Source organism: Tachysurus fulvidraco, chromosome 22, assembly GCF_022655615.1.
Source record: "Tachysurus fulvidraco isolate hzauxx_2018 chromosome 22, HZAU_PFXX_2.0, whole genome shotgun sequence".
In the NCBI taxonomy this organism is placed as follows: Eukaryota; Metazoa; Chordata; class Actinopteri; order Siluriformes; family Bagridae; genus Tachysurus; species Tachysurus fulvidraco.
In genome coordinates, this window is record NC_062539.1 from 14,449,342 (window position 1) to 14,593,520 (window position 144,179).

General features: G+C 39.2%; 8 protein-coding genes and 1 long non-coding RNA gene across 12 annotated transcripts in view; 4 read left to right on the plus strand and 5 right to left on the minus strand.

The window, feature by feature from the left end:
- Positions 1-22,250: 22,250 nt before the first annotated feature.
- inhbab (inhibin subunit beta Ab) lies at positions 22,251-29,969 on the minus strand. The gene is made up of 2 exons (XM_027142615.2): positions 28,472-29,969; positions 22,251-24,167 (listed from the first exon to the last, which is right to left on the minus strand). The coding sequence occupies exons 1-2, from the start codon at positions 28,911-28,913 to the stop codon at positions 23,371-23,373; spliced, it is 1,239 nt and encodes a 412-aa protein (XP_026998416.1). The 5' UTR covers positions 28,914-29,969; the 3' UTR covers positions 22,251-23,370.
- A 5,861-nt stretch (positions 29,970-35,830) lies between these two features.
- On the plus strand, positions 35,831-37,621 carry LOC113640354. The gene is made up of 2 exons (XR_003440040.2): positions 35,831-36,183; positions 36,509-37,621. It is a non-coding gene; the product is annotated as an uncharacterized LOC113640354 (long non-coding RNA).
- A 1,488-nt stretch (positions 37,622-39,109) lies between these two features.
- Positions 39,110-47,339, minus strand: afg3l2 (AFG3-like AAA ATPase 2). The gene is made up of 17 exons (XM_027142816.2): positions 47,123-47,339; positions 45,808-45,898; positions 45,469-45,528; positions 45,219-45,343; positions 44,833-44,982; positions 44,655-44,729; positions 43,953-44,077; positions 43,463-43,736; positions 42,957-43,094; positions 42,514-42,667; positions 42,328-42,435; positions 42,100-42,225; positions 41,874-41,984; positions 41,627-41,742; positions 41,296-41,496; positions 40,742-40,936; positions 39,110-40,243 (listed from the first exon to the last, which is right to left on the minus strand). The coding sequence occupies exons 1-17, from the start codon at positions 47,213-47,215 to the stop codon at positions 40,001-40,003; spliced, it is 2,385 nt and encodes a 794-aa protein (XP_026998617.2). The 5' UTR covers positions 47,216-47,339; the 3' UTR covers positions 39,110-40,000.
- Positions 47,340-49,275: 1,936 nt separating this feature from the next.
- Positions 49,276-64,795, plus strand: plcd1b (phospholipase C, delta 1b). Of its 2 annotated transcripts, none has more exons than XM_027142848.2 (15): positions 49,276-49,484; positions 55,675-55,833; positions 57,385-57,613; positions 57,744-57,873; positions 57,980-58,208; positions 58,978-59,179; positions 59,569-59,713; positions 60,113-60,265; positions 61,895-62,047; positions 62,135-62,294; positions 62,399-62,518; positions 62,834-63,012; positions 63,268-63,400; positions 63,899-64,048; positions 64,346-64,795. In XM_027142848.2, the coding sequence occupies exons 1-15, from the start codon at positions 49,457-49,459 to the stop codon at positions 64,435-64,437; spliced, it is 2,262 nt and encodes a 753-aa protein (XP_026998649.2). In that variant the 5' UTR covers positions 49,276-49,456; the 3' UTR covers positions 64,438-64,795. The 2 variants fall into 2 exon arrangements, with proteins under 2 accessions (XP_026998649.2, XP_047662602.1); XM_047806646.1 differs by lacking the exon at positions 49,276-49,484 and adding an exon at positions 54,682-54,833.
- A 1,942-nt stretch (positions 64,796-66,737) lies between these two features.
- Positions 66,738-81,690, minus strand: ctdsplb (CTD (carboxy-terminal domain, RNA polymerase II, polypeptide A) small phosphatase-like b). Of its 2 annotated transcripts, XM_027142787.2 has the most exons (8): positions 80,972-81,690; positions 76,126-76,289; positions 75,377-75,409; positions 73,999-74,100; positions 71,708-71,764; positions 70,958-71,050; positions 69,352-69,537; positions 66,738-69,190 (listed from the first exon to the last, which is right to left on the minus strand). In XM_027142787.2, exons 1-8 carry the CDS (start codon positions 81,045-81,047, stop codon positions 69,065-69,067), a joined length of 837 nt encoding a protein of 278 aa, XP_026998588.1. In that variant the 5' UTR covers positions 81,048-81,690; the 3' UTR covers positions 66,738-69,064. The 2 variants fall into 2 exon arrangements, with proteins under 2 accessions (XP_026998588.1, XP_026998589.1); XM_027142788.2 differs by lacking the exon at positions 75,377-75,409 and having other exon boundaries at positions 80,972-81,688.
- Positions 81,691-85,664: 3,974 nt separating this feature from the next.
- On the plus strand, positions 85,665-93,703 carry hhatla (hedgehog acyltransferase like, a). The gene is made up of 12 exons (XM_047806421.1): positions 85,665-85,843; positions 87,444-87,596; positions 88,309-88,376; positions 89,079-89,192; positions 90,132-90,326; positions 90,478-90,687; positions 91,161-91,332; positions 91,519-91,663; positions 91,760-91,795; positions 91,888-92,089; positions 92,739-92,880; positions 93,259-93,703. The coding sequence occupies exons 2-12, from the start codon at positions 87,491-87,493 to the stop codon at positions 93,381-93,383; spliced, it is 1,515 nt and encodes a 504-aa protein (XP_047662377.1). The 5' UTR covers positions 85,665-85,843; positions 87,444-87,490; the 3' UTR covers positions 93,384-93,703.
- Positions 93,704-95,156: 1,453 nt separating this feature from the next.
- On the plus strand, positions 95,157-100,450 carry klhl40a (kelch-like family member 40a). Its single transcript, XM_027142831.2, has 6 exons — positions 95,157-96,397; positions 96,784-96,944; positions 98,118-98,225; positions 98,331-98,516; positions 99,508-99,657; positions 100,107-100,450. Exons 1-6 carry the CDS (start codon positions 95,276-95,278, stop codon positions 100,216-100,218), a joined length of 1,839 nt encoding a protein of 612 aa, XP_026998632.1. The 5' UTR covers positions 95,157-95,275; the 3' UTR covers positions 100,219-100,450.
- A 143-nt stretch (positions 100,451-100,593) lies between these two features.
- Positions 100,594-110,866, minus strand: zbtb47a (zinc finger and BTB domain containing 47a). Its single transcript, XM_027142830.2, has 6 exons — positions 110,462-110,866; positions 106,341-107,561; positions 105,606-105,753; positions 105,408-105,523; positions 105,189-105,333; positions 100,594-103,951 (listed from the first exon to the last, which is right to left on the minus strand). The coding sequence occupies exons 1-6, from the start codon at positions 110,462-110,464 to the stop codon at positions 103,626-103,628; spliced, it is 1,959 nt and encodes a 652-aa protein (XP_026998631.2). The 5' UTR covers positions 110,465-110,866; the 3' UTR covers positions 100,594-103,625.
- Positions 110,867-114,041: 3,175 nt separating this feature from the next.
- Positions 114,042-144,179, minus strand: part of vipr1a (vasoactive intestinal peptide receptor 1a) — a 30,571-nt gene continuing 433 nt past the window's right edge. The window contains exons 2-13 of one of the 2 annotated variants that reach the window (XM_027142823.2): positions 140,772-140,859; positions 139,217-139,321; positions 128,209-128,309; positions 127,479-127,588; positions 126,913-127,042; positions 121,643-121,796; positions 120,367-120,427; positions 117,361-117,427; positions 117,190-117,281; positions 116,728-116,857; positions 116,020-116,061; positions 114,042-115,344 (exon numbers count right to left, since the gene is read on the minus strand). In XM_027142823.2, coding sequence (XP_026998624.1) covers positions 115,153-115,344; positions 116,020-116,061; positions 116,728-116,857; positions 117,190-117,281; positions 117,361-117,427; positions 120,367-120,427; positions 121,643-121,796; positions 126,913-127,042; positions 127,479-127,588; positions 128,209-128,309; positions 139,217-139,321; positions 140,772-140,859 — 1,272 coding nt within the window. In that variant the 3' untranslated portion in view covers positions 114,042-115,152. The remainder of the gene's footprint in view (positions 115,345-116,019; positions 116,062-116,727; positions 116,858-117,189; positions 117,282-117,360; positions 117,428-120,366; positions 120,428-121,642; positions 121,797-126,912; positions 127,043-127,478; positions 127,589-128,208; positions 128,310-139,216; positions 139,322-140,771; positions 140,860-144,179) is intronic. The other variant, XM_027142824.2, reaches the window with a different exon arrangement.

The following is a 144,179-nucleotide window of genomic DNA, read 5'->3' on the forward strand; positions in this document are numbered from 1 at the left end:
TTATAACCATATAAAACATGAGGAACACTTTGTAAGTAATAACACACTTACAGGGTGATGATATATGAAAATAATTAACAACACAGATACCATTACTGTACCAAAGTTAACTATTTACTGTACCAAAGTTAACTATCACACTGTGAAAAAAAGTGCTCTGCTATTGACTGAATAAATTTGCATTTCATCAAATATTTAATAAATAAGATAAAACATAACATAACCATAACATTTTATTCATAAGTACCCTTTATTCATAGCCTACAGACTGACAGGATATTGCAGAAGCTCCACCCATCCAACTGTCACTGTGTGTTTGGTAATATCTTATTTTATATAAAGAGGCAAGTGACTTAAATTATCAGAAATCAGTGTAATTATACAGAAGTGTTGTGCGGAAAAAAAGAAGTGTAAGACCGCTTAATAACGCTTAATCACCCTGTTATTATCAGAATTATCTTAACCTGATTTAATATTATAGCGATCAGACAATAATGCCCTGCCTTCATGCTTGTTCTAACCTACTTATGGAAATGTTACTGCCAAATTTGTAAATGGTTTCCAAAGGTCAAATGAGGTCATACTTTGATCCACATCATCTTACGTCTTGTCGCCTGAAGGAAAAAAATCACTTCAACATGAGGTCCATCATCATCATCATCATCATCATCATCATCATCATCATCATCATCATCATCATCATCTCTATGTGTGATTCAGTTATTTATTTTTGTTACTAACATCTTTACTGAGTCACTGAAACATTTTACAACTTTGCTTGTTGTCATCTATACAGTATTAAAGCTCTCGCCTGTGTTTTGGTGACTTTTTTAATGATAGATATGTAAAAGTATTTATTTAGACTGAAAGATTTTACACCTATGTTTATTACACAACAAGATGTTTACACTCAGATGCCAAGGAATGGGTGAAAAGTAGGCTAACAAAAATAATTTAATGTCATGTAGGTGTGTATATATATATATATATATATATATATATATATATATATATATATATATATATATAACAGGTTTACAAAGGTGGTATAATATTAAATTATATAAATTATTGAGATTATTTTTGCTCTCAGTTTGAGTTGGCAGTCCTCGTTAGGAACACTGTTATGAACTTGATTATGAAGTGTTGAACAATAAACAGCATCAAGAACAATAGGAAGGCAGCATGTCTTTAAAAGCTCTGCATCTATCACACTTTTGGTCAACATTTACCACATCTTGAAGAGTGAAATGCTCCTGCCAACAGCTCCAGATGGGCTTCAGGGAATTATTAAAGAACTATGTTCATGGATTGAATACAGCTCCCAGATGCATTGTGGGATACAGCCCTAAACTGGCTGATGTTAGTGATCAATCAAGGCACCTGGACACTTTTGGAGCTCACTGACAATGAAACAATTGTGTTCGCCGGTTAAAGATGAGAACTTAGAGAAATTTGTGTGGTTGGAAAGAAGCTTTAGAAATGAACAAATGATGTGCACTTTTAAAGAATGTGCACATGATGAGTGTGAGTTCTAATGGTACATATTTTTATAAAATAGTCAGGGTCCACTTCAGACCCTCCCAGATGTTGCTCAAATCAGATAAGGTTACAGTATATAGATGATTGATACATCATCATGAAATTGATCGAGTCGGATGAAAAATTTATGGATAACAGGTGGACATGAGATGATTTCCACAGTTTCATAGCACATAAGGAAGAGGATATATCATTTCTAAGCATGAGATGTGATCAGAATGAATTTTTCTTTTATTATTATTTCTGGATGAAATGAAGAAATAAACAAATCAAATGGTCATTTAGACATCTTAAGTTATTAAGAAGCTTTCTCTCCTTTCTGGTCAACTTCCTGAAGTTCCCCTGTTCCTAGTGAGCCTTTACTTCATGGATGGGGGAGTGACTAAATCTGGCTCATCCCTATCTGTCTTCACATCTACATTTATCTTGAGTAGCTGCTTTATCTTAGTCAGGGCCACAGTGGGTCACGAGCCAGTCCAGGGAACAGCCAGAGCGAGACAGGAATTCACTCACTATTGGATGCCAGTATAACACAAGACTCCATGAATACATCCAATGGACCAGAGAAACTCTAACTCAAGAGTTAGAGTTGGTAAAGCTGGTTCTGACCTGCATGGTACTGTACACACTGACAACCCTAACCTGTGTGTAGTTAAGTTCTTCATAAACCTATCTTTGTGAGCTCAAGAATGTCTGTTCTTTCACAAAGCAATGCAAGCACTCAGGAACTCTGAATACCTGATACAGGTACGTTAGGCGCTGAATGACCACAGAAATGTCGACCATCTGGAGAAGTTTTTATCCAGATTCAGTATGTTTTGGTAAGGATGAGTTTTCAAACCAGGCTTTGCAGTACAGAGAGCCAGTGTCTGGTCCACTCAGCACGCTTTTCTGGGTTTTACTTTAAATAAACGTGGATGTCGACAGCTCCATCTGCAAGAGCGATCGGCCTCCGAAGCTGGGGGTCGGATGACACGATTAGATGAACGTGTCACTTAACATCCTGTTTCATGTTTTTGGGGAAAGGTATCTTGTGGTCTGTAGATGTACTGTAGGAGATGGAAAGAATATGGAGAAGTAAAGATATCTTAGTAAATGTATCATTATCCCCAACACAGGAAGATTCATCAATATTTTAAATCCTAAGTTTACTATAATAGTATTTATAATATGGGTTTTTAATATTAATATTATTTTATTTATAATATCAATTCTGTATAGGATTAAAAATTCAAATTCAAATTTTATTGATCACATACACAATCACACACAGTATGACGTGGTAATTTTTGTGAAACTGTTACTGAATATATTCGGATTATTAATATATTAATATTGATGATTATGAATTTGTCTCATTTCAATTTACTGCATTTATTTTTTAGGAAGAAGGAAAATTGATAAAATAATTGATTTCAGTATACAGTTATAGTGATATCGGTATGTAAGAATCTAAGGAATTTTACTTAATTTTACTGTAATATATATGGGACACATAAAGGTTGCCTTTTCTTCATAATTAGAAATAATCAACATAATTATGAGAACTAATTGCAGCCTCGTAATTATTTTCACACCTCAAGGATTTTGGTCAAGCCAAAAATCTGTCAAGCAAAAAAAAAAATTTGTAGAAGAACATTTCTAAACTGATGGCTTCCATCCATAAAAAAAGCCCCAAAGATTTTGTATATGGACCTGAAATTGGAAAGTGGCAACCAAACAACAACAAGAACAACAAAATATTATTTTTCAGGACACACTGCAATTTCAGCACAATTTTCATCAGGAACATGATGTGCTGTTGCCACCCCTGGCACAATGCCATGTAAAGTTGCCAATTTCAAGGACTAGTAGCAGTTAAAATAAAATAAACACTACTTTGAGCTTGTGTATTTTCTGTTAAAATGCTGCACAATGATAAATCATTTATCACATCGAACTGGAACAACGAGAACCTGGTTAATATTCTGACCGTGTGAAGAGAAGTGTGGATCAAAGATGTCATTAAAAGAAGAGGAATTCTTACATACTACTCTTTACTTCCTCTTTAATGACAGTTAAAGTAAATGTGTGTGTGCGTGTGTGTGTGTGTGTGTTTGTGTGTGTATGTGTGTGTGACAGAGTATGTCAGAAAAAAATTGCAAGTCACTTCTATCCCTGTTTTAATGTTATGCATATAATATTCCTTACCACTCTAAGTGGGCACCATCATCATCATCATCATCATTATCATCACCATCATCATCATCATGATCATCATCATCATCATCCTCTCTGAGTGATGGAATAGACCACAGGGTGTAGGTACACACAGTGTGAGAGCCACTAATATGAGAATGACACCTCTGCGCCCACACATGGCCTGTTCCTCACCAATCAGAGTCACTCACCGAGGCCTGGCAGGTGGGCGGACGCATCACGCAGGCGAAGTAATGAAGGTGTTGATGGAGAACACCACCGTTTTTCACACGTCACACTGGGAAGATTGGTCATAAAGCTGAAAAAAAAAAGAAATAAATAAAACACAGTAAATCAGTAAATACAGACAGAAATAGTAATGATTCGCCTGAGACACATTTTAATTAACGAACATGTTCCCCCTCAGATTTGCTGCCCACATCTTTCCAAAGCCCTGGTGGCCTTTTTGAGGACCAAGTCTCTGTTTCTAGTGATTCATCTGTTCCCTGAACCACACATACACACACTCTGGCTCACAGAGGAACCACATCCTCAAAAGGAATCTGCATTTCCAGTTTCTTATAAGTGAAGCCCTGAGGTTTATCTTAAAATCTATTTCCATGGGGTATATACAGTAGATCACTGAAACTGGAAAACAAAATGGTCTGGTCTGTTTCCTATCTTCCTGCTATCAGAGGTGCTATTGTTGTAGAACATTCTCCTTGATGGGTTCAGATGCTTTTCTGCTCCGCACAGTTGTAAAGAGTGGTGAATATCCTGTCAGCTGAAACCAGACTGAACGCACAAGAGACTGTGGCGCATAAAATTCCCAGAAATATTAAACAACCATTCCAAGCATTGAGATCATATTTATATATGTTCTCATGAATTGATGTGTTGCACTGCTACCATTACTGTTATTGGATAACTGTTCCTATAAAAGTGGATGTTCATATTACCTGGGGTTATTTCTAAGAGGAGAACCGTCCATGTTTACTTGCAGTCCATAAAGTCTTACCTAAATCACGGATTAGGACGAGACATTTCGTCATAGGTTACAACTTCCTCAAGTAAACCTGTAAAGACGATCAATAAATTGATCAATAAATATCTGTCACTTAAAAAAATTGTTTTCTTCTTGCTTCAGAAATTATTTTCTTTTTCTTACCAGCTGGTCTACCAGCTTGACCAGCTCGGCCTGTGTTTTTGGCAGCTGGTCAGATGAGCTGCATTTTTCAGCAGGGATAAACTAATCGAACAGGATTTGCAATCATCATCACTAGATAAACAACTAGAATTTCAAGAATCCTTTGAAAGACATATTCATAAATGTTCATTATTCTCATCCTTAACATGAGCTAGTCGAGCGGAAACTTTACCTTTCATCCGACTCCATCAATTAAATCACTTTTGAGGGCTGGGTGCTAGGATTATTTGACAGGCGTGCCTTGGAGGTCATGTTCAGGACACGCCCACAGGATTGACACTCACTGAGCAAATGAGGCTTAACAGCAGAAGAACTTTAATACGGATATCGCAGAAAACACTTAAAATGGTGGTTTGTTTCGGTTTTTGAGATTTCTGCCAAGAATTCTCGCTCAGGGAGTTTTCATTCGCTCACCCTGCAGAAAAATGCAGCTTGGACTGCCCTGACTGCAAAACAAGGACTGCAAATCATAGACCATGTTTGAGAAAGAAAGCCGTTTTAGAACTTCAGATACTAATCATTTTTAGGAAAGTAATACGATGAGTAAAGTCATAAAGAAAATATCATAAAATCTCAGGAAGCTGGGAAATAAACCGCATTTAAGCGGCTGGATCCATTTTCCACAAATCTGCTCTAAAACACTAAAACAAACAATGTTAATAATAAGCCATACTTTATGGCTAAAACCTCTTTCAATGAGAAACCAGCTCAATCAATACTGGTCTGGTTGAAACTAAATCGTTTATATCCTGAGGCTTTCTATGAGATGTTTATTTAACCATTTTGGAATGAGCCTCCAGTGTCAGCTCACCAGTCAGAGGTAAGGTCCGACATCCAGTTTTTGGACGTCAGAGAATTTGTGGTTTGTGGTTTGCGGTTTCTTGGTAAAATAGTAAGATTTGTGTATTTTATTTAATTGCATAATAACATAACTATAAAAACTCTTAAATAAAGTAAGGCAAGCTGGTGAGAAAACAATTGTAACTAGAAACATATATAAAGTACTTTGTCATTCATTCTTGAATTAAAAAAAGACAAATTATTGAGGTAAAGGAGGAATGAGGCTAAACAGGACCTGCTATTATATACTTTGAGTTAGTAACATTCATTTTGTTCCCGGTCTGTGATTGTTTCTTTATAAGAGCACTGCCTGTCATTTTATTTCTAATGTAGCAGCTCAATGTAATTATAGTTAGGATTCATACCTGTGAGGAAATTCCTTAAGGTATAATTTATATAATAAGAGACCTAGCGAGGTTAATCCCCGACTACCTTTCAAAGAAGACATCAATATAAGGTTTCATCATACAAAAAAGAAAAACAACATAATTTGTTTCTTTCACCAGCCAAGGTAACAACATGTTATCTAACACATGATGTTTTTTCAGCATTTTTTCAGCATTCAGCAAGGAAGACTAAAAGTGTGTCATCTGCAGCTGTAAACCAGCCCATAAACAAGTCCCAAAGATCAAAAGAATTCCTGATTAGCTATATGCACTTTGCCAAGTTAGCATGTGTGTCTTAATGCAGGGACTAAGGGCAGGAATTGTTCTCTTCTTTCTGAGGCGTTAGTTAAATGAAAATAAGCCAGTGAGTCATATAACAACAACAAACACTTAGACGCCATGAGACACCAGATTCACAATCACGGCTTACCTGGCTATACGCTAGACACTGCGTCACGTCAGCGTCCTCGAAGACAACGAAAACCTCAGCCACAAAACCACTGACACCAGCTTATACCGCGCTAAATCTTTCTCACACTATACACTATAAAATCTCCAGGAAACAATCGACACAATAACACACAATGCATTATCGTTCATTTTGTGCCTCGAATATCTTCAACAGGATGTTGAGATCATATGCAATGCGTGGTTATGGGCCACGAATGGAACTGATGTCATGCGCCATATATTCTTATTATAGACATGTACTGTACTGTGCATTGAATGTATAAAGCAGACGACTAATTTTGCAGCACTAAGTAATGAATGATCTCCTCTAGAGCCCACTCTGTGATCTCAGTGAACTATGTAGGAGTGTATTTAACACCGACTCTGACTCAACTCTGTATCTATATTTTTCCATTAACCTTTACTTTTTAACTTCATTTCAATTGAAAAGAAGGAAGGAAGCTTATTGTATAGAAGCCCAGTATTATAGTTTCTTCTAGTCTGGCGGCTTGATTATCTAATATAGAAGCCAGATACAAAAGTTAAATCTAAAATATTGAATCTAAAAAATATATAAAAATTCCAAAAGAAAATCGAAAAGAAATCGAAAAATTTGAAAACTTTCAGACTGTTTGTGTCGGTGCTCCAGAGTACGGAGTTTAACATCGAAGTACGCTGTAGTATGAGTTAGCACTCAAAAACATGGCCACTAAATATAAATGTCACATGAGCCCATCGTTATATGAGTTTGAAAACATTGGCAATTATCATTTTCACCTCCTTTTTGTTACCAGACATTTTCAATCAGTATTAACAAATGATTTTCTGCCTTTCAGTGTGAGACCTGTTTTTTTCCCCTATGTTGATAATCTTACACAGAATTTTAATGGTTGTAGCTCAAAATTTTAGCTGCTATTCAGAAGAACAAGCACTTGGGGCATCTCAGAGAGCAGAAATGAGTTTAATAGGATGATTTACTTTGAAGAGATTTTTGTGGAAAAAATGAACTGTTTTTTTTTTGTTTTGTTTTGTGTTTTTTTTTTTTTGGGACAAAAATACTTATAAAACACTCCAAATTTTTTAAAATCCTGAGTGCCTACTTCATATGAACTTCATATTAACATATGTGCCGTTGTGGAGTGAGACATGAAAAGACACTCAGTGCTGAACATGAACACAAACAAAACAGGAGCAAACTCCACTTTTTGGACTTAAAGAAAAGAGTTATACCGACCCCATGTCTGACCCATGTCTGAACCGATTTTACAGTGCTATAATGTATATATGGCAAAATATAGGCTTCTAAAAGTATTGTATAGAAGGTCCTCTTTTGCTAGATGTTCAAAAGTATGTATTTTAAGTACATTATCAAAGCAATTATTCCTCAACAGGGTTAGTAAGATTGGTTGTATTATAATCCTATATCAATATACTATGGGCTTCTTCGTTAAGTTTTATCCAAAGTCCATCAAGTTTATTACTGTCTAGCAATTATTGAATATTGGATATTAGATAGTGTCCCTCTAGTTGGGCAGCAGTTACTCGGATGTGTAACACATCATCGTTTAGAAAGAGCCAAAACCACTCTAGCCAGATGCCACAGCAGAGATGACAGAAGTGCGTGATAGTCCCTAATTAGCAAAGATTTCAAAAGGAAAAACAGCTTCAGGCCGTTTACGACTTCTTTTTTCTCTTTTCTATTATTCTGTTCTTGTTAATCCCCACATAATCCCTTAAAAACCACCGAGAAAGTGCAACTGCCATATCCGACAGACCAATACATGCTTGAGTTGTATGAGATAATTGGCTATTGAATCCTGTTGTTCTTTTCTTTCATCCTTTTATCATTCCAAAGAATTGATTTTCTATTCGACAGTAAAAAATTTTCCTGTTGTATTGTCATAACTCTTTCTCTAACCGAATTTTCGGTTATGCCAAGATGGTGCAGGCTTTTTATTTTTTGCATCCATCAGCAACTGTAATGATGTTCGTGTTTTACATGCAGCCAGAAAAGAACCAAAATTAGCAGAAATGTGTCAGCTTTTTAACAGCACTCTCTCTGGAATTGAATTTTCCTACCAATCAGGTCTCAGCTGCATGTGCAAATGATAAAAACAAACAGAAAATAGCTTAATAACATGTTTAATCAAATACTTTTTTTGCTACCCATCAACACATTGCTCATTTCAAGTACCTGACTTTTTTCTGTCCATGAACGAGTAAACCTTGACTCAAAGCGGCAGGAAAAACAATTAGCTGCAATGATACATACTACACAGGATGTCCTCGAAGACTTTCCTCAATATTACGTGAAAATGCTATTTGGAGCAGTTTGTCTTTTGAAGGGAAAACATGTGTCTGGAAGTCTGCGTGGTAAAACAACTTCAATGTTCATCACCTCGACCACATAATCTGTTTTGCAGTTCTTTGGTGGATATTTTTCAAGCCAACCTTTCGTTTACTATAGAAACCAGGAAACATACTCAAACATAGAGAAAAATGGCCAAATCCAAGAACAAATCACTTCTTGTTCTAAGTCATGCTGCTGTAGTGAGGGGTAGTGAGGGGTAGTACACTGGCAGCTCAATGACGTGGTCAAAAAAGAAAGAAAATTTAGGAGATGCTACTGTGAGTGGTCAAAAGGCTTGTCAGTGGTTTCAATAGAAGAAGATGTTCTTCACAAAGTCAAATACATTCACATAAATCAAATGAGCTGATTAAATGATCCTCCACTATAAGAGCTGCTTGCTTGTGCACCCTGATCTTCTTCATCCGAAAGTACGATGAGAAAATTTGAGGAAAATCCTGAACATTGTGTACTTATCGACACATCCAAAATTGAAAGAATGTCTTACCTAAGGCATTTTTTATCTGTAAATCCACTCTGTGGTCTGTTCCTCTAGAGGTCTTTCACATAGCTGTGAGTCTGAATACCTTCATGCAAAATCTTCTTATTAAACTGTCAACAAATCAAGACAACCGAGAGTTATTTGCAATGATCCAGCAACAATATGTGCACCAAAAGGCCTTAGGAGATTGGCTCAGAGCAATCCATCACTACCTGTCAAAGATCTAGTCAAAGCAACACTGGACCAGTGTGTATTTTTCTAAGAAGTACACAAATGCAGAGATAAAACAAAGTTTTTAGGTAAGTCTGCTTGTGTGAAACCTAGAGACACTAAACACAAATTGGTTTTTATCTCAAAAATATGCCACTTGTTACACATAAAAAACAAACAACTACACCCTAAAGGCTTTCCTATAGTATAAAATACGTGGGAACAAAGTAGAAGCTTTACTGTAGATTGTTACAAAGCACTGACACTGGAGACTCCTTCCATAAATGTTGAATAAACAGAAGCCGAGGATGACCATAGCACAAATCCTCAGTATGGAAATGATAACAAGTGCATGAGAAAATAGAGGCTTTAATATGGACAAATGATTCATGTTCCAGAAACATTCGAGCGGTTCGAGCTGTTGTTGAAGAAAAGTAATTAATGTATCCTGACCAATCAAGACAGTGATGTGGTATAAAGAATGTTCAGAGTATGGTTGAATGTCACAGTGCCTCTAAAAACAATCCAGGCTTCCACATCCGTGACATTCTTTTCTTCCGGTCATTCAGAGATGACTGAAATGCCGAAGCCTCCCACGCTCAGCCATTTTTAAGTGGAGTAATAGACTCGAATCAGCGAAGGTGTTTACTGACAGTAGGTCCAACCCTGCAGTCGCTCGTGTATGACTATGAGCAAGAAGCACCAGCACATAATACACCCAGCTGGAAGTGTGGGAGGGGTAATAGGTGGAGGGGAGCCGAGGGCAAGCTTCCAAGGGCAGATCTGTAATGATGTTATTATTTTTCCTCTCTCTTAGGAGCATAGTGGGCAGAACTGACAGAGAGAGAGAGAGAGTGAGAGAGAGAGAGAGAGAGAGAGAGAGAGAGAGAGAGAGAGAGAGAGAGAGAGAGAGAGAGAGTGACTGAGAGAGAGGCCGGGCTTTAAGTGGGTTGACTTGAGGGTGTGTATGTGGGGGTTAGGGCAGCACCATAGGGACAGCGAGGACGAGGAGAGGCATGTTGCTGCCTCGTGATAGATGTGTCATCATCACCTCAGCCAATGGCAAGACTGCACTCATTGTCAGCCTCTTCAACAAGTAAATATCTCTTTTAAGGCACTGCAAAAGGTTCAGAATTTATCATATAGAAAAATAAAATTTTGACTCTTCTCATTAGAACTCTTTGTGAGAATATGTACATGTTTAAGCTTCAGCCTCATAAATATAAGATTCATGCACCAGCCCAATAAAACTAGGCAAAAAATAGCAAAGGATGAATTGTAACTCTTCAACATGGCATGTATTAGAGTATGTAATAAACACCAAGATTCAGTAAGAACACCATGTTCACTAGGCACCAGGATTCTACAGTGGGTTTTACATTCTACAAAAAGAGAGCATTTGCCCTTAAAGCATTAACTGCTTGTTAAAAAAACTGTACATGCTTAAATACATTATTCACTTACAAACTATATCCTGTGTTCTTTGGGATTTGTGTTTGGAATTATTATTCCAGTTATTCTCATTACTCATCTGACACATCCTTAAACAGAGCAAGTCTAAACTACAAACACACTCGCAATAACACTTTAGCCATTATTAATGAGCTCCCACACACCACGTGCTCCATGCTAATGGCTGGGTGTAATTTGCCACGTAGAGAAAAGTGTGATGCACATCAGCGTACTTTGATTTATCTGTCCTATAAAAATTTCAATGCGTTTACAGGAATATGACAGACACAGATTGTAATGCATGACGTGCACACTGTATACGTGCTCATCTAGAGGATATGTGTTCTTGTATGTATGAACGAGTGCGTGCTTCCTGGCCTGGCACATGTGTGTGTGTGCGTGTGTGTGTGTGTGTGCGCGTATGTGTGTGTGTGTTGCATAGTATGTGGAGGTGGCACACATGGCATTTACACTTTAATCACCCACAATTGCTGTGCGAGTGAGTCAGCATCTCCAGGACGATCAGAGGAAAAATGCATGTGAGGCCAATACACCATGTGCAACTCACCATAATCACTTTACTCTTTCCCTTATTCACTGCCATTCAGTCTTTTTGTGCTCTGAATTCATTGATTTATTATATTTTCAATGTACTCATCAAAAAAACAGACAAAAATACATCAAATATTAAGGAGCAAGATATGATCACAGAAGGTACTTTAATTTCATCTTGTATGTTTCATAAATGCAGGAACTGCACAATGTACAGTAAGATGGCATGCTAAAGCCTACTAATGAACATTTGCTTAAATTTTCATTATCATAATGGTACACAAACCAGACATTAAGCTATATAGATAATTATGGGTCTTTCACTTGTAGGGATCTGAGATAGAGAAAAAATTAACACATATTCAGTATACACATTCATTTAAAAGTGGTATATTTAAACCAAACAGTTTGGGGGAAAACTACATTAATTTTATTGTATTATTTCATTTATAATAGCCCTATTAATAATTTTTAATGATATTTTGCATCAGGAAAAATAAACAGATTGGCTAGCAAAGTTTGTTAAACAGATGTTGCTCTGGAGACACAATACTGCTTTACAAAATCCATTTAAAAAGGGACAAAATGATCTATAATCAAATTATTTTTGGTAACCAAGAAAAGTCTTGCAACAAAGTAAAAGAAAAGCCACATAAAACAGTTACTAAGCTAGATACCTAGTCAGTGAGGTGAGCGGTGTAAAAGGTAAACACATATTCAGTGTATGATACTCATATTTTACCTTTGATTTGCATTCATTACTAACCAACCTAAGTATTTTCTCTGAGGTAAAATTTGAGTGTTTTAATATTAGTAACTTGCTCAGGATGTAAGCTAATTTCTTCAAGCCCTTCAAGCTAAAGGTCTTGTTAAATCCACACAAACAAATAACTATGTTAAGTTAATAAGCTATTAACTGTTACTCTAAAGTTTCAGATATGGAGAAAAACAAATAAACACATATTCAGCTCTTTAAATTTTATTTAAAGAAAATAAAACTGTAGAGATGCCATGGTCCATAAAATTAATTACAGTGTATTAAAAAAGAAAGAAAGAAAGAAAGAAAGAAAGAAAGAAAGAAAGAAAGAAAGAAAGAAAGAAAGAAAGAAAGAAAGAAAGAAAAAAGAAAGCTAGCCTAAAAGCCTGCTAGCCCAAAACCCTACAAAGAGTCAACAGACCATCTAGTGTTCACTCTCCTATTTCTGAAGGTTATAGATAATGGGCATGAATCCGAAATTTTACAAATCTAATCTCTCTAATGTTTAATGCAATAAAATATGCTTGTGCTCCTTTTATTTCTGGTCTAAAGCTATGAGGCTAACAAATTAGGCTAATGAAATCTACTATGCTAAATGAAGCACATGTTAAAATCATCTGCATGCTAGCTGTTAAACAGTTTTGTTCCATAGTGACGTTATATTGTGGTAGTGAGTCAGCACAAAGGCAAGTCCATTTTAGATTACTTATTAAGTCAACCTGTTCGACGAAGGTAAGTTAAATTTTCAGCGGTTTTCATTAGCTAGGTGTTATAAACTTAGAGCTCCAGTCGAAAACTGAAGAAGCAAACCTTACACACTCGAGGTAAGTGAAAAATCTGTACCGATTTTTTTTTCTCCCCAAACCATTTCCTCTAACTGGATAATTCCCGTCTATAAATAGGGCATTTTCGAATGACCCGAGACCACAAGACACAGGAAAGCCAAAAATCAAGATGGAAGCAGCACATGTGCCAAAGCCATACAAAGCGATTAAGCAGATACAGGCGTTTAACATGAAGTTTTATGTTCTACAAGTGAAAACCATGCTGTAATCGCATAAGTTGCCATACGCTCATCTATTATGGCGTAAACTGACTTTTTTTTTAGAGGTTTAGTAAACATATTTTCTGAGGTTGTGTACTTACCTCTTGTCCAGTGTTCAGCATATCTGGGATTTGTTCCTGGGTGGCCATTTTCTGGGAACGACAAAAACAGAGAAGTAGATCTGTTTAATCCTGTAAATTTGCCATAACACTGCCTTGCCAACTGTTAACACAATGCTTACACCTGATCATAAACATTTCGACACATCCTAGGAGTTGACTCCTACCCCAAACCAAATGAGAAAAGCTTTAAACAGATAATATTTTAGTGATAAAATATCATTTGGACACACTGTGCATGTCAATGAAACACTGGCAGCTTACCTCTCTTACTTCCCTTCTCCTGGGGCCAGAATAACAGGATAGATGAAGCACACATCATAGCGTGTCTTCAGACCTGGCTGCCATCCCAACAGTCCAACTCAAGCATGAACATCTGAGTACAGCTTTTTAAAATCATGTGTCCCTACTGTGGTCATGACTAAACTTCATTTCCAAACCTCAACTTTCCAGGAGATTACAAACACTATACGTACATTTGTTATGGTTTTGGCCAAAGCATACTTCTAACATGGGATTGGCACAATTCTCTGAGATTTGCACGCATCCTTCTACGTAAAAGTGTGCTTGTTGCTGGTAATACTATGTCATTTCCTAAAAAAAACTTGCCAGAATTGACTTTTACAAATTGACTCAACTTGTGGCTAACTTCTGTTTGGAACCACATTGACTTGTTGCTTGCCAGGGATGTTCTAGAATATCCATTGAAAAAACAAAAACACAAAGGCATGCACAAAATAAACAATTATCAACTATATATATTATCTAGAAACAGTATTCATATTTAGTTCATATTTAGCTTCTTATGTTCATTCTAATGCCTTGATTCTGATTGGTCAGGAGGAATTCATTAATTTTCTAGAAGAGCAGCTCTGACGATAGTGTAGCTTCACTAGTTTTCCATAGAGAGCAGTTTATTTAACATATTTGAAAGGAGTGTCCATTGTCAGTCCTTTCTAACAGTCAGAATTCAAGCTTCAACATCGTTTTCCACCACAGGAAAGTCTTCAGTAGAGTCTTTGCAGATTCTCTGAAACATGACAAGAAGCGATGTTTTTGTCTTGTCACTGACTGGTTAAAACATGCACTCCTCTTCAAGAGAAAGAATAATAAGAGGCTGATGAGGAAAAAACTGTTTATAGCTGATAAAATGTAAGTGAGAACAGGAACCAACATTTTTTACATATGTTCCACAACTTTAAATGTAACTATACACAGAATTAGCTTTATTGAATATACTATTAACCATGAATAAATTACTAGGGCATAGATAAATGTTGTAACATGTAATGTTTTCAGACATGATCATTGAACTGATTTGTTTCACATTATATTGTCTGAGTCGTTCATTTGTACTTCATTGTTTACATTTATATTTTTACGCTTGTCCTGAAGATATACATGCTAATCATCCTGCCATGCACTACTTCTCACTGAAAACCAATAAGACTAAATCAACAAGTAATGCTAGCACGGTCTAGATTGGAAAAGAGAAAAACCACAGGCCATAGATAGGGAACACTTTTATCTGCTCTCATGTCCAGCCACAGTGTGGTGAGAGAGTTCAGGCTAAGCGTTTTGAGAACTACTAGCGGTTTACAAATCATACATAATACTGATATGTTTTCAATATGTTTAAATCTGGCGGTTGATGAAGCTTAGGCATATGTAGATTGCTTCTTATTTTCAGTGGGTACCTACTCTGCAAATTGGACCAAGTACAAAATTTGTCCATTTGTAACTATGTCTGTTAAAGGTTTTATAAAATCATATGCTAAATAAAACAAATAATCAACACTTACATTATCTTAAGTTAATTATTCATGTCCTTGGTATTTTGTATAGTGTTTTTAAATTGTCTTCTGTGAAGAATTAGTTTTATAATACTTTCATATATTTAATATGTGACAAACAACTGAGAGCAAAACGTGATATTTCAAGAAATATGACATTTCATGGGCTTTTATTGACAAATATTCAAAAATCACAATGTTTAGAATTATTAATATGCTTTTTATTACATTGTTTCAATAATCAATAGAAAAGGCTTTGTTCTTAATGATGGCTTGCAATCGCTTCTTGTAGGTCTTCACAAGATTTCTACAGGTCTGTTGAGGAATGTTTCCCCAGTCTTCCTCCAGTTTTTGGAGATTGGAATGCTTCCTAGCCCTGACCCAGATCTTCAACTCCCACCACAAATTTTCACTTGGGTTCAGGTCAGGGCTTTGACTTCGCTACTCCAGAACATTTATGCTATTGTCCCTGAAACATTGCTTGACCACTCGTGCTATGCTTTGGGTCATTTCTCTGGCAAGTTGAGCTTGTGTGCTGAAGCCACTAGGTTTTCATCAAGAATCTTGAGAATCTTTTTCATGACACCATCTATCTTAACAAGGTTACCTGTACCACTGGCAGACAAGCATCCCCATAGAATGAGGTGACCACTGCCATGCTTAACCTTTGGGATGGTATTCTTAGGATTGAAGGCTTCTCCTTTCTTATGCCAAACATATAAAACATCCATATGTCCAAAGAGCTCCAGTTTAGTCTCATTTGACCAGAGGATGGATGACCAGAAGCTCGGATATCTATCTAGGTAAACCTTTGCAAAAGGCCAGGCGTGCATCCCGGTGTCTCTGGGTAAGGAGTGTTTTCTTTTTGGGGCTATGTCCATGCAGATGCATCACCTCGATGCAGAATTTGCTGAATGGTGGCTCTTGATACTGATACAGGAATTGTTGTTTGCATCATGGCAGATCTTTCTAGTGACTCTAGAGGATACTTTGCGCTTCCTGCCACGCCCATTCAGGTTTTTGACAGTATTAAAAATCTTGAATTTCTTGATGATACTCTGTAGCCTTGTAGCCTTTGCCTCTACTTTGGGCATTGACAACACACGTACAAAGATCATGCTGGAGTTCTTTCTTTCTGGCCATGGTGACAGTGACTGAGATTAATTAAAGCTTTGCCAAAGTAGTTTTTATAAATGGAAAAAAAATTCAATTATTGATTTGAAGGGGTATGAATAATTTTGAGCAGAACTATATCAATGACCAGTGTTCTCAACAATCAACAATGAGATTGTGGGAGTTGGCAAAATTGAGAAAAGTAAAATTAGATTGAAAAGAGTTTTACTATTTACACCTGGAGACGAGTTCAGTACGTGAATCATACTAATAGATGCCTTCCTTAGCTTATAATACATCATAGGTTTATTTTAGGAAGAATAAAAGTGAGACAAAACCTGGTATTTAATCACTAAAATGACTAATGTCCTAAAACCACCATGCTTCACTATGCTTCACAGCTGGAACAAAGTGTTGGTAATGGATAACACCACTGTTTTCAATAGTGTACAAAGTCTTCTTCGAAGTTCAACAATGCTTCAGGGACAGGTTTTCTGTGGGAGAAACATTTTAATGGAAATGTACAATGCTATATACAGTAAGAGAGGTTTCAACAAAAAAGCCTGTTGTCTATTTGTAAGACTTGGTAGAAGATAATATCATATTTCATAAGAAACTAATAAATAAATATAAAAGGTTCACAAACATTACCAAGCAATTGGATAAAGGTATTTGGAAAGGGATTAAACACAGTATTACAAATGGTATCATTTTGCTACCCGGAAGGCAGTTTTAAACAGCACTGCAGTATGCTTTTCTCTACGCACAAACTTCTGACACCACAGTTGGCCACTGACCAAGACAGTCAATACACTCTTTTTGCTTGCTGAATATAATCCTCATTTTGACGTCCATTTTAGCTGGCTTTGCACACCATCTTTGCACCAGCGCCACCGTTATCAGTCCAGCTCCAGTTTGCACATGGTGACCCTGGCTGAGAGAGATACATTAATGAACTTTAGCCATTTTTTTTTAAAGCTTTGGTTTACTTCAGGGCATTTGATTCATGCTGTAGTTATATTAAGTGTCATGATCTGTTATATCAAAAGCATTTACGTTTTAATTTTACAGGTACTGAGTGTTTAAGTAGTGTGTGGATTTCATAACAGAGTTCAAACAATGACTCAGCATTAATTGTGACCTTTTCGATACGTGCCTTCGGTACAGGAGTTAGAGATATGACAGAATGATCATATTTGCATTACTGAATCCATTTACATTACACAATACACGATTGTCTATATTGAGCTTTTGGGCTCATATGTAGGTTGATAAAAAAAAAAACATAATTTCTACAAAATATGAGGTGTTTAAATTCATCGACTGAGTTACTTTTCATTTGTTTTGTTTTAATGGATCTTTTTTTTGTAAAACTTACAGCAGATGCTTCACATAAATGGATTTTTAAAAAGTGTGTGATCATTGATATAAATAATGATTTAAAAGTATATAATGTTCTTAAATAAATAAACAATGTTGCCAGAATGCTGTGGAAAAAGAGGAATAAAACATTTCAGGGTATAGTTTTATAGGAATATAAGGTTAATTGGAGTTAAGCAAATATAATGAATATATGAAATTTAATGTGGCTTGGGGACCAAGTGCCCAAACCACAAGGCCGTTAAATAAACAAAGAAAAAAACAAACAAACAAACAAATATATAAACAAACTAATAAATAAATAAATAAATAAATAAATAAAATGAAGGAATACACATATTGCTATTATATTCAGTTATTTTCTTTTGCTGTTCTACCTTCACTTGTGTTAATAAAACACTATTAATGTATGTAATAAATAGTTACTTTTAGTGCAAATAAACTTACTCTCGAAGAACATCTGGAGCTTAGGAACCCTTTTTCACATACATGTCACATGACAAAAACAGTACATTGATGAGATTTACAGGTCAGTGCACAGACTGACCGGGTCGTGTAGGTCTTGCTCTGTGATGCCAGGCTGTGTCTTATCTGGGTCCTTTCTCTTGTCCTGAATGCACTTTCTGTGCCCACAGCAGGTATTGCATTCCCGTCGTCCGAGTGCAAGTCGGTATACAGCGCACCATAAAGGAGTTCATGTCTCAGCAGAGAGCGAAGACAAGAGTTCGTCGTGATAACACAGGAGCCGTGCAGTCTGAACGTTGCTGTTCTAATTTTTCCCCCACAACAAAGAGGTGAGTGTTAGATTTCCCAGTCACTCTCACTCCTATTGTGGAAGTGAGAAAGCTGACCAGGCCGGCGGACATGATACACCATTTGTTCTCAGCCTTGAAAACAATAGACCACCTTGTGTTGGGTTCTGCCACAGGTCAGTGCAGCAAGGCCAACTTCAGAAACAGTTTCCTTTCTTTACGACCTTTCTTCCCTTTCGTCGCCTGAAAACTGTTGAGGTTGGCATGACATGAAGCCCTCGGCAGCCTTGAGATAACGTTCAATGCTGAGGCGCTGTCAGGGCAGAGAAGCTGCTATCTCAGGTGGGACCAGAATGCGTGCTAGGCCTTTTTGGGTGACAAAATATCATGGTAGTATGTAGCAGGAGGATCTAGAGCAATACGGTAATAATCATTATCCTGAAATGAAATTCATGATTCATGATATGTCTTGTATAAAAGAAAACAAGAACTGATAAGAACTGGTTATTTTTTAAGTACATATTAGTCAAAAATGTATTCCATATTTTTTATTAGTCATAATCTTTAAGCAGTTTCAATTAAAATAAAAAAGCCTTGCAGTTCAATTCCAAATATTATATAGGTAATTGCACACACGATTCCCATATGATCATATAGTTATCTCGTCTGAATCTATCCTGTCTGAAAATAATTAAATTAGAAAATAAATTAGAAACCAATTGTTTTTGGTGCCAAAAAGAAAAAGAAAAATCTGAAACAAACATTTAAGTATTGTACTTAAATTTATTGCCACTTGTACTTCCTTTGTATTTGTAGTAAATTTTAATTATATTTAACTAAATAATCTCTAAACATTTTTACTGTACTATTTTTTTGCATATGTTTAATTCTAGATTTACATCTTTTATTATTTCTATTTATTTATTTATTTATTTATTTGTTTATTTGTTTATTTATTTATTTATGTGCTGATACTTTCACTTTTATTGTATCCTGTGCATCAAATCACTTTTTTTTAATATAAATTACTGTTTTCTATGTAACTGTAATTACTGTACAGCATGTAGAGCTACCATGAGTGTGAAAAGTGTTCTGTAAAGTATTAGATTATTTTTATGATCAGTTTACAGAAATTGGATTTAACAGACAAGGTAAATATTGATTTTACCTTCAGATCGTTTAAAGAGAAGGAAAAATGCTTTGCTCCACTCTCACTCTGAACTGTGTCACGCTGTCCATCAACAGATAAATAGAAGGCTCAAGTTAGAATAAGATGCAAACAGCTGAAAACCTATGTGTGTGTGTGCTTGTGTGTGTGTGTGTGTGTGTGTGTGTGTGTGTGTGTGTGTGTGTGTGTGTGTGTGTGTGTGTGTGTGTATGTGTGTGTTTTAATTGGAATGTCTGCTGTTTCAAAGCTGTTTCTTCTTATACCTTTAGGGTAAAAAGCAGGCACTGCAAACACATGGCATGTGCCCTTGAAGGAAGAGGAATTCTCAGGCATGTTTTTTTTTTTTGCTTGCTTGCTTTTTTATTTCTCTATCTAGTCAGAATTGTAGGTAGTCAGCTTTGATTCTTAGCATGATCTTACACAACACATTCACCGCATTCCATTAAGTAAATATGACCATGATACTTTTTTTTTCATTTGTTGACACATTTTTCTATATGATTGCTGCAAATAGACCGACATGTCAGCACAGGTTCTTTCGCAACAACTGTTTTTACGGTATGTCAACACCTTGCATATATGCACTCTGTGGATTAGCCAGAGTGCATGTAAGGTTTATATCCTGCTGAAGAAGCACCCAGGATGAGCATGTGTTGAAAAGTTTCAGCTCAGGCGTCTCAACTTATTTAGGTGGAGATCTGGCATGGCTTTTTGTTTTTTTGCTCAGTTGCACAATGTGCTCATGCTGTGATATCCAGGTCTATTTGGAAGAGAGGGTTTAATCATTTTAATAATAGTGAAATAACTGAATAGCTACATTATTCTTGTGCCCAAACAAAAACTGACCGATTAATTCTGGTCCAGAACAAATGTTTAACAATCCCACTGCTCCCAAAGGAATCCTGCCCATTCGCCAAGGAATTCTGACCAATATCACTTATTCCCAAAGGAACTCTGAGGACTCTTGCTTACTCCCAAAATAATTCTGAACTATCTGTTTGCACTTTAAGAAATTCTGGAATCCAATAAAATCTTTGACAAAACTGCTGCCTTCCAAAGGAAATCTGTCCACTCCTGCCCATGTCCGAAGGAATTCGAGGAAATCTCATCCACCCTATCCCAAATGATTTCTGACCAGTCCTACCCAATCCCAAAGCATTTCAGCCCAGTCCTACCCTATCCCAATGATTTCTGACCAGTCCTACCCTATCCCAAAGCATTCCAGCCCAGTCCTACCCTATCCCAAAGCATTCCAGCCCAGTCATACCCTATCCCAAATGATTTCTGACCAGTCCTACCGAATCCCAAAGCATTTCAGCCCAGTCCTACCCTATCCCAAATGATTTCTGACCAGTCCTACCCAATCCAAAAACATTTTAGCCCAGTCCTACTCAATTCCAAAGCATTTCAGCCCAGTCATACCCTATATCAAATGATTTCTGACAGTCCTACCCAATCCCAAAGCATTTCAGCCCAGTCCTACCCTATCCCAATGATTTCTGACCAGTCCTACCCTATCCCAAAGCATTCCAGCCCAGTCATACCCTATCCCAAATGATTTCTGACCAGTCCTACTCAGTCCCAAAGCATTTCTGACCATTCCTACTCAATCCCAAAGCATTTCTGACCAGTCCTACTCAATCCCAAAGGATTTCGGATGAATATTTCCAGGAATAGCTGATTACCTGTATTGTGTCTGTGTGCACACTTTATATTTTTGTTTGAACTTGTCTATGATATTACCTAGTGGCATTTTAGTTCCTAAAATATAGACAAATTAATGTTGTAGGCTCAGTAAGTTCCCATGGTAATGATCAGGGTTTGCTTCATATCTGAGAGCCCACATGGAAGTTAAAAAACGCTCACTCCTGCCACTTTTTTGTTAAGTCACACTGGATTTCAGTCCCAGTGCACATCGCTAATGTGGCAAGAAAAGCTTTTTCGAAAAGTCCCAAAGAGAACTAGATAGCTTTCATTTGCTGAGTGATAATTTGCTGAGCAGTAATTACCTCTGCACCTCGGCTCTGCCACTCTCATCCTTACACAGCAAGTCAGCTCAAAAAGAGATCTACAAGCAAAGGTGTTTTTAGGCTCACATAAAATGGATTAGATAGTTGCACTATTTTATTCCACTAAATATATCTATGATGATATAGAGCTACATAACTCTAAATAATATTGGGTTGAGAAGTTTCAAGTTTGCTATGCATGGTTGTCAAAAATTAAAAAATTCATTGGAAATTCAATACATTCTCATGCATGAATGTCTAAAGTCCATTTTCTCAGTCAGAAAATGTTTTTAGTACTTCCTCTCCATCTGCTAAGCATCAAACCCTCTAACGAACAAATCAACTCCAGCTTCATGAACCTCAAGGGATAGAGCTGCAAATCCTTAAATTAGCCAAAACTGGCTAGATCTCTAAATTTATCAATAAAGAAAAGATCAGCACAAGAAGATTACTTTTACAGTTCAGCTTTAATAGTGAAGCAAAGAGTATGCTGCAAAATAAATTAGATATAAAACATAACAAGCACATTTTGTACAACAATGCATCGTGTCACCTCATTAGAGATCTATACATAAAAAGTTAACATGTTCAACATCCAAAACCTTCCTTCAACATATCGTGGTTTATTTCTCAGTCATCTTCGTTCATGGAAAGTTCATAGTTTATCTTGGTGCATGGTGTCATGATGTGGGTTTGTATGATCATGGCATTGGATCATCACCTGGACTATAAATTTGCATGAAAACTGTACATTTAGGAAACACTAAGAAAAACTGAAAACTGGATTTGACAATGATATTTTTAGTTGGCTGTGTATTTGTATTGTTGCTAATTGGGCAAATACCACAGTCGAGCTGGGCATTGTGAGGAATCATTCTGATATGTAGGATCTTTGGTATTCTATATATAAAGTTCCAAATGTACACCGTATTCTTGTGTGGTTCATATACTGTAAGAATGTTGTTTTAGTGCAAATCTTGATCACTTTTTGTCAACATTCATAATTTCTAGATAATGATAAGGAAAAATAATGTTTGGCTCCGGTAGTTGGTCCAACTACTTTTCTTCAAGTATTTTTTTTTTTTTTAGAAATACAACACAACTATTTTTTGTTGGAATTTAAAATAAAAAAAACATAAAAACATGAATGACAAAATGAACATCCAATAACACCAGTTGCATAGTTCGTTTTTTTCCCCTCGGGTTCATATTTCCGAGATGCTTCTTTTTATTGCAGCGCAGAGAACACGGAACAACATTTTTATCCTGACCATGCATCAGTTCCCTCATATTTCCGCTTTCCCTTCAAATAACAAAAATATATTACGCCTCTTTTTCATTTTTTTTTTACATTTATATGAAAGTGCCACAGAAATCACTCAAATCAAGAGTCCTGAATAGAACAGTTCATGAACAGAGCGTGTTCAAGTCAAAAACAATAACAGTTCGAGAAATGCTTGTGGGCCAGCCTAGGCTGCTAATCCACATACTGTATGTGCTTTGACCTTGGCTAAGCAGTTTTGAACAGTTCCACAAGATTTGTGGTTAAGTTTTTATTTGTATTAATTTTATGAGCAGCCACATTCTTCTACGATCATGTCCTGGATGTCCTTCTTGATGATCTTTTGCTCTTCGTTGTAGTATAACATAGACATGGCACGGAGACGAGTGGGAACGCAGCACGACCGGATCCCTGCAAATGGGCTGTAGCCACGCATGCGGTAGTGGTTGATGACGGTCGAGTGGAAGGAAAGTGCCGTACCTGCCATGTTAGCAGCATGGCCTGGGCACTCACCCTCGCAGTAGTTGGCATGGTAACCTGAGGGTGCGATGATCCAATCACTCCATCCGATGTCCTTGAAGTTAACGTAGAAGTGGCGTTTGCAGCATGCGCGCATGTTGCTTTCACACTCAAGGCCACGCTTGCTGCGCCGGTGTTGCCGTTCCTCAGCCATACGTAGCACCAGCATCAAAAAAGGGCGGTGAGATTGTGAGTTCTCATTTCCTTTTCCTTCACCGAGGATTGGCACTGCACCCATGTCAGCACACAACGGGCACGACACACGAAGACGTAGCTCTCCGCCACCCCTGTCCAGCAGTGCCTGCACGCTGGCTCCGACAGACAGGGTGTGCCAGCCACTACGCCGGGAATCCACCATCTTCTGAGAGACCAACACCTCATTCTGGGAGTCTGGATTTGACTTTGTGCTCACACTCGGGGTCTGCAGGAGCTGAAGGGAAACTTTGCCCTTGGTGTGGCTTCCCTTTGCCAGTTTTAGGAAGATCCACACATTGGCCTGCTCCACCACAGACTGTGGGGCACTCTCCTTCGAGATGTCAAACTTCACCATATCTGGAACATCAACTGCCAAAGACATAAGGGGAAGAAATTAGGTCAGACTTTAGGACTGTAAAACTGTTATTTCATTATCCGGAACTAGGAGAACTTGATGTACTAAATAGAGTCAAATAATGTAACCTTTTCTCATGATTCACAGCATGATATTGTTTTACAAAAATGCCCATGAGCTTCACTCAAGTTTCTATTCCCAAGATTTAAAAAGCTGATTTACAGGTAAATGAGCGGAATAATGTAGTGTTAGTTTGTTGTATTGGCATTCTAGCAACAGCTGCATGGAATCATGATCCCAGTCCAATCTTAACACCACTAACGGAACCCAAACACTCTCCGAGAGTGTCAGAGCTGTTCCCCACCATCTGCAATCCTTCGTCAACACCTAGTACTTCTCCATAAAAACATTTCCTGCTGCTAAAATCCTGGCACTCCGTTTGTGTACATAAAGAGTGTCGTGTTATGACAAGGGCCTTCCCAATAACTTGCACATGACTGTGTAAGTTTGTAAGCCTGCTCTGATTCAGTTACAGCACATGATTTATTGATTTGAGATACAGCTCGCTCTCATCAACAGCAATGAGTTAGTGTACATTCCAACTATTTAGTCAACACGTCTGCTTAAGATATATGATGTGTTACCTGATATGGGTAAGGAAAGTTACAAAATATCAAAACTTTGCAAAGTTGTGGCCTATACAATGGTTTTTATATATATATATAATGTTTATTTATCTGAGAATTCTCTCGAAATGGAACCGATGTTGGGATTTGAAGAGGCATATACAGTAGGAATTCTGGGATATTTTCTTTCACCTTGTCATCTGATATTCTACTGAAGAAAAGAACTCTATGAATCTAAGAAAGAATTTCTCTGCCTTTTTTTTTCAGTTGCTACAGGTTATCCAGGCATTTCTTAACAATGTAGCAGCAATGATGCTATTCCTCGGAGAAATCCTGGCTCGATAAACCACTGATTACATTCGCGACTTTGTGCTTGCTCTCCCCAGGTTGCAGAGTGGAGCTGACTTGTATCTTCCATAAAATCTCTCACCAAACGTTCACACTAGGGCTGAAATCTTAGAAGGCTCTTCATATCTGACATCAGAAGCAGTTTTTTTTTTAAACAAAGCAGAGCAGTGATACCTTTCCCATCCATGGTGGATAACAATGTCAAACACACTGCTTAGTGAAAGATCGGATGTCACGATGATGGAGGGCCGACTTTACTAAGCTTTGAATTTCCTTCTCACTCCGCATGACTGATGGAGTGGCCTTCTTTTGATTTTACTCTCAGAAGTGTTGGCGAGAAACAGGGCTCTGTAACATTCTATAAACGTCAGTCAGTTCACTCTGAGCATAACCTTACATTACTATTCTTCTTATGAAAAATCATCCTAAGCTTCATAAATTGTTTAGAACAAAATATTGTAGGCCTTATGTAGACCTTAACACATTTTAAGCGGGAGGGGGGGCATGCCTTTGATCTGGGGGCAAAAACCGGAGTACATAGAAGAAACCCACAAGGGGTAGAGTTGGAAATCGAACCACTAACCAGTACTTAAATAAATCATTACAGCTTTTTATATATAAGCATGACAGAAATGAGCTGAGATTTAATGTAAGTCCAAAAAATCTTAGGAAATTGAATGTAGGGCATAAATACCATCTCTAGTGGGTATGTAGTTTTGCCTAAATAACTTAAAAAGAGAGAAAAACAGGGGCTTTTTAACTTTCCTATCCCTTGTGGCATTAAGCAACACAGGTAAGCATTTTGTCATTTTGATTTAAGGTCAATGACACACTTTTATCCGTTATATAATGAGTTAACGATAGCAGAAGGATACTACGGCACCGTTATCAACTCAGGTTTATCGACATCGGTTCCTGTTTGAACAAGATTTGACAATCAGAACTGCAAGCAAGGTGGACTTTATTTCTTCAACAACAGGGACGTGTTCTGTTTGCTGTGACAAATTTTGGCACTTGCACTCACATCCGTTCTCTCCTCTTTGTGGACTCTGATATAACCTTTCATTAGTAATGACAGAGGTCACGTGTGAGTCTCAGCACGTAAACACAGGGTCACACCCCCTGAAACGTCCACTGAACACACAGCTCCAGTGGTCATCTCAGGGTTATCATGAGGCTGCCTTCCTGTGCCCATTTTTTTCTGTGGAGCAAACCATCCTGCTGTGCTGCTTCACTTAAAAGCAATGTGAGATCTTTATTAAACAGTCAATCACAAATAAAATTGCTTATGGGTTCAAAACGCTTATTTAAACTCTAATTTAAAGTAAACTCTATTTAAAGCAAATCATATTTTGGAGGGTCTGACTAAAAGCTGTCCTTTCCATCCAAGGTGTATTCCCATCTCACAACCAGTGTATCCGGGATGGACTCCAGATTAATCTCAACCCTGTCCAGGATAGAGAGCTTACTGAATATAAATGAATGAAGCTTTCACCCCTCACAGGACATGCTTCAGCACTTTGTTTTCATCTGAAATTCCTGGTCTTCTCTCTTTGATAAAGTTTACAAGAAGAGTGGTTTGTACCATCTCTGCATGGCCAGTTTCGATGGGCAAGAGGGGAAATCCTGAAAATGAACAATCATTGGCTTAAAATGCTCTCTCTCTCTCTCTCTCTCTCTCTCTCTCTCTCTCTCTCTCTCTCTCTCTCTCTCTCTCTCTCACCCCCTCACTTTGTCTATCATCTTCTTCATGAATGAGCAGGCGGCTTGAATGGAACTAGTTTGATTGGAGAGGTATTGTAGGGTGCTGCAAATAATCGCAACAGTTGTAAATAAAGCTCCCTCGACACAAAGAAGCTGCTTCAGATTTCCTGAGTTGGGAATGCCACGATCACGTTAATGATGCCTCCGGCTCATTTGGGAGAACTAAGGATGAGCCTCTTTCTCTCTCGCACGCGCTCTTTCCTTTTTCTTTCAGTAAGTACTGAAAGAATTCCCTCTGCCACTCCCCCAAGCTCGGCTGATCCCCGAGCAATTATCGGGACACATATTTTGATGAATGGAATAATTATGTACAGCTAACAACCTTGCATGTTTGTATGGATGCAAAGTGGCCACCCTCTGTGCCCTATTGCCGGGAGTATCGTTAACGCCCTCTGATCTCATAAAGATGTAGAAGGGTCCCTTTTTTTCAACCACAGGTCCGTTGAAAGGGGGCTATTTATAGCTACAGGCTCTTATGTAAGCTTGCTTGCGTTCGTGTACACTAATCTGCAATTAATCAATGCATAGGAACACTTTTAGGCACGCAAAGAGGGCAAATTGTACACAATGGAGCTTTGTGCACTAAAAATAGACCCCACTCGTTATTTCTAGAAACAATCTACCAGAGAAATGTTACCTCTTCCCTTTCAAAAAAGGATTCCATCAGGTTGGTGGGCAAACTTTAAGGGCAAAAAACGGCATCACACCCTTTTTATAAAGGAGCCATACTGATTTGCGGCTTGGTAACATTGTTATAAATAAGTCATGAGGAACCAATTAAAAACAGAATGCCTTTGCAGCTACGGTCATCCCACACTAACTGTGCCGGAGCCGCTGAGGCTATTAATGATTCCCGCAATGTATTCTGCAAGCCTGCACACTTTTCTTTAATGACCGGTTCCCCTCGCTGTGCTGAAGGCAGCGATGACATCCTCCTGTCTGAGAGCTACGCTGTGATTACAGGAGCAATGTCACAAATCAGAGAACGCCTCGAGCGAGCAAAGCGGCAGCTCCACAGCAGGTAGAGACAGCCTTGGAGAAATCTTAACTACAGGTCTGCATGAGAAAGCAGTCAAATGGTGCTTTAAACTTGGGCATAAATATAGTTACAAGCTCACTCTAATCCACAACGACAAATGCTGCTTGTCTTACCAGTGATGACTAAGTTGCAACCTTTTGGTTTTCTAAAGCAGGTGGGGTTTCTCAATCTACAAGTGTGATTTTGTTTAATTAGAACTAATCCCTGGATGTAAATCTCCATGATTTACGTCTAACACAAATAGCGGATTTACAAGTGCAACTTCAAACAAAGCCCAAGATTAAGAGCTGCCCAAAGACAATTCTGTCAGAAGCACAGCAGATCGTTACAGTTTCCTAGCTGGACGTTCTACAGCTGGATAGCATGTGTTTATTTCTGTAGCATTCTGGCTGGTAGCTACCTCTCTCACACTCGTGTCTATATTGCTTGATGAGAGACTTTCATACCTCATCAGAAACAGGACTACTTGCTAATATCTTATTCTCTAGATAACAGACCACTAGATAGTTATTTCCCACAAACCCCACTTTTTTTAACTCACCTGGCTCTGCAAAGGTGATGATTTCAGATGGCGACTCATCACCTGGAGCACCATGTCCTCCAAACTCTTCTGCATCGTTTTCGATCTCCACCGTTCCGTCCTGTGTGACATGGCCCACATGAAGCTTGCGCAGGGCATTCAGCAGGGCAGCGCGGGGCACCGGATGACTAATGTTGGGCGGTGCACTCAGGTGCAGCATGTTCAAGATGTGCCTCTTCACCGCCTCAATCATGCCAGGCTCTGAATCCCTGTCTAACTGGGCAAGGGCGCAGGATGGACAAAGACCACCCTCCTCCTGCTGCTCAGATCCCCGAGAACCTGTCTGTCTGTCACTCTCTAAAGGAGTCGTGTCTTGCGTTCCTGAGGGTGTTGGGGAACAGCGCCCGGATAGGCAGCCGGAGAGGAGCAGTGCCAGAGCCATCAGCAGGGTGAGAGAGGGCATTGTGGGCACCGCCGCTTCTCGCGATCAGTTGCCAGCTAGAGGGGACGAGCGCCCAGCCACCCTCAGGGAAAAAAAGTGAACGTGGATAGAAAGCTAAATTAATCCTGATCTGAAAGGTGTGAACATGCTGGAGAACAATAATCTGTCGTCACAGTCCTGGAGCTTCTGATCCTGTGTTTTTAGTCCTGGTCCTGGTAACAGTTTGGTCCAGAGAGCTTGTAGAGACCAGAGATGGCAGAGCTCTGGAGAGGAGAAACCTGACAGAGTGCAGCTCGTTACACCGGAGCTGAATGGCTTTGTAGAAAGTGGGCAGGGTTAGACAGTTCTCTGACTCTTTCTCTCTCTCTGTCTCTCTCTCCCTCTTTCCCTGTGTCTCCAATGTGTGTACCCTCTCGCTTTCTCTCTCTCTGTAATTATACCTTCCTCCCCCTTCTTTCCTCCCTCTCAGTTTATTACTATCTTCCTCACTACTTCTGAGTCACTAACTTCTACTTTCCTTTTTTTGCTCTCTCTCTCTCTCTCTCTCTCTCTCTCTCTCTCTCTCTCTCTCTCTCTCACTGCAACTCCCCCAGTAATATGTGTAACAGTTTTTTTTCTTCCCTGGCAGAAAGAACCTAACACTCACTCACGCATGCTTTCTCTGTCACTCTTTCCTCATGCCTGTACATCTCTTTTTCTTCAGCTCTGATCTATTGCTGCTGTCCTGCTTGGTGTTTTAACTCCGTCCCAGGATGCGGTGTTTTGGAGAGGCGAAGGCTCGACATAGCTATCTCAACACACACAGACTCATTCAAGTGCCGTGTCTCTCTGTCTCTCTTGTATGCACACACAAGCACAGCTTGGGCATTTCCTCTACCGCTGGGGGTGTTCTCTGCACCGAATTAACTACTCTGCAGGACATTATCATAGGCCACATGGCCCAAACCTCCAGTTTGCTACATATTTAACATTTAATCATTAAACCGAGAGTCTGACTGCTCGCAGGAGTGATGCAAACATATGTCATGTCACCTGTTGGACTTTGTTAAAAATAGCATGGCTATTTATCCCAGCCCGTTGCTCACGAGCAGAAATGAAAACGTACTGAACATGAACTTGTTTATTATTTTCAAAAGGCCTGAATTAAATACAGGTCTATGTGATGAGATGATGCTGGAACAGAGCAGAAACATGACACCTGTGACAGGTTCCACCTGTGCCAAATGCAGCTTTGCTCTCGACAGGAGGCGTGAGAGTGACACCACATGACTCCCTCTTGTGGTACATCCCCTGTAACACCATATCGTTCGGTGAAAAAAGTTCCCAAAAGACGTGAAACAATTTTAGAAGGCTCGGTCTCTCTATAATAGAAGAGGTCAGTTTCACAATCGTAAAAATCATAAAATAATCGACATGACGTAAATATCATCATGACTATGACTCTTCATTAATGCTCATTAAAACTCTCCCTTTACAAAAACAAAGACAAAACATGCATCAATCCATCCTGATCTCTCCATCTTACTTTCCTTCAAGACTACGCCAGATAACAACACTTTTCCAGATGTGCTCAGACCAGATGTGAAGAAAACAATTGCTCGGTCACGGCCTGTGAACATGAGATAGACTGAGAGTGAGAAAACACACCACACCATGTGCAAAACCAGAAGCAGAGATAAACAGACGTTTGCACCTTGTAAATGCTATTTGGTTCTAAATTGATTGAGCTAATAATTACCCCTCTCTCTGTCTCTCTCTCTCTGTCTCTCTCTCTCTCTTGAGTCCTGACCCTTTCTGCTCTTCAAACATGCCTGCTCCATCCTGATGCCTCACTTCTAGCTGGATTTCATCACCTGAACACCACTTGCTGCTGTTGGGAATGGTTCCACATGGACGACATAAAGATCCATGAGATTACGGTGGATGGTACCGCTTAGAAACCATAAAACCAAAGATTTCAATTGGTATGAACAGATTTTCACTCACATGTCTATCGGTGAACAATAAATTACTTCCACAGAACAGAATAGATTCCATGATAAGATCTAGAAATAAGCTGGATGCTTCTTTCCTCGTTCCTGGTTACACAATCACGATACTTTTTTGACCATATAATACACGGTTATAGAAGAGATTTATAATGACTAATAAAGATTTAGGGGGGCACGGTGGCTTGGTGGTTAGCACATTTGCCTCACACCTCCAGGGTTGGGGGTTCGATTCCCGCCTCCACCTTGTGTGTGTGGAGTTTGCATGTTCTACCCGTGCCTCGGGGGTTTCCTCCGGGTACTCCGGTTTCCTCCCCCGGTCCAAAGACATGCATGATAGGTTCATTGGCATCTCTGGAAAATTGTCTGTAGTGTGTGATTGAGTGAGTGAATGAGAGTGTGTGTGTGTGCCCTGCATGGTGTATCCTGCCTCGATGCCCGATGACGGCTGAGATAGGCACAGGCTCCCCGTGACCCGAGAAGTTCAGATAAGCGGTAGAAAATGAAGGAATGAATGAATGAATAAAGATTTATTGATTTATAAGTGCACTGGTGTCATCCAGATGAAGATGGGTTCCCTTCTGAGCCTGGTATCTCTCACGCTTCCTTCCTCATATCTTCTCAGAGAGTTTTTCCTCACCACTATCACCTCTGGCTTGCTCACTAGGGATACATTTATACATTTATACCAGAATCAGAATGGGTGGATCCCTACATGGAAGACAATATGCATTCAAAAAACAGCGTGATTAAGCCGAATGTGTGAATATATTACCAGTATTCAGGCTTGAGTGGTTTTTCAGATCTTTAATGTGTCTTTTAGGCTGAAGTGTTTGGATGTGTTTTCTTTGTAAATTGTCAAAAAGTTCAAGAAAACCAAGGTGAATGGATTTGCACTGAAGCCTCTATTGACGTTAAGTGGAAAAACATGGTCCATCGTAAGGCTACGTCCCAAATGGCACCCTAAACCCTGTGGTTTTAATTCAAGCCAGGATGTCGGTGACATCATCGAGGTATAGACGTATTTGGCACAGTTAGTGTTTTCAGAGTGCTGTTGCCAAGAACTCAAAATCAAATCCTAAAAAAAAATCTTTCGTCGATATTAAGGCCGTATCTGAAATGCCACCGTAAATCTTGCCGCAAGTTGGTGACATCATCATGGTGCAGCCGTCTAGTGTACTCAGAACACTCAAGAAATTGGGACAGGCCTCATATTGGACCACTTGTATACAACCTCGGGAGGTGTTTCTGTTTCACAGCTGCAAGATCTCTGGTTTGGTCCAGATCTTTGGTTACAGTCTGTATGAAGTTTCGTCATGTTCTCTAGCTACCTCCAAAAACATGGCAGTAGATTGCCAGTAGGCAAAACATTGCCTACTTTTTGCCCTTGGTATATGTGTGTACCCAGAGTCACCCACCACACCCGCCAGATTCTGGCTCTGCCACAACGATAACCAGAATAAATCATTTGATCTAGATGAAAAAAATGACTTCTAGATTTCAGAACTTTCACTCTGCTCTGGCAAAGATTTAATTTTTCCACATCTTCCTGCTCTCTGGAATGTTCTCTCTTTCTGTAGCAGATTATGGTGATCATTATATGATGTGGAGAAAAAAAAACTCTAAGTTGTAACTGTCAAGATATTTAGTCAGGACCAGAGATGCATAGTTTCCACATCTTGTGATCCTGTTTAGCTTTGGGAGACTCTCAAACTTTGTAACTTTCCTCTGCTGCTATACTTTCTAACTTTAAAATACAGCAGCTGATCTGTCAGTGATGTGGGCAGAGCACACGGGCATCCCTCCTCTCTAACCTCCAGCATCATCACATCTATTCTGAGCATGTTGTTCGTAAGCAAACAAGCATATAACTCCTTAAAATCATATTCTTAGCACAGCCACATGTTTGCCTGGGCAGTGTGTATGACTGACTGTGTCTATGTGCGCATGTGTGTGTGGTGAGCATGCTATTTCTGAAAACTGCCCATAAGGTGCCATCACACATCCCACTGACTGCGGTAGCTCCTCTCTGAAGCTGACACACTCTCACTACGATGTGTGTGTGTGTGTGTGTGTGTGTGTGTGTGTGTGTGTGTGTGTGTGTGCAGGTGTGAGTAATGATGTCCTTGTCATTTATAAACTTCACGTTTTACTGATATGTAACTGATATGAAACTTTCATTTTGCTTTGCATTAAATAAGGAATTAAACACTTTGTTTTTTTGTCTATCAAAGATGATTTATGGGGGCACGGTGGCTTAGGGGTTAGCACGCTCACCTCACACCTCCAGGGTTGTGGGGTTCGATTCCCGCCTCCACCTTGTGTGTGTGTGGAGTTTGCATGTTCTACCCGTGCCTCGGGGGTTTCCTCCGGGTACTCCGGTTTCCTCCCCTGGTCCAAAGACATGCATGGTAGGTTGAGTGGCATCTCTGGAAAATTGTCCATAGTGTGTGAGTGTGTGAGTGAATGAGAGTGTGTATGTGCCCTGCGATGTTTTGGCACTTCGTCCAGGGTGTATCCTGCCTCGATGCCCGATGACGCCTGAGATAGGCACAGGCTCCCTGTGACCCGCGAGTTCAGATAAGCGGTAGAAAATGAATGAATGAATGAATGAATGAATGAATGAATGAATGAAAGATGAATAATAATACAACCATCATGGTCCAACAACTTCCTCTATCCCGAAGACTTTTCCATGGAGGAAAACTGACATCTGGAGACTCTTTCTATAATTGCTAAAGAAACTTCCATAGCAAATCTATATTAATGTTGTTAGCATAGAAACCTGTCATTTGCTTTGAAGCTGGAACTACTGGTAGAGCTGATGCTCTTATATGAAATGAATCATCTTCTGACCAAAACGCATTGAGATCTGAGAAGATATAATTACTGAATGAGTGTTCCACCTGGGTGACAAGCTGGAAAGAAAACCCTAAGGTAGACCAGGGAGATGCTGGTTAGATTATATATCACAGTCGCCTAGGGAACACCTTGGATCCTGCAAGCAGAGGTGGGATAGAGAATTCTGAAGGAATCTTTGCATGTAATTGGTTAGAGACCCTTTGATTGATAGGTGAAGGCTATTTATCCTTCCCATAGAGGCTGTGTCATCATAATTCAACTGTACAATATTCAGTAACACTAGCAACACACCCTGGAAAGAATGCCACTGTTTAGAAGGTACTTTTTCAGAGGTAGGATGAACCTAGAGAATTTAGAGGATCCAACAGAGAGGCATGATGAACTTGGGAAAACACAACGTTGACAGTAACCGGAGCTCAGGATCAAACCTGGGAAACCAGAGTTGTGAGGTGACAACAAAACCCACTGTGCAAACATGCCACTCATCCAAGGTGCTTGGCACCAATAATCACTGCTTGTGGCTTTATTTAGACCTCAGTGGTCAGTGAAGGAAAAAACTCACCTGCTGTGATACAAGGAAGTGTGAAAATCAGACTTTGAAAGTTGAACCAATCACATGGTTTTGCATATTTACATACACAGTTCCTGTGGTGGGGTGTGTTTTACTCACGTTATGATGAGACGCAACTGATGTGTGTGTGTGTGTGTGTGTGATGATGATGTTCATGATGATGTAAAAAGCAGTAACGAGGTGGCGAGGTATGAGTTTTGGCAGGATAGTCCTCACCCACTGCTACTGTGCTCTGATTCAGAGCCTGGGAGAAATTTGGGTAGGCGGGATCCCTCCATCACTCTCTATCTCTCTATCTATCTCTCTCCTCACTCCAACGCATTTTCTCTCTCGGTCTCTCTCACCCTCTCTACCTGTTTCTTCACACATGCAGCTCAGAAGCTCCTTGATCGCCACGTCTGACTCATCCTCAAGTCACGTTTGTGTCCTTCCACCTCGGCCCTGCCTCTGCATCTCTCGTGGGAGCGACATCCTCATCTGCGCTCGCAACTTCTCCGTCATCGACAACAACATGAGTAATGGCTTCACTAAACTCACTCATCGACTTCAGCATCTCAAACGCGTGCCATGTTATCTCAGTCTCATCTCTGATCTAATGACTAATTTAGCTTCATCGAAAAATAAATAAAATGCAAACTAAACACAGACGATGACTAAGCTGAGACAGAACTTAGCTAATCGCTAACTCACAGACGATCTGCGTGTGACGATTTCGTCGTCAGCTGGTGGGGAATCACTCCCTCTCAGAGCGCTCAGAGTCAGAGGCGGGAGTGAGGGAACCCTCTCCATGACTGCCGTGACTAAACGTGAACAACCTCCTTCGGCTACTGAATCACACGGCACATGGTAGCTATTTCTGATTGCTGCGTGTTTTCATGACAGCTCGACATGTGCGCTCGAGCTGATCGTGCTGTCAGATCAGACGTTTCTTTTCTTTCTTTTTTTTCAAGTAGTAATAAGTACAACTTGTAATGCCAAAGGATAAAGTGTGCAAAAGTGGATTGACTCGTGATTTTTTAACAGTTAACACTTTCATAAATTTGAGCACAGAGAATTCCTTAGGATCTCTTGTTCCTCGGATAAAGAAAATTACAGACGGTTTATTATATCATCATAACTCTAGATGCCAAATTACAATTCAGATTACTTCTTTAACCTGTCCTATTCCGAATTATTGTATGTTTTATGACTTTCCTATAAATACTTTTTAAAACAGAAAACCGAATCTCTCCATCCATCAAAATACCTAAAATAAAAAAACATTTTCATAAATAATCTCAAATCACTTCCAACACCATAGCCACATATTTATCTATATTTATTCAAAAACAGAATTGAAAGTCGTCGTGCTTCATGTACTTCAAGGACAGTTATATCAAATCAGTTCATTTCTCCGTAGGTGGAAATGTATTTCTTGTAACTGCACATAAAGTATAGATGCAGAAGACAGACATTAGATTAACAAAAGTGAAGTTATCCTTTAAATAAACTAATTGTTTCAGACTCGCTCACTTCTGTAAATGTCTCCACCTGGTGGTGGATTGCGTTAAGAACAGCATTAAAATAATTGAATAATTATTTAAGTAAATTTTACAAACAAATCCTATTTTCTGTTTTTACTTCAAAACGTCATGTTTAATTCAATAAGATTTCATTTTAATAGTTAATAGTAATATTTACATAGTTGTTTGTCATCTAATGAACCAATGCAAAAAAAAAAATTAAGTAAAACTTACTCGACGAGGACAGGCGATCTTTGCGCATGCGCTCTTGGGTCCCGAAGTGGCACGTAGACGCAGAGGAAAGCAACGGAAGCTTTTCGAAAATCTTCTTTTTTGAAGAATGAAGTGATTTTTTATTTTTTTTTACTGTAAGTTATGAATTATTTGTTTATTGGTCAACTTATTATTTACGTTTGCAGAAACACATAGAGCTATGAAGCGGTCTGTCGTCCTTATTGGTTAAAGAGTTAACTATAACGTTAGTTTGCTAATTAGCTAGCACAAACATCCGCTATTAGCAAACAACATCTGTGTCAAAACAAACTGTCTTGTACAAGCTAAAGTGAACTTTGTCTTATTGATAAAATCCATAAGCATTTGATGCGTTTTAATCAAGTTAAACAGAGATTATACTCCCCATTGGACCTCATTATATCAGTATATTTGTTCAAATTTCTAACTTGTGTTCCACAGATTGCACTCATCATTGAAGCTCATGTAAGATAAGTGCAATACTGCAGAAATACACCGATTTCTATAATTAATACACACACACACACACACACACACACACACACATACATACACACATACACAACCACAAACACACGGCTCAAACACATTAGTTAACAATGTGTCTAGAACCTTTTACAGTACTGTAGCTTTACAGGTAGTTTTTTAAGTGTCTTGTAGACACAGTTCTTATGGATTTAGTCTTTTTCCCTCTTTCGTTATGTAATAACAGATTTAGTGATGGTGAGGCCAAATCTGTGTGGAGGATTTATAACATGTAAACACTTTGCACTTGTGTTTGACAGGATGTCAGCAGAGACATGATGAAACATAGCGTCACCATTCAAAAACATTTTCATAAATAACCTCAAATCACTTCCATTCCAATACCATAGCCACATATTTATCTATATTTATTCAAACACTGAAAACTGCACAAAATACAACTACAATTAATAAGCAGTGAATGACGCACTTTGATTACTTTTCTTTAACAGCACGTCCTGAACTGCGTTATTCCACTCAAGTGCATTTTCAACATTAAGTATTAAATGGCATATTTTAATCTGTTTATAGTAACAGATGAAACAAGTACATTATTCCTGCAATGTCACTTATGTTTCAGCAGCTATAAATAGTTTGTATGTCTTTTAATCTCCCAGGTGTGTAATATATAACTTACTATTATATCAAGTCAAATCAAAAAGAATTGCCCAACCAAATGTGTGCCAACCAAAACCTTCTGCAAATTCAGTAATAACAAGCCATGGCTTACAGCCAAACTGAAAAAACTTTGACATGCCAAGGAAGATGCCTACAGAGGGGAGGACAAAGCTCTGTATAAGCAGGCCAGGAACCTACTGACAAAAGAGATCAGAATAGCCAAAAAAAAGCCTACTCTGAAAAGCAGGTTTTCAGCTAACAGCCCTGCATCAGTGTGGAAAGGCCTGCAAGACATCACTAACTACAAAACACTGAAGCAAACAAAGACCTGGTTGATGACCTGAACACCTTCTACTGCAGATTTGAGAACAATATCTTTACACCTCCTATCCAAACCAGCCTTTAAATAAATTAAAACAGAGAATGTAACCAGGTGCTTGATAACAGTGTTAAGATGAGATCATGCTTTCTTTCAGCTTTTTTCATATCGAGTGAAATCACAATTGCTTTCTTGCTTTTCTAACGATCTGATTTTACAAAGTGAACACGAGCGATGCACTGTGTGGTATTTGATCTTCACAGAAGCAACTATGAGTAGAGATATTTCTATTTAATTCAACATGCTTTTTATTCATCCTTTATATACATTTTCATCATATTCTATATATTACTTCTGCTCATTTCGGTCAGTGAAGCAAAATTCATAAATATGGATCATTAGCTGCGTGCTCCAAAACCTTTGAATTCCAACTGAGCTACAGCTATCAACTTCCCTCTCCTTTAAAAAAAAAATAATAATGAAATTTCTGCAATTTAGCAGACACCCTTATCCAGAGTGACACATTTTTATTTCAATTTATACAACTGAGCAAATGAGGGTGTGGTCCAACACCTTAACCACTGAGCTACCACATCCCACAAAAAAGAAAAAGAAAAACCTTTTTAATCATAGGCCATGTCCATAAAGCTCAACTACACACACCCACACCCACAATATCCAACAGCCCTGTGTCATATGTGGATTCCTTAAAGTTTCTGGGCACCACCATTTCCCAAGACCTGAAATGGGAGTGCAACATAAACTCCTTCATCAAAAAGGCCCAGCAAAGGATGTACTTTTGGAGCAGCAACAAAACAGAACAAGAACAGACTGCAACGCACAGTAAAAACAGCAGAAAATAATTGCCCCCCCCTCCCCCCCCTCCCCTGAACACAACCTCCTTCAGCTCCTTCCTCTTTCGGCTACAGAACTTTGCTTACCAAAACTGCCAGACACAGGAACAGTTTATTTCCCCAGACAATCACCCCGATTAACAACTCACCATAATTATATTCCCTGCTTCATATCTATAAGTACTGCGTTATCAGAACTGTCAGTCATCACATCATCCGTATAGGTTACACACACTACTGCTGCTGTATATTGTACAAAAAGCATAATATTGCACAATACTCTTATTTGCACTACCATGCACTTATCACACTTTAGGTACATAACTGATCAGTCATATATTCAGTATTCATATTTAATACTCATACTGTCTATATTGTATCACATTGTCTGTATTGTCTTGTATAGTCGGTATTATCTGTCTTGTATAGTATAGTGTTATTTATGTCTGTACATTTGACAGTCACAAACAGCTGGAACCAAATTCCCTGTGTGTCAACACACTTGGCCAATAATCCTCATTCTGATTCGGACACATAGTCGCTTAATAGAAAGCACACAGATGAATTAAGCACTTCTTCGTGGCATCGTTTTCAACTAATATCTGTTCACTACATCTGTATCGAGAAAACGAGACAGTTGTTTAATTCGGTAGATAAATGCTTGAAATACGATTGACACAAATTCTTGAGAATGATGTTTTAAAGCAAGAAAGAGGAATGCAAGAGAAAAAAAAAGATCCATTTACTTCAGACTACATTAATGAACTCATTATACAACCTTTGGGCTTAATTTGCAAATACTTTTAAACAAAAGACTCATGAAAGCATTCTGTGAAAGTCTTTATGCTTTATGTACAGAGTCAGTCTGAGAATGCGGTAACCAGGTGCTTGACAACAGTGTTAAGATGAGATCATGCTTTCTTTTAACTTCTTTTCATATCGAGTGAAATCACAATTGCTTTCTTGCTTTTCTAGCGATCTGATTTTACAAAGTGAACACGAGCGATGCACTGTGTGGTATTTGATCTTCACAGAAGCAACTATGAGTAGAGATATTTCTATTTAATTCCACATGTTTTTTATTCATCCTTTATATACATTTTCATCATATTCTATATATTACTTCTGCTCATTTCGGTCAGTGAAGCAAAATTCATAAATATGGATCATTAGCTGCGTGCCAAAACCTTTGAATTCCAACTGAGCTACAGCTATCAACTTCCCTCTCCTTTAAAAAAAACAAAACAATTACATTTCTGCCATTTAGCAGACACCCTTATCCAGAGTGACACTTTTTTTATTTCAATTTATACAACTGAGCAAATGAGGGTTAAGGGTCTTGCTCAGGGGCCCAGAGGTGGCAGCTTGGTGGACCTGGGTTTTGAACTCATGACCTTCTGATCAGTGGTCCAACACCTTAACCACTGAGCTACCACATCCCACAAAAAAGAAAAAAAACAAACAAACACCTTTTTAATCTCTATCTATGCAGCACACACACCAACCTGAGATACAGTCACATGACCAGCCCCGATCCGACCCAAACTCAAACGGACCTCATTATATTTCCTTCTTGCTCACTTCTGTAAATGTCACCCCTCTGGTGGTGGATTGCGTTTAGAACGGCATGCCACCTCCGATGTTACGTGCCACCTGCTCCTCTGTACTCTCCTCTTTCTCGCTCCCTCGTTCTTTATTCCAGTCCTTCAGTCCCTCAGGGAGCGACGTGTCCTCGTCCAGTCCTCCTGTGCCCTCCACAAATGCCTCGTACGTTGACTTCTCAACGAACGGCCGCTGACCCAGGAGTTCCACCATGTCGTTCTTATTCAACACCTCCTTATCCAGAAGTCGCAGCGCCACCTGGTGGTAAGACATTTAGGACGTTACATACAGCAATTAATAAGAAAGTATGCATGTATTTTTTTTTCTAGTGTCTTTTTTTTAATCTCTCCCAAGTGCCTGGTTTTACTGTAAAACCCTGTACATACACACCATCTGTCTGACCGTGATGTTTCAACATGTTACATGAAAACGTTTTTGATCACTTTCTCATCAATACGTTTTGTAAATTCTTAAATTTTTAGCCTTTTTTTTTTTTATTTCTGACTAATTTTCAGTAAGATCCCTCTATGAAATATTTAACTGATGCTAACTGTATACTTTTGGATCCCCTAAAAAAATCACATTCGAATAGAAAAAGTGTATATGTAGTACTGTATATTTTATTCTAGTCTGATTACTGTGTATATTTCAGTGTTGGATCTGTGTAAGAAATTGGAGAATGGATGTCCTGTACATATCACACATAAAAATGAAAAGAACTGAACAGAACAAGATGTTACAGAACAAGAGTTGTACCTTCTCCACATCAGCCTTCTTCTCTGTTAGCAGCACCTTTGTGCGCTCGTAGGCGCTATTAATGAGATCCCGCACCTCAGAATCGATCAGACGTGCCGTCGCCTCACTGTACGGCTTATCCAGAACCAGATCTCCCTGCCGAGGAAGGTCGAACGACACCTGACCCACCTTCTCACTCATCCCAAACTGCACTATCTGTGGAGAAAAGTGCACATCAGATACTATTAACTTGTCTTGTAATAGATGACAACTGAATTGACTGGATTGTGTCACCATTTTGGACAAAAAGAGTCTGCCAAAAGAAGGAATATACAAGTCAATTTGAAACGATATAAATACTTTCTGGATCAATCTTGGGTTGAGCAAGAGCAGCCCAAACCCAAAACCCAAACCTGTCCTTGGGGAAGTAAAGATATCATTTGAACATAGTCTCAGAAACAAAGAAATTAATAACTACATCGTAAATGTATACACTTGGCACTTCCACAAGAAAGAAAACGGAGAGATAAATCCTTTACTAGAAATTTAGTCCTAACATGATAAAAGCCGCCCACCTGTGCGTACGCGCTCTGCGTCACCTTCCTCAGGTCGTCCTGTGCTCCAGTGGTGATGCGACCGAAGAATATGTCCTCAGCGATTCGGCCCCCGAGCATCATACACATCCGGTCCAACAGCTGCTCCTTGGTGTAGAGGTACTGCTCTTTTGGGAGGTACTGAGCGTAGCCCAAACCTTTACCTCGTGGGATAATGGACACCTGAAAACACAGTGCTACTTCAGCATTTGCATAAAGGATCAACACAGCAACAGTAAACACTCAGTATGAATCCTAAAAGGGTTACTATTAGAAGAAGAGGACAGTGGGTGAGAAGGATGTTTATTGCTACCTTTAACAGAGGGTCTGCATGCTCCAGGTACCACCCAGCTACGGCGTGTCCTGCCTCGTGGTATGCTACGGTCTTTTTCTCCTCAGGCTGTAACACCTGTGTCTTCTTTTCTAAGCCTACACACACACACACACACACACAGCATCTGAAGACTCAGGATACCAGTTTTATTCCTAGTGTATTGTTATGTTACGTTACATTACATGACATGCCTCTGGACTGCGTTTGGTTATGTTTACATGCTAACCTCCGATCACACGCTCGATAGCCTGCTCAAAATGTTTCTCTGTGATGTCGTCAGAGAGGTGGCGAGCTGCGATCAACGCCGCCTCGTTACACACGTTAGCAATATCAGCACCTAGCAATAGGAACATAAATAAATAAATACCATGTGCCCTCTTGCTTAGCATGCTTACTGAAACTGTTTTATACACTGGTCCCCGAGTGTTCAAGTCTATGCTTAACAAGGCTACCTGAGAAACCAGGTGTAAGGGCAGCCATCTTCCTCGCTAGATTGTCCTTGTTTATTTCTGCGTTCAGCTTCAGCGGTCTCAGATGGACTTTAAATATCGAAGCTCTGCCTTTGATATCTGGAGGACCTGCATATAACAGTAGAAAAACACATTTGTTATTAAGGTGTTGTTTTACTGATATGACAAAAATATCATAAATATAACAGAAGTCTGAACTGAATTATTCACCGATATAAATCTGCCTGTCAAAGCGGCCAGGTCTCATCAGCGCTGGATCCAGGATGTCTGGTCTGTTGGTACCAGCCAGAACCACAACGTTGGTTGCAGTGTTAAAACCTGAAGTGAAAGAATATCTGACTGAGTAAGCAAAGTGTTCACAGATGATCTTGTTAATAACGAGTATCAGACACGCACCGTCCATCTCCACGAGAAGCTGGTTGAGTGTGTTCTCCTGCTCGCTCTGCCCTCCGAAACTGCCCCTGCCTCTTTTCCTCCCCACCGCGTCGATTTCGTCTATGAAGAGGATGCAGGGAGCGTTCTTCCGTGCCAGAACGAAAAGGTCTCGAACCTGACACACAATAATTACAAAGTAAAATAGAACGATACACGAACATATATCTAAAAAAAAACCTCATTTTGATTTTGGAAAACTTCCTATAACCTCAAAAGATTTTTTTAAATACATGAAAGCTTCTCTTACACCGATTACAATGAGCACATATTAAAAATATGAAGACGCTACAGACATTTATGATCAAGAATAGTCATAAGTTTGATTGATATTTTGTAGAGATTTAGTAGCAAGACTCAGATTGACTCTGACACTCGGATCCTCATGTCAGTGTGAGGTCACTTACCCTAGCTGGACCGACACCCACAAACATCTCTAGGAATTCAGAGCCATTAACGGTGATAAAAGGGACGTTTGCTTCGCCTGCAGTTGCTTTCGCTAACAGGGTCTTCCCGGTACCGGGAGGTCCGGTCAGAATGGCACCCTGAAACAAAAAACAATGACTTTTATTTGGATAGTTGTTAAAGGAATACGTTAACGTGGCTACAGAGACACCAAAAAGTGCTAACACGAAAATCCTTGCATGCAGAGAAAGTTAGCATGAAGGAAAATAAACCAGAAGTTTCTCCCTTTTTTTGCTTTATTATTTTATTCAAGTCAAAAATGATAAAGAATACGGCTGAACCCTTGGTGTTATGGGACCTCTGTGTTAACTAGTCACTACTATGTAACCGAACTGTACATTGATTTAGATATTTTTATTTTTGTAATTTTTTTTTTATGTATATATATATATATAATGACGATATTTTAAGGTACAAAAGAGAATTCAACCCAAAATCAGTTTTGTACCTTAGGGATTTTGGCCCCAAGGTCCTGGTACTGCTTGGGATTCTTTAGGAAGTTAACAAACTCCATGATCTCCAGCTTGGCCTCCTCGCACCCAGCCACGTCCTTGAATTTGATGTCGATCTCGTCACGCAGCACTTTTGCGGTGGTCTCGCTGACACTGAACAGGCCACCCATGCCCCTGCCAGGCCGCCCAGTGCCCGCAGGCCCTCGCCGTAGCATGAAGAGCAGGAATCCGATGATGAGCACGGTGGGAAGCAGGCTGAGCAGGAAGGAGCTGGAGAGAAAAAATAAAACTTTTCACCTTTATATTCAATTACTTCTGTAATAACATGACTCTATCATAACTAATCATTATCCAAGAGTGTTGAATTTTTCCATTCTGACTAGTCAACATGTGTTCATTCACTTTCTGCAGCTCTGAGAAATTTGTGTTTTATTCCTGACATAATGAATAAATATAAATTCAACTGTGTTAAAGTCACAAGGTTACCCATCGCTCTCAGTGGAGTAAATCACAGGCAGCCTTTTCTCCCCTTCGATACCCAGCTCCATCTGAGCCGTCTCCAGGTTCCGCTCAAACGTGTCCACGCTGCCGATGTTTAACCACACATATTTCTTAAAGAAAGAAAGAAAGATTTTTATTTCACACTCTGCATCAATTGACTATTGTTTAATCATATAATGCAGATTAAAGTGTGCCAATAAACTAAGCTTCATTCACAACACTGTAAACTTTCACTGTCCACAATGTTAAGCTTTTAAACTTAAGCTTTGTGATTTGCAAGACAGAATGATTTATAAAAGTTTTACAAAAATTAATTTACTAAGGTTTAAAGATACTGTTACTGTTAAATAAACTGTTACACCAGAAAACAAAAGAGTCTCTAAAAACAAAGTACAACATTATTTTCTACATAAAATTGGAGTTGGTATTCGTCAAGGGAAAAAAAATATCTTGGTATTGATATTACAGTATTTATTAATTTATTAGATTTGTTTTTAAACAAAAAGGCCACATTTAAAAATAATAATAATAAACTAAAGAATGATTTAAAAAAATTATAAATCCAGTAAAGCATCTTATTTCAAGAAAGAAACTAAACATCCAAAAATAATTCTGATGACATTTCTAAACTCTATGAAAACATGTCTGAATTTCATTTTATTTTTTCTTCTCTGAATAAAAACTCACCCCAGTAGTTTCCGCTTGTCCTGGAGTGAGTATAACTTTCACAAAGCGCTTGTTCACAACCTCTAACCTGTCGACCTGCAGGAGCCAGAATCAGAAAATCCGATTACCCGACTTTATCCATCATGTGAAGCAGTAACATTACGATGAGGAGGAAAGAAAGGATGTAATACAAACTCACGACTCCTTTAGCCAGATAGCTATTAACAAAGTCCTTCCAGGTGACTTCTTTTCCTGTATCCCAGAAATAGTAATAAGCCACTGCTGCCCAAAAAGCTGCAGAAATAAGTACGTACATCCGGAAGTCCTTGTCATCCCATGGAATATCCCCCTGTAGCAGAACAGTATGAGGATGAAGAGTGAAAAAGATTCATGGTGGATGGTGTGATGACATACAGTACAACACATGGTCAGTTAACCCATGCTCAAATCTGATTGGTCAGAAAGGGTTGATTGATGTCATATAACAGCAGCTCTGACGTTACACTTATGCTCATTTACAGATGTGGTGAAGTTTTTTTGAGAAGGTATGAGGGTGATAATTTAACATTTACTACACGAACGCACCTTTTGGGCACGATTGAACCAGTTGTTTTCATCCTTCTTTCCTCCCTTTTTACCTCCTCCCCCACCAGCTCCTCCTCCACCGTCTGACTTCCCAGAGTTCTTCTGCGCATTGTTCGGCTTGGCCTCTGGATTTAAGCCGAGAAACAAAATATGTGACTAAACTGCACGTACAATTTCACACCTAGATGAAATAAATATGGAAATATTTCTGCTCTGGTTTAAAAAAAAAAGAAAGAAAAAGACACGTCACCTTGGGCCTCTGCGTTGGGAGGTTTGGACTCGCCGTTTTTCGGGAAATATTTTTCAAATCCTTTCAGAAAAGATGATACAAGGGGAAAACAAAAGACCAAACCAAAGCATCTGAGAAACTTTCCCATTTATACATTAGAAACTTTCCCATTTATACATTAAATAGACACTTTTTCTCGAATAGATAGATAGATAGATAGATAGATAGATAGATCATCGATCGATCGATCGATCGATCGATCATCATACAATTTAAGGTTTCCAGCTGGCATTAATCTCTGAACTTTCCCTGTCCCTAATAAGAACATCTACATGTTTTATTTTAATGCATATAACACACCTTTCGGAGGCTTTGAGCATAACCTTCTGTAAGTGTCCAAAACCTGAGAAAGCAGCTCTCGGTTCTGCAGGGCCTCAGTCTGTGTAGATACCTGAAGGGGGAAAAATGAAAATAAATGGACCTTGTTTATCTTACACTAAAGTTTTCCACAGGATTTGCAAAACTTTCATAAATGCTCATTTTCCCCCTAATTGTGTAACGTGCAAACTTTGTTCCTGACGCAGCTCATTTACATTTAGTGACGCCCACAAAACTCCATAAAAGGTCATAAGAGCAGGGAGCTAGAAGATGAAATGAACAATCAGAGTAAAACCTGAACGGCTGATGGGGACGTTTGCCTCACTTCTCTGCCGACAAACGTATTTAATACGAAAGATTTACACATACATTTGTTTGAATGATAAATGAGATCAGTGTTTATTTATTTATTTATTATGGACAAAAAACGACTATGTATATATTAGTCACAAAAGGTAAATATGTCGAATATTTACTGGAGATCTAAAAAATTAATTTAATTTTTTTTATCTGAATGAGGTGTTGTATAGAATATATAAAGAATAATTAGAAGAAACACTCAAAAATGCCTGAGCAATAAACAATAAGTATTTTAACCAACAAAGTTAACACACTAATGAGTAATAAACAATATAACATGTACTATGTTTGCCCTGTCTTATATGTACGTATGTACCAAGAGCACCTTAAAAACCAAAACAAATTAATCCCTTGTTCGTCTGCACAAACTTGGCGAATAAAACCGATAACTGATAAACTGCAATATCATAACGGCACGAAATATCCCACCCGTATTCGCACTAACCACGCCTCCTGTGCGTTCATTGGCTCATCTTCTATACTGACCGAGACAGTCAGGCAAAACGACGAATCGGAAAGCTTGATGCTTTGTTATTGATCAATCCTCGCCTAACAGGAAGTATTTCTCGGAATATGGGTTGGAGAGAAAATAAAAATGACATCTAGCATTGTTAGCAACCGGCTAACACCCTTTTAACCCAAAGCAGCAATGTCGTTTAACCTAAACGTTTATATGGCATTATAAACAACAATCATGAGAACAAAACCCATAGGTAAATGATATGAATGCTGCTGTTTTAAGTTTGCTATTAAGTTGTAGCAAATACTTGCTAGTAAGTGCAAGTCTGAGGCTAAAGTACGAACCACCCTATGTCCACTATATAAATACACTACATGGGTTATGACTGTAACAGAGTAGGCAGCCTATCTAGAGCACTAGGTATTAAACAGGAAGGCGTTTGAGACGCGTCCTACGTCACTGATTTTTGCACCTTACCAGTCGAGCCGCCTTTAGTGACCTTAAATCAGGCAGAACAACTCTGTACAGATTCCTGCAGCCTCTGTATAGGTGGAGATATCTGTGTGCCATGTCAGCACTGGGCGCATAGAGCTAAAATAAACAAAAATAGATTCTATGGAGGAACTTATGTCGCCATCCTACAACACATTCGATTACAACGCATTGCACTTCCGGTTCGTGTTCGAGTTGACACTAGGGAGCGCGTTTGGAGTTCATGCTCCACCATGCTACCTTCAACGGCGCCCAAGGTTTTTAGTTTTATTCTGAATCAGCTTTATTCGCAGTGTGATCAGACACACAACGAATTTGTTGTAGTTTTTAAGGTGCTCTTAGAACGTACATACATCTAATGTTGTAATATTTCCCTTAAAGTTTAAAAATGTAAATAAAACACCAAGTACTGAGAGTGTTTATTATATAATCATTCCTATTAATTAACCCAATAGTAATTATTAAATTAAATTAGTCTTTTTTTTTTAGGTTTACCTTGCACAATGCTACCTTCAAGTGCTATCTGGCTGAAGGCGAATAACAGTTTCAGACCTAAATAAGGTTCTTGCACAGGTTTAGAACAAAATATCCACTCGTATTCAGGCCTTCTGTACCATCTAAAAAGAAAAAAATTAAAATTAAGTAGGTACATGAAAATATTCACAATATGTTTATTCATTCATTCATTCATTCATTTTCAGTAAATGTTTTATCACAGCATCATAATTAATGAATATGTGTTCAACACCTTCACTAGGTCTGCCATCTAAAAGCACTACACATACACTTGACACACTGTTTCATACCTAGTGGGTATTTATTGTAGTCAATCCAACTACCTGCTTGTTCTTTGGGAAGTGGGAGGAAAGTAGAGAACCTAGAAACCCACATGAACGCATGCAGAACATACAAAACTTTGCACGTGTTTTTATGCGATCGGTCGATCCAGCCTGACAATTCAACTTGCTTTCCAATTCATGTGACATTGGTGACTTGAGAATACATAAAGCCTTGAAATCACACAGTCCAGTCAGGAAACAGCAAAATAACACATGCAGTATTAAAGCAAATGTTTCAAGCTACATACTACATAGCCGACATACACGCTTACATTAAAGTATAAGGAAATTCTTGCACTTTCATTATTCATTAACTCTTGATTTTCATTCTCCAGCCTATCCAATGCACACAGAACCCTGCCCCAGGACCTATAGTGGTTCCATTCCTCCAACAGTAAATTCACAACTCTGTAAACATTCATACTTTACCCTCTAATGATTTATGAGGGTGTGAAGGGTGTGGGTGATGTTTTTTGTTTTGTTTTTTGTAAAATTACTGACAAGACGCTAATCCATTTACAAACATTCTGGTTTCCAAAGTATGTAACAGACTTGTGCTGAAACCACTGATTAAACAACTAGTACGTGTTTTTTAACACGTACTAGTAAAAAAAAAATCAAACATTGACAATTGCACCTTTAATTGTAACTTAAAAAAAATACTAAACAACAATTATATTATATTGATATATTCTAAATATATCATATAAACCTCTTGCCACATGCTCTATTCCCATCAACCAGTAATTTACCAAAATTCACATGGACCAATCACTGTTTGTCCTTTCCTCTTATTTTTAAGAATTCACAAATTAAAATGGGTTTTTCCATCGAAAAGTTTCCTTTGCTAATACCAAAGCTAATTATTATGTTGGCTTTGTAGAAGCCAACATTCTGATTTCCGTTATAAGCTTATTTACCACTGCTTCTTTTTTCCCCCTGCAAAAAAAAAAAAAAAAAAAAAAAAGTATGGTAAATAATTATGTTGTAAACGCGTCATGGTGCCGTGACCCAAAACAAATACTTTCTGTAAATAGAGTCGATTATTTTTTACTCTTTTTTTATTAGCAAAATGATCATGAATTATGTAAATATATAAATAATATATAATATAAATCTATGCAAATCAGCCCGTGACGTCATCTTCAGAGTCGCTGTTTGAAGTGTAGGTGTGTTGGTTAATTACCCTAATTGCCCTCTTCACCTGGACCACCACTGCAACACAAACAGGTGACTCCAGAGGGCGGTGCGGGTTTTCATCATGTTTAAACACAGGTCGAGCTTTGTAGTACTTGTGAACAAAGTCACAGAGCACAAACTTATGCACTCTTAGTCTCTGTTTCTTTTGAATCTTATCGAGCAACTTGTGTTGTTTGAGTTGTGGAAGCTTCAGGTAGCAGCTCTGAGGTCGTCGGTGCCGCGTTCAAGGGCGTCGTGTTCGTTCCAGTTTGTGTTATTTTCCTCCGGTATTTCTGACATTATGGGATCCAACGGCACAGCAACACAAGGTAACGTTTTTAAAAGTTTTTTTTTTTTTTTTTTTTTTTAAATAAAATAACGTGTTATTGTTATTGAGAGTTTATACTTCGGGCGTCTTCCACTAACTTCATTCTAACAGGTTCGTCTTGAACACACTGGAAAAGTTGATTTACTATTTAGTTTGACTTCTTGTTTGCAATTTGTTAACTCCAAACTTCGTGTGTAATAAGGTTTAAAGGTCCATAACAGAATCTAAACTGCTTACATAGTAAACTTTCCTTGCTAGTACGTGTGAATCTTTTTAATTTTTTTTAGTGATTCAGTTGTAATAAACTCTCTCAGAGAAAACCTGTTGTGAGTTTGTTTTGTTGTATGCACTTTTATGTAGTGTTAAAACCACTTTAGTGTGGGTGTGGACACTGTGTGTGTGTGTGTGTGTGTGTGTGTGTGCGCGCATCAAAGAGTAAACAATGACCTGTTAAAGTGTATTACTGTAATTCATCCTCCATGTTATATTGCACTTGTTTGGTTTAGTGAATTGGTCACAAATGTGACTACAATTCAACAGATCTTGCTTTTCTCCAATTTCCCTAAATTAATCTTGTCTAATTCTCCCACCAGCGCATATATATATATATATATATATATATATATATATATATATATGTATATGTGTGTGTGTGTGTGTGTGTGGAGTCGATTCAGAGTCCGATCGCTTTTTTGGACTGCATTCAAGCTCACTTGGAATTGATGCGAGACTTAAGAACGTATTGCACTTTTCTGTAAGTTCCTGTTCCTCCATCTTCCTGGACGTTCCTCCGTCTCTCCTCTCTCACGTCACACCTGGATGACTCTGCTTTTGTGCCACAGATAATAACCAGCTACCAGACCACAGAGACAGCACCTGTTTGTGTGGAGCTCTTGGTTTGAATGGGCACAGGTGCACACGTGTGTTGTAATAATAACCAGCTTGTGGAGAGCGTTTCTTCTTAAACACTTATTTGTCAGCGGTTAAGACAGGGTTATTAGAAAAAGGCATGCGTTACCGGAAGGTTTAATATAAAACACTGTAACTAGGATGATGCCGAACTGGTTTAACTGTACATATTACAGGTTTGAGAGCCACACTACCGCTGCTCACCTCAGGCTATTGCTTACTACTTCAGAACTTCTGAAATGTTTTGCTCAGTACTCTGTGTGGGCAGTGTTGAGATTCTGTGCACAGGAATGGAATACGATTAAATACTGAGACTGATTGTTATTATTATAATATTGTAATTAGTTTATTGATCCTTTTCCCCCAGAAATTAATTCAGAATTGAGGCCATCTCCATCTAGTAGATTTTATATAAATGTCTCTGCTTATGATTTTAGAATTTTTTTTTTCTCCATCGAAAAACTTTTGATCATATTCATTTGTTTGCATGTGATCCCTTATTTTCTATGTATCCAAATATAAAACAGAGTGTAGCTAACATGAGAAACAAGTCATGTTTTGCTAAAAAATAAGTATGGAGTCTGTGTATGGTGTTACCACACCGGTGGCCCTCAAGACATGCCAAATCATATATGAAAAGGTAATCTACTGTATGTCCACATATCCATGTGTGGACACACTTAGTGTTTCTCCTCAGTGCTAGCCTGGTACACACACATTGCACAGATTTTTTATTTTTTCCCCTTTTTTTGTGTAATTATGAACAGATCACCAAGAACGTGTTACTCAAACCAGAGGAATACGCTGAGCGGCCATATTCATTCCTTAACCCACGCTAATTCCTAAATTACAGTCTGGAAAGTGCCGTATCCTAATAGCATGCTGGAGCTCCAAGTCGACGAATTTGTGCATCACCGCAGAATGAGACAAACCCCTAGTGATGAATTGTGAAGTTATGACACACTTCTTGCTTCATGAAGTAACGTGAGCTTATTTAGATGGATTGTCTGACACTGAATGAGTTAGACCTAAAGAACAGTGCCGTCTTTCCTTCATTCTCTCTATATTACTGCATACTTTAGGCAGTGAAATAACACTGTTGTTGTCCTCTGTAATGCACTATATAATCAAATTGTGAGTCATTTCGGATTTATCCAAATGGAGATAACTTCCAAAAGTATGGCAATCTCAGTAAAATGCTAAATTTCATAATCTAACACGCACACAACAGTTTACACAAATAAACAAGATAAGAACACAAGAAAAAACACAAATGCACAGTGATGTGGTGTATAATTTAGAAACACCCCTGCAACCCTTATTTAAGAATATTCACTTCTTATACTTTGGTCATTGTTGCACAATTTTTTTTTGTATTGTACCACAGCATGTATATATTTATGTATTATTAGTTTAGTCTCGTGTTACTGCCTTTCTGTTTGTGCAACGATAAAAGCAGCTGCAGAAATCACTCCTGGTATCATTTCATTCTCTTAGCTAGGGTTGGTTCACTTTGTTCCAGGACTGAATGCACACTAACATTATTGCTGCCTAGTGGATATATTTGGAACTGCAGCAACAAGCATACTTAAATCATGTTTGTTTGTTTTTTTGTGTGTGGGTTTGAGAGCAAGCTTTCGGGTACTCCTTCTAGAAAGAACAAAAAAGCCTTCCTGTGAACTCTCAAAAGACTAGCTTTAAACGAACCATGGAAAGTAAAACCATCAAGTTTTAAATTTTGATCTAAAAGCCTTGTATGAGCAGAGGAGTAGCTCAGTTTCATTCTCTACAAGTGAACAGAAGGATGCGAGTTCAAGTCCCAGTACTGACAGGAAGCCACTTGACTTTAACCTTGAAATTTTTGGATGTATTAGTAATAGATCATTTGGACTGATAAGCAGTAAAACTTAGTGTCGATTCCCTAAATGATCAGGGGTAGAATAAATGTAGACCGTTCTAATGAAAATATTTTATATAAAATATGGAAATACTTTTATTACACCTTAAGATTTTTTTTTTTTAAGGAACTATGCCATGTTGCCTGAAAACATTATTCAGTCACTGTATTAGTAAATTTAAATGGTTTCTACATTGAAACATTTTCCCAAGGAAGGGCTCTGGTGCTCAACCTTTTAGTTTAGCTCTGTAGACCCATATTCCAATGCACCCTGACCTCTAAAGAACTCTATATATAACTACAGGATGAACTTGATTAAATTCTAAACCGAGCGAAGACCTTTTGTCATTTGTATTGAGCAGTTTTTGAAGGTCTAAATAAAAATGCCACACGTAAAAGTATTGAAGAAATGTAATAAGGTAAGTTTTCGATTTTTGTAATGCTCAATCAAGAAGAGTGATTGTTGCTAGTGTGTTCCAACCCTGGTGCTATCCATGACCATCAGCAATGTGTAGCATCCTAACTGCATGCTGGACTGATCAATACAGTGAAGTAAACCTCTGTTTTCTTTTCAGAGATGTTAATGTGTTTAATGGGCTACAGGAAGATCATAATTTGTAACTTATTAGAAAACTAGAAAAATATAATCGTATGTGAAAGTATATGTATATATTATACAAAGCAATACAAAAAATGGACTAATTATAAAGCATGCGCAATTCTATAGGATATGCAGTATAATATAACATGATATTCTCATTTTATGCATCCTCTTAAATGTTGTATAAGCAAGAAGACATGCAGGATGAATCCCAGCGTGAATTTGTGTTTTGCACAGTATGACCAACAGGTTGCGCTGTTGCGCTTAATGTAAACGTAAATTTAGATCTTTGTGATCACATGGAATGATTTTACTATTTAGGTTGTTAATGGAACATGCTAGAGCTACTACTAGTACTGTTAACTTTTATTCATATGTATGTATTTATGTATGTTTGTCATATCGGTTACGTTGTATGTAGAAAATGATTTAATGCAGTGCGTAAAAATTGGCCCGTTTCCCCACACTCTATCATGAAGGAAGCACTACAGCGTTTCTGGCCCCCTTTTACTGGGACAGGAGGCCCCCAGTAAAACTTTCTGAATATAGAATCTCCTGTTTATTGAACATTATCGTTCACATTGTTTTAAATTATATAAAAAGTGAATGTAAATTATATGAAAAGAGAACTCCAACTGAAGGCGCATTCTCTATGACGCTAAACTGTTCCTCCTCCTCACACTGTTCACTAAACACTCGTGTGCAAAAAGCTCAAACACACTGCTTTAGTCTTTTATTCTGTCTTTTCGCTGTAAAAGACAGGGCTCTCAAGTTTTGAAGACAGGCAAAAGTGTCTGTCCCCCCACCCCACTCCCACGACACAAAACATTCCAAAACTTTGAATTTAAGAAAACATATTAAATTATACAATGCAGTGCTAGTGGTTAGTATCCTAATTTTTCTGAGATTTAGTTTATGATAAATTCATTATTTTATAAAAAGTCATAAAGCTGGGGCCCCCTGGCACCATCTCAGAGCCCACAGTTTGAGAACCACTGGCCTAGACTACTTGTTCTGAGCAGGTATTGTCAGCGAACAGGCTGTAAAACTGTTGGCTAAGTTACAGACAATCATGAAAAACTGATGCTGTCACCTAGATACAGTAGTGCTATTTTCTGATTGGCTGTTGTGTAGCTTCTCTTTTTTTTTTTTTGATTGGCTGATAAGTGTCAGGCTCGACCAAAAACTCCCGGGGAGACGCGCTTGATTCCTGCCCGGTTCCATAGAGACAGCGGTGCGGCATATTAAATATATGATGATTAATAGGTTTTTCTGCGTGACAAAAGACCTACATGAGTGACTGTCACGCTCAATGCGTGATACTTGAGAGCCCTGTAAAATACACCTTTCACTATCAGTTTATAATGTCAATGAGTTTACAAATAAGTTTGTGCTGCTTTTTCGTCGAAAAATAATGTATTGAAGAAAAAGCTTTTGGTATTGAAGCGTTTCAGATTAAAGGCAGGTTAAATAGTGCAAATCATTAACATTATAGGATGAACTTAAAACTGAACAACACAGTTGTATATTAGTGCGGGTTGTAAAGTGGTTTATTTAATTAGGATGTGCGTCTCTTTCCCATGCTGAATATGTCTCTCACCACCTACATAAGTGCACTACATAACGACCTCTCCAACTGCAGCGCTGTTCACTACTTAGTGCACTACGTTGTTATTTGTGATCAGCGCTCACTAACGCGTCTCGCGCCTTCCAGGTTGTTTTGCTTTGTAATTCTGGGAGTGTTCTTTGCTTGGTCCACGCCCAGGGAGTGAGATATGAGCTCAGCACTTCCCCTGGCTGGGTCTTATTCAGTGGGGATCCTGGCAGGAAAAAAAGGGCAGATATGCAGTGCGTAAGGAAGCAGCCGAAAAGGAGCAAATCGCTGGAATTACTTCATCATGAGCAAAGCCCGAATATAACCAGCGTTAACCTGAGGCTCCTGGGTAGGATCGGCTTTATTCCTGTTCACCCTTGGGATGCTATATATATTCTATTTCTATATATTGTACTTTTTACTGTTTTGGTATTGATACCATTTTATGTTTACTCACTTATTTATTGCTCTGAAAACTGCTGAAATCTGTGAAATGGTTCAAACTTAGTTTCCCCCGGAGTCAAACATCCTGAAAGCTGCTTTTATCCCAGAAGATAAAGACGGGATTAAATATCCCGAACAGACTCCTGAGGAAAAGAGCATTCAGTGCAAGTCGCTACTTGTATATTGTGCTCTGTTTGTTTTCCTGTGAATGAAAAACATTGGGCTTGAAAATGAAACCTCTTTTTTTTTTTTTTTTTAATGTGCTTGTTCTTTCATAATGCAAAGTTTCGCTTCCTGGCTTACTTTGTGGTGTTCATGTGGAAAATTAAACTGGATACGATGTTGTGTAGAATAATTGTTCTCGCATTATAGCAGTGATGATGTTGGACTGATTTATTTAAATGCATCCTGAAATATGCAAATGATTCCTTCTGCCAGCCTCTCAATGTTTAAGTGCTGTCCTTCATACCCTGCAAACAAATGTGTCCATGGGTAAATTACACGAGCCAGGAAATGGAAGTTAGTCTTAATTAACGCAGGTCCATGTCGAGATTTCAGTGCAATCGATGATGATTTTGATCGATTCCTTCACAATGAACACACTGCACTACGATCTCTGTTGCTTCGATCATTAGTCCGCTCTGTTTTCTATTATACGTAGCAGCAGGACGTGATTTTTTTTTTTTTTTTTTTTTGTCGTCGCCATGCAGCTGTTGCTCAAACATGTGTTTGCGTTTCATTCGCAGGCATGGATGGAGATCCTGATTTGAATTTTCTTCTGAAAGGCGCAGAGCTTGTGAAGGTTCGTTCGGGCTCGTGGAGAAAGGTGCGCTTCTACAAGCTGCAGGAGGACTGCAAGACTGTGTGGCACGAGTCCAAAAAAACCCTGCGTCCAAAGCACACCTGTGAGTCCGTCCCACACTCGTGTACACAGCACAATGGCCAGTGTACAAATAACACTGTGTTTGTATAAGTCCAGCTGGAGCCAAATGAAGCCTGTATGAGTTAAGAGTGTCGAATGCGTTGCTTATTGCCATATAACAAATGAACGAATGTTGATGTTTTGGCACAACTATGGAACATTTTTACTAGTTATTGTAGGGAGCTGTGTGAGTGTATGTCTTCACATTAAAATGATGGCACAGAGACCGATCCCCTCCAGCAGGACTGATGGGCACCGAGGCCATGCTTCCTCCAGCATGACTGACAAGCCCAGAGGCCACGCCCCCTTCTCCAGGACTGACATGTAAAGAGGTCATGCTCCTGAAGCTGGCGTTATTTAAAGACATAACTCCTCCTTTCTGACTGGAAGGCCCTTTTTTTAAGCATACTGGAAAATAAAAATATATATAAATTTGTATATAAATCATATAGCTTAAAAACATACCTTTCCTATTAAAAGGATCAAACTAATTCACACTCACTACTGAGAAATGCATTTTAAATGAACGAGGAAAGGACTTTCAACTTTTAGGGCTTAATGACTCGTTCTGTGTTTATAGACTTTTCATACACCTTAGTTGCCATAGCGATGCCAATTCATTGCTACGGCTTGTGAGGAATCATTAAGGTCGGCCGGCTGATTGCTTTATGCAGGTGTTATGCCTTTTTTTAATAGCTCTGATCATGCTTCAAAGCACAGATTATATACAGTGCTGTTTACAGTATGAGGTGAGACCGAACCCCTGTGAGCTGATTTGTTGTGTATTGTGTCGGAGCAAAGTTCACAATCAGGTTTAACAGTGCTGCAGGTTGCCATCTGTTACCCGACACGTGTACCATTCAGTCCACCATCCGGATCATGTTCACTTCTTAACCTAGCATTGATCTAGTGTGTGGCAAGATATCACGTACAAGATGCTTTAAATGCTTAGTGTAATCAGAGCTCTGAAAAATTTAGCTTTTAGTGGCATTTTACAATTTACAGTAACATTTAAATGTCCAACACATCAGATGGCTTAATATAATTTTACAGACTTGTTATTGTCATTAGCAAGACATATGCTAGGGTTGTACCTCACTTTCTCTGCTGCTGATTGGTCAAAAGGGGTTGAATTTATTTCTGTAACAACGGTTGATTTGAAATGAATTTAAAAAAAATGATTGAACTTTTATCTGAGTAAATAGAAATAGTCTGCATTTTAAAGTTTATAAACTCAGGACTTTAGGTTTCTGCCGTGGAAAAGGCTTCAGTTTTATTATTGTTTTTAATAGAGGAAAAAAGGCTGGTGATGATATGACCATTTATAGCTGCTATAATATGAAGTATAACAGGAACTTGCATATTTCACGTTTAAATGCACCAATAAACAGGGAAAACTCTTTTATTCCTTTATTGAAATGCTCATTTGACCACTCCTTCACACCCTGTTGATTATTTTCCCATACCAGCACATCCCTGCATGGCTTAATGTTTTTAGTTGTCCTTAACTGGATCTTTCTGCTTCCTCCCACAGTTTCCATTGAGGACGTAGAGTGTGTTCGTGCCGGCCGGCACACAGAGGGTCTCAGGAAGCACACGGAGGAGTTGATGGAATTGCGGGCATTCTCCATTCTGTTCAAGGGACGCCACAAAAACCTCGACCTGATCGCCACCTCAGAGGAAGATGCCAAGCACTGGGTGTCAGGCCTGGAGAAGATCATCTCCAACACGAGCAAGCTTAGCCAACAGCAAAGGGTCGAACAGTATCCTTTTTTTTTTCTTCTCCCATTATGTAGCTTAATATCGATTAGTCAGTGTTTAAAACTCTTTAGGAGCTTGTTCTATTTATACAGTGATGTGTGAGGTGTTGTTAGCCCTACATGAGTGCATCAGCTGGATCTTGAACTGTCTGCGTAAGGCTGACATAAACTGTGACAGGAAGATGAGTCCAGCAGAGGTGAAGAGCTTCCTGCACAACATCAACGTAGACGTGAACGAAGAATACCTCAAGATGCTATTTGAGGTGATTTTGATTTTTTTTTTTTTTAAACGACTACACTCCTTCTCTTCTGTACACACCTTGCTGATTTAGCGTTCTTGAACACGTGTATCTCTCGTTCTACTTGCAGAAATGCGATCAGTCTAAAACCGGACTACTGGAGGGTAAAGAAGTTAAGGCCTTGTACGAGATCCTGACCGACAGGGAAGAGATCGACGTGATCTACGAAACGTACGCAAAAACGGACGGATTAATGAGTGCCGTCAACCTGCTAGACTTCCTTATAACGGAGCAGAGGGAGAAGGTGGATCTCATTCAGGCCACTCAGCTCATCGAGAAGTATGAAGTAGATGAAACGGGTAAACACGCGCACGCACACACACACCTCATATGTGGTAGATTACACATTAACATGAGCGTGTTAAAATATCCACAAGATTTACCGATGGTCTGAACTGATCAGATATGGAGTTCAATCACGACGTTTCTATAGTAACAACTTCCTTTAACACACATCGTATGCAGTCACTGGATGAACGTTTCAAATAAAATACACCGCTGCACTTGAAATGGAAAAAATGCCTCGTTTACTGCAGAAACACAGAAGTCCATAATCAAGGTTGCCTAAAGTTCAGATGTTTTTCAATTGTTTTGCATGATGCACTGCAAGCAAATCTCTGCACGTCAGTGGGTGTGTCCGTGTTTCTTTCTGCTCGTTATTATCACGGGGGGAAAAAACCTCACCCAAACACACACGCCTTAGAAGCATAAAAAAAGATGCCTATAGCGTTAGAAGCTGAAATGAATTGCTCGTGTTTAATTTTAATTGTATAATGATTTTACTGAACAGTTTTGCTAAGTAATGTAAGGCAACCAATTAAAAAAAAAATACAAGAACCCAAATTGACCCCAAAAAAACCCAAATCATTAGGATTATTATTTTTTTCTTTTCTTTTTCGATTAAATCTCTGACAACGACGTAGCTATAAATCTGGACATCACATTTAACAAAGCCTCTTCATTCAAATGGCACCTTTTGTCAGAAAGGATTTCGAAATATTTGCTTTGGCTCATCATGCACATCTGCACCTTTGCATACATTTGCTTGTCGTGCCTTCACCTTGACAGCCAAAGCAAAGCAGCTGATGACAAAAGATGGCTTTCTGATGTACCTGCACCAACCCGAAGCGCTGATCATGAGCCCGGCGCGCAAGAGCGTGTACCAGGACATGAACCAGCCGTTAAACCACTATTTCATCTCCTCCTCACACAACACGTACCTTCTGAAGGACCAGCTCAAAGGGCCGAGCAGCACCGAGGGCTACATACGGTACGTGCGGCTCGGCTTGTACACACACACACAACTCTTCCTAATGTCCTTTTACTCTTCCATGGCCATCTAGTGCTACAGTTAGTACACAAACTACTCAGGATGTCTTTGTCATCTCGTGTATTTGTAATAAACAATACTTTATGCAAATACACCCCCTGTATCGTGCTGTAAATAAGAGTTGACACAAGTGACGCACAACAAATTGTTGTACCGCTTCACATTTCAGCTCTTAGTGTCCGGGAACAAAATAACCTTCTGTAGTGTGATTTTATAAAATACAATAATTTGGGCTTGAATACAAGATGATTTGTACTCAGCTTTTCCTTAATATAACCCCTGTGGTGGTCTCTGCTGTTACACATGACGCTGTTCTAACCTCCTGACAGAGCCCTAACCAAAGGCTGCCGCTGCGTGGAGCTGGACATCTGGGACGGCTCGGACGGGGAGCCGGTCATCTACCATGGCTACACCTTAACCTCGAAGATCCTCTTTAAGGACGTTATCCAAGCCATTAAAGACTACGCCTTTAAGGTAATGGGAGGAATTATTAAAGCCACTTCAGGCAAACACCTTTTGTTCCCCTTCTTTCCAGCATGTAGTCAGTTGAATACGATGTGTGTTTCCTGGATGGCGTTTTGCTGTGTAAACATTATTTATGTTTTTTTGACCGTTGACTTTTTTACACAATGTGTGAAAGTGTGGCCCACATTTAGATTTTGTTTGTGTTTTGCTCACCTCCTTTTGTGGTTTCTTTCCACCCCATATGTTTAAAATTGATCATCTTCACCACGTCTGTGGTCCTAGTGACCGTTTTCTTGTGGTCAGGTCCATGCTGCTCTTCTGACCAGTTCCTGTGGTTTGTTTGGAAATAATGCTCCTCTTTTTCTGATATCCAGGACTACACAAAGTAAACAAAACATTTCTCCTCAGACGTCCGAGTATCCAGTGATCCTGTCCCTGGAGAACCACTGCAGCATCGAACAGCAGAAGATGATGGCAACGCACATGTGCTCCATCCTGGGTAGTGCTCTGATCACCAAACCCCTGGGAGAACACATGCCCACAGCGCTGCCCTCTCCAGAGGTGAGAACCTGCTCAGAACATGAGGAATTTCACCCTTTCTGACACGTGTGTGTGTGTGTGTGTGTCCTAAATTCTGTCAGTCAGAAGGCAGTACATTTCTCAGACCAGTGTTTTCACACCTATTGTTATAGACACCTTGCTGAGGTGTCTGGTGGATGTCTGGTGGTTAAGCCTACCGATCTCCAAACCCAGGTCCACCTGAGCAAGGACTTGACCCTCAATTGGTCATAATGTTAAATGTCTTGCTAGAGCAGAACCAAAACTGTATTTAAAAATGCTTAAAATGGTTGTCTGTACATCACTTAGATGGGTCAATGATGATGCAAAAACATTTCAAACGTCATCTTATAGATTCTTTTGTACTCTTACATTGCGATTAATTATTCCAGTGAATTTTTTTTCTAACACTAGTTTCATAACTGATTCACCTGGTTTGGGTCACAGCAGAGAAATATATTCACATCTAAGGGGCGGTTTCGAACCACCATTAAATAGAGAACCATCTCTATTTTTGAGAGGTGGGAAGAAACCGAGAATCCAGAGGACATCCGAGTAACCTGGAGCTATTCAGGAAAAATTACTGTGCTGATCAGTCAGCCTGATATCTAAGTGTTTACATCCCTCTCTCAGAAAGATGATGTAATGCAGCATTGCTTTAAATACAGGTGTGGAATTTCACCTCTCGAAGGGCGTCTTTTTTTTTCTCTTTCTTTCAACAGTGTAGTAGACTAAGTTTAGTTTGTTCTGACTGAGAACACAAACCAAACCCAAGTATGCAAATAGGAGTCGGATGGTGGCTGCTCGATTAGCATACACGCTAATCACTTAAAAACCCTCCTGAGTGTTTGTGGTGTTTTTGTTGAGCATCAGAAACGAGTCCTAGATCGTCGTTATAAGTAAAGAAAGGGAAGTCTGTAGAATTAAAGCCAACGACAGCAATAACGAGTGTCGCGTGTGGTTCTGGCGAGCGAAGAACAGAAGTGCGTTTTCATTCCAAAAACATCACTCCTGCACGTGAGACCTGCCGTTTCCACCCCTACAGTCTGAAAACTAGAATTACTTCATGGCAGTAAGTTGGTCAGGATCTTTACTTGATGACAAATGAAGAGATAATGACAGAGGAGCTGTTTTGATGGCAGGAGGAATGCTTAGTTGTAGCCTGGCTTTTGTTTGGCTCTGTTCACCTCCGGCAAGGTGTGGCTCTGTTTCTTAGCTGCGGAAACTCCTCGCAAAAGGCCGCGCTAATATTTCACCCTCGTGCAACGTTCAGAAATCACCTGATTTTATTAATTATTAAAAACCAGAAATGTCTGGATTTCCGCTAACGTCCATTCGGTGAGAAACACGTTATGTTAAAGGGAAAATAACACCATAATAATCACTAAAGTTAATAAGACAATCGATCGTTCAGCTCGTTACCAAGAAACACCGAAACAAGTGCTGACACTCGAGTCTCTTATAACTGCTAACTAAATCTCACCAGGTCTCCTAAATTTTCCCTTTTTTTTTTTTTTGTTTCATTTAGTCTGATCAGGTTCATATCTTGGAGCGTTTATTATACGGACGATGTGTTACTATAGAAACGTTAACATTAGGACATGAATAACTGGAGTTTTTGCTGATCATCAGGAGCTGAAGGGTCGGATTCTGATCAAAGGCAAAAGCCTGAAGAAACTGGAGGATTACTTCTCGGACCATATCGCTACAGCAGAAGAAGAGTGTGTGACCGAAGAAGAAGATAGTCGTGATGATGAAGAGCTGGTGCATTCTGAAAACAAAAAGGTTTGCTGAAACTCTGGTCGTCTTCTAAAGAGTCACTTTAAAATCTTTAAAAACTCTGAACAGTTTTTTTTTTCCCTCTGGCCTTAGAAGTCCAAGACGCTGCATCTCGCTAAAGAGCTGTCCGACCTCGCCATCTATTGCAGAAGCGTCAAGTTCCATGGATTCGAGCATGCGAGGACTCACCAGTCCTTTTACGAGATATCCTCTTTTAAAGAAGGGGACGCACTGAACTTTGCAGACAAGTTGGGTAAGGCCAGAGCTGTACTACATAACGATCTTAATGGCCTTAAGTGTCCTTTATACACAGACGTCTGGCTGCAGTATCTGTAACTTTTTATTTATTTTTTGCAGCAAATGAATACATTCATCATAATGCGGCCAGGCTGAGTAGAATTTACCCCTCTGGAGCAGTAAGGACAAATTCCTCCAACTACAACCCCGTGCCTCTGTGGAACTCTGGCTGCCAAATCGGTAAGACGAAGGTGTACGAATAAAAAGCGGTAGTTTGTGGAACAAAATGTTAAACAAGTTCCTCATGCTACAGCAGCTATAGACAGTCAGTGTATTGATAGCTAGCAGAAAGTAGGGCTTTGTACATACACTCAATGTCCATGTTAACAGGAACATGTGGTCAATGCAAAAAAAAAAATCATGACGGTGACGAAAAAAATCAAAATCAAAAACGGTGACGAAATATTATCTATATCCACTTTGAGCAGACCGGCCTTTATCTGTATACTGGCTCATGCCTAGTGTGGTGTGTGTCGTCTTCCGTCTCTTCTCCAGTGGCCCTGAACTTCCAGACACCTAGCGCAGAGATGGATCTGAACCACGGCCTGTTCAGCCAAAACGGACAGAGCGGTTACGTCCTGAAGCCGGCCTACCTACGAGACAAAGAGTCCGAGTTCGACCCCATCACGCTGGTCAGAGGACCGTGGCTCAAACACGTCGAGTTCCATTTGATGGTCAGCACTCGATTTCCATCTTAAACCTACATCATGTGATTTTTAAAAGTAAAAGATTCCCACCTGGATTTGTGAGGTGGTTTCTGGATTGATACCAAAAACCACATTCCTTTAGATTTTTGTTCATGATGCTATAATCACGGTATCTGGACCATGTTTGAAAGATTTGTGCTCTCTCTCTATCTCTCATATATACACATATACATATATAAATAATATAAAAATAAAAACAGCCTTCTTCTTCTTGTGGTTCAGGTGATCTCAGCACAGCAGTTACCCAAACTGAGGGAGAGCTCACTATCCATCGTAGATCCCCTGGTGCGAGTGGAGATCCACGGCGTGCCTGCGGACACGTCCAAAAAGGAGACGAAGTCCGTTCATAACAACGGTACTGTTGCAGTTACGTCCTTTCTCAAGACATAACCATGCAACAGTGGATTTTTAATTTATATATATACTGAACTTAAGACAATTTTTTTCCATGTAATTAGTTTCGAGATCTTCAGTGAACGCAAACCTAAAGCACTCAGCCTTGTTTTGATGCATTACATCTAGCTCAGCAATATAATTCAAGCATTCGCAGAGTCATCAGAAAAGTTTGCCCGTGACCTTGACTGTACTCAGGAACGGAAACCGGCCTAAAGCCGTTCCTTAAAGAACAAACGACAACTTTTATTAGAAACTAATGCGCCCTAACAATCCTCTGTTCCTGAGTTAATGCGTGTTTGTCTCCTGATAAATCTTGAGTGGTGCTGTAGTTTATAAAATGAAGAGGTCTGAAATCCTTAGCTCAAGGGCAAACCAGGATGTCTTATCCTTGATAGTACTCCATAATTACGTAGAGCACAAAGAAAACAGACTCTCTCTCTCTGTCTATCTATTAAAGGTTTCAACCCCATGTGGAACGAGAATTTCCAGTTTGACCTTTACGTGCCCGAACTTGCTCTGGTGCGCTTCGTTGTGGAGGATTACGATTGCGTGACCAGTAACGACTTCATCGGCCAGTACACGGCGCCCTTCACCAGCCTACAGAACGGTCAGTGATCATAACACAAACCGAACACAAAAGGACGAGGCATATAAAATGATGACTGAAGACAGAACTTGGGTGTCTGGAGCCCTGTCTAGTCACACAAACTCTTACAAACTAATCTGGTATCATTTCTATAGCGATGACTTGCTCAGTGGGAGTCGTACAGTAGACATGGCACCCAGACTAATAATGAACAGATTAAATAAAATATTCTTATTGAGCTAAACGTCAACAAAAAACATTAATCATCAAGGGAATTTCTTAAAACAAACCTCATTCTGACCTCCTTTCCCTCCGCAGGATATCGCCATGTGCCGCTGTACAACCAGAACGGAGACCTCCTGTTTTCAGCTCAACTTTTTGTCCACATCATGGTTGTGGAGGCAGAATAAGTCTAAAGACCCAGTTTTTATTCCAGCGCTTCCCATCCAGGATCAAGGCAGAGAAAGCTAAGCACAAGACTCAAGTTGGTGCTGGATTGGGAGCCAGCGAGACGCCACAGGACGTCCCGTAACCGCCATCACGGTCAACACTAACCATGTAGCTGTAGTACAATACACTGAGCAGTTAATGAACTAGATGGATATTTTCTTATAGATGTTTTTAGATGTTTTTAAAGAGTGCAACTTGACTTTTAATACATTCCACTATTTAAGATTTTACCTCCTCGTGCATGTACGAATGTGTGAACTGAAAATGAATAAAATAGCCAGCTGTAGTTTGAAGACTACAAGCTGCTACTGCTAAAGGTTTCAGTTTACTGTAAGTCATTCCTGCTTCTTTCATAAGCTGCCAGGGCGGAAAGGCTGTAAACACCAGCCGTGCCAAGATGATGACGGCATGCAGAAAGCATACGATTTTAGCTGCTACTCGAATAAAACCGTCTGACCTGAAAGGTTTCTGCGGTCGGCGTACGTTGATTCGATTTTATAAAGGCAGCCAGGTGTTTCCTTTCAAACGAACAGAGATAGAGATGCAGAAGAAAACCATTTCCAAAGCCAGCATGGACATGATTTGCATCAATTTGGTGCTAGGAAGTAAAACCAATGATTCTGTTTAATCCCCGTAGCCGAACTGTATTACTCTTCATCCCAGAGACGCTGCTCTTGGGTTGGTGCTTTAGATGGAGGCGGAGAACGCGGTCGCTTTATCACACATTGCTCCTAGAAAAAAGAAGGGGGAAAAAAACTCTAAGGCCCCGTTCACACTGCAGGTAAAAGTGGCCCAAATCCGATTTTTTTGTGGTCAAGTGACCAGGTCAGACTTCTTCAGGAGTAGTGTGAACACTCAAATCTGGGCCACTTCCATATGTGGTCCTGAATCAGACCCAAATCTGATTTTTTTTTTTTCCAATGTGGCCGCAGTGTGAACAGCCAATGCGGATTTGATGCGACTTTTACATCAATCTACATCGACATTCGTCACAATTATGCGCCGGCGAAAACGTGACTGGTAACGTGTGTGTGTGTGTTAAGAGTGTTATATAAAGTGGTTACGTGAACCAGCTCATAATGTTTGCATTGAATACATCACATTATAGCATTACATGATATGTTTGCTTGCACCAGATGATACAATACTTCCTCCATAACCTCGCCAACTTTTTAGCGCAACGGCGGGCCGCGTGTGACGTCATCGTTATCGTTCGTTTGCGCATGCGGGTCAGTTCGAAACAGCAAACTGGTCACACTGGTATCTGATATAGGCCACATTTTAAAAGGTAATGTGAACAGCCAAACAAAAAAATCAGATCTTGAGCAAAATATCCGAATTGAGCATCAAGACTTGCAGTGTGACCGTGGCCTACGATCTGGTGAGTGTGAAGGAAAGCAACTGATTTAGTAAGAGAAACTTTAATATGCCACCACAAAGCAACTCAGTCTACACAACAACCAGCCGTGTGAGCATAAATAAATCCCCCCCAAACTATAGTGTGTGTATAACGGGGCATCATTGAATGGCACAAACACTGATGATAGAAATATCATTCAGTTAACACACTGATCGTATATTAAGCTGCACACTGGATTGGTCTGGAAGATACACAGACCTGCTGGAAAGTAAGATGAGCCACAGGCCTTGTCCAGATACATACAGGGAAGTCGTAGCCTTATGGTTAGAGAGTTTGACTCCTAATCCTAAGGTTGTGGGTTCGAGTCTCGGGCCGGCCACGATTGAGGTGCCCTTGAGCAAACATTAATTTGCTGCCCACTGCTCCGGGTGTGTGTTTACTGCTGTGTGTGCACTTTGGATGGGTTAAACGTAGAGAACAAATTCTGAGTATGGGTCACTGTACTTAGCCGTATGTCACAGCACGTCACGTTTGTTTCATTGTAATTTCATGTGAATAAGCAAAATCTGGTGAAATTTGTTAGAAGGGAAGTGAGAAACACAAACCACGCTGTCACATGAGATTTATAGTACGCACCACTCTAGCATCGTTTAAAACGTTCCCGTTGTCAGCGGTTGGTTAATGAATGACGAAGCCAGCAGCGGATTTGTTCCTCCGACAGCGTTTTTTTTTTTTCCACACCACCGGCTATATTAGAAAACAGTATGAGCAAGAAACTGATCCTAAAAATAGATAGAAGGGATATCGGCGCACCTGTGAGCTTCTGAGGCAAAACAAAGACTTAGCATACAGAGAACAGGGAAGTGAAGCTGAATTATAAACAAACAGGAGAAGTTTGGGTTTTTTTTTTCCTAAAAAGGTGCTTTAATATAACATCATAGTTTGGAAGAAAATTTGCAACAAACCATGGATCACATCACCTCGAAACAGACTGCAAACGTGGCGTTGTGCAGAATCTCGTCACTGATTTTCAGAGCTGCACTGAATGTCTACATGGCTTTCCAAAAGAAAAAAAAAAAGAAAAAAGAAAGAAAAAAAACGTAAAACGAACAAAAACGGAACCCCAAGTGGATGTAATGCTTAACAAGTCTAAACGTAATCTCGACACGATAACTAGTTGTGCCATTAAATATTAGTGAGGGGGAAAAAAGAAAACAAAACAAGCTGAAAGAACAACAATAATAATAAAACATTGTTGACCGACACCGAAAGTGCTCCTCCTTGTTTTATGTGAAGGGGAAACTAAATCTGACACTGGTTCTGAAAAGCAGAAACCACACACAGGGTTCAAATCAGGAAAGATGAAAAAAAAAGAAAGAATGAAAGAAAAAAAAAAACAGCAGCAGCAGCAGGGTCATAAAAAAGGTGCCTGATTGTAATGAAATACTGACAATTTAGCAAACTGAAAAACAGAGACAGAGGAGGAAGGAGGTGGGGGGGGGGGGGGGGGGCATTAGCACAAAAAAAATATTTTAAATAAAAATTGTGTAATTGTATAAAATGGGAAATTAATGCGAACAGGTCGTGGTGTAGTGTGTACAAGAAAAAACAATACAACAACAAAAAGTACAGGAGGTGTTATTGCGTGTTTGGCAGCTCTGATACCCCGCTGCTCCTCTCCTAGGCACCATGGTGAGAGAGGCTTCACACACACACACACACACACACACACACACACACACACACAACACAAGCACAAACACAGCCAAGAAGCACCTCTACACTGCTCCAAACAAATCAGCGGTTGGACCTTCACTTAAACTGCACCACTAAGAGCATGTGCATGCTCTCGGTCGTTCTCTCTCTCTCACACACACCAGAGCAGTGAGACGGGGCGATGTGTGTGTGTGTGTGTGTGAGGTACTGAAGTCTGGTGTGCCATAGCAGCGGCAGGGTGCAGCTCAGGGTGCAGCTCAGAAAGAGTTTGAACTCTCAAGTGATGAAAAATAGAAAATAAAGCAAAGGAACTGATGGAACTAAACCGCAGGTGTGTTTGCTCCGATAACGTATAAGGTATAGAGCGCAAAATCTTATTCCGCTTATTTAAAAAAGGGATGCTGCTGAGCAAACGGTAGCTCATTCGGGACGAAGAGATTCATGCCAGTTCTAGAAAGAACTGCGTCTTGGACTAAAAGGATTAGATTATAGACTGATGCGACGGCGGGAAACTAAATATCAGCAAACACCTGAGGGACACGTTGGCAATTTGTTGCATCCTGTCACGACGCGGATGCGATTCTCCCGACCTCTCTTTATTGTTATATACACATGTAAAATGAAAGGAGTAAGGGGATGTGCACGGTGGCTACGTTACACCAGCTTTAAAACGCAATGTAAAAACACAAGCTAAAAGTCAGCTGATCCATAACGAGCGCGCGACGTTCACCGGACGAGTGCTGAAACAGCCAGACACGATTGTCAGCGTGTTTTGTAGCATCGCAGCTAAAATCCAACAACCCGGTAAAAACAAAACAAGCCTCGGCGTGAAATAATGTTTTCCTGCCGTCTCCGATTGTTCCTCGTCTCACGGACCGAACTGAAGGAGCCGTAGCAGTGTGTACGGTGAATGAGTGCAAATTCGTTCCTTTGCTTTTAACGAGACAAGACGTTCGCACGTCTATAAACGGTCGATGTTTGTATAATGGCGCGACTGAAAGCAAAACAAAAAAAACCGACAACACTGATGGAGGCGATTAAAGGAAAGACAAAAGAACTTCCAGCCTTCGATAACACTGCCTTTAACAAAAAATAACAACCTGTCTCTGTTTTTAAAGAGTAGAATTCTGAAAATCTCTGGAAATATTTTCACGTACAAAAATGTTTTCCCAGTAAAAATGACATTCAAAAAAGGCACTTTGTTGGGTCAGCGAAGAGGAAAGAAAACCCACAGTCCTTTAACGCCTGCATAGAATCAACCCAAATATCTGGATTCTCTTTCTATCCTTAAGGGAAAAAAAGGGGTTTGGCGTTTTTTTGGTTTATTATTAAGCACTTAAGCAAGTGGGTCTCTCGTGAGCTGTAAAAGGTCCGTAGTGGGCGTTCGGAGGCGTCGGCGCTTCCTGTGTAGTGAGCAGTGGGCTGCTGGGAGGTGAAGTCCATGAGAGCAGGGACGCCCTTTGCCCTCCGACCTCTGCGGTGCCCGTGTAAGGCAGGAAGGATGCAGCTTGCTACCTGCCTCTGAGGTTCTGCAGAACTCCGTACACGTCTTCTTCCTTGCTCAGTCCTTCGAAGAACGGAAGCAGGTCCAGCAGCTCGGTGTCGGTCATGTCATCGAACCACGACTGCACGGGAACCTACAGAGCAAAACACAGAGTTAAAAGCTCTGATAGAGCTATCGTGATAGAGTAGCTGAGGCTGAGACGTCACGAAGACTCCCACAAAATGTTCAAACTAACTAATGAACTAATAAACAGGGCCTGGATCAGATCAGTGAGAGTGATGTGATGAGGCTCACAGCGTTCTCGGGGTGGAAGATGTAGGAGGCTGGTGAGTTGTCCACAATGATGACGTTGTGCAGCTCTCTGCCGAGCCGACTCAGGTCTTTGACGTAGTTTCCTCTGTGGAACACGCAGGATTCGCGGAAGAGCCGAGCCCGAAATACACCCCACTGGTCCAGCAGGTCAGCCACGGGGTCAGCGTACTGCAGAACAGACGTCCGAGGTCAAAGGCTCATAGAGTTAACAGGGTAGCAGGTTAGCGCTGTACGGCTAAAAGCGATCATTCTGCTAATCATCCTCAGTAAGAACAGAGCACATAGAACTGGTTCATCTGCTAGTTTCTAGGAAGAACCACAAAGTGACATGCAAATCCTGTGCACCATAGTGGTTTTAGCCTCAGGGGACTTACCTGCTTTATTTAAATCAGATAAATAAAGTCAAACGAAAGCGTTTAGATCAGAAAAGCTCGGCTAGTAAGCATACAGCCGTTTGACTCTCAGCCTAACCGGACGTTCTAAAGGCAGGCTAGAGCGTCCTAGCAAACAAAGCACTAATCTAAAAGCGCCAGCCTTTGCTTCTTAACAACTACTGCGCCTTGGATACACCTAAACAAGACAAATGAAAAAGCAGCGTCTGGGACATCGGATACGATCATGGCAACAAAAGAAAGCTTCGCGAAGCGTTCGGACTGAAAAGAACGAGACGTGAAAGCTGATGTAGGCTCTAGTCTCTGTGGGCTAACACACAAACACTACCAGCGCACATTCTGTACGAGTCGTAGAGGCTGGAGGGACACTTACCCATGCATTAGCAGCTAAAACAAATGCTGGCCACACAAAGACAGAAAAAGGGTGGGGAGGGGAAAGGGGTCAGATATCAGGAGGGAAAAAAAGCAGAAGAGTTCACAACTCATTCACAAGCTGTCCGACATGCTTCAGATCGAACGGCACAACATCGACAAGCTTCGGCGTACAGTGAAAAGTTGTTCAAAAGGGTTAAAAATGCTAAATCAGGAATACAAAAAAAAAAACAGGAAAACTTTTCTCATAAACTGAACTTCATACAAGGGACTTTTTCCACTGCATAATGCACAGAGGGACAGAGACTTGCGCCAGAAACTCTCTATAGTGGAACCGGTACTTTCTTAAGCCTGGACTGACCAGAACTAATGGTACTGGGGATGCAATAAGCAGCAATGTCAATAAATGGTTATCTTTTTTTTTTGGTCTGTTAATATGCTTTGTGTTTATTGTTTTGTCTGTTTAAAGTGTAAGTGGTCACAAAAAAGTCTGGTTTATTTACAGTTTTCAGACTTTTCTCAAACTGCAGGTTTTGTTTTGTCTAACATTTGAAACCAGATCAAATTTCACGATAAAAATAATGTTTTGTTTTGTTTTTTTTACACACTTACGTTGCAGCCGGTATGAACTGGTTAATATTTACTGTGCCGCTTATTGAAAAGGACGTGGAGCCTCGGGCGTCCGTCGTCTTTTTGTCTTCGATTGCGCGGCGGAAAAACGCCCGCGGGGGTTAAAATGATCTTAGCCAAGCACCTGTGCAGTGTGTATGAAACTAAAAATGTATAATTAAGGGGTATTATTGGATGTGGTGAGGCGATCAAACCTTGGCAAGACTGGCTGTGAAGAGCACGCACTCGAACAATTCCCCCATCTTCTGCAGGAACTCGTCCACGTGCGGTCGCTTCAGGACGTACACCTGAAACGCAGACGCGCCCTTTACTGCGACGCCGAGCAAACACTCACTCAAATCCGCTCAGGATGTGCATTGTGCAGAGAGATGGAGACAGACCTGACTATGCAAACACAAACAATAATAGGGGTAGGAGAGCTTCATTGTAGATGTAAAGCTGCCACCCAGTGCAAGTAATCGTGAATAGGCCAACCAGGACAGACAAGCCTATCCTGGATTACTTGAACAAGGTAGCAACCATCTTAAAGAGTCGGAGGGTTTCTTCTAAGAGATCCGTCTGGAACATTTTTAATTTTGATTCTTCTATATTCTCGCTTCTTGCTTTGGTCTTGCTTTGTTTGTTCACGTCCATGTTCTTCCAGGAACAGGTGTATTTACACTGAGACACTTTCCTCTTGATTGATATGACTTCTGTTGCAGCAGGGCAACAATGCGTATCATTATACAGCATCATTATTAACGAACGATTAACAAATCGCTTCAGAAACTATACTGTTATTCAAAGTTAACGACTACTTTGTGTAGATTTATTACAGATAATTCCATTTTATTTTCAGATAACACTACAACACTACTAAATAAATGAAATGTGAGGACGGTGAATATCCGTGCAAAGTACCGTAAGGGTTTTGGATGAACCAACAGCGCTTTGGATTACAGTACCTGATGCACCGTGCCGTCGATCTCCACAGGAACGATGAAATCAGCATTACTAATAGGCTATGAGAAGAGAAGAGAAAAGAAAAGGGCGGAATAAATCATTACTCATTCACACACACACACACACACACACACAACAAAAGGATTTTGTAAAACTGACACTTGGAAAATGGGTGACATGCTGTACACGGTAAATACTGTCGTAGTTACTTTAACGAACAGCAGGGGGCGCCCGTGTGCTTACAACGCCCAACGATATAGAATAAATAGGGATTAAAAATAATACAAAGTGTGTAATAACTGATATAATACAATCAATTATACAACATATCAACATTATCTTGCTGGAAACGATACGCATGAGATCTACGTTACACAGTAAGACTTCTCAGAACGCTGGATTATTTAAAGCAGAATTCAAGACTGTACATGCCCTGTAACTATTTGCCTCCTGGACAGTTTTGACTTTCGTCTTAAACGATCAGCCGAGATGAGGAATCTCCCTTCCTAAAATACGTGTTTAGTCACCGCTACCATCAGCCTCTCCTAAACGTTCTTTTAAACAGGATTAACTAGACGACTAAGGAGGATTAAAAGCCCAGACAAATTTAATCTGGACAAATGGAGCTAAGGTCAGTGATTTGCTCAGAAGCATTCGCTGACCTCTGCTGTACTCAAACACTGGAGCACAGAGTTCAGGCACAGCGAGAGCGGATTGAAAAGTTTTAGATCTCGCTCGGGCCGGCGGTGATGACGGAAGGATCGATCGCCTGCATTTAATCTAAACCCCACTTCATTTGACTTTAAAAGCAGAAACTATCGTTTGCTCGGACGATCGAACAAAAACAGATTCTCTTTCGTCGTGCTCCAAAATATTGATGCTGTTTAAAGACAAAAAAAAAAACACGACAAAATAGAATGAATTCAATGTTTATTTTTTTTCTGAATCCAGACACTAGATATGCTTAAGGACAGTTTCACACTGAAGAGAAATGTCTACGCTTTTTAAATAAACATCTGATATATTTATTTATTTATTTCAAAATTAAGATTTCTGTATGACAAACTCACTAAATAAAACACTAACCCGAGTTTAGCCAGCTGTAATAATAATCCAAATATGTACACGCATGTGCATACTATTTTCTCCTCTTCTATTTTTGTTTCCTCTTCCTTTTCTTTCCTTCCTTTTTTTCCCTCTCAGTCTCTCTCGCAGCGGTGGGTTTAACGCTCCGAAAGAACGTGACATTATAAAGTCCGTATTGTGTTCTGATCGAGAGGGGATGGAAAAATAATTATCAAAACGAAATCCGAGCTGAAAACATGGACTTTTAGAAATACAGCGACGAAAAATCACACACAGGAAACACACGTTTTCTCAGCACGTTATCTTTAAGATTGAGAGATGAAACAAAGGCCAAACAGCCCCGACATGTTCTGCTCTTAGCTGTTTACTGCAAAACAAGTGTTTAAAGAGTCAGAAACTAAAGACAGCAAAGCTACAGACCTTCTGTTTGTATTTACAGTAAACGCTTAAAGACCTTCATCCTTCGCTCTGCACTTTTTTCCGCCTCCCTATCGTGTTTTTGGGGATATCCGGACTGCCATACTGACTCGACAAATTCCTGACTTTTGTGCACCCTTTACATTCCGAACATAAACTGAACCGTTACTACAAAGTAGGAAATATTAAACGTTGTCTTTCACTTCATAGGATCGATATAATATCATTTCATTTCAACTATTACTTTCCTTTTCAAATTTGGAATAATGAAGTGAACTCACTCACTCATCATACACACACCGGACACACAGAGAACGTGTGTGATGATGATAAGGGGGACAGATCGGTAGCCCAGGCGCCTGAGACAAGCCGAGTTTTCTTATCTGTTTCTTATTAGAGTTTTACTTCTAATTGCCAGGAAGGCTGAATGATTTGTAGCTGCTTTTATTTATTTATTTCTAGCTATTTATTCTCTCATCAGCTGAGCAGAGAATGATGTGTTTAAAATGGAAGTACAAAACCATTAAGCACATGCAGAATAAAATAAAGAGCATGAAAGAGATCATCAGGTGTAGATAAAGACTTCAGGTACGGACAATCCTCCCCGGCTCCAGGGAGCAGAGCGTTCTCTTCTTTTCATGACTCTGCATTGATGCATTCAAATAGATAACTAGATAACTAGCTCAAGGTTAAATTTCATTAGCCTGTTTGTTCCTACGCAACCAAAACACGAGATAACAAATGTACAATTTTGCACGGCCATGATGACTAGAATGCCGTATGAGGCTACCTTAAAGGAACTGTGCACCAGAGTCTCGTCCAGATCTATCACCACACACTTCTTTCCGTAGTCGTTGATGTTGACCTCGGGGAGGAGGTATTTCTCTGGAGGCTGGAGAGACAGAACACAGGATGAGGATGAGAAGGGGAAAGGGTGTTAAAAGGCAACCTGCAGTAGCTTCAGGTAGATGTTAAAATGTTAAAGTGGCAAGAGGAACGCGGTCGGCAGCAACGTTCCGGCTCTACGTGACAAAATAAGGAAAGAGGTCACACGCAAACAGGAGATGATACCGGCTCGAACGGATGCAGTGCCATCGTCAAACAGTGATCTTATGCTTCGCCGTGTCAGAAAACAAGCACCAATGCACATGTCCATGCTCTGGGAAACCAAACCCTTGCGAAAGACTGATAAGCGCCGCAGCCATGAGAAACTATTAAGCGATTTAAGAAAAGTAATCACTCTTATTCGAAATGGATGGACCGTGTGACCTTGCTGCAAAATCATCTCCAGTGAAATAGTACACGCATGAATACGACATTAACTCCGATTCCACAGCAGGGTGTGTGGCATAACGAGTGTCCATTAACCATTACAGCAGGACATTCGATGCTTATCATGATATACAGTATACAGTATCGGGGGGAAAAAAAAGTCGTTACATTGGACAATTATAAACCAAAAAAAATAATCACGGAAAAAAATCATCAGAAAAAAGTAACGTTTTAAAGACTAAATGTTAAACAAATAATTAGTTTTAAATTAGCAGTTTTTACAAAAATAAATAAATAATAATTTGCAAAATATTAAAAAAAGTCTTTTTTTTAACTCGTTAACATTATAAAATGTATAATATTTATGATTTATACAAGATTGTAACAACTATTTCAAGTCACTTAGCAAAAAAAAAATGGATATCATGATACCTGCTATATACCGCGAAATATATACTGTGTGCTTATAATATAACAATAGATATTATTCCGTTAAAAGACCTAACACGCACAAGACGAACACTACGCTGCTGTGTAAACGTGGGGTTTTTTTGTGTGTCGTATAACATAAACTGCTGGTTTGTGAGAACGTAAAGCCTCGGGACGACCTATGCCTGATCGAAAAGAAACACAAAAAAAAAACCAACCACCTTGACCCAGGAAGTGTTGTCAAACATTCCAGTTAGTGCAGAGATTTCAGAAATGTAGCACAGCATGTGCATAGTCCAAAGCAAACAGGAAGTAGATTGGTGAAAGGAACTGAGCACCAGAGCCAGAACAGAGAAAAAACCTGGAACGCTTCGATCCCTCAGCATGCAAAGAATAAATTAACAAACAAACAAACAAAAAACACACACACACACAAGCATGAAAAACAGAAAAGTGGTAATACATACACCGGGCACAGGGATGACCTCAGCCTGCTCACACTGGGCCACGACACACCGGGAGAGATGAAAACAGAGAGAATACACAAACACGGGACAGGAGTGAGGGGCTACAACAAACACATGTTCCAGTGCACAGAGATTACAATGAGGCTGAAACGTAAAACGCAGAGCAAAACTAAAGGTGACAAAAAGGCACTGGATGGTTGGGGGTTTAGGCTACCTTTACCTTTATGTCATCTCATTTCAGACCAGAAAATCTAAAGCACCAGCAATAGATTGAGTTAATACACCAATAAACTAACAAGGTAACAACGATCTCATAGATGTGTTCTACTAGTCAACTTCACTTGAAGATTAGCAGAGCCAAAAGTAGCACGTATTCAAAATTTCGGTCCTTTGGCCGATCTAAGTTTCGTAGAACGGTTGGGTTGGAGCTTGGAGGTGAAATGGTCTAACACACACACACACAGCCTGGAAATGTGTGGAGTAATCACGAGCTCGCTCCCTTAGCTGATTTCTGTCACTGAAATCATTTTCCTCCTCAGGAATTAATTACAAATAAAAGCACAAAGACTTTTAACAAATAAACAGGAATTATTAGTAGTAATCATTTAGACACAACTGTTGTATAATATTCAATTAAACAGCTGAGAACGTCTCCTTATGTCTGGATCAATGAGGGATAACGTGTTCATTTGAATTCGGACTGAACTCCTGTATCGCTGTGTGTGCGTGCGTGCGCTCCTCTTCCTCACCTTCGGTGGCGCTCCGTTCTCCTCCACCGGCGGAGGCAGAGAGCTGCTGGTGTTGTTGTTGGTGCTGGCGGGAGGATCGGCTTCATAACTCCGCAGGCAGCAGAAGAAGGAGCTGAATAAACTGCGGTGAGTTTTCTTCTTCAAGCTGCTGCTGGACAGCGAAACTGGACCGGAGGGGAAAAGCACCGCAAAAATGTGCTAAGGGTTAGAATTTATTTTGGGAAATAAATAAAAAAATAAAAAAAATAAAAAAAAGAGATAGAGAGAGAACATCAAGTACCAAAAAAAATAAAAAACAAAAAATAAAAAAAGCACTTGGGTCCATGCTGTTAAAGAAAAAAAAGGCAAAGGACTGATGTGATGAAGCGCATTTCACAGTGAATGTTAATAATACCAAAAATAAGAAATAAAAAAATGAGAAATCGTGAAGCACAAACTCGATACATAATGCTAACACCTTTTAGAAATATTAAATGATCATCTTCTCCGATTAGTCTTACACACAGTAATGACACCGCTTCAGTCGGTCACACAGGACTTCCTCAGTTCAGCTCACTAAAAGTCAACAGTAATCTGATTTTAGAACAAATATCCTTTAATAACATATTTAAAAAGGTTTAACTCATGAATACGACTGCATAAAAGACTTTACAGTCTGCTGTGCTTTATTAACACATGATATAATAACTACAGGACACGGGTGATGCGTTACAGCAGAACCTGCACATCACCTAATAATGAACATGGCTTTCTTTCCAACAGCATGTGAGTTGCACTCTCCGTACTGGCATCGCATCAAGAGACGGTGTGTGCTATGGATATAAAAAAAAATGTAACAGCTATGTGGTGCTTGGTGATATGAAAGCTACTGTCCCACACTTTTCTTTCCCTTGGACTAAGAATGGATTCACGCTCCGGTGTGGCGAGATGCCGTTAGAGTCACTCGCAGCTCTCTATCTTGCACTAATAATAATCTTGTGCATACCAGAGCCTCGGCGAGCGCTCCGAACGCCGACACTGAGGTCATCAACGAGAGAATGCCCTTTTAAATATAGGGACAGGAGAGTGAACGGGGTTTAGCAGGGGGAAAAAAAGGAGAGAATGAAATGAGAGACCCTCTCTTCCTGACTCCACCCCATCGTCGATGTTCCTCCTGCTCCATTTTAAGGGCGTGCTGGTGTTTCGCTTCTTTTTCAGACGGAAGAGAGAAGGCTCCGGTGTGTGTGAGAAGAGCAAGCGAGAGAGGAAAAAGAGAGAAAGAGGCAGCACCAAATGAGGGAGGAGTCAAAAGGATCACACAACCAATAAAAAGGCTGGATTCCTCTCCTGCCCATTTGGTGGGGAGAAAAAAAACTTTCAGACAAAAATATTAAGAGCAATGTGTTGAAAGGCTTCCAAGCCAGGATGCAATCAAATCTTATTTACCTTATTACTTAATTACCACAAATATACATTTAATACTATAGTTAAGTAAATAATAAAAAGACAAATCTGTACATTATTTATTTTTTATTGTAAACAACCTTTCCTATATATTTCTATCCACTTTAGTATTTTACAGCTCTGACACACACTATATTGAGTTTAAACACTTTAAAAAAAAAAAAGCCTTTAAATGTTGTTTACATTATCACGATCTTATGCTGAAGTCTGAATTCATTTCAGAACGGACTCGTGCGTTCAGATTTATCCAAAATAACAAAAAGACGGTCCCTGATTTGGTCAGCCAGTTCTCCATATCCTTACTCGTACACAACAAGGAAGGTGCTATTATCTATCTTTAGGTTAGCGTAACTGTGACATACAGAAAAAAGAGAGCATGCCCCTCCTCCTACACAGAGAGCACGACCGTTCTTTCTCCCAGCCGTAAATAGTTGTCCCGTCGTCGGGATTCGAACCCAAGATCTCTTTTGCAGCATCCGGGAGCCAATATGTCCTTTCTAAAGAGATAGCCTTTCTATAAAGAGCTCCAAGATGCTGCTGATTGTGTATGGAAAAAAAAGAATTGTTATAGATCCTGCTTGAAAAATCTTAGTAAAATAAGTGCAGAGAGCTGACGAGAGATTATTATTTCCACACACGCTACAGAACTGCTCAAATTTAATCAACCCTATATCCTAATAGTTTAATCTTTTTGTTCTAAATGCAAAATTATTGGCACCCTTCATAAACCACGAGTGCTATTTGCATGCATAAACCTATGACGATGCAGTATATCTAATTTCCCTCTTGCAAAACACTGCTGTTAAAAATATTGCTACTCCACCCTAGAGAGAAAAAACAGCATCATTAAGCCTAATCCTGTAACATACATCAAGGTCGGAGATCATTGTAGAGGATCATAAACGTTCCTCTGTAAAGATTTTTCCTTTTCTTATGATTATGCACGTGAACGTCCACTACAAAGTCTGACCGAAGGTTTTCAATAAGCTCTGAAAAAATGTACTACAATAATTATTATTAATATAATATTTTAATATAATAATAATAAAATTAATAAAAACAACAGTCTTCCTTAAAAAAAAAGTGTTCGATTCTGAGCTCATCAAACCACAACACACCATATTTCCAAATATAGTTCTCATATTTGTTTTTCCCCCAAGGAGGATTTAATGGCAAATGTTTTGAAATATTTTAAGGGATAACAGCACCACATGTTTTGGAAACACAAGAACTTCGTGTAAGGATGATGTATTAAAGGAAAGCGGTTTCTCTAAATTCCAACGCCTGTGTGTAATGTTTCTGTACTACAATCGGTTTTGCCCGTTCTCTCCTGAAAAGGTGCCAGTTACCCTAGAGTCAACTAAATACCTCACCAGATGACACGATTCACAACGGTGACAGAAATGATGACGTTTTATCGAACACGGTCACAAAAGAACTCTTCGCACAAGTTTGTCTTTTACACACAACATGCTTTACTCTTTGGATGACTTGATTTGAATTGTTCTGTTATCAAATCCTGTAGAGTAAGGGGGTTTATTCTTATGAAAATTAGGTACTTTCAGCAGTTCGGGATCTTCATTTCACATAAAGTTGTTTTCCCCAGACCTCCGACTGACTGCTTCTTTTACTGTTAAATAGTAATCTATTAAAATATTTACTATAAAACTGCTCTCAAAATATATTCTCAAAGTACTCTGCATCACTGGTTCAGTCTTTTATTTAACTTTTACACAAATGGATTCCACCTTCCTAAACGATTAAAAAAATAAATTGCTAAAAAAATTTGTCTAAAACACAAAACCATAAAAGACTTTACGTCATTCCTGATAAGAAAAACTTTCTTTCAAGAACAAAAATGGTGAACCCACTAACATAAAGGACTACACATTGAAGACTAGAGTATATGGTATAACTCATTACCAATACGTTTACTACGGTCAGCGTGAACACGGAGATGTTATACACAACTCCAAAAATGTCAGCATGCCGAATCCTGACCTCTGCTCTCTGCCTGAATGAAACAGCAGCTGTCCGAGAGGTCAAAGGTAAAAGCCTTGAAGTGTTCCCTGCTCAATTTGTCAGAGGGACCTGACACCCAGTTTTGAGTCAGATGAACGAGACAAAAATGCCATCAGCTCTGTTACTTTTCACCACGTACAGTTCAGTGTAAACACGTCTGTCTGTCTGTAAGGTGCAGACCGATCATTACAGAGGATCTGAGAAAACCTCAAAATGCAGGGTTACACTTACAATGTAACTAAAAAGGAGAGAGGGAAAAATGTAATACAAATTTATGAGTTCCAAAGCACAGAAAATTGCAGTAATCTAGGATTCATACTCTGCACCGTTACCTCACGGCTGACTCTGATTAAAACAACTTTCTGTGTTTTAACCTGCTTGTGTTCTGTGTGGGTTTGTTATACCTTTTGCACTCGGCTGTCGTGCCCCAAAATCTCACAACCCACTCGCTCTGGACTGGCCACAACATGTGGTATATAACATGCTGTTATATTCTCTGTATATGAACCAGACTGCATCATCTGTATTAAATCCGCTACACATTACGCCCCTTTCTCTTCTGTCACTCGTCGTGTCTTATAATTTTTTAATGCACACCAGCTACCAAACTCGTAGAACAACACGGCATGCTTGACTACATCTAAACCAAACAACGTTCTATTTCTGTCTTAAACATGTCACTTCTCCTCCCAGCACTCGTTCTCTTTCAGCTTATTTAGGACACCAGAAATCATAAATACTGAAAATGAAGGAGATTAAAAAACAAACAAAAAAAATATATTAAGTATGAGAAACAATGAAAGGAGTTGATCCTTTTGTGTTTCATGCACACAATTTTCACCATCGTCTTGTGTTTGTTTGTAATACTATGATATACTATAAGCTAATGCAGCTCTGATCTCATATTTCCCAAACAGAGAATAAGATAAATATTAAAATATCAGGTGATACTGAAGTGATGCTTTAGTGTCAGTAGTTTAATCATTTTTAAATAGAAACATCTCAACCTGGACCTGAAGTGGAGCATTTTATCTCTGGAGAATAATATCATTTTGTAAATAAAATCCAGCCTAACATCTGTAAAGTTTGTGTTCATTAACTCCTTTTGTACGTTGCTCTTTTTTCTAAGAAAACCTTTGAGTGAGTACGTACACCGTTAAATCACGTTTGCACTAAACGTATGGATATTTTTAAATAACAAACTAGCAAATAATTAACAAAACAACAGCGAAGTATAAGGAATAAATCCAGTCCGTAAATAATCTCAAGCGCGCGCGTGCACACCAGCTAGCTAACATGGTTAGCGTAGCATTGCGCGCACACGCACGCATGCACGCGCCCACCCATACACACCATAACAACAACAAAACTCAAATCTTACCTTTTTCAGGATTTGACGATAGGCTCTCCTCCTCTTTTGGATTTGTAACTTGCGTTATGATGGACGTGTTGTCCATGGAAACGACAGGTTCTTCCTGTTTGCTAAGCTAAGCTAAGCTAGTTATAACGTTATGTTCTCCACCCCGAGTGCGTAGACGTAGCTAGAAAAGGCTAAAGCAAACGCGGACTGGCGGCAGCGGTTCCTAATAAATCATGTCTCTAGTCCACTAACCATTACATGCATTGATTAGCTAACCGGCTAGCTGCGTGGTTGTTTTTTTTATTGTGCTAACTTGACTCGAAGTAGCGCGCGCGCGCAGGATTAGCTTAGCTTAGCTATTTCTCAAACCCTGTGTTACTAGACTGAGCAAAAAAGTATCCACATAAAAATGTTCGTCTAAGTTTTATATATATATATACATGTGTATATATAAATAAATAAGCGCTCTGTTGCTTTAGTTATCGGACTAGTTAAATATTCGCTACAAGATAGTTCACAAACTGCGAGTTTACTATTTACCTCAAAGCCCATAAACATGGACCGGTCCAAAAAGGGGGGATTCCGGTGACCATGAAGGAAATAATAAATCGAGTTATCATCTAAAGCTGTTATTGCAATGTCCGTGTTTTCAGTATTCTAGTTCCAATATGGTGGCGGTGAGTGTTTAAAATTCATCAGCTACATCGCAGACACAGCAGGAGGAGGTGGGAGTTTCTAGGAACCCCCCTCCCCTCGGAGTAAAAATAAAAGCATGCCGAGCATAACATAACAGCCACCACCTCCTAAGGCTTTTACGACACCTCGTCAATAAGCGTTAGTTCATTTTTTTTTTAAAGATAGTCATGGAACGATTTAATAAAATATTTGCAGTAATTGTTAGTGTTACTCTCTCAGTGTCTCGGCGGTTTCATCCAAATCTCAGTTCAAGAACGATAAAAAAAGTATTACACACAATTTGATTATGGTAAACGTTACAGAATATTTGTGGGAAGGATCAGGTGTGAAAACGAGTTTAAATGCTCAGAAATGACCGAATATATGGTATAAATATAAATATTTTTTTTTATTTGCGACGGGGATTTCCTCAAAAAAATTCTGTTATGTACAAATACAGCCCTCTAGTGTTTAAAAGGTGTAGCAAGTGTGTCCTTCGGTGTACTACGCGTGCGTCTTAAACCACACACTTTATGTGGGAATAGTGTGAAATTCAGTATACCCTATAGTGAAAATCAGTATACCCTATAGTGTAAATCAGTATACCCTCTAGTGTAAATCAGTATACCCTCTAGTGTAAATCAGTATACCCTATAGTGTAAATCAGTATACCCTCTAGTGTAAATCAGTATACCCTCTAGTGTAAATCAGTATACCCTATAGTGAAAATCAGTATACCCTCTAGTGTAAATCAGTATACCCTATAGTGAAAATCAGTATACCCTATAGTGTAAATCAGTATACCCTCTAGTGTAAATCAGTATACCCTATAGTGTAAATCAGTATACCCTCTAGTACAAAATTCAGTATACCCTCTGGTGAAAATCAGTATACCCTATAGTGTAAATCAGTATACCCTCTAGTGTAAATCAGTATACCCTCTAGTGAAAATCAGTATACCCTATAGTGTAAATCAGTATACCCTATAGTGTAAATCAGTATACCCTCTAGTGTAAATCAGTATACCCTATAGTGTAAATCAGTATACCCTCTAGTACAAAATTCAGTATACCCTCTAGTGTAAATCAGTATACCCTATAGTGTAAATCAGTATACCCTATAGTACAAAATTCAGTATACCCTATAGTGAAAATCAGTATACCCTCTAGTGTAAATCAGTATACCCTATAGTGTAAATCAGTATACCCTATAGTGAAAATCAGTATACCCTATAGTGTAAATCAGTATACCCTCTAGTACAAAATTCAGTATACCCTCTAGTGAAAATCAGTATACCCTATAGTGTAAATCAGTATACCCTATAGTACAAAATTCAGTATACCCTCTAGTGAAAATCAGTATACCCTATAGTGTAAATCAGTATACCCTATAGTACAAAATTCAGTATACCCTATAGTGAAAATCAGTATACCCTCTAGTGAAAATCAGTATACCCTATTGTACAAAATTCAGTATACCCTATAGTGAAAATCAGTATACCCTCTAGTGAAAATCAGTATACCCTATTGTACAAAATTCAGTATACCCTATAGTGTAAATCAGTATACCCTATAGTGAAAATCAGTATACCCTATAGTACAAAATTCAGTATACCCTATAGTGAAAATCAGTATACCCTCTAGTGTAAATCAGTATACTCTCTAGTGAAAATCAGTATACCCTATAGTGTAAATCAGTATACCCTCTAGTGTAAATCAGTATACTCTCTAGTGAAAATCAGTATACCCTATAGTGTAAATCAGTATACTCTCTAGTGAAAATCAGTATACCCTATAGTGTAAATCAGTATACCCTCTAGTGTAAATCAGTATACCCTCTAGTGAAAATCAGTATACCCTATAGTGTAAATCAGTATACCCTATAGTGTAAATCAGTATACCCTCTAGTGTAAATCAGTATACCCTATAGTGTAAATCAGTATACCCTCTAGTACAAAATTCAGTATACCCTCTAGTGAAAATCAGTATACCCTATAGTGTAAATCAGTATACCCTCTAGTACAAAATTCAGTATACCCTATAGTGTAAATCAGTATACCCTATAGTGTAAATCAGTATACCCTATAGTACAAAATTCAGTATACCCTCTAGTGAAAATCAGTATACCCTATAGTGTAAATCAGTATACCCTCTAGTACAAAATTCAGTATACCCTCTAGTGAAAATCAGTATACCCTATAGTGTAAATCAGTATACCCTATAGTACAAAATTCAGTATACCCTCTAGTGAAAATCAGTATACCCTATAGTGTAAATCAGTATACCCTATTGTACAAAATTCAGTATACCCTATAGTGAAAATCAGTATACCCTCTAGTGAAAATCAGTATACCCTATAGTGAAAATCAGTATACCCTCTAGTGAAAATCAGTATACCCTATAGTGAAAATCAGTATACCCTATAGTACAAAATTCAGTATACCCTATAGTGAAAATCAGTATACCCTATAGTACAAAATTCAGTATACCCTATAGTGAAAATCAGTATACCCTCTAGTGAAAATCAGTATACCCTCTAGTGTGAAATTCAGTGCACCCTCTAGTGTAAATCAGTATACATTATAGTACGACATTCAGTATAAATTAAAATAGTGAAAATCAGTATACCCTCTAGTGTAAATCATTATACTTTATAGTGAAAATCAGTATACCCTATAGTATGAAAATCATTATACCCTCTAGTGTAAATCAGTATACTCTATAGTGAAAATCAGTATACCCTATAGTGTGAAATTCAGTATACCCTATAGTCAAAATCAGTATACCCTCTAGTGTGAAACTCAGTATACCCTATAGTGTGTAATTCAGTATACCCTCTAGTGAAAATAAGTATACCCTATAGTGTGTAATTCAGTATACCCTTAATGTCTATTAGCTGTAATAGTTGAAATCCTGAGTATATTTACTTAATATCTATAACTAACATCAACTAGGGAGAGTTTAAAATATATTTATTACACGGTGAGTTACATGCAAACAATGGATTCTTCATGCTGTTTCTGGTCAAATAAGCTCTCCTTGAAGGCCAGCAGAAAGAGAATGAGGAGGAGCTTCTTCACACAGGACGTCCGGTCCATGAACCAGGACAACACCTAGGAATACACCTTGTATTTGTTTGCACCCACACCCACAAAGTACAATGCTGTTCAACGTCACACATCATTGTACTGCATACATCAGCACTTTATTCCACATATAGTCCCCACAAATCCCCACAGTCACGCTCCAAAATCAAGTTATTTTAACAGCACCAGGAGAACATATCTGGAACTGGGTGTTTAACAAGCACATATGAGTGCTATAACCAAATTTTTTTTTAAATTGCTGTCCACAAATCTTTTAGAACAAATCCATCTCAGGACACCATGTACAAAATGCAGATTTAGACTCATTTACATCTGAATCCCTTCAATGATGTCCTATCACCTATTAACACGTCACTGTGGAACATCACAATGGCTTAAATATTCACTCTTTAGTTCTACATACAGTACACACAACTTTACTTTTACACAACTCATTACATCAGCTTGGCTTATGTTGGTTTATTTAGCAATTATGGCAGGAGTCTCCAGTGTCAGCTTTCCATTTTCTCTTAATAACTTCAAGAAAAAAAGAAAAACACGATGATGGTGTAGATATAAGAGGAAACCATTTGAGATGTATTGTGAGAGTACATTATCCTCTCATTGCATATAACAGCTTGGCAAAGTGAGAGTGTTTTATTTCTTACATATTTATCACCCTTAATCCTCACCCTTAATCCCCCCCACCCCACCCCCAAACTCCAGGTGCATTGTTTTTAAGCCATTTTTTCAGATGGACCAACGAGTTGGAAACTAAACTTCCTCATCTGCACAAACATGCACCCATGACAACAACTTTAGTGTGTAAAATGGCATGCTGAGCTTCTCTTGTAGCTTACAGCGGGCTTATCTTACACAGCGCAGCACAGCACAGCCATCCACTGCAGTGCTGGAGTAAGTGAGAGCTAAATATACCCCACAACCCCCCCTCCTGCCTCAACATCCACCACCAGCCGCACTGCCGGAACATCGGCACTCTCAAATCAGTACGGATGCATTAAGACAAACTGCACTTTCAACCTTTCCTTTTTCTTTTCTTTTTTTTTTAATTAATTTGTTGAGAGGTTGATATCAGTTCTAATACCTGGGCTTCCCACAAGAGTGGACCTGAGGTTAGTACTTACTTACTGATCATCTTTCTTTAATCTACACATGCTTTCACTGCAGATTTACTGAATTACTAGGACATTTCTCATGCAGAACATCATTAAAGAAAAAAAATAAATGTGTGTGCATGCTCATCATGATTACTTTTAGGTAAAAGTAAGTAGTTGTCAACTGCTTTAAATGAAGAAACCAGAATCAGCTGAGCGCTATAAAGGTTCATTATGTGTTATTTATTGGACACTATTATAAAGACCCCTGTAGTGGACTAAAAGCCCTGTAGCAATGGGCAACTGCTCGAGCTATAATAGGAAGAGGCTGCTCTGAGCAGCTGACGGTGCGGTTTCAGAGGAGCTGTGAAATATACACTCCCATTAAAGTCACTCCACAGCCTTCAAGTTCCTCTGTGAATTTGACAGGCAAATTTTTGCACTTACATTAATTGAATTATTTTGCCTCTTAATAAGATGTAATAAGGTTTTTTTAGGTAGTGCATGACACATTAAGAAACTGTTGTTTATTCTGATTAAGTGTTAGATGGTGCATAATTGTGTATTTTATTTACAATGCTAAAATAAACATGTAACTATATATATTTAAAGTTATTTTTGTGAGAAATTGCCTCATTAAGGGACACTGATGTGCAATTATTCTGACTGGAGAGAAAGATGGTGAATCAGATCATTACTCCCACCCATTCCCAGTAAATCCTCTGCAATATTGTCCAGAAGACAGATGCCCATTATGAATCAAACTGAATCGACTCTTTCGAACAAACCGGTTTAAGTGAATAGAATTCTGCGAGATTTAATAAATGTAGCTCACCACTCAGAGCGGAAATATAATCAGAATCACAAATACTTTATACACTTAAAAAATAAATAAATAAATAAAAATAAATATATATATATATATATATATATATTTTCTCTATGGCTTGAATTGATTCACTTGATCGATGTGATCCGAGTTGTTTAAAAAAGAACCAATTCCTTTCTCTTCAAATGAATTCTTTCTTTACACAAAGAATTGTATTAAAATTTTACACAATAATATAAAATTATGTTTACAAAATAATAAATAACAACAAAATAATAAGCTATAATAACATACAAAATGGTAAAAACAAAGCAATACGTGCTAAGCTACAGTGGAGATGCCTTTTCTATCTAGTTCTTCATATAGATTAATTATTTAGAAGCCGTTTAAACCGACACAGCTTTAAAAATTAGAAATATCAATATCAACATTTACAAAATGTCCTGATAAGATTTACATGTATTTAAAAGACGGTTTACACGATACAAGCTTACCGACTCACGGAAGATTGTGCGAGCTAAATGTATATAAATAGTAAATAGTAGGCCACTCTTGGTAACCATAGAAACGATTACATAAGCGCGAGTTGGTGAAAACTTTAAGCCAATCAGCATTCAAATTGCTTGCAGCGCATGGGATTGAAATAGTCATACGGAATAGTATATATATATATCACAATGATGTAGCACTGTACGTATTAAAATGAGTACATTATGGTACAGTAACCATACTGATTTAAATAATATTTGCTTGTCTATCTGTTTGCCTGATGGTTTCGTTTCTCTTTAGGCCTGTACAGTAGTTTCCATTTTGGATTTTGGTGCTAGATTTGAATCATGGGGATCAAGGCGGCCCTACCTAAGGCTGAGCTCTACCTCTACACTGCTGTCCTCTCTTTGGCTGTCCTGTGGGCAGGAAGCTGGATCATCGAGGCATCCAGTGGTAAGTTATACCACATTTCTGTAAAAAGTAATGGAAGTGTGGTTAATTTAAACTGTTTTGTAAAGGCTGTCGCTATATTGTACGCTGCGAGGGTCAGAGGAATATATCACACACAGAAGGAGGTCTAATTAACGTGATCTAATTAACGCAACCCTGGGGATTTTGTGCTATTTTCAACATTACAGAATGTTAAAAAGGAATGAAGTTCAGTATAATTTTAGCCCAGTTGTTGAAAGTTGAAATGAAGCGCTCAGTTTGTAGGTCACTTGCCAAAAGGATAGATGAGAACTCGAGAGCAGCAGCCATGAAGCACCCATGAATCTGTATTTGATCTTCAGCCATTTTTATTTTTCTGTGACATACACCAGGACATGCCAAGCATCAGATTGACCTCTTGTAAGAATTATTCATACTGACTCATGAATCAGTGTCGCCTCTGAATGACATAAATACCACAACGGGTTTTTAACACCCACCATCCTCTCGCATATTATGTAATATCTGTTAATTATTCATTTTCCAAAAAACACAGTCAGATTTTTATTAAAATAGAGAAGGAGATTGCAGCTTAATAAATATATTGGCAAGATATCTATGTACGGTTTAGCTCAGGAATCATCCGGTTATCAGCTGGATAAGATCTGAATCCCAAACTCAGTACTTCCTCTGCAAAGTGCATGCTTTAAATGATTGTTTTACTTTTTATTTCCAGAGAATGTTAACAGGAAGGCTTTTAAAGGAAGTGTGAAACCAGGATGGCACTACTTTGGCAGAAAAATGGTGAATATGCCAGACTTTATTATCAAATATGGGCTTATTATTTGCCAAAAATAAAAAAAAGCCATAATAAACTGGGATTGCTGGCGTCAGTTATTCAATACAGTATCTGTGAAAACGTTTTTTGAAACCATGTTTATTCTTGATACAATTCAATTGTGTCAGGAATAAAACTTTTATGATGCAGTAACAAAGTCCCATTATTTTTCTATAACAGCACATCCTTAAGTGTCTTATTTCTATTATACCACATCAGTTTGTCTGTAATTATTTTTTATACTTTTTTGTTTTTGATTCTGAAACATTAGTGAAAATGAACAGAAATGTGTATTTGATATACACGTAATATATTCATTATTTGAATGAACACATAAATAAAAACTACCAAATCTGCTATCATAGCTGCTGTTATAGCTAATTAATTAGCACACTCTAATTACCAATCAGATGCATGACTTTAAAACTGGTTATGTTATTATAATATGCATATAATCATTATACCATTAATCAACATTTATTAAATATCCATGTGCTTTATTCTTAGAATCGTTATATACTATTTTAGCTATAAGACATTATTATTATTATTATTATTATTATTATTATTATTATTATTATTATTATTATTATTATTATTATTAGCTCTTGCTCATACACTTAGATTTCTAAGACTCATGTACTAATAGATTTTCTCTACTCAATAAGGACGTGGCTGACTTTGAGTGGGCGATGTGGTTCACCACCTTCCGCAACCACATCTTGTTCGCCCTCTCTGGTCATGTGATCTTCGCCAAAATCTGCTCCATGATTTCTCCCAAGGTGGGTCGGGTTGTTTCCCAGTAGCACGTTTTGCCATAACTATTAAAACTATTTCTGCATGTGCATTTACAGACTGCATGGTTCGATATATTAATAGTTGTCACCTTATTGTGTTAGTAAAGTGTACATACTGTAATAAACTGGCACCAGTGTGTTTATGACTTGTGAGTGTTTCTACATAAGAAATTCTCTTTGATTAAAAGCACTATAAAGCTGCATCATATCGTCAGTGTATTGTAATAAATTGCAAATGCATTGTGATTTTTTTTTTGTTGCTTCCTATGAAGATTGATGAGGTAATGACAATTTTTAAATGCTTTAACGTGTGCATATGCTTTAACTCGCCTTAATATAACGTATCTGCATGCTTATTACATTTTACACCGCTCTCGATTCTGATTGGTCAGATGTTCGATCGTGCTAGCATGCCACTGTTTCTATAGTAACAGGGATTAATATGGTGGAAGCTCCACATGGATGAACCAAAAAAAAAATTTAATAAAATGAACAATTGTTAATGCATGTAAACAAATTTTGATTAGTTACTGAAGGAATCCCCAATAACGGTCAGAAATAAAGCTTTAAGCTTTCCAAAACTTTCGATTCTTCAGGACAGAGGACAGTTTTTTCCATTCCGTATATCTTCATCTTTTTAGTGATAACAGAAACATTCCACAATACATTCCACAATAATGAATGTAACTCTAAACGGATAAAAAGTATGATGTGTTATTTCTTTAATAAATAATGTTTCTTAGCATTGTCAAATTGCTGTGGTATAAGAGGAATAAAACTCTACTATTTTCCTTTATAATAGTGCTATTACTAGTGCTCTTTAACTTTTAAAACAAAACCTTTTCTCACATTTAATAGCGGTGTTCAGCATGCTCATAATAGATTCTTTTGCTTTTCTAATGCGTTCTTTATCCTGATCCACAGCAAAGGTCTCTGGTCTACATGCTGTACGGCTTTGTGACGACGCTCATCATCATGGGCTGGACATACGTCTCTCTCATCCTGTCTCACTGCATCCTCCTGTACAGCGTAGCCCTCATTAAGAGGAAGTGGCTTTGCTTTCTGGCTGGACTCACCAGCCTGGCCACCTTCAAGATGGAGCCCTTCAGCTCCTGGCAGGTTGGTGGCTAACTCTAACATCTATCATCATGTATGCAAGCATTTTATTTTACGCTATTTAAAAATCTCCAAAGTAACTAAACAATGCTAAAACTAAACTTTAATTGAACATTTTATGTCTGATTCTATTAAAGTTCTCTGTTTTTTTTAGGCTGGCTTTGTGACCGGCACCTTCGATCTTCAGGATATCCTGTTCTATGGAGGCTGTGGGTTCTCCATCATGCGCTGCATGAGCTTCGCTTTGGAGAACTGCGAAAAGAAGGACGGCCACTACAGCTTTTTGGATCTGGTCAAGTACAACTTCTACCTCCCTTTCTTCTTCTTCGGACCCATCATGACGTTTGATCGATTCCACGTGCAGGCAAGTCCCTTAAGTCTCACTGCCGACACCTCAGTATTAGATTTCTTACTAATATCGAGCGCTAAACTGCTACATAATCACAGAAATAGAGGAGTATGTTACCCCGTAATAATTAAAACTTAAAACTTGTCATTGTTAAACTACAAAGCTTTTAGGATGACACAGACAGGAGAGAAAATATCACCAAAGCTCTTTTTATGGATCTTTAACTTTCCAACATAACATGGCAACGTCATCTGTTGGTTTATTTTTAAATTTCCTTTAAAAAAAAATAGTTCCAGATACTGTCACTTTTCCTGAAGTGGATCTTGTATCCATGCAGATCCACACAACCATAAATTCAGACAAGATGGCTGTCTGTGATATATCTGTCACATACTGTATATGCTACATGTACAGTAGGTAAAAGCTTAAGTAGAAACTACTAGAGTACAGACTTTGAGCCGTGTAACGGGATATTGTTTCATCTTCAGGCCAATAACCCTAACCTGATTCGTAAAGATCGAGAGATGTGGAACATCACCATCCATGCTTTGGTGCACCTTGGAGCCATTTTGGTGGTGGACGTGTTCTTCCATTTCCTGTATATTTTGACAATCCCGAGTGACATGAAGCTGGTGAAAGACTTGCCTGATTGGTCATTAGGTCAGTTTTGTCTTCCAAAAATAATGTAACTCATTAGAAAAGAGAGATGCAAGCGACAAAACTGAGCCAGATTAGACAAGAGTCCCAAAAAAATATCTATACACTGCAAATGAAATTTCTTTCGAGTAGTCAGAGATTTCAGAACTTTTATGCATCCACATGGATCGTGTTTTGTCTCTTTTCCAGCTGGCTTGGCGTACTCAAACCTGGTGTACGACTGGGTGAAGGCAGCCGTCATGTTTGGCGTTATCAACACAGTGTCTCGGCTAGACCACCTGGATCCTCCTCAACCACCTAAGTGTATCACCATGCTGTATGTCTTTGCCGAAACGTAAGCGCAGATACACTACGTGTACTTTTTTCTGAAATCATGTAGATTTAAAAAATAATTCCATTTAACTCATAAAAATATGTTTCAAATTTCTAGGCACTTTGACAGAGGAATCAACGACTGGCTATGCAAGTGAGCAAAACTCCCATTAGTGTGAAATGTCACACACACATATATATATATATGATGACGTGCTGCAAATCTTTATTTTGTTTACCGTCAAGGTATGTGTATGATTACATTGGTGGAAATCATGATGGAATCTTCAAGGAGCTGGTCGCTACAATCTGCACATTCGGCATCACTACTCTGTGGCTCGGACCTTGCGAACTGGTGTACATTTGGTCCTTCTTTAACTGCTTTGGCCTGAACTTTGAGCTGTGGGTGGCTAAGCTCTTTTCCCTGCCTCCTTTGTCTACCATTGAGGTATGAATGTCAATCGCCTGTCAATCAAAATTCGGTTCTTTATAAGTGCACTTCCATCCATCCATCCATCCATCCATCCATCCATCCATCCATCTTCTACCGCTTATCTGGAGGAAATGCACTTATAAGAACTTAATCAAAGGCAGGGCAGGGTGATAGTGCCAAAAAAGGTTATTCTTAAAGTGTTTTGTTTTTTTTTTGCTTATACATGTTATGCATTTTTTATTACGGTATAGCATCATAAATATTCCATCATTCCCTCAACAGCATCTCTTTTTTTTTTCTTTTGAAGTTCAAAAAATAAATGAAGACTTTCCCACGGTGGAAAACCCTAAATTACAAAGTGTTAAAAAGTCGAATCCATCCAAAATTGCTAAAATAAACCTCTCCTCATTGGAAACCTCACAATATCAACAATGACACATTTTTTCAATTTTGCTTAAATGTAGTCCCTGCTGTTTAAGGCCGTGTGTAATTTATTAGAAAACAGATAGATAAAAGATAATGCATTAGAACAAGAACCACTCTCAGAGCTGCTGTTCTAAAAAATTATTCTGACCAATCACAATACAGAATTCAGCGGCATTGTGTCTGTAAATTGTGTTAATGCAATAAAGGTCAGACAGCATGTTATTTATTTTTTTTACAGGGTCTCATGTCTGAGGCAATGTCACGGCGTATCAGAGGACTGTTCAACGCTGTTAACTTCTGGCAAATCGTCCTGTATAACATCCTCGCATTGAATAGCCTGGATTTTGCCAAGCTGGTGGCTAAGAGACTATTGTTTAAGGGTAAGTCACATCTTAACACAGTATTATAACAATTCAGATTTATTTCTTGTATAGTCCTGTATAGTACATATGCCATACTGAGCCAATACTTTTAGCCCAAAATAAAGAAATGTACTCCGTTCTCCGAATAGTGTTGACTGGAAGATGAGTAGTTTTTATTTTAAGGGTGAACTGGATTTTACCAAAACATGTTTAATCAGTTGTATTCAGAACATGTCGATTGTACGTATTTACAATTTTACATATGTGTAATAACAATTGTTATAAACAGTGAAAAAAATAAAATGAGGTCAATGGTTGATCCGTTGCAAAGTAGTGATCAAAACATGAGGATCCTTTACTAAAATCTGCTCTGTTTGCCGTTGTTTCTTCTCCCAGGTTTCCCAATGTCCACTCTCTCAGTGTTTTTAGTGACCTACTGTGGAATTCAGCTGGTGAAAGAGCGAGAGCGAAAACTTGCCCTGCTCGAAGAACCCGAGCCGATTAAACCCAAAATTGATTAGATGAGCAGAGAGAACATTTTTGCCGTATCCAAGCTCCTCATACCCAAAACCCAAGCGGCTTCTGTCCCCATGGTCACTGCTCAAGACAAACCTGTTTAATAAGCACAGGGTGTTTTTTTTAAAAAACTGTGAATAGGCCTTAAGTGCACTTGTTGTACAAGTTCTAACTCCTTTCTAAGAGACTGCTGCATATGAACCAAGTGCATTTTTTGTATTCATTTCATTTAAATATATCATGGATTTTAAGAAGAAATGGTCTTGCCAAATATTTTATGCAGATTTAATATATTGAACGATTAAAGTTGACAAAGTCTTTATGAGTTTGTGTTTGGTGTCTGTTGTTCTGACCATGAAATATGACTGCTTTTGTCTGGACATCTGTTTCTAAGATCAGTTTCTTATAATCTCTTTAAATCTGTTGCTTTGACCATATTTCATATCCTTAATGAGAAGATTAAATGACATTTTTGTACATCACTTTATATGTTCACACAAATTCCTCCTTAAGAACCATATCCAGCCCATAATCAGACATAAACCTGGGCCTGTTGACCTAGGGTTAGGGTTAACCCTTTTTTTTGGTATGTGTGCTATTTATAAGCCAATTGAAGGTAAATATTCTGTATCTGGTATTCAGTTCACTTTTAGGTTATTCATTTGACTAAAAAGTGGATAAACCCTTAATAAAGTTTCTGTAGAATTTTCCTTTTGGAGAGGGTCTCTATTAAACTTCCTTTTAGAAAACCCTTAAGGAACCCTTTTAGGTTTGTATAACAAGGTTCCACAATTCATGTTCTGATGTCCAATCCAGCTTTGTAATTTTCCTGCCCTAGGTGGCATCCTGGAGTCCCATCCAAGATGTACTCCAGCCCCATAGGCGGTGTTCCTGTGATGGTTTCCATAACTATCATAACCCTGACTGTGATAAAGCTCTTACTAAAGATGAATGAATGAGTAGTCTAATTGGGAAAATGCACCATATCGTGAAGAGGAGGACAGAAAAAAGAATAAAGTTACACAGCTGGTAAATGGCTAGCTGTTGTTAAGATTATTAGCATTATGGGAGATAGAAAGGAAGGAAAAAATTTTATTTGGGAACATCTTTCCCGGGGGTCACGGTGGCTTAGTGGTTAGCACGTTCGCCTCACACCTCCAGGGTTGGGGGTTCGATTCCCGCCTCTGCCACCGTGTGTGGAGTTTGCATGTTCTCCCCGTGCCTCGGGGTTTCCTCCGTGTACTCCGGTTTCCTCCCCCGGTCCAAAGACATGCATGGTAGGTTGATTGGCATCTCTGTAAAATTGTCCATAGTGTGTGAGTGTGTGAGTGAATGAGAGTGTGTGTGTGTGTGTGTGTGCCCTGTGATGGGTTGGCACTCCATCCAGGGTGTATCCAGAAAATGAATGAATGAACGAATGAATGAACATCCTTTCCAATACATAAATCAGGCAGGACATATACCCTCTAATATGTTCCAGTATGTAATTGATTTTTATTCAAATTAATGTCCGTGGGCGGCTCTTAGCATTTAAAGCACATTTTGCTCTGCTTCTTTGTGTTCTTAACTGGTTTCTTCACAATCTTTTCCTCGGTATGGTCGTCTTTGCCAGCATGTCAGCTGTTGGAATGAGCATTCTGGTCAAGATGGTGGCGGTAAAGGGGGAGGGAAGATAACGGTATCTCAAATGTCAGGCCCTCCATATGTGAGTCCTGTGGCTTTACTCAGTTCTAAAATTAAACAAAGCTGATAGCCAGTGGCAGCTGAGTGGCAAAGCTACACTACACCAGTCTCCATTTCTCTCACACAGAGTCACACTGTTAATCCGACCATTCCAGGAGCTGGACACACTCCTACATAAACACCACGCTAACGGTGCCCACGAAACCTTGACAAGATGGCCGCCGTGCCAGTGGATCCCGAGACAGAGCCACGTCTGTACCAGCAGTCACTTCTTCTAGGTGGCCTCTGTGAACTTCTTGAGAATGACAAGTTTGTGGACTGTGTCCTGAAGATTAAGGACCAGGATTTCCCTTGCCACAAGCTGGTGCTTGCTGCCAGCAGTCCTTATTTTAAGGCCATGTTTCTTTCTGACATGGAGGAGAGCAAAAAAAGAGAAGTGGTCCTGAAGGATGTGGAACCAGGAATTATGGAGATGATCCTAAGGTACATCTATACCTGTAACATTGACCTGACTGAGCAGAACGTCCAGGATATCTTCATGGCAGCGAACATGTACCAGATCCCTTCCATCTTTAGCGTGTGTGTATCCTACCTGGAGCATAAGATGTTCCTGAGCAACTGTCTAGCCATCTTCAGGCTAGGACTACTGCTGGAGTGTCCGAGACTGGCAGCAAAGGCTCGGGACTACATTTGCGAACGTTTTGAGGTCATCATCCGTGACCAGGACTTCCATCAACTAGGAGCTGGAGAACTGGCTGCCATTATCACATGTGATTCCCTTAATGTGGGAAAGGAAGAGAAGGTGTTTGAAGCTCTAATGGAATGGGTCGAGTATGATCAGGTTGAAAGGCTGAAGGATCTACCAGAACTTCTGCATTGCATACGATTTCGTCTGATGCCAATTCCTTATTTTGAGGAAAAAGTGGAAGGGCACAGATTGATCAAATCCAACCAGGAGATCAAGAAAGATCTGCAGCTTATCAAGAAAGCACAAAAGGGACTGTTGCCCAAAATCAGGAGGCCATCAGACAAGAAAGCAGGAGCTACAAAGGGCGATGAAGATGAGGATGAAAATGAGGAAGGTCTTCTTCCTGGGATCCTAAATAACAACCTACGCTTTGGAATGTTTCTAACAGACTTTATATTACTGATTAGCGACACGGGGACGGTTGCCTATGACCCTGTTAAAAATGAATGCTACTTAGCCTCTTCTTCTACTGAGATACCAAAAAATCACTGCAGCTTGGTGACCAAAGAGAATCAGATCTTTGTGGCTGGAGGACTCATATATAAAGAGCAAAACACAGAGGAACCTTTCAGTTCTTACTTCCTACAGGTAACATTTCAGAAAATCTATTGCTAGCATTGCTATGATCTCATATTGCTGTTATTTGTTTGCTTTGTTGCATTGAATCAACACTATATTCATCTGCGTTACGAATACATGCAGTATGTCACGCGTCACTGGCTCAATACATGAAGCCAGTGATTCAATGTGACTCATCAAAACAGCTGTTCATGCTACAATACTGATGAATCCTTTTTCCTACTTTATACACCATAATCTTTAATCCTATTACAATATTATGAACTTTGTGAGGCTTTACTCTTTTCCTCACCTCAGTGATTTAGCTTACAATGTACATCTTGGGAACGATTTAAGAAAAGAATAGCGCTAGCTCATTTGTATGCTGCACGTTCTTCCACTTCTCTCTCTGCCAGTTTGACCCCAAAAGCACTGAATGGCTCGGGATGCCCTCACTACCAACCCCCCGCTGCCTCTTCGGGCTCGCCGATGCCCAGAACTCCATCTATGTCATAGGTGGAAAAGAGCTGAAAGAGGGGGAGCATGCTTTAGACACTGTCATGATCTACGACAGACAGTGAGTACAGCCGACGATTCGTTCTAATGTTTAAGACATCGATGACCTGAGATGGAACTGTAGAGGAACTAGCTTGTTTTTCATGTATGTGCCACAAGATTATGTAATTAAATTGTAGTTACTGGCAATAAACTTCAGAGTGTAGAGTTATAGGTAACAGCACAGCACCCTGTGCATGCCCAGTCATGTTCTATTGTGAGTAGTGTCCACTTTGTGGGCACCAAACTTGTTGCACTTGATTTTGATTTCAATGATTTTTAATTATTATTTATATATTATTAATTCTTATAAGTATTAACACTGTACATTTAATATCAGGTATTAAGAAAGCATTAAGAGGCTTGTGAACAATAAAAACATTCATTCATACATTCATTTTCTACCACTTATCCGACTTCTCGAGCGTCATCGGCATCAAGGCAGGATACACCCTGGACGGAGTGCCAACCCATCACAGGGCACACACACACACTCTCATTCACTCACGCAATCACACACTACGGACAATTTTCCAGAGATGCCAATCAACCTACCATGCATGTCTTTGGACCGGGGGAGGAAACCGGAGTACCCGGAGGAAACCCCCAAGGCACGAGGAGAGCTCCACACACACAAGGCAGAGGCGGGAATCGAACCCCCAACCCTGGAGGTGTGAGGCAAAACGTGCTAACCACTAAGCCACCGTGCCCCCCACAATAAAAAAACAGATATTTCAATTTCCAACAACTGAATTAAAACCAGTTCATGTGCCAGGATATTTGGATCTTACTGTAGATGTTTATGGGGGGACACGGTGGCTTAGTGGTTAGCACGTTCGCCTCACACCTCCAGGGTTGGAGGTTCGATTCCCGCCTCCGCCTTGTGTGTGTGGAGTTTGCATGTTCTCTCCGTGCCTCGGGGTTTCCTCCGGGTACTCCGGTTTCCTTCCCCGGTCCAAAGACATGCATGGTAGGTTGATTGGAAAATTGTCCGCAGTGTGTGTGTGTGCCCTGTGATGGGTTGGCACTCCGTCCAGGGTGTATCCTACCTCGATGCCCGATGATGCCTGAGATAGGCACAGGCTCCCCGTGACCCGAGAAGTTCGGATAAGCGGTAGAAAATGAATGAATGAATGTGGATGTTTACTCTTCAGCTGCAATTAAAACTTCACTGTGTTTGTTTTTCTTCGCGTAGATCTTTCAAATGGGGCGAATCTGACCCGCTTCCCTATTCAGTCTATGGCCATGGGACTGTCTCACATAACGGCCTCGTATACATCCTGGGTGGAAAATCAGAGAGCAAGTATGATTGTTATAAACTAACTAAAGGATAGACAATGATATTTTGCTAGAAATTATTTTAGCCACCTTACATGACTACAGATTCTGGGTCTACGTTATTTAACAGGAAGTGCTTGAGGAGAATGTGCGTCTACAACCCCATGAAGTTTCAGTGGACGGAGCTGGCGCCCATGAAATCCGCTCGTTCGCTGTTCGGTGTCGCCGTCCACAAGGACAAAATCTACGTGGTGACGGGGGTCACTGATGATGGTCTAACCAGCAAAGCTGAGGTTTATGACATCGCTAAAAAAACGTGAGTGACTCATCTCAAACCTCACTTTTTCCCTTGACCTCATCATACATATTGCAGTTAACTTCATGTTCTTCTTAATCTTCTCAAGTCTGAAGCAAATGGGTAGATGTTGAACCCATCTGTAAGACTTACCCTTTTTTTAGAGAACTTATCTGAAGTGTAAATACAGAGATGTAGCTGATGCCATCATTGCCATCTACTGGCTTGGGGTGGAGGTGCAGGTTATGTTTCAAGGGATTACCAAGAAACTAAAAGCCCTAATATATTATTCTAGAACCAGACGGAAAAACAAGCTATTTCTAAAAACATTTTGCAGTTCAGATAAGTTTATATACTTAAATTCTCAGCATCACAGTTTTCTAAAATGTTACTCTGTTACACTAAAATTCAGACCTACATTATTTTTTTTCTTCTTGAAATACACTATTTAAAAATAGTAAATATTCTATAATTAAAAAGATAACGATTATTATTTGTGATGGATGAAATGTTAACCCAAGCGGTCGGATAGATAGTCAGTAAGCTACGGTATATGTAGCTACAACTAATATGCTAATCAACACGTGTTCATTTAAAACCAAAAAGCATAATGTATATAAAACAATCAAACTTAAAGCTCAGAGATTTGTATAGCTAAAAAGCTCACATAAGCCTTATTATGCTTTAGTAATATTAATAATATAGCTAGCTAGTTTCCTTGCCTACTAGGCCTTATGATATTAGTGTATGATATGATAGTGTGTCGAATGAAAAAGTTTAAATATAGCTTCATATATTTCTAAATACCAAATTTATATATCATCTGGTAAGTATCATGCCCTGGACGAGTTTTAACAAAAGTCAATTTGACATCAACGCTACTGTAGATTGTGTGATGTGGCTCACCAGTTTTACATACAAGCTCTGATGAGTTGAATAAAAAAAAAAGAAGAAGACAACCCCTGACATTCCCAGAGTTAAAAACTGAAAGAAGCTCTGTTCTGTAATCCAGGTGGTCTGAGTTTGTGGACTTCCCTCAGGAGAGAAGCTCTCTGAACCTGATCTCGCTAGCCGGCTGTTTGTACGCTGTGGGAGGCTTCGCCGTTATACCCAACGACACCACAGAGAAGCTGGAACCCACTGAGATGAACGATATCTGGAGGCAAGTGGTGTATTACAAGTGGTTTTAGTGGTCCCTTTGTTTTGTTTTTTTCAATAAATATCCACTTTAGTGAAAGTGACGTGACTAATACTCAGAATTCGTTCTCTGCATTTAACCCATCCAAAGTGCACACACAGCAGTGAACACACACACCGTGAACACACACCCGGAGCAGTGGGCAGCCATTTATGCTGCAGAGGACGGGGAGCAGTTTGGGGTATTCGGTGACTTGCTCAAGGGCACCTCAGTCGTGGCCAGCCCGAGACTTGAACCCACAACCTTCGGGTTAGGAGTCAGACTCTCTAACCATTTGGCCACGACTGCCTTTAGTATCTTTTGGTGAAAACTTTTAGATATCAGTCAGCTGCACAACATGGTGGTGTGAAAAGAATAAATGAATGTATGAAGCTTGGCAGATGATACTTATCCTGATCTCTCAAATCTCACAGGTTTGATGAGGAGGAAAACTGCTGGTCTGGAATGCTGCGGGAGATTTGCTACGCTTCAGGGGCCTCCGTGTTAGGAGCGCGCCTGAACTCTTTACGACTCACCAAGATGTAATCTTCGATCATACGACACCTATCGCACGTGAAGTTTAGTGTGTGATGAGCACTGGAACTATTAGCGGTTTACACAACTATACCTGCATGCAGTCCCCCGGAAGACGTACGAGTGTAAAAACTGGACAGCAGGTGGCGATAAAGAACGGACCATTTTTTCGTGACGTGAATTGCAGAAAGGTGTGATGTGATTTCTACACATTTGAATTAAAGACATCTTTATTAGAGAATTATACCGGTCTGGATTTGAGTAGTATATGCTTTGTAATCTCCAACATCGCAAAACTGCCATGTCATCCATAAAACTTATGAGGTAACATGGACGCCATTGACGTCATTATGACATGTTTAAACAAAGAAAACTAACAAAACAGGGCAGATTGATCTGGTCAATGAAAACACACAAGTATGAACAAGGAACTCTCTTTTGGCTTTTAAAGATATAACAGTACAGCAGAGAGAATGAGAAAATACAGATCAGGATTAATTACACTCTATAAAAGGTCCTCTTTAAACGCACGACACGTACAAACAGTATATCAGACACGCTGGTATCACTACAGACACTGAAATCCTTTCAATTTGCAATTAGAAATCATATAATGCCAAATCACAATACCATAGGAAGGACTGAGGATTGTAGTTTCTGGACTATAACCATAACATCGTAACGTTTAACCTGTTAGTTCCTGTGTTTACTTACATTACAGCAGCACTGATTTTCCTACTAATCTCTCTCTGAAATTTAACGAGACAAAAACGTCTGCTGAATATATCGGAAAACTTAAAGACATGGTTTTATCTCTGACTGTTTACATCGGACACTACTTTGGACTTTTTACATCCAGCTATGGAAGGAGTCTCCAATGTTTATCACGTAACTATTTGATTCACCACATGAATGCTTATGCATCTCTCTCTCGTTCTTGTGTCTCATGTTATCTACTGCATTATGTACCGTTCATTAATGGAAACTTACCGTAATGTCCTTTAAATTCACCAACTTTCTAATGATTTCTGCCACACCGTTCGACCAAACACTTTCATTTTCATATCTAGGACATTAACACTCCATTAATTAACAGTACTTCCTGCATTAGTTCACATTTAAACAACCCAGGATTTTTTTTTTTCCCCTGTTAAACTGGGGTTCTCTGTAGAATTGTATAAATAGTCCAGAAAGTATGGCACTCGTTGTAGAATAAAAATTTTTGCAGCAAGAGCTGGTAGGCTTATACGCTTACAAATCACATTAAACACATTAAACTATTCCTACTAAGACAAGAACTTTAGGGAATATTCGGCTGTACGCAGTATATTTAACACCGTGCTAAACTAGTATGCGGGGAGGCGCAGCGGTAATGTGCCGAATAAATCTTTACCTTATACGTCGTTTGCGATCAAATTATAATAGAAGGAATATTGATAAAGATTAAAAGCTTGACTTTGTCATATTAAGGTGCTTCATTTAGACCTGCGCTGATATAGTACTGGATTATAATAATCAACATTTCGGTGTCATCACAATATTGTATTTAATGCACAGTATTGTGCAAAGGTTTTAAAGAAAGTATGTTGTGAAGAGACTCCGGAAAGTCAACACTGAGTACAAAAATAATTTGGGATGAATTAAAGGCAAGTCAAAGGGCAAGGTGTTGAAGGTCAATAAAAAAATTGGCTGGAATGTTGTTCCAGGATTCTTTGAGAACTACATTTTTCCCCCCTAAACCCACTGCAAAAACATAATAATAACTTTTTCATATCAAATCATATTCCTGTTTTTCCTACTGGCTAAATAAAAAAAGACATAAAATAAAAATCTGCATTTAAAGAAAAAATGTCTATAGAAAATATACTGTATGTTAATACTTTTGCACAGTAACTTAACGAAATAACGTACGTGTTAATTAATCAGGCATCGTTTGAAATTCTAAAATTCGGCACAGATTCCTGTTCGTTTTTTTTCCCCCGTTGCTAGTATTTTTATTTGATGACGAAACATTTTACTTTTGTTTTTTTTATACATTCGATTGTAAGTTACTTTATCTTCTCAAGTGAGTGTAAGTAGGACAAAGCTGGGAATTCGTATTTAGGTACTGTACATCTGAGCTAAACGTATCTATTAGTATTTAATGTCTATTGATTTTATTTCGGTTCACACGGTCAATTTTTCGTGCTACACACAAGATCGACCTGATTCAGAGCATCAGGTGTCTAACTGATCACAACAGTTTGTCTCAGTACATCACATAACCGTGTATAACCATGTATAATGCTACATCCGACCTAAGAAAATTCTAAATAAGGCCTATAATATAGAATATATGATCTCCAGTCTGCTTTGAGCATGGTGGAGAAATGCCTTGGCTCTGATTTGGATTGTCTTGGACAAACATCTCGCTCAAAACAACAAGGAAGTGCTTTAAATTCTAATTATAAGGTGCAGTATGCCTCAGGCATTAACACACATTAAAGTATATTATGACATCAGATTGGAAATCACATGGCTTTCGTTGTGACCCCATCAAACCAAGATAATGAGAAAATTCCCGAAAGAAAGCTCTCGATATCTAAAATAACACGATTAAAACAGTTTGGAGAGGATTCCAGAGATTCACTAGAAAGACCGAAGAAATCCATTTCTAAAGTCCATCATCAATTAATTAAAAATAACCATTTGCCACGCTATTCTTCGGGTCTTCTGTCAGTACTGAGTAAATGGGGAAAAAGGCATACGTTAACATCGATTAACTTGAGGTCCAATTCTTCACGTACATTCTTAATCTTCTCAGCAAACGATTTTTGCACAACGGAATACTGTAGATAATGATCCTTCAATGTTGTACAATTCCAGCTTTAAGTATAAGTAGGCGGGGCCTAGTAAATGAATGGCTACCCAACAAACAAACAAAAAAAAAGGAAATTTACCTTTGATACCTGCGAATTTGATGAACAGTCATGTAACTTTAATCTTATTTGTCTTCGATCGATTTTCATCTCTAGTAACGCGTCATCACCTTCGGTTTCCTAACACTGCAGGTCCCATTTCTGGGGTAGGCGTTTGATTGCTTTAATCGAGAACAGAAACTGCATTTTAATCCTCCTGGATTCGCATGGAATGGTAAGACAAATGCTATGCTATTATATGACGAGTAAGAAACTTAAATGTAGCTATAATTCTCCTATTTATATATATTTATATTTATATACATAGATACTTTGATTTTAATATTAGTGGCAGCTACATCTGAAGGCTAGTATACTGTAATACCAAATATGGCACACTATGTCTTTACCTCTCAAGGTAACAGGAAACTTGTTTCACGCTGAGGAGCTTTAGATACTTGGTTTACACGTTAAAGCTAAACAGGAAGTACCTCTAGCTTGGTAAGGAAACGTTTCGGGAAATTACGCGTCTCCTGAGCAAATCCGTGCACTTTGGAACACAGAACATGTTCCGACGTCCTTCGGATCGGAAGATCTCTGATCAGTCACATACGACGGGGTATCGTCAGGGGTAGGGTCAAACTCTATGGACGGAGCCTCTGTGGGAGGGTTCCTGACCTGAAAGCACTTCTCGCGATGAGCTTTCAACATGTTGGAGAAGCGGAAACGTTGACCACAGGTCTCACACGGGTACGGCTTCTCGCCGGTGTGTGTGCGCCGGTGCCTCTTCATGTTGGGACGACTGGTGAAGCTCTTGCCGCAGATTTCGCATATGTACGGCTTTTCACCTAGGACACGTGTAAATACGAAGGCTTAGTAAACATCTGCAGCTCAGATCTTAAGATTGATGTTATAATCAAATGTACACTACAATTTTTGGTGGCAAGTCCTCTCTAATTGTGTAGTGAAAGGAAAGCAAACAAGGAATCACAATTAATTAAGAAATTGTTTACTTGATCCTTCATTTTAAACTTCCAAGAAGTCTGAAACACTTCACTGATTAAGCCTTCAAGATGTTAGTGACGATTTAATCGTGTATTCCTTCTTCTTTACTAGCCACTTTATCTGATTAGGGTCACGGTGATTCTAGAGTCTTTTCCTGCATCGCAATAAAGGGCCTGTTCACTTGAGGCCTCCAAGAAGTCATGTGACTCCTGGGAACAGGAATGTTCTTGGAGGTGTGTGAAAGTACACTAGTACCCCTTTTCCACCAAAAAGAACCGGGTGCTGGTTCAGAGTTAGTGCTGATGCTGGTTTAAAGTTGGTTCCTCGGGCGAACCTTCTAAGAACCGGTTTGCCTTTCCATCGGCTACAGAGCCGTAACAGAGCCGAGTCTGACGTCACTGTATACTGTACGTCTCTCGTTTCCAAGCAACGTTAGCGCAGCAGTGGCAAACACAAACACAACATCAACAATGGCAGATGTTGCTTTACCGTTAGTGCTCATGGCTTCGTGAACCTACATTGGCGTCCAAACGCGGCGAATCCAACGTGTAAACGTTATTTTATCAATAACACAGAAAAAAGTTAGCCTTAGCATGTAGCTACCTACTCTCATGTGTGCTGATAATTGGTCATATCGCAGTAAAGTAAAAGTGTATTAAACATTAGTATACTTAAGATACATTATCAAATGTGCTAATAGTAGCCCCGCCCCCAGTCCCGCCCACAGCCCCTGACACGAGAGGTTCTTAAGTCTAGACCAGCAATGTTTTGGTGCTACATAAGAACCGCTTTTCCTGGTTCAGAGCCGGTGCTTTGGCTGTCGAAAAAAAGAGAACTGGTTCTAAATTAGGTTCCGAACCTGCACTCAAACTGCCTCGGTGGAAAAGGGGCAATGAGGTCAGGATTGTATCTGATCACCATCCCACCTGTGACCTTTTTTATTTTCAACAGTAAATTGACCATTAATTGGATGAACACCAGCTCTAAGTCTACGATACTGCTTTCAGCTCTGGTAAAAGAACTGAGCATAACGGCATAAACGCAAAGGAGTAAAAACTTTAATCCGTGTGTAAATGTCACCTGTGTGAGTTTTCATGTGCTCGTCGAAGTACTGCTTCATGTTGAAGTCTTTGCCGCACCACTGACACATGAACTGCTTGTGGCCGATGTGGATGCTCATGTGCGATCTCAGCTGGTACTTGTACTGGAAACGTTCGTTACAATTCTGCCAAACACGTAGTCACATATTAAACAGAGGCTGTCCGTCTAACGTCCACGTCTATAAGTCTAAACATTTACCTCACACGTGAATGGCTTCTCTCCTGAATGCTGGAGGAAGTGGACTTTGAGAGACATGCTCCGTTTGAAAGACTTGCCACACGTCTCGCAGGTGAACGGCATTTCCTTCGTGTGAGCTAAAAACACAAGGAACTGTTGAGGAAAAACACCGTGACTTCGGAGTAGGTCCAGATTATTGTCAAAAGGCAGAGAACTCACCAACCATGTGCTTGCGAACATGAGCCATGGTAAAGAATTTCTTTCCACATATCTCACAAGTGAACTTTTTCTCGGCGTAACCGTGGACGATTTTATTGTGTTCGTGCAGGGACCAAAGCTTCTTGAAGTCTTTGCCACAGGTGAGACACTGTAGAGAAAACCAAACAAACAAACAAACAAATAAATAAATCATTCATTTTCTACCGCTTATCCGAACTACCTCGGGTCACAGGGAGCCTGTGCCTATCTCAGGCGTCATCGGGCATCGAGGCAGGATACATCCTGGACGGAGTGCCAACCCATCACAGGGCACACACACACTCTCATTCACTCACGCAATCACACACTCCGGACAATTATCCAGAGATGCCAATCAACCTACCATGCATGTATTTGGACCGGGGGAGGAAACCGGAGTACCCGGAGGAAACCCCCGAGGCACGGGGAGAACATGCAAACTCCACACACACAAGGCGGAGACGGGAATCGAACCCCCAACCCTGGAGGTGTGAGGCGAACGTGCTAACCACTAAGCCACCGTGCCCCCCCCGCAATAAATAAATAAACAAATAAATAAACAAGTAAATAAATAAATGAATGAAAACACTGACCATTATATATAGTAACATGCAACAGAATTGAGGAGAATTGTGCTTTATTATGACCTCAGTAAATAAAAACCTGTGTGTAAGTTGATGTCATTGTGTGTGTGTGTGTGTGTGTGTGTGTGTGTACCTGTAAATTTTTCTCACAGTCAGTCTGCTGATGCAGGAGCAGCTCACTATCCAGAAGGAAGCGAGTGCCACATTTGTCACAACCCTGCATGTAATTGTGTTCGAGGTTTGCGTGCACCTCCATGTCCCAACTGTTGCTAAAGACCCGTGGGCACCTGACGCACGGGAAGCTCCGTCTCTCCTGCAGCCTCGAATCGTGTCCAAGCCCTTCCTCTCCTTCCTCCTCTCCTCGTGCACCCCCACGTCTCCCACGTCTCACCCTCATACTCGTTCTCATCGTAACTGTAGCCAAGGCATCCACCGAGGATCTGGTTTGTCTGCGAGACCTCTGAGGCAGGAATTTGGGAACGCTGTAATCCAGATGCGCTGCTTCTCCTGCTTCGTCCTCGCTCGTACCACCGGGTACCTCATCCTCACAGTCGCTTTGCTCTCCGTTTTCCTCAGAGTCGGCGCTGTGCTTCTCTGCCTCAAAGCTGAGGGATGCCGTTGAGGAACATCTTCCTTCCAGTCCTTTGGACAGATTTAGGGTCTGGTTGTTGAGATTGAGCTCGACGATTATCTGCTTCCTGTTAAAGGAATCTTCCGAGTCCATATTACACTCCTCCTTTCCTGTCCCCAAATGCAGTCTTTCTCCAATGTGTGCGACATATGGGCTCCTTTCGCTCTTCGTGCCAAAGATCTTGGCACTGGATGCGTCCTGTTCCTGCTTGATCTCCATTGAGAAGTTAGAGTCACTGCTTCCTCCATTTCCGTTGCTGTTGCTCCAGGCGTGGACGTCCCTCCCTGACTGCTCATCCTGCAGCGAGCCACGTGAGAGCAGTTCGCGGCATGACGATGCCACATTGGCCATCTGAAGCACGGTGGCGGCGCGCAGCACATCACGTGCATTTCCACTGTTCACAAGCAGCCTAGATGTGTAGATGAAGTCAAGGATCTGCACGAATCCCTGTGGTCGCAGTGCCTCTAGGGAAAGCTCCACGCGCTGCAGCTCTTTACTGGAGGCGAAGAGCGAGTGAAAGAAGGGGCTGTACGCAGCCAACACGCCCTTGTGTGCCTGGAATGTGGCCTTGTGGCGCAGAAGCACAATGTCTACGTCACACAGGTCCGGCTGCAGCAAGCGCTGCTCATTTAGACGCTCCATCAGAAAAGTGCAATGCAGGGCCATGTCCTCCACCACGGAGTACTCCCCTGACGGGTGCTCGGCGGTCTTCTCCACTATCAGCTGCATGGAAACAGGACGATATACTGTATGAATAACGACGCAGCACTGTGACATGACAATCTATCACTTATTACGTATAACCGCATGACAAACTGGATTTTTGCGCAACAATTATTTAGTAAGATATACAATAAATATTTTCCTCTGGTGTTTTTTTCCCTACACATTTATATCTCATTCAAAGCCTTCCATCAACCCTTTTACTAGAAACGATGAGGCTAAGTAAAATTCTTCTCTGTAATCAGATAGCACAAAGAAAGTTAGATAAATCAGGCATATAAACAGTCGACACAAAATTTGCAATCAGCAAACAAACGAACACTAAGCATGCCATGAGATCCCCAGTAATTTTTTTATTCATAAATCTATTCCACATCAAGCCTGTGATTCAATATGGTTTTTCCTACATTGAACATTGTTTGATGGCCGCCAAAACGATCTTTTGTCCCGCCAAAACCTTATTTCTAATTATCTGTAATTGGGTTTTGTGAGTGAAGCAGGCTATGACGGAGTAACGGAGAGAACAGGCACAGCGTTCACGATGCCCTAACAGCCAGGATTCCCAAACAACACCTCCGCTAAATCACATCACTCCGGTGACTCCTTTGAGCCGATTCATTATAATGAATGGTTAAAGCAATCGGTCTGCCCGTCAGTGTCTGAATCGGTGTATAAATCATTACTTCTTAGAAGAACATACACATCTGAAATGAGAAATTAAGTGTGTTTACCCCATTTAACAAGAGTGTTTATTGTAAAACTTAGCCTTAATAATCTATAGTATGTATAGGCCTATAACAATGTGTAGTAAATTACGTATAAAATCACTCTCACTCATTTTCTACCGCTTATCCGAACTTCTCGGGTCACGGGGAGCCTGTGCCTATCTCAGGTGTCATCGGACATCGAGGCAGGATACACCCTGGACAGAGTGCCAACCCATCGCAGAGCACACACACACTCTCATTCACTCACACACTACGGACAATTTTCCAGAGATGCCAATCAACCTACCATGCATGTCTTTGGACCGGAGGAGGAAACCGGAGTACCCGGAGGAAACCCCCGAGGCACGGGGAGAACATGCAAACTCCACACACACAAGGAGGAGGCGGGAATCGAACCCCGACCCTGGAGGTGTGAGGCGAACGTGCTAACCACCAAGCCACCGTGAGTGAGATGAAACTAGATCAAAGCACAAAGCAAGCTGTTGCTAGCTAGCTGCTAATTTTATTACATTTTATATGGTAAAAAAAATGACACTATTATTTTTAAAATTACTCTGTGTGTGGATGACCATGTCGGTGACCCAGGAAAAACCCTAATCTGCTTCTGTCTCAAAACAAGGAACCCCGTGCTTCCTGAACTACTTACTATTCAGCATATAATGCGTTATCAAACAAGATAATAACGATGATTAAAAGACATTTAACTAAATCATAACTTGCTAAGGTGGAACCGCCGTTCTTTAATCTGGAACACCAGCAAAACAGCTTCTGTCAATAAGCTATGACCACAACACTAGGGCAAGATATCAGATCTTCAGCAGATTTTTTTTTTTTTATGAAGTACTCATTTAAAGATGCCTGAATGGGAGAATTTTTTAAATATTACAAACAAAGTTCTGACTCGGACGTCGCCGACTGCACCTTTAAAATACATCCAGGAGAAAGAATGTTCATATTTTGTTCTCTTTGTTTATTTGTTTCTTCTTTTCCATTAACACTTCCACAGATGACTCATATTAAGAATGATGTGTGAGCTATGCCATTTTATCCACTCTCCTCTCTAACGCCTCGCTTTCAAGCGTTAAAAAGCATCGGTTTGTAATTTTAGAGGTCAGCGCTCTCTGTAACTACGGAGAGAAAATGGACAAGGCTTCCACTCTGTCCTAGTAGGCTGGCTTTTAGTGGGTGAAAGGTGCCAAAAGTGCTTTTCTTAGTGAAATTACAAGAGTAGGCCTTCTGAGAACGGGATTTAAGAACAAACGTCCTTCTGTATTTTTACACTATAACGAAACTGAGCGGTTTTGCTGACATTCTACGTGCAGTTTTTTTTAATAGACACTTCATACAGTTATATATTTTTTTATAGATATTTAACATGCATCAATGTGAAATCCAATAAAACTGACAAGACGTAATAAAGTGTAGATTTGTGAATTATATTTGAGAATTAGTGTAATGCCTGTATATGAAGTTAGAATGTTGACTAATTTGTTGTTGTGGAAGCATACGATTTTGAACGCAACGGATTTGACTTTCAGTACTTTATACTTTCGAGATTTCCTTCACTAAGAGGTTTAATGAAAATGGGCTCTGATCAGTTTTCCTTCTGTGGGCAGCGGAGACAAATTCCAGGCTGACGAAACTGTAAACAGAGGCATAATTTGAAGAAATGATGCATAATCGATGCAAGGAGATATTCTGAATAACAGTGTTCCTAAAGCATCTTTTAAAAAGTGAATACTTTCAGAGTTCTAAATTAATTAATTAATTAATTAAGGATTACAAGATGCACCTATAAAGAGACAGGTAAGGGATGTGTTTCCACAGGTTTCCGACCTTCTGTCCTGCACGTTTGGGCTCTTTCTCTGCTATAATACACCACTTTCAAACCTGTTAGGTTGCAGTAGGTGTGTTAAGTGCAGGGAAAATGTGCACATTCAAATTGTGCAGGACAGAGAGGAAACGATGCTGAGACCTGTTTACGCACACAGGCTTATCTAAGAAGACAAAGTGAGGCATGAACTTGAAAGACTTGGTTGGAAATGATTGACTAAGAGAGGAGTAGTGCTAAGAGCTGGTCAGGCCTAGAGCCATAAATATCACGAAAGGTGGAAAGCGTGCGCAAAAGAAGGCCCTGAGCTGCTGAGAGCGATCCAGAACAGAAGATCAGACCATTGTAGTCCACTGCGCTTTGGTGCAAACCAGCTCCGATTCTCCTCCCCTGCATGCGCGCTGTCCCTCTCCATGAAAGAACCGATTTTTTCCGCTTCACATCTGCGCGGCGTCCTTTCCATTCACACGACTGCCCTTTTCCTCGCCATGTTCGCGTGCGGAATGAGGGATGTGGTGATTGGAGCTCGAAAATCATATGGGGCGCTCCGGTCCGGTGCAGTTAAAGCGACAGCGGTGTGATTTCCCTTCGCGCGCGCGCATTTTAGTCCACTTAATATTTGTTATTGTTGTTATTTTATTATTCCAAACCCTGAATTTAGGCTACAAGTCAAATCCGGAGACGCGCGTCACGTTTGTGCTTTACATAACATTAAAATGTTTGTGCTTAAAAAAAAAAAAAAGTTTCTCTCTCTCTCTCTCTCTCTCTCTCTCTCTCTCTCTCTCTCTCTCTCTCTCTCTCACACACACACACACACACACACGCGCGCGCGCGCCTCCTCCACCCCGTTCGACAGGGCCGTGCACGCGCGTGCAACTGCCGGGTTCAGCGAGTTCGTGGCAGAGTTGAACGAGTTCAACACAACCGAGTGAACCGAGGTCGGTTACAAACATGTACAGGACAGCACTGGCCACTGGGGGGCGCAAGAACACCGCAAAACAACTGCTGCCTCTAAATAAATGACTTCCCTTTATTTTAAACAGGTGACGCATCACGTTTCCAGCATTTATAGCAGACGCCTTTATCCAGAGTGACATACATTTTATCGCATTTTTATTCAACTGAACAATTGAGTTTTAAGAGCCTCACAGCTTGGTGTACGTGGAAATGGAACTCACAACCTCCTGATTGGTAGTTCAGCACCTTACCCACTAGAATACCACAGAGCCATCTTGAAGGCACCGCTGGAATTCGAACCCAGGATGTCCTGTTTACTAGACAGGTACTTTAACCAGGTGCTGACCTTGCATCGTTGCTGCATTGTTATATAAGCCCACATTATATAATTCCATTATTATTACACCAAGTAACAATGCAAGTCTAGTAAACAGGACATCCTGGGTTCGAATCCCAGTGGTGATTTCAAGAGTTGCCACTTTTCTGTTGGATAAGTTTTCCAGAGCTAAAGCTGGACGTTTGATGAATCGTCATCACAGGGCACCAGTGTACAGAAGGGTGTAAAGATGACATGATTTAAATGAATTGAGGATTGAGAATTAAAAAGCAGTCGAGCAAGATGACTCTGATATTATTAAAACACTTCTCTGCATTGTTCGAGTCTATAACAGTGCCTCTAACTCAGGTTCTACACAAAGTAAGTCACATATCTGTCAACGCTCGTCAAATTGTTTATTTCGTTGCTATCAGAATCACAATCTTTTTTTTGTTTTCTGTGTGGATGTATGAGGTTTACGGGCCTAAGAGACATCCAGATAATCAAACAGGTCACTAGGTTCAAAAGATAGATATTTAGGTAGATAGATATAATTAATATAAACTGATGATTATATACCTGATATTAAGTGAGTGACGTGACATACAGCTACTGTAAGTACGGTGACCCATACTCAGAATTCGTTCTCTGCATTTGACCCATCCAAAGTGCACACACACAGCAGTGAACACACACACACACACACCGTAAACACACCATTTATGCCGCGCGCCCGGGAAGCAGTTGGGGGGTTCGGTGTCTTGCTCAAGGGCACCTCAGTCGTGGCCGGCCCGAGACTCGAACCCACAACCTTAGGATTACGAGTCAGACTCTCTAACTATTAGGCCATGACTTGAATTAATAACACAGTTTGCTGCTACCATAATTCGGTATGTAATAAGGGGGGAAGTCGTGGCCTAATGGTTAGAGAGACTGACTCCTAACCCTAAGGTTTGAGTCTCGGGCCGGCCACAACTGATGTGTCCTTGATCAAGGCCACAGCATAAATGGTTGCCCACTGCTCCGGGTGTGTTGTTCACTGCTGTGTGTGTGCACTTTGGATGGGTTAAACACAGAGAACAATTTCTGAGTATGGATCATCATACTTAGCCATATGTCACTTTCACTTAAATGATACCCTGTACAGCTACAAAAATATGTCGACATCTGGCAATACATCCATACAGTATGGGCTTTGTTAGCATCCCATTCCAGATTTAGTCTCCCTGTACTGATATAATAACCTTCACTCCTCCATCTACAGGATTGGTGATTACTTCAGACTAATATTCAATTCAATTCAATTCAAGTTTATTTGTATAGCGCTTTTTACAATGGGCTTTGTCTCAAAGCAGCTTTACAGAACATAAACATAGAACAGAAGGTAAACATAAAGAGAAATATAGAGAATTAATATAGTAAAAATTCAAGATATACAGAATATATTTCAGTGCGTATGCATGTATGCATATGTATTTATCCCCAATGAGCAAGTCTGAGGTGACTCAGGCAGCAGTGGCAAGGACAAACTCCCTTAAATTGGTAAGGAAGAAACCTTGAGAGGAACCAGATTCAAAGGGGAACCCATCCTCATATGGGTGACACTAGATGGTGTGATTACAAATATACAGTCAAACAAATGTTGTATTGGTGTAAAGTTCACATGGAGTTCAGATCTCCTCTTGGCATCATCGAGTCCAACTGGAGCTGTAGATCTGTAGATGTCTCAGGATTCTCAGAGTCAGCCTCATCTCAGTGGAGGTCCAAAATCTTCATCGCACGGAAGATGATCGGAGCTGGTACAATGTATGGATGCCTCGGGATGGGTGGCAGATAATACATGGCAGATTAGCCTGAAATCTCCACTGATGTAATTGTTTTATTATGTAATACACATAATACCATGCATTAGTTTATTTTCTAATTTGTTCTTGTGTCTCAGGGAAGGCATTTTAACTAAACCGCAAACAACGACACAGTCATGCGAATAAACAAATCGGAAAACAAGATGAGTGTTTGGCCAAAATTTACAACTGCATGTGGTTGTTATTATATAATAATTAACTATATAATTAACATTTCTGTATTGACAACTCAAGCTATGCTTTAAACGTAATAAAAACAAGTCCAGATGTCAATTATCGAATAAAGAAAGCATCCAATCATTGATATGATGTTTATTTAGCGTTTAATGAAGAAGTCTCCAGTGTTAAGTGTTTTGTAGCTGTACCTTTTTACACCATAGGAAGACCTAGACGTTCGGTTAGGCTGGTCTAGTGTCTGCCGTTGGATCATCCAGTTTATTAAACGATGGGATGTTCAGGGTTCCTTATCAAGTTAGAGGTTGTGTCTGAGTGCTTAATCTTGCTTGTGCATCGGGTGGGGTTGAGTACCGCATGCTGGGAAGCTCCGCACCCCGGATGACTGTTGCTGAAAGGGGGTGGGTGGGTGGGTGGGTGGGTAAGTTTAACAAGGGATTTAGAAGATAAATAACAGATGGAATGTATTTTAAAGTACGTGTAAACAAAGATGTTATCTCTCGCGTACACTCACCACCGGAGTATGTTTCATTCTTAACGGCTGTGTTCGTGTCTAACAGAACCGACTACCATCGTTACACATTAGACATAAAATCAAACAAGTGAAAATATCTGCAAAACTATTTAATTGACCGGTCTTTGCATGCATACATACATACATACATACATACATACATACATACATACATACATACATACATACATACACATGTGTACATAAATAAGTGCTCTCTTCTACACAAGTATTTGGAGCATGCGTGTAAACATTCATGACACTTTTACCGATCCACAGAAAATATGATTTTTTTTTTTTTTTATCAGTCAGTCACAGACATTCTGGTCCCTACATTTACAAATATAAAAATTCTGAGTATTCTGAACTGTCTGAACTAATATAGCATGATAAAACGCTTCATACATAATGCGATTCTTACAAAACGTACAATACCAACCAACATTTACAGAGAGATCTAAAAAAACAAAAACAAAACAAGCATTACAGGCACAAAACACCCTGAATGTATACATACTGTACATATGGACGTACATGATAAATAAACAGGAATTAAAATGAAACATTCTTTATGACTGTCAGTGGAACAGACATTTTAGTCTGCAATTACAATAAACAAGGAATTGTAACAAACAGGAAAAGCGGACGAGGAGACAGAGTGTTCAAGCTGGTCGCATCCAAGTAATAACGAGAGCACGAAATGAAAACAGGCCTAATACACACCTCTGAGGTCACCTTACTGAGAATTAAGGGTTTGAAAATTTACAAATGAATCCATCTAGTGCATGTTAATGAGGCGGAGATGAAAAGAGATGGCAGCATTAAATGTCAGCTCGCAAATCCTTCCCTCCGGACGTGGGATGTGTGTTTTGTGTGTGTGAACAGGACAGAACAGGACATACTCCACACTTAAGTGCTTCACAGAGTGCTTCTTCTGACCCTGTTCCTTGCTCACTGATGCTGATTAATATTATTTGCATGTCACGCAGAATCTCCCTCTCTACAGGCTAGTGAGTAGAATGACTAAGAACATCAGCATTCACATCATGGATGCGCTAGACCGCAACACGGAGCATCGAAACCCCGCTGCATTCCACTGCCATGCCGTTCTCATTGCAATGATGGAAACCGGTTCAGAATTGAGCTTGACCCGAAACTGTAGGAGAGGTCAGGATGTCTGGATAGTATCTCATTCATTACGTCATCTCAAATGGTGGAGAACTCGTCCATGCAGCTTGAGACGTGGTGTGAGGTGGGGCTGCACTTGGTCAGCATGGTGATCTGTGTGTTGGAGGTGCTGCCGTTGCTGGCCAGAGAAGGCTGGTGGTATTTGGTTTTGGTGCCAAGAAACCTCTGCATGTGCCACCGCCTCCATTTCCGCTTGATTTCAGACTGCACCTGAAGCGCAATTTGATAAAAAAAAAAAAATCCATTGTTACGAGATCTTAAGTGAGTAAATTAGAAATAGTGGTGATCACAAGCAGGTTGGGACGTCATTTAATCCACCATTCACATAGACGTCTTTGAGGTCCATTAGAAAATGCCATGATTTGTTAGTTGTAGGTGGGTTTCTGGGCAGAGCCTGATGGGTTTGCCCATGCGAATAGGATTCAAGACGTTGGGAAGTTCATTCAAACGCCGATGCTTGGTTTTCGAATGCTGATTGGCTGACAGTGTGTTACATCGACTGAATTTATGAGCCTATTTACAACACAATGAGCATTGCTATTGGAATTATTCACCAGAGCTTTGTTGTTTTGTTGCTTTTATACAACGATATGTATATTTTTTATACATAGGATGCCTTTATTTGTTGTCTCTACCCCTTCAAGTGAGTTCAATGAGTCAAAATGTCCATCATTTTAAATATCCTCTGTATGTTCGTACAAAATCCAGCGGGTGGCAATGATGTTTCAACCAAATACTAACACTAACGAGCTCTGCTCCGTGGCTGTACCGCGAGACGTCGCTTTCTTAAATTTACAAATGCCACCTTTAATTTGTTATACTTTTTCCTAACCCACAATGGTTAGCTAAATATTGGATTAAAATGAGAATTAATGTTAGTATTACCTCTCCGTTTAGGAAACAGTACAGGATGGCAACACAGAAGCCCTAAGGGAGGAAAAAAATGATAAATATAGGTTGAGAATTTTTTTTAGGGTACTTGTGAAATTGTAATAGAACAAATATCATGTCCAGGATATGTCCAGATATTATGTGCAAAATTGTGCAGTTATCCACAGCAGCTGTCCTACTGAATCCACTCTAAAAGGTCCCGTGTGATCACAGACACTGTGTGTTCTCTATGTTCTGCAGTTACACTCATAAGCTTTCATAATGCTTTGGGGAATTCTGCTTATTCGAGTCAATTTAACAGATTCGGCAGAGCTATATTTACTACTTAAAGACACGGTCGTATTTCACTCTCTACATATTTTATTAGACTCTGGAGCAAAAGCGATGAGATGGAGATGGTGCTTCTTTTCCCCTGACAGCCATTTTTGGCTTAAAAACAAACAAGTCTGGATATAAAAGGGAGGGGGAACTGAAGATCCCAGGACATATTCATCACTGCTGCTGCCACGTTATGGATATTCCTGCCATTTCAGGAATCTGAACCAGATAAACAACAATGAGTCAAATAAAGACTAAATTAATTGTGTGTGTGTGTGTGTGTGTGTGTGTGTGTGTGTGTGAGTGAAAGAGAGAGAGAGAGAGAGAGAGAGAGAGAGAGAGAGAGAGAGAGAGAGAGAGAGACAGAAAGCTTCAACTGCATACCTGAAAAGAGCCCAGGATAAGGTCAACCACGTGCCGCATGTAAGCCTGCACGTGAGGAGGCATGAAGGCAAAAATGATGTAGTTTATTCCAAACAGAGGAATTAAAAGCAAAGTGGATTTCGCCAACCTCCTGCAAATTAGAGTAGAACAAGCGTTGAACCTTTACTCCTTATTATCATAAAGAATAATGCATAATGAATAATGTTACGTCAGTGTTGACAGAGTTCAGAGTTTTACGCATGAACTACAGGCAGATCTTTTTACGCAAGATCTGCCTGTAGTTCATCTGAGTAGAAATGTCTAAGACCGAGTCGTATTAACGTCTAAACAGTCGGCTTTAAACATAAGTTTAGACATAAGAGATTGTGTTCTCTTGCTTTTGCTTTTCAACAAGGAATAAACAGTTTCTAAATCCTCTTACAGTAAAACTTCTCGGAATTACGTCATGCGCCACGAACTCACGAGTACTGGTTCGATTCGTTTCTGCCGATGTCCCTGCAGTTGATTTTCTGCCGAAGAATCCGGATGATGCATACGAAGAGGATGAAATTCAGCTGCGAATATGGACACTCATCGGTTAGGACACATCTTCAGCCGTGATTCCAGGCTGCAGTAAAAGACTAAGCAACTCACCAGGATTATGAGCAAAATAGGGATTTTTATAATCAACCACAGTTCGTTGTCAATAAAATCCCAACATCTGCAAAAAAAAAAAAAAAAAACAAGACAACTTCAGTTTGGTGTGTTTTACAGCTTGAGAAACACATTAAAATAACTAAAATAAATAAATAAATCATGAAAAAAAAGATGAATTAATGAATTTAGCATGAACAGTAACATAGCAGTAACATAATATATTAATATAATAATAAGTGAAATGAATAATATATATATATATATATATATATATATATATATATATATATATATATAAATATATATATATATATATATACGAACAACGTAAACGATTATTAAAAAGTAAATAAAATAAAATAGCCATGACAAATAATTCTGAATGACTCTGGAACTATTTCATTATTCAAATGACATACACATTTTTTAAAAATGAATACATTAATGAAAAATAAAATAAACATGCAAAAATAAAAATGATTAAAAAAAAAAAGTTCCAGGGTCATTTGTATATTTGTTTTTTAAGGTTATTTTATTTCATTTGATTTATTAAATAGGTAATTAAAGTAAGTAAAAACATAAGTAATTTAATACAACTTAACTTAGAAATGTTTTAAAACATTAAATAGATAAATAAATAAGTAAATAAATAAATAAAAAACAAATAAAACGGATTACATTTTTTAAATAGATAGATAGATAGATAGATAGATAGATAGATAGATAGATAGATAGATAGATAGATAGATAGATAGATAGATAGATAAATAAAAAATAAACAAATAGATTTAAAAATTAAAACAAACAAACAAACAGATAAATAAATAATGAAGAAATATACACAAATGATTTAATAAATAAATAAAAAACAATAACATAACCTTAAATAATGAAATAAAATAACCTTTAAAAATAAAACTGCACATTTAAAAATATAGTTTAAATCACACTCGTCTTCTACACTCTCAGAACAATGAAACTAACCTGCACTAGTCCTTGTCGCTGATGTGGTGAGCGCAAGCGTTCACCTTTTGTACCGTTAGTACAGTACGTGCCTTCTGGATAGAAAGTTGTGTTTTTTTTTTACTTTTTTTTTGTTGTGTATTTTTAACTTTTAAATCCCTTTTAAAGACACTCTATATACACATTACATCCAGTATATTTACAGCATATAGCCAAAAAACTACATAAAGTAGTTTCCGCTGCTTAGATGAACATTTGGATCATTCGATTTTTTACACTACCTACACATTATATACAGCACTGACAACTGATACACATTAAAGTTAAAACTTTAAGGTACAGTTTAGGTGTTTTTTGGTCTGTGTACTCGATACTAGACCAAATGCAGAGTCGTCACTTTGTCTGTTTTTACAGAAACCAGTTTCAAGATATCACATGAGGACGTCTGCTGAGTAAGTTTTTTGATGAGGGAATTTTTGGACAGTGTTAAAGTAGTGCTTAGAAGCAGCCATCACTTATTATCTAGTGATCTTGGCTGATCTCCGTTCACTTCCAGGCAGCGTGATTCATAAACTGAAACCTGGACTGAACGTTATGTCTACCAGATTTACTGAGGGCAGTTAATCCTGTTTTTGATATATTTTTGAGGCTGGATTGTATTTCTGCTGGTCCAGGTGAAACTTCTATGTCTGCACAATGTCAATGGACGTTAAGCATCTGTCTGTTTACTCTGAAGACTACAGTGCTGCTTGCGGTGATCGTTACAGTAATGACAGGGCTATATATCCGGATTTATTTACACACACACACACACACACATACACACATACACACACACACACACACACACACACACACACACACACACACACACACACACACACACAGAAAGGCTGACATCATGTAACTAAGTGTATTAAATGCTAAATTATTATTATTATTATTATTATTATTATTATTATTATTATTATTATTTTAGCACCCGTCATACATAAAGTACGATGCCCTTCACACAGACATAAAAAAATCTTTTATTATTTTGTTCTAATCAAACATAATAATGAATAATAACGCTGCGGTTGACAAACTCCTGACCACAGCACAGATTTTACTTGATGAAGCAGGCAAATTTCTACCACATGCTCCAAACATGCACCATTAACTCAAGCCATTAGAGCTTTTTTATTCCAGAACTTTCCACTCCGTCAGATGAAGAAACTGCATTTTTAAAGCTGTTCCTGCGTAAAGGTTTGAATAAAGCTGGATTCAAGTTAACATTGCGTACGCTTGTGTTTTTAGTTACAGTTTTTAGATGCATCCCTGTCATTCCTGTGAGTGTTTATTAGACGGTTAACACTGACAGCGAGAAGCGTGGATGTAATGATGCCATTTCTTGCAAATAAATTCCCTAATAATAATCTAATAACCTGAGTAATTAGGCAGAAATTTACACTCAGAGTTAAAGCTACAGCAAAATCTCGCTAGGCCTAACATAAATAAAATGTAGTTTGCATGTGTGAGAATCTTGCGATTGTGAGCGACGCTGTTATATCATAGTGCAAAGCTCTTAATCCAAATTTAGATGAAGTGTTATATTTATTATTTCCAAGATAAAAACAAAGCACTGTATCATTAAATCTGAATTTTTTCTTCCCAGCTGTGTTTATAAGTAATATTATATATATATAAATATATATATATAAAAATAAAATTACTAAGTAAACCCTTTGTAAACACCTTAATGTAAAATCTAGATATTTAGCTTGCATTGTAGGCGACGCCGCCTTCGTCCTGCTCATAAACACAGCCTTTCAGCCCACTCAGCTCTATATTCAAAGGAATGTGTTTTAATGCGACATTTCTTCTGTGTACACCAAACCCTGTTAGTGTACGGCGTCGATGTTGAGTAAGCTTCTCGTCAAACATCCGCAAGCAAGCCCTCTTCAAAAATAAAGGCTTGTATATGGTAAAAAAAAATCTGTGTGGGGGTTTTTTTAAAGGGCGCTGGGAAAACAAGACAAGCACTAAAGAAGCACTTACCCAACGTCATGCAAGTAGGCTTTAGTAATGCTCCATGTGGTGATGAAGAAAGCTGGAACTCCTGTAAGAGAGACAGCAGAAAGGTCATTTGGTTGAGTTGGTTGGATTTTCTTAGCACAAATAACTGGTTGCAAAAGAAAATATTTCAGTTGATAAATTGGATTTGAAGGGGTTTTGTGTTGAGGAGTGGAGATAACTGGATATTTTGACAGAGTTTATCAGTTCTACCTCATGGTGCTGTTTTAAACGCTGCGTGTGTGTATGTGTTAGATTCACGTCGGTGATATGAAAATGTTATGACCCTGCGATCCAGAGGCATGAATTGGTGTATACTGCTTTTTTCTCACGGGACTGACTCGAAGTTCTTGCTACTCAGTGCTTTTTTTTTTTTCAGATATCAGATCTTTGGTCAGTCTACAGAAGCACTCGAATGTCAGAGGTTAAACTGTTTTTTCAGTTTCTCAACTGTTGCATCAGGCTGATTTTTAGACCGTTTAAAAACCAGATCATGTGCAAGACCGAGACTCGAGGCCCTGTGATATTTAAAAAACCGTGAAGGAGATCAGCTAGAACTAGACAATACAGCATTAATCTACCCAACACTCCTGATTATGCTCATTTACTGTATAATGGGTTATCTATCATACTTTCAAGTGCACTAATATTTATTTGTAACTGTAATAAACTCGTGAATGAGAGTGTGTGTGTGCCCTGCGATGGGTTGGCACTCCGTCCAGGGTGTATCCTGCCTTGATGCCCGATGACGCCTGAGATAGGCACAGGCTCCCCGTGACCCGAGGTAGTTCGGATAAAGCGGTAGAAAATGAGTGAGAGTGAGTGTAATAAACTCAGACTGTAAAATTCTCGATTCTGATTGGTCAGACGCATTTTCTATAACAGCAGCTCTGTAGTAGCAAATTATAAGTTTTGTCTTATTCCCTTTAAGAGAATGTAAGAGAACGAAAGTAATAGTTTATAGCATCTGCTATAGTATAAGTATTAAATGTAACTATAAACAGATAAAAAAAAATCTATATTGTTCAAGAACGATTTCAAACAGCTAACATTTGGCAAATTGCTGAGGTAGAAGAAGAAATCACTTTAGAATGTGCTTCCATGGTTGATTAAACCTTCGTTTACATTTTCTGTGCCATATTCTGACTTCAAGCTGAATTTCCAACACGCAGCTGTTGCTAGAACCTCAATCTCAATCCAGGTTTGTCGTAAGCGCGATGTTGATACGGACATCACAACAACCGTAAATCTGCTTACTCACCCCAGCCAATCAGGATGTACCACCAGAAGTACTTCCTGTGGGAGAAGAAGGAGACGGCGAGGAGTGCGTGTAAGTAGAGGCCCTCCACCAGCAGCCAAAAGAAGCTGGCCATGACGCCGTACTGGAAGAACACCATGGCAGCCTTGCAGCCTACCTGTAAGAAATAAAGCCCATGTTTACTATTGGTGTGTGTAAAGAGCATCACATTACTGCAACATGTTTAACTACAGAGGATGTTGTTACAAGTGCAAGTTGCTTGTGAGAAAAAGATCAGTGACATTACAAAAAAGATGAACACACTTTGAAATGTTACATGAGTAAAAAAAGTAGAGAGAAAAAAAAATAGAAAGAAAGATTCTAGTAGTTTACTTAACCAAATAAAAACTTCTACTGTATCTTCTAAAGAAATGGTTAAACTGTAACCATAACAACTTTAACACCATAACAGCCTCAACACTGTAACCATAACGACCTCAACACCCTGACAAACATAACACCATAACAATCATACTACAAATATTAATCAGCAAAGCTAGTATAATATAATAAATGTAGGCACGGGTAGTGGTGGTTCAAGTAGTTAAGGCTCTGGGTTGTTGATTGGAGGATCGGGGTTCAAGCCGCAGCACTGCCAAGCTGCCACTGTTGGGCCCTTGAGCAAGGCCCTCAACCCTCCCTGTTCCAGCGGTGTGCTGTATCATAGCCGCCCCTACACTCCAACCCCAACCTCCTCAGTTGGGATATGTGAAGAAAAGTGTTCTGCTGTAATGTACATATGACGATAATAAAGGCTTCTATGCGAACCCCCCCCCCCTTCTTCTTCTAGCATACCTAGCAAACGTTAGTTCGCGCAAAAAAGCAAGCTGAACCAAAACAACACAAGTTTTATGCTAGCTGAAATGTCATCTGTAGTTATCAGCTGCTGAGGTGAAAATAATCAAGTTAGTTAAATTAGCTGAGGAGTATGATATCAGCTTCTGGGAACTGAAATTACAGTGTGTTAACCACCATCAACAGGATATCACAAGTTGTTCACGGATATTTGTGTACTGCCTCTTTAAAGGTGACAGGAGTTTATATTCCACTTCACAAATGTGAACCGTTTGCGCTGTTGAAATAAGCACATCAAATACTGCCCCATATTTATTCAGTGTGTTTACAATAATGATGACTGATATGGGATCAGCTCTGTCAGTTTGATTACAGTTATCAGGCATTATCAGTGTTTCTTTGCATATCAGAAATAGTGCCATAAAGCCCGGGCGCTGCATGGAACATTTCTAGAGCTCTTTAATCAGGTGTGGTGTGTTGACCAGCGCTGGATGAGTGGGTGAGCTGGAAGAACTGGAGTGTTTGCACATCGCCACTGTGACAGACGTGACGTATCCTTCTGGCCCAGCAACACATGGAGTGTTTATACAATAGATTATTGACTTAAACTACTCCATACTCCCCCAACACACACACACAAGATGACACAGAGGTCTATAAATGTTTTGTAGCAGACAAAGCTGAAGAGAAGTACTTTGTCTATCTGAGCACTTTGTGGAGTTTTACAAGCCTAAAATAAAGAATAAAACATTATACAAAAAGGAAAAGAATTAACAACCGGCTGGTGTGATGCGGCTCCATGCAAGGCAGAGTTACTCTTACCAGGGCTGTCAAGTGTCACGCATTGAGAGTGACAGTCATGCATTTGGGCCTTTTGTCACGCTCTCGTTTTTCTCTTGCAGAAAAAGATTTTGACTATTTATCATATATTTAATATGCCGCAGCGCCCAAAATGTATATGTCCACACCGCTGTCTCTATGGAACCGGGCAGGAATCAAGCGCGTCTCAGTTCTTAGTCGAGCCTGACACTTATCAGCCGATCAAAAAAAGAGGCTACACAATAGCCAATCAGAAAATATCTGGGTAAGATTTAACGCAACGACCAATAACCAATTTTTAAAAAAAAACATTCATTAACGAGGATATTTTCGATGGTCAAAACGAAACAATCATGTCCCAAAAAAATGTCTGGGCTTGAGCCGAACTGTTATAAATGGGAGCAACATTACAAATGATAAATGTGTCCAAAAAGGCAACAAACACTTACAATAAACAACACCAGTCATAATCTCTCTCTCTCTCTCTCTCTCTCTCTCTCTCTCTCTCTCTCTCTCACACACACACACACACACACACACACACACACACACACACACACACACACACACACACACACACACACAAATTAATAAATGGAAATTAAAAAATACTTTGTATTTTGTTAAATTGCGGTCAGCAAACACAACAACTCACCATGATTATTATTATTATTTGTTTGTTTGTTTGTTTGTTTTTGGGGGGTTGGGGGGACTGTCACGCTTGCCTGTCTTCAAAACTTGAGAGCTCTGCTCTTACCAACCTGAAGTCAATAATTCACCTATAAAAACACATCCTGAAGCATTTTGTTCCTCTTCTAAGTCAGTAATTCCACAGGCAATCGTGTTAGCCATCTAGCTCGTAACTAGCAAAACACAAAACGTGACTTCAGATGTTCCACATTCATATCAACCTGTTATTCGCCTTGCAGCCAGAAAAGGTCTCAGAGCAGAGAGACTGTTATAGAAAATCGATCAACCCTTTCTGACCAATCAGTATCAAGTATTCCACAACACTCTGGATCATCCGGAATAACGTTACGGTCACAGCGTAAACAAGCCAAAAGCAAACATGGGCTCGTTACACACCCTGTTTAAGCAGACCATTAGCAACCTCTCCAAATGTTCTGAAAGATCTGACAAGCATCATGCCTCACATTGAACGCAGCAAAAAATCCCCAGGATCTAATTCAACACTATGGTAAAGTTTTCTCGTGCTCGACAGATGTCACTGCTCACCTCAGACATGGGACTGAAATTTTTTGTGCATTCATATTCATATAATAATTTCCAGTTAATCCCAAACTTTCTACATGAAGGAATCTGTAGATAATTTGTCACAGCAAGTTGTTTGAGTCTGTAGTCTTAGCATGTTGCACATGCTACTGCTGACACTTATGGGTGAGTATTGTCCAGTGTTTAGACTGTATTTAAAGCCCACTAATAAATTAAAAAAATTTGATAATTGGTTGTTTGTTTACTTTTGGTTTGCTTGGACATGCTAGGCTTCACTATGTTCTCAGATTAGCAAAGCAAGCTACCTTTTCTACTTCATTCATTCATTCATTCATTCATTCATTTTCTACCGCTTATCCGAACTACCTCGGTCACAGGGAGCCTGTGCCTCAGGCGTCTCAGGCGTCATCAGGCATCTAGGCAGGATACACTCTGGATGGAGGGCCAACCCATCGCAGGGCACACACACACACTCTCATTCACTCACACACACACACACACACACACTATGGACAATTTTACAGAGATGCCAATCAACCTACCATGCATGTCTTTGGACCGGGGGAGGAAACCGGAGTACCCGGAGGAAACCCCGAGGCACGGGGAGAACATGCAAACGCCACACACACAAGGCGAAGGCGGGAATCGAACCCCCATCCCTGGAGGTGTGAGGCAAATGTGCTAACCACTAAGCCACCGTACCCCCCTCCCTTCTAGTTATGTACACTAAAATAAGCACTTATGGGTGAGTATTTTCCAGTGCCTATACGGTATCTAAAGCCCACAAATAAAATGTTTTTTGTTTTTTTGAGTATTGGATGTTTGTTTACTTGTTTGGACATGCTAGGCTTCACTCCATTTTCAGATTAGCAAAGCAAGCTACCTTTTGCTAGCTACGTACACTAAAAACAAGCACCAATCCCACTACTACTTTCTCCTAAGATTTATCCCTTTTTTAATAATATTTCCACACACATTTGATCAGAAACAATATATGAGTGATGGGAAAGGATTCAAACTTCTTAAAGTAAAGCCACAAAAGTTTGTTTATCGAGAAGTTAAAAAAGAACAGCACTGTAACGGCATGTATAAAAAGAGGTATTAAAAGTCACTCAGTGGAGAAAAATCCCCTCATGCTGTGCTGTGGATCTCTGCAGCTGGAGTTTGTCACCCGCAGGCAGATTTCTTTTCATTAGGTGTCATCTTTTTGTCGAATTTGGAAAAGGGCTCCTGAGAGAACACCAGCTCTAAAAGCTCTAAAAGCCTCCTATCATTGATCCCAGATGAGAAATGGGACTGTGAAAGGTGCGAGTGCGAACCCTTAAGGCTTCACCACCGGTCTCAAATGATATAAAACTGTCTCGCGGTAGAAAAATTTCAACACATTAGCAAGGTGTAAAGCCGCTGGCTTGACTCAGGACTAAGAAAAATCTTTTAAAAAAAGGATCTAGGGGTAATATATATGTAAGGAATAAATAACTCGAGAAAGTAATCACGAAAAAAAATATTCCTCAGGCAACATCCAGCTCTTCAGTCAAATCACTCAGACTCCTAGAAGTGATATTAGGACACAGTGTAATGTAATGAAATCTACAAACAGGAACAAAGAATGAGCTGAACAACAGGATAACCTGCATCATTTAGGACGTATTCTGTCATAATTAATACGGACAATAAAAGATTTCCTTTCTGAAGTTAATTTTTGAATATGAATATTTGCTATTTTTTTGTGAAAATAACACTGATGAACAAAAGAAGTGTATAAACATGCTATAAACTTTTAAGTCTTTCGTTAGCCATAAGCTTGACTAGCTGTAAGAGAAAAAGCAAGAGAGAGAGAGAGAGAGAGAGAGAGAGAGAGAGAGAGAGAGAGAGAGAGAGAGAGAGAGAGAGAGAGAGAGAATGAGAGGGGGGTTGTTATTAGTGCTGTTTAGCTTTCTGAGGTAGCAAGTAGCATCTGAATTCCTCACAGAAGGTTTAACAGCACTAAGCAGTGATTTAGCCTCATGCTATCACCAGTAACCCATGACAGGCTCTCCATTAGAGCCCTAGCAGATCAGCAGTCTTGATATGAAACACAATAAACCGATCAAGTACTGACTGTAAATGCTGAGATGAAGCGTAAGTCACTATCTCTCCCAGCTCCCGAAGGAGCACGAAGGTGAAGCTGAAAGTCAGATGTTTCTTTTAAAATCAAAGGCAGAGGTCCAACATCCGGGGTCATTTACAGTTTAGATTTGTTTACACTTGATATTACAAATTTAGTTATAAACAGTACAGAACAGAACAGTAATAAATAGTCATGTGAAATAATTGGGATTTCGATACTGAAAACATTATTTGTGTTTTTTAATTTTATGTAAGAACAACGTAGTGAAACCGCTTACAGAACTAGGAATGCAGTCTTCCGAATCAATCTTATAGAGCGCCACGTCCTTCATTATCACCGCAATGGCCTTCAGGATGAATGACAGGAAGAGGTGAATGTGGATGTAGTTCCTCGTACAATGGAGTTTCCTGGACATGAAACACCATAAAATCATCAGTTATCTCATCGCTATACTGTATATCTGTCATATATAAACAACTTGCTTTCATTTCTGTGACACGTACGGGTCTAGCTATTAGCGACAGTTGGCCATCTGTTAGGTGTTGTTTTCGTTCAGGGAGGCAGTATGCGTGAGGCTGTTTTCCTGTTTAATTGACTGTATGATGCTTTAAAAGGCCCAAAAAAGGAAGCTACCTAAGATGTGGCCAGCAAACGGAGGTGTGTTAGCAGATACACTTCTGTGTGATGGGAAAGGGAAGCTGTGCTGCTCATTTTGTAAGTGATAACATTGTTCCCGCTAATTGTATTGTCTACGATTTTATGGACAATAAAGATGCGCAATTCAGTGAAACAAGAGACTGCAGGCTGTAACCGGTTTGAACCGGCACAACATCGCTGACTTACCTGAAAAAGCACAAAATAAAGATGGCGATGACGAGGGATGCCAGTGACACGGAGTGGCCGATGGTGTATCCGATCATTACCGATCTCAGGAATTCACCGTGGAAGAAATCCTGCACAGACAACACTCTCGTATAACCAGATACAGGTTTCATTTACAAATACCAAAAACTAAAGCTAGTAGTAAACTACACATCAGACCTCCAAATACTAGTATGAAGGGGTGGAATACTGATGCACCCAATTTTTGACTTTACTTAATCTGGAATATTAGAATTAATCTGTGTTAATGGAAGGAAATCCTTTCTGATCCAGAAGAATGTTATGACTTTTAATGGGGTTAAGTACTTTTGCAAGGCACTGGATATGAAAAGATTTGTGTTTTGACATCCGTGGTGTAATTTGTGTAATTCAAAACATGAGCTGTCTTTGTTTTTTGTTTTTTTTGGTTGGCGAAAAAAAAACAGTGTACGATAAATATTTCATATTAATAATGGTCACAAATAATATTCTGCCACACAATGTAGTCTTTTAACCGCCACAATGAAATGAAATATTGCTTATGATTAATAGGATTATTGGTTAAAATCCTGCTGCATTAATACAGAATATTGTGATTGAGTTTTAGGCGTGCGTACAGTATAGCGAGGATTTTTCAGGCCACTATGAAAGTAATTAAAATCTTGACCTTGACAGATAATTATTTATCCATATTAAATGAATTCTTGATAACCTCCACCTCGGTGACGTTGAGGCTGTAGCCGCAGTTCTGAGCGCTCACGGTAAGGTCGATACTCATCCATCCCTCCTCTGTGCATAACCTTGATATATTACCTACAAAAAAGATATGAATTAGCAAAGAACAAGAATTAATTTAATATCTCTAGCAGCAGAAGGAACCGCAGTCTGCAGGATAGAAGCCGAAAACAGCCTGTAGATAAATTACAAAAATCCTTTGCAATCCTTCTCGAGTTTCCCTGAGGTTTCATTTTTGGTGGCTAATGATAACTTTCGCTCTTTCTTTCGCTCTTTAGACCGAGGTCTGATGTACTGCAGACTATAAGAAGATGAGAAAATTCTTCATCTCCAGAGTAAGATGTTCTCCTATAGGTAAAGAAAGACCAGAAAAAAGTTTCATTTCCACCTGCACTAAAGTGACAGAGAGACCCAGGAGCTGAGAGTGACTTCTGGACACTTCTGCCTGATTTTTCTCACTTTTGACCGGAGCACTAACTTTATAACTTCATGACTAATGCAATTTATCTTGAGACCTTTTTTCCGAAGGCTTAATTGGATTTGCGACGACCTAAAAAGTCACCTCGAAAAACCGGCAAGATGAAATGTAATTTTTCCGGTTCAGTGAAAGTTTTCTAATTAAGGTTGAGTTAATTTGTTCCTTTCCATGTGAAGTGCAATATTATTCACCGCAATCAAAGACATAAATTAAATAAGATGAATAAAACATCGTCTCATTTTCTAGAAAATTCTCCTCTAATTCGAGCTCTATTTACTCAAGAGGAAGACAAGAATCAAGGCGTAGAGCTTTAGGTAAATGTCATGAGATGCCAACGCTACGAATCTAACATCTCTACCTGGTATTTAGTCTAGTTGTTTTTCATATTTCCTTTTAATACATACCTACTACTATGTTATTATCTCATTTCCTATTTTCCTAGTAGTACTCGCACAAATTATTTGGAAGCCTGGGTGATATGATGACATGATAACTTGATATGTTGCACTGGAAATATTTCTTGAACAGGTTACAATCTTTTAATTAGAACAAAATTTCCTGACAAGGCGGTTTTGCTATTACTAAATACAATTTTTATTTGCATATTGCTTTATATACAGTTATTATATATATATATATATATACATACACAATACACAGGGTGTGTTGTTTAATAAATAATTGTAAATGTTTCCAAATTGTTGTAGTGTAAGCGGAATAAATGCTTTGTGCAACATAGGAAAAATATGTGAATATGTGAAATCAACATTCGATAAACCACATTACACCCTGACAATAAACAGCATGTTTTTATGTCAAGTGTCTCAAATAAAAGTGTCTGTAACTGTTTTTACAGAGTAGAACAAGCAACCTTCTGATTAGAGCTGCTGTAATAGAAAAGGAAATATAGAAAATGGCACTGCAGTTATTTGCATGCTGGATAACTTCCAGATGTGGAATAGCAGAATGTCAAAATTTGAATAAATACAAATCATCACAAGGGTTTCAAGCTCATGAGTTCTGTTTTGTTTTTATATGGTTCGTGTTTTCTGTTTTTGTTTCCTTCTTGCTTAGTAAGTAATGATCAATGATTAATCATTCTCACCTGATGCTCATCAGTGCTATATATATATATATATATATATATATATATATATATATATATATATATATATATATATATATATATATATATACAGTTTTCCATTCTGGTTTTAACCACTTCTTCATGAAGATTATCTCTGTTGAGCTGTGTTTTGACCCCATAATTCTTAGATATCTAACATCGACTTCAGAGAATTCATGCTAATCCTATCAGCATCAACCTTCTACCAAATCTGGCTTAAAAAGCAGCTACATTATTATTAGTGTGGAACAAAAAAAATCGGTGTAATCAGGGATAATGAGCATCAGGTGAGAATGATTAATCATTGATCATTACTTACTAAGCAAGAAGGAAACAAAAACAGAAAACACGAACCATATAAAAACAAAACAGAACTCATGAGCTTGAAACCCTTGTGATGATTTGTATTTATTCAAATTTTGACATTCTGCTATTCCACATCTGGAAGTTATCCAGCATGCAAATAACTGCAGTGCCATTTTCTATATTTCCTTTTCTATTACAGCAGCTCTAATCAGAAGGTTGCTTGTTCTACTCTGTAAAAACAGTTACAGACACTTTTATTTGAGACACTTGACATAAAAACATGCTGTTTATTGTCAGGGTGTAATGTGGTTTATCGAATGTTGATTTCACATATTCACATATTTTTCCTATGTTGCACAAAGCATTTATTCCGCTTACACTACAACAATTTGGAAACATTTACAATTATTTATTAAACAACACACCCTGTGTATTGTGTATGTATATGTGTGTGTGTGTGTGTGTGTGTGTGTGTATGTGTGTGTGTGTGTGTGTGTGTATGTATAACACTAAAAACTAAAGCTGGAAGGAAAATACACATCACACCTCCTTGTACTAGTTATAAGAAGTCCCCAGTGTCGGACACTATCCATGACAGGGATGTTTAAGGTAGAGGTCTTCACGGGTCCACTTAGATCCGAAAACCCGAGGTCCGACCCGAGACCCGAGCGGGTTCGGGTCTAAAAGTTTCACGTGTGTCTCGGACAAGGGTCGGGTATAATAATAGCGGCATCGGGTCTCAGGTAATTTAAAATAAATGTGTTTTTACCGTACGGACCCGAGAAGACCCGGACTAATGTACGTCGTGTGTGCATCGACTCGAGTCCTTTTCCAACCTCTCCTCTGTTTGCCAAGACCGCTTGCGACATGTGGCTGGCGACGTGTGGCTGGTGATAAGCTTATTTTCGTTGAAACAGACCTGTCAATCAATTTTGAATCCACTCTGTAGCGGTTACTTTAGTGTAGAGTTATGCAACATTCGGGTCCAGTCGGGTTAGAAAAAAATTGACTCGGACTCGGGTCGGACTCGGGTCTAATTTTTTCGGGTTTGTCTCGGGACGGGTACATTACTTTAGACCCGAGAAGACCTCTAGTCTAAGGCCTTTTTCTGACTTCTGGCGGAAGTCTGTTTCTCTGGATTGTTTTCCTATAACAGCATAACCTGTGTTTTTATTCCTTATATATAATAATTACAGAGGCTTCAATAATAATCATAATACCACATAATGGGACTGCGAAATGAAATATAAACCCATCATTCATTCATTCATTCATTTTCTACCTATTTTCCGAACTATTCTCGGGCCACGAGGAGCCTGTGCCTATCTCAGGCGTCATCTGGCATCAAGGCAGGATACAACCTGGACGGAGTGCCAACCCATCCCAGGGCAATAAACCAATCAGCCACCAAAACTTTATAACCACCTGTTTAACATTATTGTTATATTACATTATGGTTACATTATAACCACCTGTTTAATGTATCGGTCCTCCTTGTGCAACTAAAACAACTTGTTGAGTCACAGACTCCACAAGACCCCTGAAGGTGTGATGTTATCTGGCACCAAGACGTAAGCACTGCCACAAAGAGGCTTGATCGGATTGGGATCTGGGAAATTTGTAGGCCGAGTCAACACCTTGTAGACTTGTTATGTTCCTCAAACCGTTCTGAACAAGCTTTGCAGTGTGTCAGGGTACATTATCATTATCCTGCTGAAAGAGGACACTGCCATTCAGGTATACTGTTGCCCATGGAGGAGTGTACTTGGTTTGTAGGAATGTTTATGTAGGTGGTACGTGTCAAAGTAACATCCACATGAACGCCAGAATCCGAAGTTTTCCATCAGGACCGTTTTTCAGAGCAACACACCGCCTCCTTCTTTTCTCTTGGAGTCTCCTCCACTGGAGCCCATGATACTGTCCTACTATGGACCACTTCTGGTAGCTTCTAACCACTGCATCCCAAAAACACCCTAAAAGACCTGCTGTTTTGGAGATGCACTCATAGCTGCTCAGTGTATTAAGGTTGTCCATATTTAAAGCAAATCATCACCTATCAACTAAAGCTGCATGAATATTAAACCCATTGAATAAATGATTCATGGTCATCTGTTCAAGACAGCTAATTTTCCTAATGAATAAGGAAGCTGGTCAATAGCTCTGTAGGAAATGTGCTATAAGTGCTTGGAAAAGTCTGATGCTGGAGATATCGCTGGAATTCGTCAGTTGAGCAGCTGAATCGTTCTCCCAGAGGAACGGGGGTGTAATTGATGATGGTATCGTGTTGTCTGGAATTTCAACTCGCGTTTAAATAGCGAGAGAAATGTTACAGGCTCCAAAAGTATTCGGCTCATGAAGAGATAGTTTCGAATTTGTTTCATAAGAGTGTCTTACCTCAATGGATGGAGTATAGTGATATGGGCAAAAAAAAAAAAAAAAATCACATGATATTCATTCATTTTCTACCGCTTATCTGAACTACCTCGGGTCACGGGGAGCCTGTGCCACGGGCATCAAGGCAGGATACACCCTGGAAGGAGTGCCAACCCATCACAGGGCACACACACACTCCGGATAATTTTCCAGAGATGCCAATCAACCTACCATGCATGTCTTTGGACCGGGGAGGAAACCCGGAGGAAACCCCCGAGGCACGGGGAGAACATGCAAACTCCACACACACAAGGCGGAGGTGGGAATCGAACCCCCAACTCTGGAGGTGTGAGGCGAACGTGCTAACCACTAAGCCACCACATGATATCAGTATTATATATGTTGATGTCATTTTCTAAGGGACACTCTGGATTCAGAGATTTGTTTAATACTTATAGAAGATTTAGGAAAAACAAAGAAACTAAAATTAACTAGTCCACACTATCAATATTATATGATCATATAGCCCAGACTTACAGTAATGAAAACTAAAATCCAACTGCACATGACCTGAATTTACAACATGTGGAACCAGACAGATGAGCTACACGGAGAATCTGTCGCTCTCATGGTTCATGCTGTTTACAGGAGTTCTGAATTAAGGCCTGGCCAGAGAAAGGATTTCATCAGTCTGAGAAGCAGGAATAAGAAGTTGGGCGTGTTGTGTTGTTGTAGCTAGAGCCTTAGATAAACACAGAATTGTGCACATGCTTGAAGGTCCTACAAGCTCAAAAGTGCAAGGACGCTAATAGAATTCCAAGATCATATCGTAAGCAGAGTCATCAATCACTTCATACACACTCAAGCACTCAAGAGTCCTGAAAGTGTTTCTTGGAAGATCTGAGTGTTTAGGAGTTGCCTGAAAATGATGACAGAATGGGAATCTACGGGAAGAACAGAGATCTGGAAGCACACATGAGAACTCGATCTGTTCACAGTTCATAGTAAACCCTGACGTGCAGTGAGCTGGACTACATAGTGTAACTTTTATGTCACCAAGAACAGAAATCTGCTCAACAAGACTAACTTTTCTTAAACCGTCTAGTTAAGCTGATCCCACGCCAAGTGTCGCTTCAGATTCTCAGGACAGGACTGGAAAGCTAGACCATGATATGTCCAAATGTGTCATATCTTGTGTCCTGATATGCTTTTCTACTGACCACAGCTGTACAGTGTGATTATTTGTGTCATCAATCAACCAGCTAGCCATTCTGTTATGTTCTATGTCTGAGCCTCAGACTATTTTTATAAATTTTTTGTCATTTCCTGATTTTGACCCTCACCTGTTTCCTACATTCATGGCTCTGTGCTTTGGAGTATGATTCTTATTTACATCATACATCAGCACAAAACTAAGAGCTTATTTATGTAACTGTTTAATTGTTCTAAAATCATGTTTGCTGGTGCTATAAAGAACTAAAGAAACACTTCTTATGCTACCTGAATGGTCCCTTGTAGTGGACAAATGACTAAGTGGACTTTTTTCACTGTGTAACGAAAGAAACATTTTTAAAAAAGAACCTTTATATTTCAGGCCTTTATATTTGCCCTTTAGAGGGTTTATGTAGCATCTGAAATTTATAAGAGTAATTCCTGATGAGTAAATCCATCAAATCGCTAATACAGGTGGTTAATTACAATGGCCGAAGACACAAATTCCCATGCTTCCATGGACGAGAAGGAAACCTAATCTTACAAATAGATATAAGGATGAAATAGATATAAGGAATAAAATGTAATATGAAATAAATATACATGTTTATGCAAATGACAGGTAGAAGTAGCTTGTCAAAATAAAAATAGTTATTAATCCCCTAAACAGCCATCTTTACAGATCTACTCTGACGGTTGCTTCATGCTAACGCTGCCGGCGTGGCAGTAGTGTGAGAAACCCGGTGTTTTCCCAAAGCTAAGTTATGACCGTAGAAAGCACTTTGTTCATAAAATAAACGGCCGTCTACTGTAAAGCTTCTGGGAAAAAGTTCAGATGTGTCAGTACACGTGAGGGCTCGGCCTCCATGAATTTATGACATGTTCCTGGATTCAAGTGGCTAAAGATTTCGTAACACTTATTTTCCAGTTCACTTTGTTTTACTGCTCTCTTCTGACTTTATTTGCCTTCAGCTTGAGATGACTGAACACCGTTAAAGGCGATTCGACATCAAAGGTGTTGGGCACTAAATAATTAATTTATTAGAAAAGGTATTAAATAAACACTGCGGTTGGTAATTTAGCATTTGCAGACTCAACTCAAATAAAACTGATCAGAGAAACAAAAAAATGCACAACAGACTTAGGTTTTTGCTAAAAACCTAAACTAGTTTGCTAACAAACCAAAGTAGCTTGCTAGATAATGTCAGCCGAACCACAACATGTACAATACATGCTGATGTAAAAAAAAAAAAACACTGCAAAAATTAGTGAAGTGAGTAAACATTTGCCATGTATTTCACATCATTTTCAATAAAGCAAGTACAGTAGATAGTCTGACGTATTCTGAATAGTCACAATGCTAATTATGGTGGTTAAAAACAATGACATTTAAAACACTGATTAATGTTTCAGTTGAAATGACAACATAACACTGATTAAATGTTTTCATTTATTCATTCATCAAAGTTCAGATTAATCAGATTACGTTTAATTTTATTTGATCTGGACTTTCTATTTTACTTACTCAACAAAAGCAGAGAGTTAGCAAGAACAGCTAAGCCGCTTAACTAGCATTGATCGCTAAAACGGTTCAGATTGACTCTTTCAAAGACTTTTTCTTTATTAGATAGTGCTAAACTTATACCTACATGTAGCTATACATTTCACTAGCTGTTTTATCATCTGATTTTCAATTAGGTTGTTTTTTTTTCAATTCTCACCCATTAGCTAGCTAACTAATACTAGGAAAGTGCTATCTGCCAGCTTCAGCATACAAGAGATCAATTTATTAAATTTACTCAGATATTTAATTTTTTTTATTTTTTGAGTTTTGTGCTTTCTTGTCTTGGGTGATTGTTTTACCCATTTTGCAGACTCGCAATAATTTTAATGTAACTAGAAAATTTAAAACATATGATGGAGCTGGTTATAGAACGGAATAATGGAGCTGGTTAGAGAAGGGAATAATAGAGCTGGTTAGAGAAAGAAATAATGGAGCTGGTTATAGAACGGAATAATGGAGCTGGTTAGAGAAAGAAATAATGGAGCTGGTTAGAGAACGGAATAATGGAGCTGGTTAGAGAATGGAATAATGGAGCTGGTTAGAGAACGGAATTATGGAGCTGGTTAGAGAACGGAATAATGGAGCTGGTTAGAGAACGGAATAATGGAGCTGGTTAGAGAACGGAATAATGGAGCTGGTTAGAGAACGGAATAATGGAGCTGGTTAGAGAACGGAATAATGGAGCTGGTTAGAGAACGGAATAATGGAGCTGGTTAGAGAACGGAATAATGGAGCTGGTTAGAGAAAGAAATAATGGAACTGGTTAGAGAACAGAATAATGGAGCTGGTTAGAGAACAGAATAATGAAGCTGGTTAGAGAACGGAATAATGGAGCTGGTTAGAGAACGGAATAATGGAGCTGGTTAGAGAACGGAATAATGGAGCTGGTTAGAGAACGGAATAATGGAGCTGGTTATAGAACGGAATAATGGAGCTGGTTAGAGAACGGAATAATGGAGCTGGTTAGAGAACGGAATAATGGAGCTGGTTAGAGAACGGAATAATGGAACTGGTTAGAGAACGGAATAATGGAGCTGGTTAGAGAACAGAATAATGGAGCTGGTTAGAGAACAGAATAATGGAGCTGGTTAGAGAACAGAATAATGGAGCTGGTTAGAGAACAGAATAATGGAGCTGGTTAGAGAACAGAATAATGGAGCTGGTTAGAGAGCACCTCACTATTCAACATGAAGCCAAACAGGAATATTTCCATGTACGCTTTAGGCTCTTACCTGAGCTTCTTATCAGCAGATGTTGTAAATTCATAAAAGCTTCCATGTCAAAAAAACTATTGTGATGTTTAATGTTTTATGCTCTGACTGTGAGGCTGGATTTTCAGAAAGACATTCGTGAAAGGTCAAAAGCAAAGTAAAGCCAAATATTAATCTCTCAGTCTGTTTGTTATAAATTTTCCTGCACAGATTCCCTTTGTTCCTTTTTGTTGACGACACAAAGAGCGTCAATCGCTCAATAATATATACGGCTTCATCCTCTGTAGACTGCAGCATGACATTCCATCGATTCTTCATCTGCTCTTTCTATAGTTACCCTGAAGGGGGGCTGGTTGTATTGTCAGCTCATCCTGCTCCCACGTCTGCAACAAACTTCTCCCCAACACATCTGCCCAGTATCGCCGATCTCCAGAGGCTTTCAACATTATGGCCATAAATCCTTGCCACTTTCGCCTTGAAGCACCTAAATCCCTCAAACCCTGTTTGGAATAAGCTTTGAAAAGAACTCTCTCTGAGGCCCGATTTACAGGCAAAGCTTGTCCCTTTCATCGAGAAGGAGCCGTGACCTGCTAGGCATTAACTGTCTCTGGACTGGGTTTGTAGAGAACGGTTAAAGCTAGAATCGGACAGGGACAATGTGTACAAAAGTGTCATGCTAGTAATGAAAAGAAATCACAGATTTATATACTAATGCGCTCATTCGAATGCGTTATTATTATCATAATAACAACTTACATGGGACGTGTTTCCATAGTAACAAATTACCCAGGAAAGTGTTTTCATAGTAACAACTTACTCAGAGATGTGTTACCATAAAAAGAAGTTACACAGAAAAATATTTCCATAGTAATAACTCACACAGGGTCATGTTTCCATAGTAACAACTTACACAGGGACGTGTTTCCATAGTAACAACTTACTCAGAGATGTGTTACCATAAAAAGAAGTTACACAGGGATGTGTTTCCATAGTAATAACTCACACAGGGATGTGTATCCATATTAACAACTTACACAGGAGCGTGTATTCATAGTAACATCTTGCACAAGGACGTGTTTCCATACTAAGTAGTTACACAGGGTCATGTTTCCATAGTAACAACTTACACAGGGATGTGTATCCATATTAACAGCTTACACAGGAGCATGTTTCCATAGTAACATCTTGCCAAGGCTGTGCCCCATTGTACATGCAAATCTACAGTGTTACTCATGCATATTCAAAACATAAAATTTTCCATTGCATCATCATACTGTGTGTGTGTGTGTGTGTGTGTGTGTGTGTGTGTGTGTGTGTGTGTGTGTGTGTGTGTGTGTGTGTGTGTGTGTGTGTGAGATACAATTTGAATTACAATTGTATATACACAGACACCAGTACCTCTGGAGTTTGTAGTTTTTTCTGATTGTTCTAGACAAAAAATCTTGATTATGCATGATTTCCTTTTGTAGAAACTACCTGAACTGTTGAAAGAAGATACAAAGCATTCTTCTCCATTGAAGACACATATGTAAAGACTTTGTATGTTAGCTGCACTGCTTTTCCACACATGTGAATGATAGAGCACTGTATGTGTTGTGATGACTTCATGCGACGCGGCTCGGTTTATATCTGCTGAAAATCTGAAACAGTTTAAGCTCCTCGAAATATCTTGTCGTTGGCTTGCGTTTGGGTTAATCTCTACAGATAAACAACTGAGCATCTGTGCAAATTCCTGCGAAGGAAATCCTGACATTTTACTTCCAAAAGCAGAAGAACTTGAGGTGAACTTAAAGTAAGCAGCTGCAACTGCGTCGTGTCATAAATCTTACCCCTTTGGAAAAACGACCTTTCCAGTGGGAGGTCCGAGGTCAGACTTGTATATACGATTTATTAACCCGTACCACGTTACGATGCTTTCTTGGGAGTGATACGACTGCACCAGAGTACAGTGCTTCCATGTGAATACTGAACAGAATCTGATCGAACATACACGTTTATTATAAACCCTACAGCTTCCTTATTTTGTTTAAAGCCGAGTAAGAACAATGACATGTAAAGCGATTTCTAGATAAAAATCAGCACCTTAATAATTTTGGAGAGATGGATAGCTGATTCAACAAAGTTTTGGTGTTATGTGTGATTTCTTAAATCATTAAACGTTGGTCTAAAATCGGCAGCACTTTAGACGTCTCATGATCTGTTTTTATTTCCACGAATCGTCCGGTACAGGTTATGAAACTACGAGCTTAACTTAACAGGTCTCTTAACTTAACAAATTCACCCCAAGGTTGATATATAGCAGAAAATTGTATCATTTCTGAAGATAAAATGAAAAAGAACGTTCTACAACCCTACGTTCTTTTTTCAAGGTCAAAATACTAGGACCCAAATTATAGACTAAAATGAACCTATTCATTTAAGGAAATCAAAGGTACATCCAAAATCACAGATTATGTCCTGAGATTTCCGAAATGTTTATAAGGATGTTTTCGAATTCGATTTGATTCACTTTCAATTCTTTCAGACTGTCTGCTCATCTCTCCTTGACCTTTTTTCCTTTTTTTTTTTATTACTACAACCTTACTAATGTGCTTTTGCTCAATTCTCTACTACAGCTTCCAAAATATTTACACAAGCAATTTTGATTCTTCAATTCTTTTTTTTAAAGTCTGAATCAGTATTTTTTTTTTTAAACTATTACAGTAATGATGTTACCTTCCCGGTCACTGACATGAGTAAAGTACTTGGGGCAGGGGATGGTGACCAGTTGTCCAACAGACGCTGACGGCCAACACGCAAAATCCCACTTGCCGCTGCAGCCTGAGTAAATAAAGTAAAAAAAGAAAGAATTTTTTTTTAAATAAATAAAATAAAAAATGGTAGTGTAACATAACTTATATACGGAATAATGAATGACTTATATACGGAATAATGAATGAAGAGAAGCTTAAATGCAAGGATGAGTTTATTAATGACAGTGTGGGTGACTGGGCGACAGCGTTGTCTTCAGTTACATGCCGTGTCAGTTTATCCCTGTACTCACTACATTCTTTAGCTACGTGCTAAAAAGAATGGACTTTTGAGTTAAATGTAGCATAAGTGGAATAAAACACCTCAGAGTATGTATTTATTGGAAAATAAGCAACTTTATGTTGTGTTCCTATAACACGACATCCCACTTTGTTCTCTTCCTTACTTACTCTACACGTTTAAAAACAGTATATGGAGCTCATGCCAAACCCAAAGCAATTATATCAAAGCTTACTCACATACCCTGTACCTGAAGGGACGCCAGAACGATTTCTTGCACGTTGCCCTGGGGGAATTCTGGGCTTTTTTAGATTAAAGTAGCGTTCCACTTAATAAACGCTAAACTTTAGACTGCCTCCACTTGTCATTGCTTCAGCTATTAAAAATGTAATCAGTAGATTAGTTACGTCTGGCCAGGAGAATGAACTCCACTTCACTCTGATTAGCTGCAGCCAAGAGACCGACAGGACATCTTCTATTAAATAGTCAACAAACCCAGATGTGCATATAACTCACTGCTGCTTCCGATCCTCACGTCTACTTCGCATTTACAAACAACAAGCCTGGGTAAAAGAGCGGTATGTGATGCAGTAATATCTGGGGTTGTGTCAAAGGATGAGAGATATTTAAGGAACTGGGGAGGAACTGAATTAGGACTGATCCTTCTGGACAGTCTCAGTGTAGATATTGGGCAGAATATCTATTCAGGAAAGAAGAGAGCGATGGACTGTTTGCACACTGCGAACGTGAACTAAAAAGTTCCATGACATTCTCTTATTTATGTCACGATAACAACAAATACTAAAGTATGGAGATACTGTTACCATGGCAACGTTGATTCATTTCCAAAAAGTATGCTGTTTGAAACGGTTATTTAAAATTCCAGTTCCTTTCTTGTTATTGTATAAGTACAACATTCAGTTCTTAAAAGAATAACATGCACTTTTTTTTCCATTTATGGTTACATTTCCTGTTGTGGGATGTCAAGTTAGGGCCTGTTACTGCTTATGTTATAGCAGTTACGTAAAGGAGGAGGAGGAGGAAGACAGGAAGAGGAAACCGAAGAACCCAGAGAAAACCCAGAAAAATGCATAAGAATAAGAATTCCTTTCATGCACACAGAATAATCGAATATATATTTAACTATATTAAATATTGTGTATTACAAATAACCCCATGCAATCGACTAATAAATATTCCCAAACACGAACACTATTATAATGTGAAAGAGATAACCAACCTGATGTGACATTTTGCAGCTTGGCCAAGCACTCATCTCTCTCCATCTCCAGGTCTATAATGATGTCGCACATCTCCACTGATAACATCTGGTCAAACAGATAAGGAACGATGGTTGCGGTATTTTGCACGCATTTCAGAGATTCGCACTTTCATTGACATTCACAGAAAAGGTTACTGATGACATCATTTGTGGTGACGTACAGCATTAATTCCCTGCAGGACTAGGGGCGCTTCTAGAAAGTTCTAGCACCGCCGCTGCTTCCTCTTTACTTTCTCCCCCCCATTGTACAATTTGTTATGGAAAAAAGTATAATAGAGTAAATAACCCACCTCGTTCACAATAATTACTCCCGGGACTAGATATAACGATATTATTGCCCCTGTATGAATTTACACTTATATGATATCCACTGACATCTATTCCAACTATATCATATACCAGACCTGCCGATCTCTGCCTAGGAGTGTAGGAGGTTTGCATTTTAACACTGTCTTGACTTATCTCTCAAAAATACACGTTTCTCCTCAGTAAAAGTGAAATAATTCTCCTGCATTAGCTACCACTTCTAAAATTCCCAGCATCTCCATCCAACACTCTGTCGACTCCCTCTGTGCTCTTGCTTTGAGCCACTGTTTCATTTAGGTTTGTTAATGTGAACTAAAATCTATCGATCGTTCAAGTCAGCGAACGTTACACAAGTAAACATTAGATTCATTAGGGATGCTGCTGAAAATGGTAAAAGAAAACGACCTTCACCTTGAAGGACTAACAAATCTCTCTCTCGCTCTCTACATATACTGTTAATGCTGATAATTAAAAGTGGACGTTGCATTCGTGTTTGAAGATACTAAGAGCAGAAGAGTGAGAATGTGAGGACATCATTTGTAATGTGATTGTACTGTATAGGAAACGCACTGGCGTACATTTTTTTATGGTACTGTACGTTGCTGCAGAATCGTCTAATCACCTCCACCATCCAGCTGAGGTTTTCACACTTCCCACTGCCAGTAAGCACCTCACAACTAAAACAGCTGGTAATATTATGAAACCCTCATTTTTTAGTTCAGGATGATAAATGCAATTTCAAGTGTAGCAACACAGGGCTCAGGAAACCACGTGACCGCACATATCGTGTTTAATCTGATTAAAGTTTCTCTCCTCATATCGGTGGATTTCTTCACGACACACCCAAGGTTGATGAGATTTATCAGGGATACTTGGAGGCTCTCCATATTGACATAAATCGTTTTTCCTACTATTGTTAGCCTCAAAGGAGAATCATGTGTCTACTCCTCCGAGTCCAAACCTTTGATAGGAGCTACACAGCTGGACTACATAGAGCCCACAAGACAAACGATGACTCACTGGCTTACAGGCTTACTTCATCTAGTCTCAGTTACATACAGTACATGCATACAGCTTCTCTCCATGTGTCAACGCCTTTGTTAAGGGAATATTTTGGTTCTAATAGACCTGGTCAAATATTGGCTGCAACGTTTACAGATGTGGACAGCTGGCCCAATTTACGTAGCATCGATTAAAGGTGCCATTCATACAAGGCAAGGAACACAACACAGCTTTTATTTTTTTTAAATCAAGGACGTCGTTGCCGACTTTGCACGTAATCAGTCAATAATGAAAGTGGTTGCCATGGTGTTTTTTCTCGCAAAGAAAACTAAGGCATCGCTATTCCGAATGAAGCATTCCCCTAAAGATCAGACGCTCACCATGTATCGTGGATGTGACTGGAAATCCCTCCACAGTAACACAGTAACACAATACTTATAAAATGCCATTGACAATCAGAAGGTAAAGCAAAGTGCTACAGTAAATAAAACAAATAGCGTAATTTATATCAAACTGAGAAATGCTCAATCTAAAAAAAAAGTACTACAAGAAATATTTTAAGAGCGTGTAACTGGTTTGCGTTCTCTGAGCAGAAAATTCAGGAATAAAAAGCTCTCATAATGTGTGTTCCTAAAAGCATAGCCAGGGCTTCCTAACTGTTTATTCATTTATTTTATTTTATTTTATCACAGTACTAGAATACACATTGGATTAAATTATTTGAATTGAAACCTTGAAGTGAATCAAATGTAACTAAGGCCAAATTAAAAATCTAAATAATAAAAATCTGTACTTGAGCGTCCATGAATTGTCTGACTGTTTGTTTTTTTTACTTTATTAATTAACCAATTATTTATTCATGTATTTATTTATTTATTTGTCTGTTTGTTTATGGATTTTTTATATGCAATGAAAGGGTACCTTATGTGCAAAAGATTTGAAAACGCTGCTCTAATCACACTACGGATTTGTAAATAAATTATTATTTTTTTTTATTTCTAAGTCAAATAAAACTTAAAAGTGCTTTATAAATTAGAATTGAATATATTCCTGATACCTACTTGCAAGAAACTAAGCAAGGGTTAAGAAAATTAAGGTTTTCATTTGACTCACCCTTAGATTTGAGTAAGATTGCTTAACGTTCACAAATTAAATCTCATAAAATCATTAAATTATAACTGTTCCACCGATGCAAAAGGTTTGAGAACTCTTTATCTACCTATTCAGGACAAGATGAAGACACATATTATCCCCCATCTAGAGCAAAATGAATAGGAATTAAATGCCTACTGTGTTCATTTGTACCCAGAAATGTTTAAAAGACTTACAAACTAAAAACTTTCTTGTTTCTGCACAAAACATTTATCCGGTAGACAGAATATAGATAAATTCACCGGTTTGAAGAAGCACTTAGAGTGTTTAAGTAAAACCAGCTGGATGCAGACGAACACTGTAGTGAACACAACACTGTCAGAGTTCATTTAAAGTCTTTAGATCACTGGTCATTAGATCCGTAGTGTGAAATTAATGAAATTAGGCTGAAAAACAGATCAATTAAAAAAAAATAATCTCAGCTGTGATCTTAGCATAAACTGATTGATGAACATTAACGATTAAAACGGACTGTGCGTGGAGAAAACCTGAACTTTAGTCTTTCTACAGATTCAAGGTGTTTCTTATGTTTCTTACGGTGGCGTGCAATAAGTTCTGAGGTCAAGTATTTAGATTGTAATGCTGTGTTTAAGTGTATGACATTTTCCATGGTGCATCCTCACAGCTCCAGGGTTCCATCCTGAGAGCTTGGGGTTTAACGTGGTCTTTACATCTCTGTGTAGGAAGTTTTTTTTTTCTTCTAGCTCACTGAGTGTATTGCGTGTGTGTGTGTGTGTGTGTGTGTGTGTGTGTGTGTGTGTGTGTGTGTGTGTGTGTGTGTGTGTGTGATAGAGTGTTCCTGGGATATGGTTTCATCATTATCCTGATCATCTTATTTTCTTTAGATGAACAAATGATATACAGTTCTATAATAATAATAATAATAATAATAATAATAATAATAAT

What these genes read in the sequence shown, in the direction of transcription:
- inhbab (XM_027142615.2), bottom strand. Translation starts at nt 28,913, where the DNA reads ATGCCCTCTCTCACCCTGCTGATGGCTCTGGCACTGCTCCTCTCCGGC. An exon ending in CATCACCTTTGCAGAGCCAG is followed by an intron (nt 24,168 to 28,471) that starts GTGAGTTAAAAA and finishes TGTCTTTGGCAG; the next exon opens with TTGATGTTCCAGATATGGTG.
- afg3l2 (XM_027142816.2), bottom strand. Translation starts at nt 47,215, where the DNA reads ATGGCACACAGATATCTCCACCTATACAGAGGCTGCAGGAATCTGTAC. An exon ending in GGTTCAATCGTGCCCAAAAG is followed by an intron (nt 44,983 to 45,218) that starts GTGCGTTCGTGT and finishes GTTCTGCTACAG; the next exon opens with GGGGATATTCCATGGGATGA. An exon ending in CGCAGAGCGCGTACGCACAG is followed by an intron (nt 40,937 to 41,295) that starts GTGGGCGGCTTT and finishes TTTTCTCCACAG; the next exon opens with ATAGTGCAGTTTGGGATGAG.
- plcd1b (XM_047806646.1), top strand. Translation starts at nt 54,734, where the DNA reads ATGCAGTGCGTAAGGAAGCAGCCGAAAAGGAGCAAATCGCTGGAATTA. An exon ending in CCTGCGTCCAAAGCACACCT is followed by an intron (nt 55,834 to 57,384) that starts GTGAGTCCGTCC and finishes TTCCTCCCACAG; the next exon opens with TTTCCATTGAGGACGTAGAG. An exon ending in TTAAAGACTACGCCTTTAAG is followed by an intron (nt 59,714 to 60,112) that starts GTAATGGGAGGA and finishes ATTTCTCCTCAG; the next exon opens with ACGTCCGAGTATCCAGTGAT.
- ctdsplb (XM_027142787.2), bottom strand. Translation starts at nt 81,047, where the DNA reads ATGGACAACACGTCCATCATAACGCAAGTTACAAATCCAAAAGAGGAG. An exon ending in AGGTCATCCCTGTGCCCGGT is followed by an intron (nt 74,101 to 75,376) that starts GTATGTATTACC and finishes CTGTCTCTCCAG; the next exon opens with CCTCCAGAGAAATACCTCCT. An exon ending in TCGACGGCACGGTGCATCAG is followed by an intron (nt 71,051 to 71,707) that starts GTACTGTAATCC and finishes TCTGCGTTTCAG; the next exon opens with GTGTACGTCCTGAAGCGACC.
- hhatla (XM_047806421.1), top strand. Translation starts at nt 87,491, where the DNA reads ATGGGGATCAAGGCGGCCCTACCTAAGGCTGAGCTCTACCTCTACACT. An exon ending in ACTACTTTGGCAGAAAAATG is followed by an intron (nt 88,377 to 89,078) that starts GTGAATATGCCA and finishes CTACTCAATAAG; the next exon opens with GACGTGGCTGACTTTGAGTG. An exon ending in AGCCCTTCAGCTCCTGGCAG is followed by an intron (nt 90,327 to 90,477) that starts GTTGGTGGCTAA and finishes TGTTTTTTTTAG; the next exon opens with GCTGGCTTTGTGACCGGCAC.
- klhl40a (XM_027142831.2), top strand. Translation starts at nt 95,276, where the DNA reads ATGGCCGCCGTGCCAGTGGATCCCGAGACAGAGCCACGTCTGTACCAG. An exon ending in GTCATGATCTACGACAGACA is followed by an intron (nt 96,945 to 98,117) that starts GTGAGTACAGCC and finishes TTCTTCGCGTAG; the next exon opens with ATCTTTCAAATGGGGCGAAT. An exon ending in GAGATGAACGATATCTGGAG is followed by an intron (nt 99,658 to 100,106) that starts GCAAGTGGTGTA and finishes CAAATCTCACAG; the next exon opens with GTTTGATGAGGAGGAAAACT.
- zbtb47a (XM_027142830.2), bottom strand. An exon ending in AGAAGCCATTCACGTGTGAG is followed by an intron (nt 105,334 to 105,407) that starts GTAAATGTTTAG and finishes CGTGTTTGGCAG; the next exon opens with AATTGTAACGAACGTTTCCA. An exon ending in GCACATGAAAACTCACACAG is followed by an intron (nt 103,952 to 105,188) that starts GTGACATTTACA and finishes CACGTGTCCTAG; the next exon opens with GTGAAAAGCCGTACATATGC.